Below are 144,179 nucleotides of genomic sequence, written 5' to 3' on the forward strand. Positions count from 1 at the left end.
CTACCTTCTCGCCGGCACTTCAGAGTGCAATCTCAACAAGCTCCAGAACAATGTCATCTGGGATGCTATGAGCGTATTCAAAGATCACCATGTTCCAGCACACAGAAAATCTGCACTTTGGTTACCAGTCATAGAACGTATCAACTGTAAAATTCTCTCCATCACTCATCAATGTCTCTCTTATGCTGCTCCACCATACGTCTAATAGAGGATTGCAAAGAATGGATCCTCTATACCTACAAGACATATCTACAGCCACAGACTGACCACCCCATGCTTCAGACGCAATAGAGCTGGGGGATCTAGATTCCCAGTCATTGCCGCCCGTTTGTGGACCAACTTACCGTCTCACTTGCGCTCTCAGCCTCTATGTTGGCCTTTTACAATCCCACTAAAAACCAGTGTATTCCACTAACTATGAACCTTTCTGGTATTGTAGTACTTCCCTCCCCCTTCCCTACATTCCCTCCAGCCTCCCCCACCCCTTACCGCTCCCCTTCCCCCATGCAACCAGGACCTTGTTGCTTGTGGGTTCTGTGCACTCTACAAATGTAAAAATAAATTACTAAAAAAGATTGGTATGGGGGACCCTTGCACTCTTTGTGGGTGCTGGTTTTTGGGCTTTGACCGCAGAACACAAACAATTGCCTGAGTTGGTTGGAGAGGCAGAGGCATTGGGAGAGGCCTCAGGAGTGTAAGAGGAGATGGGGCCATTGGAGTGGGTCTTGGCAGAGACAAGCACATGGGCAAGGTCTTCTGTGGATGCTCCCACTAAGGAATTAATGGAGCAGGCAGGCATATCAATCATGAAGAAGGAGGGTGTTGCTGCAGCAAGCACCCTGGAGGAGGTGTTTGCTTTGGGTCCTGACTGGGTGGGCAGCAGAAAGAAGTTGTCTCCATCAAGCAGAGCAAGGGTTTTTCTCTTGATAAAGGGAAAGACTGTTAGTAGGAGGTTCAAAGGGAGGACCAGCCTTCAGAGGTGCACCTTCTTGAATGGGTGGAGGAGGAGGAGCATATGCCGGAAGAGGTGTGATGGATAAGTCTCTTCTTTCCATGTTGGAGCGGTTAGCCAGGAGCAGCCCCAGAGAGTGGTGACCTCAACCATCCCACACGTCCTGTGTGTGGAACTATTTTGCCTTTGTGAGGAATTCGACCATCCACACGGTGGTGTGCACTCGCCTGGGCTTTTTTGAAATTTTTTATGAAATGTAATGATGGTAGATCAACTTCTGGAAAATGTGTGGGGCTAATCCACACTCATTTTTCTAAGCTCACCACATGACATACACATAGACCTGTGAACTCTGTCATATTTAGTTGGGAAATGACAGACAAGAGTACATCAAGGCTTCATTAATCCGCCTTGCCCATTTGTTAGCTCTGCTGGTGGCAGATTCCCATACTAATCAGAGTTAATTCAACGAGGGCCACAAAATGACAGGGAAACCACAACAACCTTTGATATGCACTCTGTCAACCTGACGCCAGCTCCCGCCTCTCAGTATCATGGGCAGTGACCTCTCATGTCTGGGGCAGCTGTTTACAGTAGTCATCCCTGCAGGGGAGACCATTCAGAAGGTACGAATATGTGGCTTGGCGGCGACCAAAAGTCTTGTCTCTCTGCAGCTTCACGGGAGACCTGCCACTTTAATTAGGAACCACAGAAAGCTCAATTAACCAGAGAGACCCTTTGATCAACAACAGACAGGAAGATGGGTGGGATTTAGTATTACATGTTTTCACCCCTTTACCTTTTCTGTTGAAAAGCACTCTGGTTATGACCTCACGCATACTGGAGATTGTTGGTGGGTACCCAGGATTGGTTTATTAAGGTAGGCTTAGCCTACACCAATCACTGTTGCCGTTTGGCTTTAAAAGAGGGTTGAGCCCCTCTTTTGGGCATATCATCTGAATATTTCACAAGGAGTAACAAGAAGGACTCATTTGGACCCTGGCTGAAGGGTCCAGGATTTCCAAAGAGGGAAGATCCCTCCCCTAAACATCTCCCAGGGAACAGAATGAGATACTGAATCCAATGGACCCTCCAGCAGCTCCAGAACCGGTATCCAGCCAGCAAACAGCGTGCCCTGCTAGGTTCTGCAAGCACGCTTCCTAGGTGGGAAGTGCTAGAGAGTCTCTGAGCCAAACCCATGACAAGGCAGGTGCCTGCAACACTCTCCTCAGCTTTGGGGCATTCGCCTTAAAGGATGACACAAGCCTAGTGAAAAGGCTAGGAGTGCATCGACAAGCATCAACCAGCGGCCGTGTTAAAGGACATTTTTGAGCCAGTCGAGCCCCTCGAGCTGCAACCGACTGCTCCGCAGGCTGTTGTCATGCTGCAGTCGCTAACTTCATCCAAGACGCCACGACCAGTGCTTCAGACCCACCAACCAGCACTGAGACAGTGATTCCTGAACCGGAACCACAGTGTACGCCAGCCTTTAGCCATCTATCCAGCCCCACTCGCCAAACTGCCTGCCGCCTGATACCCGCAGCTGTCTTTCGTCTTGGACTCTGTTGCAGGAGCTGCAAAGCACTTTGAAACTGACTCGACTATGTTGAGCACCAAGAACCTCTACAAGCACAAGGCAAATTATCGTTCTGTCCCCCTGGTCCTTCTTCAAAGGCCGCTAGAGACATTTAATGACCCATTGCTCCCTTTGTGCTGAAACCAAGTATCCTTGAACTATTGCGATCAATAACTTTACTGACTACCCTCCTGTCAGTATCCAGAGTGCATCCATTTTCCTTCTTGAATCTGTCGGTCATCTGCATTCCTTTAAAGGGTGGGTTGTATTTTGTAGTGTGCTAGAACTGTCTGTTGAATAATAATAAAGTCGATATTTTTATACAACCTTGACTGGACAGTCCCTTTTATCATTGAGTAATATTGTATTTTTGCTGTGTTGCAACTAACCAATGATCCACGACCTTGCAGAGATAAGCCTGCCATTCTGGTCACGTTACCAAAATTTGGCAAGGAGGTTTATAATTTACTTGTGATTCCAATCTCTTTGGATCCTTATGGTGTACTAGAGGTGTGGGGCTGATTGATGGTTTAGAAGATGATATTCATCCCTGGACCACTGGTGCCCCAGAAGTTGATTCGTCACAGCCCTGCCACCAGGGAAGATCATCAGGGCACAGGAGCCTGAGGTCTGCTGCATGGTGAAGGACTCTGGAAAGTGGTTCAAGCAGGGGCACAAGGCCAGCGGCAAGGGTGTTCATGTTATGGGGACCAAGTTAATGAGGAAACGTTAGCCAGTGGTATAGTCTAGTTTACCAGGTGCCTATGTTCTCAGATGCTGGTGACCATGCAGCCACTACCACCACCCCCTCCAGAGGTGGTGAGGAGGAGGGTTCCAGAAAGTCCCATGGCCCGGATGCAGCAATGCAGCAGCAATTGGCATTCCATAACCAAACCCCTGCACCCATCCAGTCAGCCCAGTCAGCATCCCTGACACTGGCAACTCTGGCCTGGGGGAGGCCCCTTTTTCCAGTGTGCACCCAACCAATGTTTGGGGGTGGTAACCACCAGCAACAGCATACACTGGGATAAAGTAGTTTAGTTTGTAATGTTTATGGCTGTTATAAATATGCTGTTATCTTTATTTCCATTAAAAATGACTCATAGAGAGCAACAACAATGTTCATCCCAACCAGCTTTGCTAGTTTCCAGATGCAGCTTCTTCCATTACACCTTTAACAGATATGTCATAATGCAAAAAACAATGCTTTCTGAAGAAAGCTCCCGAAGCCCAGAGGTTAGTGGGATTGCCAATGGTAAGATTGCTGGTATAAGTCCACTCATTGGCTTGAAAATATACAATCTCATTAGTTGAGCTGTACATTGGGGAATAGGTTATATTTTTTACTCTTATAAATTCAGTTTATCTTTATTTCCATTATAAAAGACAGTAGCACCTGGCACCCCTCGAAAAAGCAGGCAGCAATGGACCACCGGCAGTAAATAGATAGGAAGGAGTGGGGAATGATAATTTAACACCAGTACCTAAGCAGGGATTATGCTCACCCCCTCGGTGTACTAAGCTCAATACCTTTGCTGGAGGTCAGCCTCACCACTGCCCCTGAAACTAGACAGTCAGGAAAGGGAAGAGAAGAATATACCACCCAATGGACTACCGACAGTAAATAGATAGAAAGGAGCTGGTAAATGATAATATAACACCACTATCGAACTAGGGGATAATGCTGGCCGAACCTGCGTTACTAAACCCAATTAGTCTGCTGGAAAGCAGCCACGGTATCACCCCAGAAAATAGACAATCAGTAAACCCAGAGAAAGAATATACCTACCCAGTATGAAAACCTGATACTTAAAACTAAACTATAAGGATTATGAGACATACAACCCACTAACCAAAACCTCTAATTTCTGCAAAACCCACACAACCACCTCTCTCACAGCAAACCGCACAGACTTCACTACACCGCAACAACAAACAATCAACACATAGATTGCAACAACAGCACGCAAGGACTCTCTTCGATCCTATATGCACACCCAAGCTCAGCGCACAGTGAAAACCGAACTGAAGTTGTCGACAGTACACCACATCTCACTTTCCTATGCCCTCTTCACCCACTTACCCACCCCACCTTTTGTTTACAGATCTGCCTGAGCTCCTGGAGACCAACTTCGTTGGTGACGGTGCGCTATATAAATACCTTTAACATTAACATTAACATAGATAGAGTGCAGCATCTATATTTATCACAACTGGCATTACTGGTGTCCAGATGCCGTTTCAACCATTACACCTTTGACAGCTATGTCGTAATGCAAAAAGCAATGCTTTCTGAAAGAAGACCCGCTATCACAGAGGTTAGTGCATGGGCTAACTGTGTCATGTTTGCTTGTTCAAGTTCACTAATTGGCTTGATAATGTCCATCCGCACTGTTGATGTGTAGTTTGGAAGGACACATTTTCAATGTTATGTTTTACATTTTTTTACTGTTATAAATGTGATATTTTATGTTTATTTCCATTACTAATTACTCATAAAGAGCACCACCTATGTTCATCCCAACCAGAATTGAAAGATTCCATAGGCAGATTCATCCATTGCACCCTTCACAGCTATGCCATAATGCAGAAAGCAATGGCTTTTAAAGGGAGCTCCCACAGGTTAATGCAAGGGTTTTCTAATGGCAAGGTTGTTGGTTCAAGTTCAATCATTGGCTCGAAAATATACAACCTCATAGGCTGTGCTGTACACTGGAAGGCAATAGGTTACGATTATTTCTGTTGTAAATGTCTTATTTTATCTTTGTTTCCATTACAAATGACTCATAGGTGGAGGGCACCATCTCTTTTCATCACAACTGACATTGCTAGTGTCCAGATGCATCTTCACCCATTACACCTTTGGCAGCTATGTCATAATGCAAAAATCACAGCTTTTTGAGGGGAGCCCCAGAGGTTAGTGCATGTTATTACAAATGGCAAGGTTGATGGTTCACGGCCGATCATTGGCTTGAGAAAATACAACCTCACAGTTGAAGTGTTACATTGCAAGGAAACATTTTAGTTTTTTATGTTTTGTACTGTTATACATTCATTTGTCTTATCTTTATTTCCATTTAAAATGACCCATAGATACAGAGCAACGTCTATGTTCATGCCAACAGGCAATGCTAGTTTGCAGAGGCAGCTTCATCCGTTACAGCTATGACGTAATACAAGAAGGAATGCTTTCTGAAGGGAGCTTAGATGTTAGTGCATGGGTTGACCAATTCCAAAGTTCTGGTTCAAGCCCACTCACTGACTTAAAAATATACAACCTTGGAGTTGAGGTGTACAGTGGAAGGAAATGTTTACAATCTTTGGTTTTTGTATGTTTTACTGTTATACATATACCATGGCATCTTTATTTCCATTACAAATGACTCTCAGAGAACAACACCTATGCTCATCCCAACCTGGATTGATAGTTCCCTGAAGCATCTTCAACCATAACACCTTTGACAGCTATGTCATAATGCAAAAACAAATGCTTTCAGGCAGGTAGCTGAGAGGTTAGCATGTGGAATTACCAATACCAAGGCTCTGGTTCAAATCCACTCGTTGGACTGAAAATATACAACCTCATACTACAAGTGTACTTTGGGAGGAAATGGATGATTTTTTTACTGTTACAAACGGATTACTTTATATTATATGTATTCCCATTATAAATAACTCCTAGATAGAGGGCAATACCTGTGTTCGTCCCAAACAGTATTGCTAATTCCCTGAAGCATCTTCAGCCATTTCTCCTTAGACAGCTATGTCATACTCCAGAAACCAATACTTTCTCAGCGGAGCCCAGTGGAGCCCAGCGGTTAGTGCATGGGTTTAACAATGGCAACGTTGCTGGTTCTTGTCTACTCATTCCCTTGAAAATGTACATACTTAAAATTTGACGTGCACATTGGTAGAAAATACGTCTTTTTATTGTTTTAAATATGCTGTGTTATTTTTGTTGCTATTACAAATGGCTCATAGAGAGAGAGAGAGCAACATGTGCATCCAAATGCAGCTTCAATTTTGGCAGTTATAGTCTAACTCTTATTCTTCCATACATGGTGCCTCTGGTGCCCACTAAATTCTGTGCATTGCTGATAGGTGAATCAAGCAGGAACACCAAGTCTGAAATTGATCATCCAGCCTCATCAGTCCTGTTTTCTGATCTTGTCGGTGTTACTTCCGGCATTGCCCAGTCAGGAGAATATATGATTGAAAATATATTTTAGTTGGCCTGCTAGTGCAACTAGATCTGTGACAGATGACTTCAGTCCTACCCACCTGTCAAACACTGCTAATATTTTGGTGCTTTCTTGTTTTGCCATTCTTTTTCCCGATACTTAAGCAGCCTCACACCATCTTTTCTTTTGCAATTGGTCTGCTGGTCCAAGTGGATCCAGGTCACTTGAACTCAGCACCATCCACCTGCTTAGTCATTCTACTTCCATTCCTTTCTTAACTCTTATAAAACCGGGCACCACTTGCCCAGGTGTCCAACATGAAGGACAAATGAAGAAAAGGGAAATTCCTGCTTGGAAATGTTCAGACCGGAAAGACCCAGGACCAGAACCCCTTCTCTAGAAACATCAGGTAAATTCCCATGAACATATGTATTGACCCCTCTTTCCCAACTATCACCACTCATTGCCAAACTCACCACGCACCAGCAACATCAGGGAACCCTCATTGCAGTAATCTCACCCAATTCATCATAGACCACATCACCACTCCATCATCCACCACTATACAAAGACTGATGCTCACCAATGGCTGCCTAGCAATCAATAACTCAGCACACTTTGCCAACCTCCTCACCCCACTTGACCTGTATCCACATCCACTCATATCCTAGTCATCCTCACCTCCTAGGGCATCAGCATTCCACAAAGAGATCGACCAAACAAGCTGGTCGGAGGCTTTGCCATCATTCATAAAGCATTATGGCCATGCACCCAACTGGACATTGCCACCATGGGCCCTTTTGCAAATCTCTCATGCCACTTCCCGGTCTCACCAAAGGACACATTACCTTCCACACCATCTACAGACCACCCAAGCCCAACAACTCCTTCATCAGAGACTTTGTAGACTTTGTATTCACCATGTCTCTCATGCATGCCAGCAACATCTTTCTCTGTGACTTCATCATCCCTGGCAAGTCAGCAACTAATTCCATGAAGGAAGATCTCTACTGCCTTCTCAGCCCTCTGAACCTGACAAAGCACACAAAAGGCACATTGCACGGGAAAAGTAATAACATCAACTACATCATCACTGCACTGCCCACCTTCCGTCACAGGTCGCCAATCCCGCTCAACTGGTCAGACTATCTGGTAATCCTCTTTGACATTAGTCACATCCTCCTGGTCAAGCACATGCATCGGAATCTCAGCAAATAAGCCTTTGGATCAATCAAGAACATCCAAGTGGATGCTCTCAAGGAGGACCTCTCCAACCTCCACCTCACTTGGGCCGAGCTACCTTTCATGACACAGGACTGTGAGTTGCTCCTCCAAGAACTCAACACCACCTTCACAGACATCAATCACCATGCCCTGGTGAAGCAACACATCCCCAAGCATATACTTTCTGCACCCCGGTACACTCAAAAAAAGAACCAAACCTCAACAAAATAAACATCAGTAAACAAGATAACACTTGGTAAAAATCCTGCAGTGCATCCAACCTCACCCTGGTCAAAGAACAATGCATTATACATAGACGAGTGATCACCACTGCCAAGGTCAACCACTATCTTAACAGCATAGTCAAGGCCAAAAATAAACCCTTTTCAACGACATCAAGCGGTTACCAGACATTTTGTCGAAAATAAATGGTCGACAGGACATTTGTTCGAAACCATTTGGTCGAAAGACAAATGGTCGAATTTTTTTTTTTATTGTAACTTTTTTTTTTGGGGGGGGGGGGTCCTCCCCAACCCCCTTTTTTTTCTAAAAAACCCTTTTTTTCCCTAAACTAAAACCTAAAAAATATATATATAACTAAAATAAAAAATTCGACCATTTGGTTTTCGACCAAATTCCGTCGACCAAATGTCTTTCGACGAAATGTCCGGACACCACATCAAGCATTGCATCAACCCTCTCCCCTGCTCCCCTGTACCACACTCCATCAAAAAATACACCAAAATCAATTCTTTATCCATCAACAAGAGCAGCATGATCCGCTAGCACATAGACACACATGCCACATAGGATAATATACCACATATCCCAATTCAGAAAAGCACCAATTCATTGACAACTTTCGAGGCACACACTGTGGAAGACCTGACTGACACCCTAGCATTCCTCAAGGCCACCTTCTATGCAGATGACACCCTCCCTTAGTCTGTACTCAAGACCTTTCCGAATGAAGCACCCCTAACTTACCTGGCAATCATCAACAGCTCCCTCACACAAGGCACTTTCCCCTCGACTCTCAACACTGGAAAATTCCTCCCTCTTCTCAAGAAACCAACATTGAATGTCACTGACCTCAGCAACTACAGCCCCATCACCCATCATATCTTCCTATGTTAGATGCTGACAAAGCAGTAGGTAAGCACTTCCTCCAACACATCAATGCCAACAGCCTCCTTCAGTCCTAGCAATCTGGCTGGAGACCCAGATGCAGCACTGAAATGCCTAGCATCAAGATCTTTGATGATGTCCTTACCCTCTTCAATGACGAATATCCTTGCCTCCTGATCTTCCTCAACCTCTCTGATGAGTTTGAATCAGTAGACCATCCGGACACTCACTGACATTCTACATCACTACATAGGGGTCATCAAGATCATCCTCAGCTGGTTGAAATCCTGCCTCACTAATCACTATCAATTCTTCCAAATGGATTTCTCCAGATCACCAATGCTACCCTGTGACCTGTGAGTCCTAAAAGGATCCATCCTCCGCCCTTGATCTTCAACATTTACATGGAACCGCTCTAAACCCTCCTAACTTCGTATGCCATGCACATCAGCATTAACTAATATGCAGATGGCAGGCAGATGTACATCAAGATATACTCCATCAAAGGCATCCACATGCTCAAGGCTTGCCTCACATTGATTCAGTCCTGGATATCCAGTGCTTACCTAATGCTCATGCCCCTCCAAGACGGAATTCATACTGCTCACCAAAAAGACGGAACACCCTTACATCTAGACCTGATTCTGCACTGTTCTCTTCAATAGCCTCACACACCAGCAGCCCCCTTGGGTTCTACATCGACAATCATCTCCTGAAAGGTCTTCTGGTCACTCCCCTGAAACCTATTGAATGTGCCTGCGTGATGTGGCAAGTCTCATCAAAGAATTCCACAAATTTAAAATGCCACCTCAAACCTCATCAAACTGCTCTGGATCTCGCTGCAAGCACCCATAACCTTCAAATCATCTACAATGTTGTTGACCTAAAGTCTTCAAGCAACCTCACTGAGAAGCTAAGCATCTCTGGACTTGTATGATCCACTGTAGTCAGAGAGAGGTAAAGACTTGAACTCTGGTGGTGCAGGAAGGACAGAAGAAGAAGACATGTTTTTTCTATCTATGCCCACAGACTCTGGAACCTCCCTCGTCAACACCAGACTCACCACCTTGCTTCTGCATTTTAGGAAGGAGCTCAAGACTCTCCTCTTCAAAGAATGGCTCTTCCTTAACAGATACGTTTACATCTGCTCCACTCCCCACCTTACATGGTACTTGGTCAACTGTTCCCCCTGTTTCCTTGCCCAGATGCTTACCAAATTGATAGATTTCCGCTTCCTTGATGTGATCCCTTAAGATCTGCTTTCCTTACCGTGTACTTCTCATTTGACTTGTTAAGCACTCCATGAATAAATACCCTACTAATAATGATAATAACTCACCTAATTACAGGGGGAACTTGGGTTCTTTTTCCTTGTTATTATGACTCTATCAGTCTATTACAGACCTGCCAAACCTGACTGCCAGTTCCAGTAGTACACTTACTTATCTTAGCACCCACCAGTCACTGCAACCTGATTGACAACTTCTCTATGGCACCATAGACCAACCTGATTGATGACTCCATACCACTCTAATCAGTGATGACTCCTTTTTCTGATACCATTTCATCCCATCGTTATATGAACTTGTTGGTTTTCCTATTTAAAACCCATTCTTGAGAGGGCCAGAGTATGGAAGTTAAAGGTCATTATAGATATAGCAATATATACTGTGTTCATAACTTCTCGGGTGGCTTGCAAAATCCTCACATTCCTGCAATCGCTCCACCGAGACCGTTAAACCTCCAGTATCCCTGATTTTATTTGATCACTACTTGGCCCTTCTGCTGCTCCCCGGCTGCCTCTTTCCATGTTCCTGTCCCCCACCTTGCTGAAACTGAGTTGAGTCCAAAAGGTTTGGCCACCAAGGCTCCAGCACAAAGAAAGATGGAAGGTTCCTTTGGCGTTGGGCTTCTGTGTGTGTGCGCTGGCACGCATTTATATGTTTTTAGAGGATTTTATGTTTACAAGGAGACTGTTGGGCTAAGCTCTCCACACCATGTAACTCCAATTGACAGGCCCAAAAACAACACACAGCCTCTGTACTTCTGCTGACCAGGCAGAGCATCACCATCTGTGCCCATGCCTGCATAGTCTTTCATGCTTGTGCTCCCTTGATTTCTCCCCTGCCAGGGCCAAGTCTCGGCGCCAATACCCTGCTGTTTCTCCCGCCTTGCTTTGTAGCGAGGTGATCTTATTATGCACCTTATTGGGAGACAGGTGTAGGCAGGCGCACAATATATTTCTTAGACCTTAACTTATAAATGCCCCGCCTCCTACCTGGCTCTAAACCCTGGTCTCCTGGATTCGAGATCACCTTGGTGAGCCCTGCTTTGAAGGTGGTGAAGATATGGAAAATTAGAAAGTTAGGGCAAAGACACAAGGTTATAGTAACTGGCACACAAAAGGAAAAGTGGACAAAGGAATGCTGATGTATGGCAGGAGTTTAAGATTTTTTGCCATAAAGGCGATGACACAGCACTATGTACAATAAATAATCTAAGCAGCTGCGTAACTAAACAACATTTAAAAGAGTCACTTTAAATATCAAAAATATAAGAGTCTTAAAAAAATTAATACAAAGTCCACACAGTGCACTGTTTCGAAAATGATATATATAAACAATCTTACTTCCAAGATAACCTGGCCAGGGCTGTCTCAAGGCCTTTGCTGCTGCCTCTTCACAATGTTCTGTGATCTTGGCACACTCTCTCGAAGGTCCATGCAGACAGCAGCAGCAGCAGCAATGTGTGTGGGGCTCAAAGGTCTTACATGGGCTGGGCTGCGTATGCAAGATGCAGCCCAGCAATTAGATGCAGCGGGGGGTGCTCCCCACGACACTACTCAACCTTGGCCATGTCTGTCAGGTGTGGCCCAGAGAGTCCTGGTCGGCCCCCTTTGTTTATATACAGCCCCAAGCGGGCTAAAATGTTGGGTGAGCTGCTATGGGGAGCGCCAGCGATTAGATGTGCCTGGGGTCTGGCGGTGACAGAATGCTACTTGGGGGGTGGCTGTGCTCACATGCACTTCCTTGCTTGTCAGGGCAGCGCCAGCATGAAGGCCCAGTCTGTGACGGTGACAGGTGCCGGGTGGAGTGCCTGTAAACCCTCTTGAAGGGTGTTGTCCATTTAGAAAAGGTGCTCGGCTCTTGCTCCAAATGTTTTTTTTCTCTATTTTCTAGAGTACAGGGGCCCCGTTACTTTTTTTGTTTTGTTTTGGGATCCATGGCATGACTTCACACACCGGGGATCCTTTCTTTCATCCGCCACACAGAGATTACAGCATCTTTCAGGATCCGGAGCCTTGGATGACTGCAAAGCTCACATTCAGGCTTTGATTCCAAACCAACATGGTGGCCATGCCGATGAGCAACACCCAGCAGACCTGGAGTCAGAAAGAGGGATGTGAATTGGGTAGATGCTGGCCCACGAAACAGGGCTCAATGGCACCATAAATTCCCCCATATACAAAATCATTCATGCTCTTTCTCCCTGGCCCCCTTCTCTGCCTGAGCCACGTTGCAGCATTAATGTCGTTTTGATACATATTCCCAGGTGCTTTGTGGCTCACTGAGATTAAAATCACCATGAGACTCCCATGAAGGCGTACACCCTAAATCAACATGGTGAGCATTCCCTTGCCCCTCCCCCTTGCCAACACTCTTCAAGCAGGCATCGCAGTCAGGAAGAGGAATGCAATTTGATTGGCCGTTGTCCTTTTTCACCAGTTCTTGCTTCATTACTTGTGCCCTGGAACCTGGGCTACCCTCTACTAGTCATCCCAGCAAAGCACACATGGAAACGGAAATCACCTTGTGGGGATATCTCTCGATCGCGGGAGCGTGTTCTCGCGAGATCGCACCTAACGAGATCTCGCGAGCCCACGCTCCGCGGGAAAACGTTTCCCGCTTCAGAGCTGGCAGCCCGCCAGATGAAGCGGTCGCACCAGAGCGCTGCTCCTGATGAGGAGCCAAGAAGGCAAGAACTTCCAGCAGCCGTACAGCCCAGCTTCTAGGGTGTAACACCACAGCCACAGGAGGTTACCTGGGGGCCCTAGAAGCTTACAGCGTGCCACCCTAGTGCACCCACTTCCCTCAGTGACTCAACTGGGGAAGCCCTGAACTTAACTGAACTGTAAGTACGTGCTTGATAAGAACTTGGACATATACACGTCCCCACCAGTTGTTATTTAATAAAGTAGAGTAGATCCACTACAGCGTCCTGTCGTCCTTCTAGGCCACAACACACCTGTCAGCCTCTTCACACGGCCCACACTAATCATCCTTCACCAGGACCAATGGCAAGTGATCACAGGCTGCCTCCACAGCCACACCAGTAGGTGACTGACTTTCCACTTGCTTCTATGGTCCTCAGGGTCCCATCAACCTGTCCCCTTTTAGGCTACTTCTGCCACTCATAGTTATGACGCTTCTCCGCTCTGGACCGATTCTAGGTGCCTCTTATCACTCATCTGCTGTGCTTGTTTTGGGTCCCCCTGCTCCCATCCTCTTGATTTGTTCTGGGTGCCCCCTTCTGATCTGTCCTGCTTCTAAGGTGCCCTCTCTAAACCTCCCCGTGGCTAGTTCTATGAAACCCCTCTACACGTCCAGTTTGGTTTTGGGTACCTCTCCCCCTCTCCTTTCTGGCTAGCCTTCCCATAGTCCCCCATGTTAGTCTTGTACCGTTTCCAGGCATGCATGACACCCCACCCCCGTCTCTATTCTCCCATCATTTCTTCTCATTGTAAAGCACCTAGTCTTCGGATTGCTATCGCCAATCTTTGTCGTATGTAAAGAGTTTTTTGTTCAAAACACATTTTTCTGCAAACGTAAAAGAAATTGAGTCAATGTGCCTCCTAGCACCTCTTGCAGTTAGGGGGTGAAAGGCAGTTCTCAGCTAGACGTCGCGACTTACCTGGCATTCCTTAATCATAATGTGAACAATGTATCTTATTATACTATGCTGATAAGGGAGAGCGAGACAAAAAGTGAGAGGGAGAGGAGGAGAGGGAGAGGCAATTCAGATGTGTGCTGTTAGCACAGGTTGTTAGGAGCAGGGTGCAGTTGAAGTGCTGGTAAGATGGCTCCACGGGTTAAACACTTGATTTGTGTTCGCTCTACAGGTGCCAGTTCGAATCCTGGGTAGGTCAACCCAGCTTTTCAGCCCCCAAGGTCCATAAATGCGTACCAGTTTCAATTGGGTAATTATAATAATGTTTGTAAATATGTCCTATGTAAAGTGCTTTATATTTTTATTAAGTGAGAGCAGTGGCAGCTGGGGCTGAATGCAGGGGTGGACTGGCCTATAGGGAACTCCGTAGATTTCCCAGTGGCCTCGTCACCCTGGTCCTCTTTTGTGTGGTAGTTTCAAATGTTCTCATAGGAAAAGCATTGGGCTTGCTGAAAATGTGTCATATAGGGCCACATAGTACATTATTTCCAGGGCCTCTTTGGGTCCCCAGTAATTATTTACTCTTTTAGTTCCCAGTCTACCCCTAGCTAAATGGGAGCCAAAGATGAGCACTGGAACTCAGTCACCCCCGCCACAGTGGACAAGAGAAATGTAGACATGTTTTCGTTTGATGTGCTACATTCAGACTCCCTGCTGGGTACTGCTATGGTTAGTTTAAGTATGCAGCATCAGAGGTCTTGTTCTGTTTACACAACATACCACACATAACCAGCAGGCCTGTGCATGGGGGAAGTGCTGCACACTTCATCAGCACCAACAACTTAGACTACATCGTGCAGGATTTTTGGTGCTACCAGACTCTCTGCGATCATTGACCGCTGAAACCTAGTTACGTCATCTTTCCACTGGCCTGTGCACCAACTATCAGCCGTGACAGCGCAACTCAGGAATTTCGCAGGTGCTCTTATATCCCGTCAACAAACGCTGCCAGGTTTGGAGATTGGCAACCTGACAGCTCTGTCCTGCCTACTCACTTCACTGCCCCTACAGGTCTATATCAAGCCGTTACTGTCAGCATCCAGTTATTCAGCAACTCCTCGTCAACGTTCTCGCAGTTACCAGGTCATGCAAATGGCAGAGGCAGCCTTTAAACCCCCCACATAACACACCATACACCAGAACTTAACTGTAAGTAAGTAATGCGTTATTGCTTTAGGAAACTTGTGCATTTCGCAAGCACAAAAAGCAAAAAGCACTGGAAACTACAAATGTAACACAGTAACAAAAACCCTTTAACTAAAAGCCGCCCCGTGCTTTTCACGCCCCCATTCGCGCAGTTAGAGTTGCGCCGGGACCCGATTTCGGGATTTCGAAAGCGGGTCCCGGCACAAACAGTGACCGTGGGCACCTACCATTGCAAACCCCAGAAGGGGTTTGCAAAATAAAAAAACTATTGGGACCCCGGGACGGAGGGCGAGTTTCCCCGCACTGTCCCGGGAAAACCGGGACGCCTGGTCACCCTAGTATGGAATTATGATTTTATTAAGGACACAGATGCTATGTTTATTTGTCTGTGATCTCTATCAATGGTCATTCTGCTTCTCTCTCCTTCGGTTTATGGTCTGCGTTGCCTTCTCTTGGCTGATTGGACAGTTGCTCTGCTCATATTCTTCCTCCAGTACATTAGTAGCAAAGAAGGAAGTGGGAGGACTACAGGAGGCTCGTACTTCCTGGACAACCTTTAATTGGTCAGTTAGATGTATTTCAGTCATTTTTGTTGTGGTTCCTTATGCAGAGGGTGAATGTCATTAAATAAGCTATGACTAAAGAAGGCACCAATGCTCCCAGCCTGCGGTGAGGGCTGCACACCTTATGCCTAACTAATTAGTTACATAATGTTACCAAAACCTTAATAATCTGTTCATGAGTGCATCTAATAAAAACTGCATTCCACAATTTCAAATGAGTAAGAAAGAGATGATCAGGTTAATAATTCCATGATAGTGGCAAATGCCAAAGGCCAAAGCATTTTGAACCGAACAGTCCTTCATCGGGGCAGAATCTGAAGTTGACGTAACAACAAAGCAGTGATGCAATGATAATGATCAAAAAAGACACAAAGAGTAGCCAAATGCAAAAAGTGTGCAAGGCATATCTAGTTTGAAAATAGGGGTAAGTTTGACCACACAAGCAGTAATGCAACAATAGTGATCCAGAAACGACACAAAAGAGAAACCAAGGTCAAAGCATTAGAATCATATCAAATATGAAAATACAATGCTGATGGTCATGCCAACGGCCCAACATTTTCCTAATGTTGGATGATAGTTCAATGACACAAAGAAATAATACCAAACATAAAGAGAGACACGACAAAACACAAACATTTAAAATTAAAATTATTAGAAAAGCATAATGAGTACTGCATTTCAATGTTACATTTAAACACTTGGTCAAAATCGGTGCATACACATCATGTCTGCATGCTTACATTAAACACATTCTTAGTAATAGCCTCTATAATGACCATAAAGGTGTGGTGCCATGAAAAGGGACAGATTAAAAAAGAGAACCGGAGAGTGCTCTGGTGATGATGGAGCAAATCTATCCAAATCGCAGATCATGCTCTTAGAAAACAATTCAAACTCCAGAATCAAGATCTGTATCAATGTTGAAAAACGATAGATTGAATAGTGTTGATCTGCCCACATCATGATACAATTATACTAAACCGATATGGTACCACATGCTATGCAGTAGAAGAGTAACTGGACAACTGGACATGAGGCGGAGGTAGTGTAAAGAATGCCGTTAAGAAAACTCCATGATCTGCAAGACCATAACGTACTCTCAAGAGCACCGCGTTCCAGGCGTCTCTCGTAAGTAAAAGAACAAAAGTAGTGACATCTGCACATAACACTACATGCAACTACGTGTGGTATATATTTCCAGTTCCCCCAGTTTAAGTCCTGGCTCCTGTGCAAATGGAGTGTGTGGACCGGATATAAGCCGATCACGCAAGTATAGAGAAGCAGTAGTGCATGCATATTCATTGGCAAACTAGATCATGTGACAATGATCACGTGACCTATACAGATAGGCATACATTTCCAGAACACATGAACAACCGTGTGAAGATGTGGAAATCAGTCAACTTAACTAATGCCCATAAACTTTAAGGGTTCAAAGTGTTCAAATACCCAAGACGCGTATGCAGCCGTATGTAAGTATGATACGTGTATCAATACAGACACTTAGGACCATAGTGTATAAACCTGCTGTTCCTAAAAGGAACCACACAAGTAAGCAGGGAAACCAAACATGTGCACTGAGACTAATAACTAATTGCACTAACAAAACAGTGGTGTGGAACATGATGACAACCCCACTCATGAGAACCTGTATGGTCAAAGAATGTCCCATAAACAGTACATAATGAAGAAGTTGCCAAGTCCACCAAATCTCACAGCAATGCCATACCCAGAACAAAACAACTGAAGACCAACAACTAAGCTCCTAGAAGCACAGATGGAGAGCCAAGTTCGAACAAACAATGGAAACTATAGAGGAATGGTAGACTAAAAAGCGCAATAAAAGAGGTTCCAGTGGGATTAAAGAAATCCTATATCCTAAAAACAGGAAACTGCTTTTGACATTTTGACCTTGGTTACTCTTTTGGAGTTTTAGGATCACTATCATTGCAGTACTGCTTGTGTGGTCAAATATATCCTGTATTTTCAAACTTGAAAAGTGTTCCTCGCTTTTTGAATTTAGTCACTCTTTTGCGTTGTTTTTTTATCATTATCTTTGCATCGCTGCTTTGTTGTTATGTCAACTTCAGAACCTGCCCTGATCATGGACAATTGGGTCCGAAATACATTGGCCTTCGGCATTTGCCACTATCATGGAATTATTAAACTGATCATCTCTTTCTTACTGATTTGGAAGAGTGGAATACAGTTTTTGTTTGACAGATTGTTTATGTTTTGGTAACATTATCTAATTAGTTAAGCATAAGGCATGCAGCCCTCACTGCAGGCTCTGAGCATTGGTCCCTTCTTTAGTCAGTCTGTGAGTGCCCGGCGCAGAGGCTCTACTGGAGGGTTTGCACCCTATTGAGGATGTGGTATTTTAATTTAAAACATTTAAACCATTGTTTATACACTCAAGTAATGCCCACTCACGTGTCATTTATTAAATAAGTAATGGACAATCCTAGCCCCTGTGCCCTTAATAGAATCAAAATTCTCTACCCATGTTTTGGAAACATTGAATTTATTGAGGCCTGTTGGGTCCTGAAGAAGGGCGTGATACCCGCTATGCATTGATCCTCCACCCAGAATCTTCTGAGCACAATTTTCAATTGACTTCGACTATTGTTTTGTGCCGTTGGATGTTTGGCTGGCACGTCTGGTGCTTGATTTTGCAGATGTGCTCTACAGGATGTAAACAAATCGACGTTGCACTTCCCTACGTGACTGACATTTTGTCTGGACTGCTCACTCCCTCGTTTGTTTTGATGATTCTAACATTATTTACTTTTAGGTAGAGTCTAGCCTGAGCAGTTGTAAGCGGCCAAATTATGGTGGCTTTGACATACAAACACTCTCTGCCTTTATTGGGAGTGAGAGAGGAAAGCATCTGATACATTGATTTCTAAACTATCCTAGTGTGAAAGACAAAGGATCACAAGAGCCCAGGGGATATCAGGCCTTTATTAGCTAGGCTGGAGTTTGGAGAATGATAGGACTGTTCAGTGTTCCCACCATGTCTATCTAAGTAATAGCATATTGCATTAGATGTATACCATATTACATTTCCTGTTTCCCACATCTTTGAAGAGACTTCAGTGCCAGGGCCCTGAGAATATACTTATACAGCTTTAAGAAGAGTCAATTGTGCTTTGAGATAACACAAGCTGTGAATAAACACCTGGGTATCTTGGGGGAATCTGCTTGATATTAAAAAGAGAATACAATCAAGTGTATTGGAATAAATACCAATCAAATTACAACATAAGAACAGCACATTTACAAATGTGATATGCTGCATATTTTCTACTACACCATCTACAAAATAATTCACATCAGTAAATCCCAAATATCAGCCAGTGCCATACAGAATTAAAATAGTAATTGAATACATAATCAGTATTTTAGGCTTGTTTTGTGCATATCTCCACACGTCGCATTTGTTTACAATGGGCAGTATTTTTCATTTCAACGTACGGGTAGTGAGGCAATTGTAACAGTCATTGGGCCTCATTACGAGCATGGCGGTAGCCATGCCAGTATGGCAGACACGGCTACCGCCATGCTCGCTACCGGCACCACCTCCCGCGATTGGGCAATAACTGCCCATTACGAGATGAGAGGGCCGGTAATTGCCCATTCGCAGGAGGCGGTAATGCCGGGCTTCCGATCCCCATTCTGCCCCATAGGGTAGAATGGGGATGGGGGCATGGCTGCGCCGGCACCGTTAATAACAGTGCTGGCAGCATTACGAGTTCTGCTCACGGGTGCCGCACAGCCCACCAGGTAAGATCTGGCGGGCTGTCAGGAACCCGCAAGCAGAACTCATAATGCGGGGGTCCAGTATGAACGGTGCCGGTGCCTTACCGGCACCGTTCATACCGTGACCGCTACTGTTATAATGAGGCCCATTGTATATTATAATATCGTCTTGTTTCTAATGTTCATATCCCGAACCTTCATTGAAGCTCACTCACAACCACACAACGCTGATGGGTGCGGTAGTGGAATGGATGGTTATCGACCTCATTGTGGCCTCTTCTGGTTTGTGGTAACCACATCTTTTGAGTAGGGGCACCAGAAGTCCTTTCATAGGGGACCCCACGCTAATAGTACATTCTGTGCTGCATGGCTGCATCGGGGAGGATCGCATAAGCTAAAAGGCTGTACAGTTGAGTGTGGGTTGCTTTCTGTCTTGCACGTTTATTTCAGCCCTTATGCGTGTTGGTTGTATCAGGACTGCTCTAGGGAACACTTCATGACCAAACATCTCTGTTAATCTGGGGGCATTTGGGATGCGATTTCTGATGGCACATGTCATGTGGTTTTGCTATGTGCCCTGTTAGCAAAGAAGGCAATTTCCAATAGTTTAGGTGGAGAAGGAGGGTGGGCATCCATTGGGGGCGGGCGTGGGGGGTTCATGGCCCGCTAAGAGAACAACACAGGATTTGTGATGTCTTGACATTCATTTCGTAGTGTTTTTAATACTAGCTTGCAGTAATGCTGTTCGCAACATAGTTTCCCCTTTGCTTTAATAGCAGCATGTACACAGTTTTGGGAAATCCTGTGTATTGTGCAATGGAGAATAGTTCTATATGTTATTTAAAACTGTTCATTCTCTTTCAATTGCGTCCATTTGTTTCATTATTTACTTGTTTATAAACTGTAGATGTGTTTCTATTTAATGTACCACCTGCTTGTTGTTGTGGCCTGCCTTGTAGTTCTTAATGACTAAAACATCTTACTTGCAATATTATCATATGTTGGAATGTACACACTGAAGACTTACAAAAGCCCAGCTGACAGTTGCAAGTGTGGCAGCATTAAATATGGAAATCGATTTAGCTAATATTGCAATAACGCTTCCCTCAGCACGTGTCGAGACACATAGCGGGAAAAGTAGGCGTTTGCAAATTGTGCTTTTATGGAAAAATATGAGTCGGTGAGACATGGCAGATTGCCTTACCTCCCTGCATATAATGTGCATGTAATATGCTAACCACGGACTAATGATCAGGCTTTAGGATCCTACATTTTCATAAAAAATTGTGAGTCTTTACCTTACCATCCAGACCTTTGAACAGCCTAACTTCTAAAAAACTGCAAGTTGCATGCAGAGGACCACCGACGTTAGCACGTATATGCTGTTGTGTTCCCTACATGCAACTTTTGAAATTCACGTGGTAGAAGGGAGAAGTAAAGAGTAAAAGTGAGGTGAACTTGCTTTAACTCTTTCAATTTTTCCCCTTTGTCTCGTGAAAAAGTAAACACTGTTTGCCAATACGCTTTGTAGGCAGCGTTTACTAATGGATTCCCATGTCATCAGCATGGTTTTGACCAGGTGCAAATCCGAGGTGGATTCCATAGGAACCAACTAATTTCACAGCCGCATGAAAATGCCATGCAGCTCTGAGGAGACGGAGCAGGAAAGTATGGTGGAGATCTTACCTCTGCTCCGTGTCCGTCCTCCTTCTTGTCACTGCAGGAAAATAATGCAAAGAGGTAAATCAAGGCGTAATAGCATTATTCCTTGCTGTCACACCCTGATTTATCACTCCACCCATTTAAAATGAAGCTGAAAGTGGGCATACGTGCATTCACTACAGGTTCTTTTTTGACATGTTTTAATGTCTTTATTTTTACAAACTCAGATACCGAACAATAATGCCATTCTAACAACCAACCAAAAAGTGTGGGGAAGGGGAAAAAAGGAGAGTTACAAATCAAATATATATATATATATATATATCTATATTTCAGGGTCTGAGGTAGCGGTCCTGTAGTTATGGTTAAGTTGCTCAACCCATAGGAAGCGCATTTTCTTGGTGGCTTATAACTACACCCCCCAGACGAATCCTCACAAAACTTTGCAAAAAAAGTATATGGCCCCGTCAAATTGATTCTGTGAAGATTGGTGAGGTTTCGTTAAGGAGGGGGCAAAGTTACAGGGGGTCCCAAAATGTGTGTTTTTTCCCATAGACGCAATGGAAAAAAATGCTTGCGCGTACAGCCCAAACCGCTGCATGGATTTTCACCTAATTTGCAGCAGGAGTGGCAGCTTGTTCCCAAAAGCGTGCTTTTGTAAATTTGATGTAAATCTGTGCTGTTGTTTTTTTAAAACAACCAAAAAGTAGGTACAAATAAATTAGTGATATTTGGGTTCGTTCCACGGACTCACTTCCCTCTTTGGTCCGCGGACGGGCCTCTGAATGGTCCAGAGGCCGACATCCACAGACATCAGACCTGCCCGCTGATTGGACGGTGAAAAGCATGAGGTGAGTCATGTTTTTGGAAATGCCCGCCATGACCCGCAGACATCGGCTGGTGTCCGCAGACAGTGTGCTGGTAAAAAAGTCTGGAAAACACATTTTGGGTTATTTGGTGGTGGAAAGAGGGACTGGAAACTAGATGGCATGAGGCTACTTTTGTAGGTTGAAAAAGGCCAGCAGGTGTCATAGCTGTCCACAGACACTGCTGTAGTTCGCAGACAGTGCCGTGAACGGATAGCTTGGGAAAGACATTTGGGGTTATTTGATGGTTGAAAGAGAGCATAGAAATGGCAGGGAAGTGGAATGAAAGTCATGTGGAGTTGTTTTCGTAGGTGAAGAAAGGGTTTGGGAATGCTGCTGAGTATACGGTCAATTTCGGTGTCCGCGGACATCATTTCAATTGCAAGGGGTTTTATTAGTTGACGGTGTATGGTACGTACTTGTTATATAGTTCATTGTATTGTGGTGGTTGAGGATAGTGGCCAGATTCTGGGGGCATGGCTGCAGGCCATAGCTACACGAATATGTCCTTTGCCAAAACCACCACAGGAGTAATATGCGTGTAGTATAGTAATTATAGGTAATGTAATAGGAGTATGGCCAGAATCACCATAATAGTAATATGTGTATAGTAATTATAGGTAATGTAGTTGGAGTACAAAGTGTTTGTAATATGGAGCAATGCTGAAATTGTACTTATGATTGTAGTACAATTGAGGATAGTGCTCATAGAATATGTATTTGATTATAATAACTATGGTTACTTAGTTTTATAGCGCTATGTAGCTGGAATCTTGTGGAAAAAACAGTACTTTTTGTTAAGCAGGATAGTTTAAAAGCTGTAGTTGTATGCAATTGTACAAACACATGTTTTAGACCCTCATAAACAGTACGTTCTAAGTACTATTTTTGGCACAACATTAGTGTATGACACACTGCTGTTGTCTTGACATTAAATAATCATCGGGGCATTGGGAACAAAATCCATACTGGACTAAAAAAACAATTTAAGTTATGTAAGGGTGATAATATGTTTGTTTGAAATATGTTCTGATTAAGGGAATGCTTGCAGTAATTCAATACCTGTTGGAGTATTCTAAATACATTAGAGGTTAGATGATGTTTTGTCATATATGAATTGAGAGGGGGTGTTTGAAGTGTTTTGGAATGAAGAGTATTTTTCAACTATTTAGACACCTGTTGGCGTATTGTAACTAGATTGACTTTGAAAAGTACTATTGTAGCATTATGGATGTAGTTAGATACCTGTTGGCATATTGTAACTGTTAATTGTGCTATGGTTTAGTGCCAAAATTTGGGTTGAAGGAATATTAAGTAGGCATTTGTTAAATTTGCTGGTAACCTATGTTTTGGAGTAACAGAGGTATTCAGTGCCCTGAAGGGTTTGTGGCACCAGTGTGGTATACTATGCGCACTGTTGTGAAGGTTTTCTTTCCAAGAGATAATTGGCCGTGTGTGAAGCCTGCAAGCTTACAGTTATTTTTGGTTCCATCTGCATTGTACCTTAGAAGCATTAGTATGACATATTGGCTATGTGAGTTTATTTGTATGGTGGAACGATTGTCTGAATTGCAAGAAGGGCATACTATGCCATGATTTGCATTCTGAAGAAGCTGGTGAAATGGAATGGATTCAGAATTTGGTATGCATACATATAGAAATAGTTAATTAGGGATGTGGTATTGTGAAACATGGTTACAGAGAGTCCATGCATGTTTCCACGTGTATGAAATCTACAAGATTTCATTTATAGGGATGTTTTTGGTTTCCAGTACTTAGTAGTAAGAACATTAGGAATTCTTGTGGATCTTACTGCGTGTTAATGGGATGTTTTACCATTCGTGCACAGTAGTACAATTATTGCATTATACCTGAAACACTGTAAGTGTTGTGAGGATTTTTTGTGGCATTTCTATGAAAAATGAGCATTTGCAAACACAACTGGTCCAAGTAAATGTTGTGAACAATTGGTAGCAATTGAAAGAGAAGATTCATTGACACATTAGCAAACAATTTACTCCAGTTATGTTGCTGAATTTAAATGGACCAGAGAGTTCTGTTAGTGGATCATTTGATGGGCCTACAGATCTTTCTGGAGAAGAGAGCTTTGTGTCTTTCTTTTCTGATGGACGTGCAGATGAATTTTTACTAGACAGTTTTGTGATTGTATTGTTTGATGCAGAAGGAGTTGGTCATTTTATTAGCGTTTTGTTGGAAAATGTGCTATAGCTTCTGTTTGTTTTACTTTTCTTTTGAAATGTTTTTTTTTGAGGTACAGGGTACATATCTAGATGGGGGTTGTATAGTGTCCACAGCCTGTTGTATTTTAGAATGCAAGGAATGCCAGCGTTGAATTTTGCTGGCATCAAAGTTAACTAGGAATAGACCATTGAGTTTATACAGATGTGAAAGTGCTACGTAACTCATACATTTTTTAAAGACTGTGCGGGCAATGTCAATCAATGCTTGATCTAGGGTAAGACCTTGCGATTTGTGAATAGTGACAGCATATACAAGAGACAGAGAAAATTGCTCTCAGCATACGTACATGTCTTTGAAAAGAAGGAAATGTGCTATTGTTCTTCCAATTTGTTTAACTTCTGCAAGTTTGTCCAAGTGGATGTTGAAAAACTGAATGTTGTTACATGGATATGTTTAGAAGCCAACAACTGTACCAAATGCTCCATTGACTAAACCTTGTTCTACGTCAAGGTTATGTTTTGAATTACTCTGGAGTTTAGACACAAAGTCAATTTATTCTCCAATCCACCTGTGTTGGAGATACATTTTTCTAAGCTATTTAGTCATGCTGTTGCTTTGTTGACACATAGGAAGTGTCATGCAATGCACTTCTAGTTTGTCTGTGGAGCTGACATGCAGGATGGGTTGCATTACATTTCTCATTGAATTGACTACTGCTTGCAAGGGTTGGCATTAAGGACATGTATTTTAGATTTTGTTGAGTTAATTGTTCTATGACATCAGGAGCAGACGTGTTTGCCCATATAGTTCATGGATTAGCCCACTATTTAAGATTTTGCATGTTTGGTAATGCTTTTTAAAATGTTAGCATAGGTGAGGTCTACAGACTGACACATGTTTTGAGTTAGTTCTCTGTAGTGCAAATTTTGGCAGAGATTTACATTTCAAATGCTGCCAAGGGTATTACCGCCTTATTTGTGTCCTTATGTTTTAAAAATAGGTTGAACTTTCACTGGTGTTAATTGTAGAAGGTCTCTAAAACAAATAACATGTCTTCCTCCTAACAGTTCTTCATAGTTGGCTTTTATGACTTTGAATTCTGAGTTGAATTAAAGCCAACATGAGGTTGTAAACCATGCTTACTTCATCTATCAGGAGCACTTTCATTTGTTTTAGAATTCTGCATACTTCAGTAGCAGCTTCTGCTGATAATTTGCAGTATTCTAATTTGTTTTGGTGTTCTACTGGGGAGCAATTGCTGGTGTAAAGTTACACCACCTAGGTTGTAAGCAGCGAAACCTGTGGTGGCTGTTACTATAGATGAAAGGTTGCTGTTTGTTAAGTTTTGTAGAAATGTGCTGATTATTTTAATTAAGAATGTTTTACCAGAGCCAGATTCACCATTTACACACAGGAGCAGAGGTTTATAATGTTTACAGCTATGGATTTAGTTTAATGTTTAAAACCATGTTCACTTTTTTGAGCGACTTCTAGATAAATGTTGAGTTGTTCATCATTTAGCTGTGATTTGAGCACTGACAATACATGGTGCCTCATTACGACCCTGGCGGAATGGGTTAAACGGCCCCGTAAAAGGTGATGGCGCCGTTCAACCCGTTCCACTACATTACGAGGTCCCCTCGCGGGACACGTTAAGCATGCCTGGGAAAACCAGGCGTGCTTACCGGGTCCCGCGAGGGGAAGAGGGAGCAAACAACAGGCCATCTCATTATGGCCCGTTGTTTGATCCCTCTCCCATTCAGCCCTATGGGGGCTGAAATGGGAATGGGGAAGGACCGTGTCCGGGTCCTTGAGGAAGGAATTACCGGGCCATCCAAACTCGGAATGGCCCGGTAATTCCTCATTCCGAGGACCCGGACATGGATGCGATTTCGGCAGCAGCCATGCCGCCAATAGCGGCAGGGTTACCGGCCGAACTCGTAATGAGGGCCATGGTATTTTCTACATCAGTCATGGCTATATCTGCGTCATTTATAATGAGTGGTTCTCCAAGTGGTTCTTGGCTTCCTGTAAGGGAAGGTTGAGTGCCCTTAGGAGTGTCTTTGTCTAGTTGAGCTTCAATTTGTTCCTCTTGTTGGTCGTTCATTGTACACCATTTGTTTGTAGTGTTTGAAATTGTCATTTCTTATACTGTTTTCATTTGATTTGAATACAGCTTCAAATGAGCATTAGTCACTTAGTAATTATTTTTCTTTTCTCCAAGGATTAAAAAGTTTAATACAGTTGTCTATGTTATGGAGATTTAAATGATAACTTTATATAATTAATTAGGCTGTGTTTGGTGAGTTTCACTAGGCTTCCTTCACAAGTTCAGACTGAATATTTTCCAGTTGTGTAATTTGGTGTGATTTTCTTTGTATCTGTAGGCATAGTTTTGGGCAATGTCGTCCAGACACATGATTTCCAAAGCAGTACTTATGTTTGGGTAGTATGTGTTAATTAAATTGTTTTTCAAAATATTCTGGCTGTTAGGATAATTTCTGGCTATGTTTTTTATCTCTTGGTAGGATTTCAGGACTCTTTTTCGGGATGAAGCTGGTCCAAGGTTCAGCCAGACAATGTGTTCAGATTGGCCATATAAGGCTGTACCTGTTAAACAGTCTGCAGCTTTGTAGCACCTGCATTCTCTATGGGAGAGCATTTTTCTACTAAAGCTGTACACTTTTCGTGATAGTGTTTTGTCCGATGATATTACATCCCAGAGGTCTTTTAGCTCTGTTTTTTCAGCTTTGGTGAGATAGGCTGTGACGTATCTTGCAACTGCAGTGGAATTGTCTGCAATTTATTTTATGTCTATGCTTGCAATCCACAAGAGGGCAATGATTGCATTGTAATCATTGATGTACTTGGATGCTTCATCTCTTTTAATGTTGTATGTATTTGTAGGGTATTTAACTTTTATGCTGTGTCTAACAGAAGCCATCAAGCTATTTACTTGTCCTTTTTTGCAAACTGGTCTAGGGAAGCCAAAGCAAAATTTGGTGTGGTAGTTGCCTTTATTTTTATATCCATGTCGGCTTTGTTTGCCACACTTATGTTTTTGGAAGTGTAAGAGTTGTGTATAAAGGTCCCTATCTGTGGTTTCTGAAAGGATGTCACAGGTGTTGTATTTTTCAACAAACTGCAAAACAGTGGTGTCACTATCATGGCCAAATTTAGAAGCATCTTGTATGCACAAAAGTATGTGGATGTGTAGTGCTCTTCTGGATTGATATTCTTTTCTCCAAAAGAAGTGTTGCACTTCTCCGAGCGGAGGGGTAGTTTTATTGCAGATAAAGTGCAGCATGGCAATGAAGCAATGGTGAAAGTAACTTGATAGATTGTCAGGGTCAAGAGAACAGAGTTCTCCTGGTGTTTTTACATCTATTCCGAAGTTGTGCAAGTCATCCCATGCATATTCTGTACAACTTTAAGTAACAAACCATGTGGTTGGGCCTAGGTTGCTTAGCATACAACATACATCAGTGGGACATCGGAACCAGTATTGTTTTGTACCACGCATGTTTGCCAAAAGATTTGTGCTACTTAAATAAAAAACATCATCTTTGTCTTTTATTTTTTTGAAGCAGTTGGGTAGCAGAAATGTTAAAAAAGTTAGAGCTTGTTTTTAATGTGTGTGCAACTCCATAACATAGAGTTGCTAGTTCACTTTCGAAAAGGAGGTGGAAAATGTATTCAACATTATTTCTGAATCTGGTGTCTTCAGAATACATTCTTAAAGAGCAATATTCTGATGCACTAATTTGTGTGGACCTTTCATCATATCTTCCTCCTTTTCCTGTTGGAAAGAGTAGAGGAAAAGAACATGCTTCTACACATTTTCCCACATGCTCATTGGGGATCCTTTGGCTTGATGCATTTGATATGTTTCTGATGCTTCCTCAACTGTGTCTTTGGAAAGTAGTTGGCGAATTGTTTAATGGTCTAAAATGCTGTCTGCAGTAACAGGATCTTCATGTTCAAACTGGCCAGTTGCTGGTGAGTGTTGAATCATTTGGGTGGCTTCTCTTATATTTTCCTCTATGTTTATATCTTTGTAGTATTTATTGTTTTCTTTTAGATATTGTAAGGCTTGTCTAACTTTGTTTAAGTTGACTAGTTGTTGCCAAATCTTTTTGTTTTTTGTGGGCACACCATTAAGTAGTACTATCAAAGATTGATCTATTGGTTGTTGTACTCCTAGAGTTTATACATTTTATTTCAGATGTAATGGCAAATATACTTCTTTGCCACAGATGCCCTTTAGTGACTCGGATGGTGGTAATTTGGCTGGTTTCGGTTGAAGGCATACTGTAGCTTGAAATGGATGCACTGTTTGGATTATAATGCTCTCGTACAAGTTAAGTTGCTGGAGAGCTTTCAGAAGTAGAAATATTTCTAAGTTATTAGTTATAGCACGTGATAGCATTTGGTTATTGTCAAGTTTTGTGTTGCAGCAAGTGTAAACTGGTTAGGGGTCAGTTATTTTATATTTAGTTTCTGCTGTTAGATATAAAGCTAATTGGAACCATTTGGATTTCTCATTGTCTTCTATTTTGTAGGCTATATCTACTATTTTTGTGCTCATTTTATAAAACAATCTGCAACAACAGACACATATTTGGTCTGGTATTTCAGCAGATGTGTTTTGAAACGTAGCTATTTTCTTTTCTTTATTAGGACGTTGGTGTTTATGAGGTTTTCGGTAATGTTTTCTGGAGCTACAGAATTTTCTTATTCAACTTCAGTTCCAAAGTATTTACGTTGGCTGTACTCTGTTTCTTAAAGCAGTTCTTTGGCTGTTCCATGTAGGAGAATGTTATTTACATTTTGCCTTTCTAGAGCAGGAATTTTTGCACAGTATAGTCGATGCACAAGATTCCGTATAGTAGAATGGTGTGTTGCTAACATTTTGATGTGGTGGAAGGTACTTTTGCAAGCAGTTCCTAAAATGCATGCTAATGGATTTCCTCGCAGACCAGTGTGGCTGCGCACTGGACAGGAGTCTATGGTTTGTAAAGTTTTAATTATACTTGTGTCTTTTATTTTCACATAGTGATTGAGGAATTGTCATAAAAATGTAAAGTATTGTTGGTGTACATTACACATTGAGCTACATGTCCATTTGTATACTGGACGGGTTGTTTGGGTGGAAGAAGCATTTGATAAAAAGTTTGTTGGGGACTTTTTTTCTATAAGGGTTTCTTTTGCCATAATGGTGTGTTCCACAATTTCATACCCTCGACCATTATTGTCAATGGCAATTGTTTTTTCTTGTTCTTGTTTATAAGCTTCTTCATTGAAATATGGTTCTCTGCTGCTTGTGTGAATCCATTCACCATTGCAGAAGTTTGAAAAGGTGTGTATATTGATACTACACATGTTTAGAAGTAGTTATTGTTATTTATTGATTAATTTAGTTAGTGGTTTCATTCTGTTTAAAATCAATACAAACAATTTTATCTTTAGTAGAAAGTGCTGCCAATTAGAGCTGGCAGGATTAGTCTCCTGTAGTCGTTTTTAAGAGTTGAATGTGACTTTTCAGCTGTTTTCATAAGATTGTGAAGATCTCTATTGTGTAACATTTTCTGTAACATACATTTTTTGGATTGCTTTGCTTTGACAATGTTAACACTGGTAGGTCAATGGTTAGGTTTGTTAGTAGGTCTGCTTTTCTTTGTACATATTTTTTTAATTTTAGTTTTTGCAATACAGGGCCTTAACTTTTTTAGTTGTGGCTGTTTTCATTTTGTTCATTTTGTTGAGTGAGGTTACTAGCTCTTTTGTTTTAATGTTTTCTATACATTGGTTTAGAGGTGGTTGACTATATGGTGTAGTTTTGTTCTTAATGCTGAATGCTGGGCAATTACATGAGAAGACTAGCTCCTCAGGTCAGGTCTAGGGTATGATTGTTTGAGGGTTTGGGGGGATATTCAAGAAAAATAGAAGTAATGTTGTGGAAATTTGTGGAATTAAACAGCTGTATCCTTGCACACTCATCAGTCAACACAGTTCACATGGTAGAAGCAAAACATTTTTATAAGGTGGTATTTTTCAGGGTACTTTCCCCAAATAATGCTTGCATTAAAATTGCATTACTAAAGTGATTCATCACAGCAAATTAGGAAATAGGGTGTTCAATGCATTGACTATAGTTTACGAAATTCTCCAAAATAATGAGTGTTGTACTGCTCTTATATTTTAGCTCTGAAGCATCCATTGTTGGGTGTCTCAATTCTCTGCCTACAAAAGATCAATACCTGGCTTTCCTTCTCTTGTCAAATTTATGAATACCAGGCTTCCTCCTGCGAAAGGCAAGTATTGTCATTATTCCTGGCTCACTGAATCATTTGCAGGCATTCCTTTGGGTTCACTATCAACTTTTCCATTTGGCGGTCCTAAGCACTTTTCTAGCTGGACTGTGCTTTCTGATCTGCCACATAGTAAAATACAGATGAGTTTTCAGGGTACCCACAAAGATAGAAATGCGTGGGATAGAAATATTAACCCATAATACGTTTCAGTGGACATTATTGAATATGTGTTGGGTTTTCTTGAGTTATAACACTTTTATTTTAAGTACACAAAGGTAAAATGTAGCAAAAGTAATGCAATAATAACGTAACCAGCAGAAACAATGTAAACAAACAATAGAGCAATCAGGTTACAACTGGGATATCCATGATACCAAGATGACAAAAAAAAAGAAAAAAGAGAAAAAAGGAAAGGAAAAAACTCATAAAAGAAAAACACCCCATGAAAGCATGAATATAATCTATACAGCAGGTTATATTAATATACCACGAGGGCAACCAAAATCACATTGACGAAAAGAGTACAAAGAACACATCCCGAAAGCACATCAGTTTTCTAAAACCCCAAAAGGTTTTTACTTGAATAACACATACATATTGTGAGCGCTCATGCTCTTGGGGACAAAGCCTTCTCATTAAACAACTTCTTGACTGTAAAGAGAACCAGAATAGTTTATTTACACTTTATAGCCCCTTTAAAGACGTTATCAAGTACTTTGTTATATATATTTCTCAAATCCAACCAGGCATCAACAAAAAAGCTACATTCTGGAACTGTTGTTATTGGTGATTTCTGATGATGTGGGTAGTAGAGAGAGAAATCAATCAGTTTGATATAACTTAACAGTGTTTTCAGTTGAGCCAATCCAATATATTATCCCTTATTATTTATTAACACCCATCAAGCCTTCACTATACAGAGGGCCATTCTTGGATTTGTACTGTTGTGGGTATTTTAATAATAATGATGTTTTATTTATATAGCACTTTACACCTAAGTGCTAGAACATACTTACATACATCGTTGTCATCCAAACCAAAGTTGAGACTCATTTATCGACCTCGGAACGATGAAAGGCTCTGTTAGCCTTGCCGGGATTCAAATATGCGACCTGCAGATGAAAAATAGATCACAGCAGCAAGCGCTCAACCCGCTGAGCTATCTTACCGGATTAATGCTTGATGTATGAAAAAGGACAATGATCTGTGTTTCAGTAAAAAGACCCTTTAAATTTGTTATATGGTAAATGGTTTCACAATAACTCTCAAAACCAAAACAGATATCTTCTAACAAAGGAACTTGCTTTAATACTTATTTTTATTATTTTTTTTTTTTATTTGTGTTTAACCATTCTGGTTTTTACAAAGTTCTGCATTGTTGTGTGTTTTTGTGCCGTTTGCAAGCTACTTAAGACACCACTTTTAATCAGGAAGGTTCGCAGGAACTGATCACAGGGCGTTCGATGGTGTCTGTCGAGATAGCTCTTTTTAGAGCCACTACCAGGAATTTCACTGCAATCCTCGACCATCTGGCAGAATCACCTGCAATTAACCAGAACCAACAAGTTTCTTCATTTAGGGTCGCCGAATGTGAGGTAAGTGGTGCCAGGTACGCTTGTCTTTTGTGTGCTAATGCTGGGCACGACATAAGAAGATGACGTAATGTTTCTACTTGATCCACATCTCCGCAAAGACGGCAGTTGGAAAGAGGCGATTTAGCTTGAATGGCCAGAATTTCCCTGGTGTGGAGCAGATTTAATCAAGCTCTCATGTAGGTTTTTCTTAGTTCTTTCTCTGGGAATTTCTCACAGTACTTTAAAGGAACCCTTAGCTTGTTATGGCTCAGTGGTAGATGCTTTAGGATTTGTACGCCAGGGTCTTCTCATTGGTATTGATCAAGTCTTGTTGATCGAGTTTCATCTTTACTCTTCCTGGATTTGTCATTAGGGTTTCCTCGGTACAAGCCACTTCTTCCAACTTGCTTTTCGCTTTTTTAACCCAATACTTATTGCTGGAGGATGTTGATGATGCATACTTGGGTAAACATTTGGAAATGTTTATTTTTGATAGATTTAAGTTTCTGTGTGAATGATATCACAAAGAATTACCAACCAGACATCATCAACACAGGTATATTTTGCAATTATTATTATAGGTGTTTGCTGATGGGGCAGGAATGGATAGAGGTCACTGGAAGGATGTTCTGTACAAGACATACTATTTAAAGTGCTACACAGAAAACAATTACACAGCTGGTCTGCAACAGAGAGGGGAGCTATGTGGCTTCATAGAATCAAGAAACCAAGAACTCTAAAAGCTGGTGTTACCTGCCCCATATTCCCAAGAATTAAAGAAGGAGGGAGACTTAGACGGACTCCATGAAATTTCAAAAGAACACAAAGCAAAAATGTGTTCCCTGTTGTAATAAAATACGCACCTCTTTTTTTATTCTTTTTATTCCATCGCTGTGTTTGAAATCAGTCCCCTAGCGGTGAGTTTTTTTCAGGGTTCGCACTCTAAGACTTTTGGGCTGATAAGTGATAAACTGCATCTCATCACTATTTGACAATTACATATTTACCAAGTGAGTGTCTTGCCTTAGCGGCACTTAAACATTCACTAGACATGAAGAAGACAATCGAGCAGAAAAACATGTAAATCTTCATGGTTCATTGAAACTCTGATAATAATTGCATAGACACATGTCAACTCAGAGGTCTTAAGATGCAAGCAGTATATAAATAGCAGGGCGTCTTTACTATTACTCGATGAATCTTCTCTCCACACTGCTGTTAAAGCGTGATTTTGTTATTGTTTGTGTCAGTATTCATTTTATTCAAGACAACACAAAAGTACCCTAAAACATAACGTTAGGGATATTAACACTGTTATATGCAACCAGAAAATACCCAAAATAAGCTTGGCTGGTAAAGGCATTTCACACCTCGCTCAGATCTCAATAAAACAGTTATAAAGTAAATGGTTGGCAGGTACACACACGTGTCCCCTCTTATGCCCTTCTCGCTGATGAAATGGATGTAGTCATGGGGCGCATGAAGGTCAAGGGCATCCTGTGAAGCCACACTGAAAGACTTTTTGGGGTGTGTCTTCAGGGAGCCCGAGTGTTAGGAATATTTGTTTGGGCAGCTATCATACTTTCTTCTGTGATCCCGAGTAAAACTTTCAGTGTGATCGTGGAGCGATTTTTGTCCATGATGTCTTTTCCAACCTCAGTCGCTGGCTCAAGTCACTTGTTCTGAGGGCACTGGTCGGTCCTCAGGGCTAGCAGTTCATGGGGACTTCTGTCCCCCATATGCATCCTTTTTGGTGTAGCAGCACTACCTCCCCTTGAGGAATTCTGCAAGGAAACATTGTTTACACTTCATTTTGTTTTTAGTGGATTAGGTTACTTTTTTCTGTGCAACACTTATAGGCTGGTAGCAGTGGGTACACTACCACGCCACCATACCCTTTTACAATGAGGTAGCAGAATGAAGTGGCGGCAAGCAGTGAGATACAGATATAAAGTCGGTAAAGCAGTACAAGTCAACTAGTAGAAACACACGCATTAGGTTGTGTGCTATAAGTTCCGTTCATATTCTTTATTTCGGTCATTAAACCACAAACGCAACACAAAACAATGCACAATATTGCATAATAACTCTTAATAATATTAAAACCAGATAAAACCATCAGAACTATAAAATTGTTCAAAAAGCATTTCAATTCATAAGTTCTAGCTAATACCTTGAGGAGAGCAGAGCTCACAGCCTCATACTGGGACAGTTCCGATAACATTTCGATTGACTTCAACAGAAAGGGGCTATTCCATCTCAGGCTGTTATCACCCCATACATTTATTCCGCACTCTTGCCTGCAGTAACCATGCTATGTGGATGTAACGAGCTGTGGTGAATACCACACTGACACTTTTGGGGTTACTTAACAGGGGAGTTGCTAGGTCTGGAAAAGACCCAGGGCTACGCTAATGTCGGAACTGTCAGGACTGGGGGCTAGCTAGACTTTTGGTTGTAGCTCCTGAGATTCTACCCAGGGCTAAAACCAAATAACTAGGGGCTATAGCTCCCTTAGCCCTCCCTAGCAACACCTCTGTTTAAAAATAACAGCGCCTCTCTAACATTATAAATCCCACCAGAAATTGAAACTGGTCACAAGTATCTGCGTCTCAACAACAAAGTGTTTTGACAAAACTGCATAAGATGCATTACAATCTTCTATGGCAGTTTTGCATAGCAGGATCATGGCAGGTGTATGGGATTTCCAACCGCAAGCATCCCCAATCTAAAACAAAGATATAAGGACCTACAACGGACTAATTAAATCAATATATACTGTGCTGAATTGACAATCTGTTATTAATATAAGCGGGTCCAGCAAACAATTTGATGGCATCACAGATTAACTCAATTTTTAACTGGCTGCTGATAGCTGAGATTACAGTCACTCTTCCAATAGTTTTGGAAGCAATTAGTTCAGCCCATAAGTTACTCATATTAAGGTTAGATGAGCAGTTTTTTACGTAAGTAAACCATTTCATACTTCTACCTCCCTCCTGTCTTATAAAGTGTGACAATGTGTCCCGATAAGGCATTAGACCTTCCTGGCTACACAATCTTATCCAGTGTCTAACTGGGTCAAACCTTATCTTGGTCACCGTAGGCAAAATACCTAATTCAAGGTATAACAAAGAAGACGGGGTACTTAGAGGTAATTGTAGAAGCTTTTTCAAGAATTTTCTCTAGCTATATTGTAGTTTATTTAGGGCTGAATAACCCCAGACCTCAGCACCATAGGAATCAGTTTGAGATGATTGTTTCTGAAATACGTTAAGAGCTGGTGTAACTGCTCCACTGCCATATCGCACAATGCAAAAAATGATAGCACCGTTATATCTTTCCATGGTGATACTGATTCCCAGGTAGTCAAAATGATTCATCCATACGAGTGGAGCATTATCAATTCAAAACAAGACAGACCAACATTTACACGGATGAGGTCGAAAAACCATAATCTTGGATTTCTCATCATTTAGCTCCAATTTAAGATCTATACATTTGATCTCGAATATTGAGAGACCCTTTTACAGACCTGCTGTGGTTGTTGATAGAATTGCTGCATCATCGGCATAGAAAAGGGCCGGGTATTTCACAAGACCCATTTTTGGCTAATCTTGGCACACTCCGTTACCAGAAAGTCAATGATTGCTTGGACATATATGTTGAAAGGCAGAGGTGTCAGGACGGATCCCGGCCCCACTCCTCTGCTTACATTGAATCCTTTCTGTTAAGTGACCAATAGACATAGACGCATACACAGTAGAAATCCTGAATAAGTACAAGGTGGATGAGTCAAAATAAATATGTACTTCTAGTGGTCTGAATTCTCAGGCAGTAAGTTTGAATTAGTTAAATGAATCCTTGATTACCACAAAGCTATAGAGGCTTCCTTAATTGTTGGAGTGGTGGTGCTAATACATGACCCCAACAGATTTGACTATGTCTTTTGTTTTGGTAACTACACCTGAAGCTGGTAGTCTTTTATCTAAAGAAAAATACATATTTGAATTAAAGAACTTGAGATGATATTAAAGAGGGCCCACAAGGAAGCAGATACTACATAGGGCCCAGTTTAGAACATTTGCTGATCGCAGAATGCAGTAATTGTTTCCTAGAGGAGACAGTGGGGGGAGGCTAGTTTTGTCAGCCAAATATGCAGGCTCACCCATGCAACAACTTACTTGTGCAAAACTGGCAATCAGAAGGCAATGGAGCCGAGTGCCTATGCAGTCCACCAACACCAGGAGTGAGGCATCAGCCTCCTCCTCCAGCTCACAATGCAACGGGAGGAAGCAGATGCAGACAAGATTCATGCTTTTTGCCGAAGCACTTGCTCCTTTGAAGATGGCCGCCACCGTGAGTCCAAGACCAATGAGGCTGGAGCTCGAGTCTCTCCCACACTGAAGCTGCCTCTATGGCCCCATCGATCAGCTGATTGGCTGGATTCAGCTTTTTCTGCTCCTGCCTCCCAGTCGGCAGGCTGTGATGGCATCCCTGACTAAATGTCCTGACTCAAGGCTCAAAGCCTCTCGGGTGCCTGTCCGGAGCATATTCGCTGCATTGGCACCTTTTCCAGTTTAATTCTACACTGCTTGTCTATCCAGCACTCCACACCACCCCTGGCACCTACTTGATGTGCTGCCATGCTACCACGTCACTCCACATAAAGGTAAGAAGGGTCCTTAGCCCTGCCTGCAATATCTTCCACATCACACGTTACAGTACTCCTTCGTGACTTGACACTCCTAAACTGTTGGCCTCCACCGCTTGAAAGCTACCCTGTTCCCGAACTAAGCCTTCTTCCACAAACTGACTGTATTTGCCAGTCTGCTTGACTAATGTAACCCCTCCTTTGGGAGGTGGGCTTTCCCAGCCTGCACCCACCTTTATTTGACTATACGATTGCATGTCTGGCTCCCTACATGCTTTATACCAAACCGGTCCTCTCACTCCTTTGTACCTTGTTAGAGTTACACCCTCCTCTCTTCCATCCACCCTGCTCTCCCCCTACCATCCTCCTTCCCACTTCAGCTTTAGCAGTCCCCCATTCGAAAATATGCTGCTACCCACCTACCTGTAACTGCATACTTAGTAGTCCCTTGTACCATGAAGTGATGCTTTCCAAACTGTGCACACTTACCATTGTCGCTTTTTACCTACCTGCAACTGAATACCTGATGTAGCCCACCACACCATTTGAGTTGAGGCTCTGCCACTTGGTATGCACTCACCAATCCTGTGTCTGTAACCTTATGCACATTCTTGCACTTACTAATGTACCATGCACTTTCTGTAACTAGCGCCCAGATGCCTTTGGGTTCGGTGCACAAAATAAATAAATAAATAAAGTAGGCTGCGCCTTTCAGGTGACTCAAAGGCCTGCCACCTTTAACTGCTTTTTTACATTTCCATCGATAAAATAGGGGTAGAAATGTAAACCAGGATGGACATGTTCTGTAATAAGAGTGACTTGAACTGAGGTTCTTCCTTCTCTACCAAGATATATTGTAGTCTTCCCCCTGCTGGCTGATGAGAGGATTGGGGATCCGGGGGTGGGCATGGACAGCTTCCATGGGAATCTGTTGGGTGAGGGTCCCAGGCTGAAGTGGTACCTTCATTATGTTCTACCAGGTATATCAGCAAAGCCAAGTGGTAAGTGTGCATGACCCGGCGCTACTCTGTACGTATTTTGGTCCTCGGAGAAGCTTTGAATCTTATTTTCTTTTCATGGTACAATGATCTGCTACTTGAATTGCTGCAATACGATATTTTTGCAGTTTCTTTGACAAGATGAGTTCTCTCAGGTCTGCCAAAAGTACACACAAGAATGAAGCATTTTTGTGGTTATTTATGGGATTCTGTCTCCCCTAGACATCGCCCTAGGAGACGGAGAGGGTATTAATATTCATATCTACGGACACCTGCTCTTTCCAATAGAAAAAAGTAGAAAGGATGTAAAGGAGAACATGATAGAAGAATGGAGGACAAGAAGAGGAAGGCAGAGAGGAGTAGAAGCTATTCTCCATCATCTACTCCATCCTGCGGCAGTGATCCTTCCTCTGAGTGCCAGAAAGAGATAGACCTGGAACCAGAGGGAATCTCTGGTCAACATTCTCTCCCACATCGGATAAAACATGCCGTTCCCTTTGATAAGGGGTCAGGACCTCCAATAGAACCTCACATCACACCACAATTCCATGAGATCACCAGAAGGGGCTTTCCTCTTATTTGTCAGGAATAAAACCCTGAGCGAATGGGAGGATCCATTCTGGATTTTGTAGCCTAGATATGGCAGCACTCTGTCAGGATGTGGGAGAGTAAAACGAAATACCAAATCACCTGCAGACTGGTTGGTTCCTATCCGGACTGACACGATTCTTGCTTGAGAAATGTGTGCGACAGTAAAGTTTAATTGGCACTGAGGAAGAAATATGGTGGGTCGCATCTCTTTCACCGGGTTAGCACTTATACAGCCAACACACCCCAAGCCACCAAGCCATTGAATCCAGTTGCCAGCACATGGTAATTGATTAAGGTACAGTCTGTACAGACTTTCTGGATAATATGCTCCCCAAAGTCAAACTCATTTCTAAACCTAGTTGTTGATGTGGTGGGTTCACATGTTGGGCCCATGTTGGGTACCAGAAATAAGGCATATTCATATCGGAGACTGGAGAACTGAAGACTCTTGTAAAAGGACACTTTGATATTGCTTTCCATTGAGCTAAGCTTTTTGGTAAACACCCGGAGAAGAAGGAGTACACAGTTGTTCCGAGGAAAGGTGTCCTCAGTAGGAAAAGAAGCCCTTCAAGCTCAGAGTGTTCTGCCCAGTCACACCTGCACATTATTCTTCCACAAGGAGTTGTCTGAGACTCAGTGGTATACCAAATCCTCAGCAGACGCTGAGCAAAGCAAGAGCACCTTCTCCAGCCAGAAATCAAAGGTCCCAACTATCAAAGAGAACTGCTTGAATTGTCAGTCAGAGGTCATCTGCCTTCTTTTTACAAATTTGTGGATAACATCTAGGCCAGAGCAGTGGTAGACTTACAGCTCAACCGTGCTCTATTGCAGGGCTGTCCAACTCCAGACCTCGATGGCCGCAATCCTGACAGGTTTTCAGAATATCCATCATTAATATCCATGAGAAAAGATTTGCATATATTTAGAATCATTGTATGCAAATTTATCTCAGGAAACTTATTTAGGGTTGTCCTAAAAACCCAACATGTTTCCGGCCTTCAAGACCTGTAGTTGGACAACCATGATCTAGTGCATTTTCCTGTGGCGCAAGCATGGGAGGGAGTGTAGTGTACTTATCATCTTTCTGGTGCCCAAGTCACATGGAGGATATTGACATTTTCAACATTTAACACAGATGAATCATTTTGTAGACACAATTTATTTCAAAATGGAAACCCTCCAAAAGAATAATCCTCTGATATATATAAGGGATCATAGCTGGTAAAATGGCTCAGTGGGTTAAACACTGCTTACAGCGATCTATGTTTGATCTGCTGCTTGCAAGTTCAAATCCCAGCAAGGTCAACTCAGTCTTTCATCCTTCTGAGGTTGAAAATAAGCAAACATTTTGATTGGGTAATAATAGTAATGTAAGTAAACATGTCCTATGTAAAGCCAGTTAAAGCGTTACATATTAAAAACAAACTGTTATTAATAACTTTGCTGCTTCTCCTCGGCTTCTGGGTACATATTTCCACATTCCCAACAAACCATGCAATGACCCTTCCCTCCTTCTTGCAGTAGTAAAGCACCATTTTAATCTAACAGTTCTGCTGTTGAAAAGGCTGCCTAGAGTTGCTTTCGGGATTCCTGCACAGGTGTGGCCTTATCATATCAAGGGTGAAGGTCTGTGTTTCCCTGCCTGCTCGACTGGCTTCTTCGTGCCCCTTCCAGGGACTTGGCATCTTTGTAGATGGATCAGACGTTCTAGGCCCTGGCAGCTCATGGATCCCTGATACATTAAAACAAAACTATTCCATATCACACCAAGGAGCTGGGCTTCATCAATGAGAAATTCCTAGCTCTCCAGGGACGTATGTGTTTTCCAGTGGAGAGGGCAGCCAGGCTCAGGTAGTCTCTCTTTTCTTTTCATGGCCTCTTGCATACTTGTGGCTCTGTGGGCCAGATTGCTTCACAGGCCACTGCTTCTCCACCTGCACATTACCGGTGCCCAGAGTCACAGGACTTTTACCCACTTGTCTCAATATCTTAAGATCTTTGTCAGGGGCCTTACGTGGTGACTAGTATCAGTCGGAGAGGTTTTCTGCTCAATTGACAAGTCCTGGTAATCATCACACGGAATGGCAGAGGTCTGGGATGGGAAGCCACATTTGGAGATAGGGCAAAGCAGAGCTGGTAGAACATGCTTTACCTGAAGAGGCCTTCAAATTGAAAGGAGATGCTAGCAGTCTTTCTATGCAATGAATGGATTTTCACACCTCTTATCAGAAAAAAGCTTTGTTGATTCAAACCGATAATATGACAACAATGACATGTACTAATCACTAGGAAGCCCTCAATCTGGATCCTTGATGGAAATAGGTTACCTATGTGTATTTTGGTAGAGCAGCATTTGTTATCTCTGTCAGCCACTCATATCAAGGGGTGAGAAAATAACTACCCCGGCATGCAAAGCAGAGCATTTAAAACGTTGCACATCTTCCTCCCTAACAGCATCTATTGAGGGAAGATGAATATGTTATCTACAGCTAATGCCCCTCCCCCGGCCCAAAACCACCCAAGTGAGAAACGTTATTCACTGAGGCAACCATACCACCCATATCCCACGCAGGTGCAGCAAATGTTGAGCAATGTGTGAGCTAATGATGATGAGAATAACCAGACAAACGATAGAACCATACACACGCATCCACTATACATGAAGCACACTTGCACTTAACACGAATAAAACACACTAGGTCAAATATGCATTTATACATGAAGAATATTAACATTTGCAACCATGAAGACATGAAGAACATAACATGAGGAATACATAAGCTGACTGCAACAGGAACGACATGCGAGTACAGTTCACTAACATACAAACGCAGCAGTAGTAAGCAGCCATCTTTTCTCAAATGGTAGCTGCATAATGCTTCTAAAGTGAATAAAAGGCCTCATGGTTTCACAAGAATTGAAAAAATACTAAATCACAAAATGAGTATTCGTGCCGAGCTTCGGCTTCAGTTGCTGAAAGTCTGGAAAAGTACAACTGTCCATTGTGGGCCAGGTGTAGGGTAATTATAAGATAAAAGGTTCTATGAAGAGTAAGCTCAAGCAAGTCCTTCGTGGTAGAGAAAACGACAACATTTAAGTTAATAGTAGGAAAAATACTCATAAATGCAGGGTGAAATCATGCAAAACGTAGTCCTTTCACATGTGACCCATAATGCAAGAACACTGTCTATTCATTAGTACACACAAATAAGACAACTGTTTTACGCCTCATGCACATTCTCAGACACGAGGCACCGTACAAGGTTAACTACAAAGCTGATCACCCTGGCTCATGGCCTAGGAGATGAGGGATGTTATTCTTCTTAAATTAAATAAGCAGCTTGTGGACCTCTCTTCCCCTACTCCCAATTTGGCTCATGTTTTGATGACCTGTTAGTTGCTCAAGGTTGGTCAGCAAGATGCCAACCAATGAAAACCCCCAATGCTGGACCGCACAGTATATACTAGGTTAACCAATCATTTGATAAAAAGGTGATGTCTTATATTTATTATCAATTTAGAGGTGGTCTCAGGAGGAGCCAGTAGATAAGTGTTACCCAATTAGAAGGTTAAACACTATAGAAGTATATGTGCAGTTTATCCCCTAACAAATCCCCTCACCCCATAGGTTTTGTATTTTGATATCGTCATTATGATGTGTTTTTGGTTTAAAGTACAATATTTTGTGTGAGGAGCTTTGAGAGTCGAAAGATTTAATGTTATGATATGATAGTTTACTTATATAGCACCTATACACAATGAACCTCATTACAAGTATGGCGGTAAGGCAACAATGGCGCCGGTATCGCTACTGGCACCGTTGCTACTGTACCGCCATACTAGGAGTTCTGCTTGCGTGTGCCCTTGCAGCCACCAGGTCTGAACTGGTGGCCGTACCGGCACCCACGAGCAGAACATGATGGTAGCACCGGTACTGTTTTTAACGGTACCGGTGCTACCACCCTCCCCATTTCCCTTGAGCCCTATGGGGCTCAAGGGAATGGGGATGTACCGGGCCCGGCACCCGCAAAAGGGCAATTACCGGGTCCGGCTGGGCTGGAATAACCCAGTAATTGCCCATTCGCGGGTGCCGGACCCGGATGCGAGTTTGGAGATAGCCTTGCTGGTAAAACCAGCAAGGCTACCACCAACCTCGTAATGAGGCCCAAAGTGTTTCAAAGCGCTTCAAGGCAAGGGAGGGAACAAGGGAAAATGCAATGACATTCTTACAGGCCATGAACAGTAAAGATGTGATTGCAAGAGCTAAAACATAGATAAGGAAGGGAGGGGGAGAGTGGGAAGGAAATGGAAACAGACAGGTGACTACCATACTAGGCCTGATGACATCTCTGGTAGAGTCAAAGAAAAACAAAAGGTGAGGGAGAGGGGTGCAGAAAGGGAGGAGAGGAACAAAACAAGCGACTATCGTACTAGGCCTGTTGACATTTCAGACAGTGCTGGAGGGGAGGAGGGAACAAGAAGGGGAGGAGAGAGGAGACAGACAAGTTTGCTATCATACTACATTCAGGGACAATTCTGATAGAGTAAGTCCATAGAACAAAGTAAGGGGAGGATTGGAGGGGATAGGAAATGGGAGAAAGGGAGAGGAGGAGAGAACAGAGAGTAAGCAGTCAAAAAGAGAGGAGAAGCAAGAGGGTAGAGCAAATACAATTGCAGAATTCATCAGTAACACATAATGTTGCAAGCCAGGATACAAGATGAAGATGGGAACAGCATGATTCAGGGCCACCATGAGTACAAGATGCAAAGGAAGTCCAGCATGAGAGTTGAGAAAGGGTGACGCACTGTGAATCAATGAAGTCCATAAAAGTCAAATCCAGCATTGACCACAAGACAGTGATGGTGATACCAGAATGTATCAGGACAGACTCCTGCAGAAGTAGGCTGGAGGTGGGGGCAGGGGGAGCAGGGTAGAATAATCAAGCAAACCAGACAACGCCTGTGTGCGAGAAGGGTGGGGGCACAAGGGAACATCCCGAGGGGGCCAGAGGGGCTGAGGATGGCCCGTGAGGACAGAGGGAGTAAACACATGTTGGTGCATGCTTACCTGCTGTCTGGGCAGGGTTTCGGATCCTGGGTCTTCCTGGTCTGAACACGCCCAAAGGGGAATTGCCCTTTTCTTCGTCTGCCCTTTGTTTATCGGACGCCCGGGCGAGAGACGCCCTTGAACTAAGACTTAAGAGCAGGAAAGAAGAGACAGGGCTAAGAAGGTGGGTGGTGCTTAGGCCAGGTAACCTAGATCCACTTGCACCTGCTCCCCAGCTGCAAAGGAAAAGAGACTAGAAAGCTCCTTAAGTAGGGAAAAGAGCAGCAAGCAGGAAGGCACCACATGGGTGGGGCTTGCTAAGTGGTGAAAAAGATCAGCAACCAGGAAGGCTTATTTGATGTCCCTGCTTTAAGTTGGATTGTTGATAAAGCAGGTTTTGCCTTCCACTTTGACTATTTCCGTTATCGGGTGTGGGATTCCGCCACTCTCATTTCCGCTTAAAACTGGGGGTTTCCAGACCATCTTAACAAATCTGTCACCAGGCGTATCTGAGGTTCAGAAATCACTTCATGGACCTTTAAGACTTCAGAGAATGCCCATCTGCAGAGGGTCTGTGTGAGGTTGCGGGACACAGAGGCATGCAGATCAGATGATATGTCTCTCAAAAGGCCCAGGAAGATTGTCAATGCCTTTTCGGGATTCCTCTCCTCCTCCATGTGGGTGCCAAGATTAGGGATTCACTGTTTTTAATGATCCTGGTAGTCTCATTCTGGCCCAGATAGGTGATGGGTTCCTATGCTTTTACGGATGCTTGTAGGCCCATAGAGGTGAATTCCAGGCACCCATTTCAATTGCTGCACCACTACCAGACCAACTTCAGATTCGCTATTGAAGGTGATGGGTGCAGACATTGACTGGGAGAACTTAAAATGGAATTAGCTTTCCACAAGTCATGCTTTGGGCATTGGGTCCAATTCAGCAAGGGTGCACTTTTGGGTATGTTTCTGCACTAGCGTGTGATATCCCGTCTATCCTGAAGTTCCTCTGAGGTGGGTTTCCGGAGAGTAGGGAGTGTCCTCACTGTGGGCTCAAGAGGCAGGGGCAACAACATTTCCAGAATCCTGAATGGAAGATTCAATGGGAGAATTCCTGGTCGCTCTGCCATCATGCAGCCTCCCTCTAGAGTAGTAGTGTCTGCTTGGAAGATCCCTTTCATCCTGTGCTCCTTGCAATGCCACTGCTTGTCAAGTTCTTCCCTATGACGTCATGACGTCATGACGTCATACCCCTTGTTAAGTTACTTTGTAGGGTTTGTTTCCTTAGATTTAGCCCATGCCACGTCCCCTAACTAGAGCCCCTCGCCTATGGGGATGGGGGTCTGTCAAAAGAGAGCTGGGGTGCACTGGTATCATACCTTTGGTGTGCCCAGCAACCTATTTTTGGTTCTTAAATCACGGGTCTAAGCCGCGCTGGCATGCTGCCTGTGGGACGTCGGAGCCTATGATTAAGAAACAAAAGGAGAGGTTGGGCACAGCAAAGGAATGATAACAGTGCACCCCAGTTGTCCATCTGTTTCATTATGAGAGGAGCTAACCTAGCAGCTCTTTCATTTAAGCAGTGTATGTGGTTAAAGGGCTCCTTCAATGAAAGGGAGGAGCCAACCCACAGTGTGCAACCCTTTCGCTCAAGGCGCTGCATGGTTAAAGGGCTTCCTGCAGTTGTTGGTGCTTCTGATTAGAAAAAAAGGAGGGGCATTGCCTGAGGCTTCTCCTTTTTTTCTAATCAGAAGCGCCAACAATTGTAGGCAGCCCTTTAACCATGCAGCTCTTTGGTTAAACGGGTTGCCTGAGGTGGTCAGCATATCTGGGCTAGTCAGGGAGGAGCACCAGTAGGGCTCCCGCTGGGGAGCCCATTTTGGAGACTGCTATCCCCAGTCCATTTAAAGCTCTTTAAAAGAACCCACCGGGTGCAGCCGGCTGCCTTCCCAGGGGACGGTTATATGCTAGTACGGAAGATTGGCCAAATTCCTCTGTATGCGAAGTGGACGCCAGGCGGAGTTTGCCAAGCGGTGCTTTCGATTTGCTCCACCTGCTGAGCTCAGGCGATGACCATTCACCGACTGGCGCTTGTTGTGTGCACTCGCACACTGCAATGGCACATGTCCATGGAAGTCATCTGGAGGGTGACAACACCTCTTCGCCATGAAACTCGCAAGGGGTCACTTAGTGGCCATTGCGATTCGCAGTACTGCGATAAGGATGTAATGCAACACTCTTCACTCGATCCTTGCTCAGTGCTGGCAAAGGTCACGTGTACAGAGCCACACCACTTTGGCAGCCGAGCTGCTCAAGTGAAATTCAACCCTGGGCGTGGCAGATTATAAAATGTGTCGTAATCCGTTCTCAATGGTTTACAGCACCTTACATTAAATATATCATTTTACTGTGTCTTTTTTCACTTTAAATTGTCAGTCAATAAACGTTGTAATGTCAATCTGTAATTTGAGTTGATTAACTCCTTTGTGTGTCTTTATTTCCATGCATGTTGTTTTAATGTTTCCGCATTGCCATAACAGCATTCAAAAAGCACTCTCATAAAAGTAATCATTTTATCATTCTACACTGTTAAACTTCACACTTCCACAGAGCGTCTACAATAGCCCCCGGTTGTTCATTATTCTACAGCACTACAGGAAGTGAGCGCTTCTGAACCCACGGAAGAGCTCTCCTTGTTTTCATAATCATTGCAATAAAACAGCGAACCCGAGGCCTGCTCGTCTGTTCTACCTTAAAGCGAACCCGAGGCCTGCTCGCCTGTTCTACCTTAATGCGAACCCGAGGCCTGCTCGCCTGTTCTACCTTAATGCGAACCCGAGCCCTGTTCGCCTGTTCTACCTTAATGCGAACCTGAGGCCTGCTCGCCTGTAGGCCTGTTCTACCTTAATGCGAACCCGAGGCCTGCCCGCCTGTTCTACCTTAATGCGAACCCTAGGCCTGCTCGCCTGTAGGCCTGTTCTACCTTAATGCAAACCCGAGGCCTGCCCGCCTGTTCTACCTTAATGCAAACCCGAGGCCTGCTCGCCTGTAGGCCTGTTCTACCTTAATGCGAACCCAAGGCCTGCTCGCCTGTTCTACCTTAATGCGAACCGAGGCCTGCTCGCCTGTTCTACCTTAATGCGAACCCGAGGCCTGTTCGCCTGTTCTACCTTAATGCGAACCCGAGGCCTGCTCGCCTGTAGGCCTGTTCTACCTTAATGCGAACCCGAGTCCTGCCCGCCTGTTCTACCTTAATGCGAACCCGAGGCCTGCTCGCCTGTAGGCCTGTTCTACCTTAATGCGAACCCGAGGCCTGCCCGCCTGTTCTACCTTAATGCGAACCCGAGGCCTGGTCGCCTGTAGGCCTGTTCTACCTTAATGCGAACCCGAGGCCTGCTCGCCTGTTCTACCTTAATGCGAACCCGAGGCCTGCCCGCCTGTTCTACCTTAATGCGAACCCGAGGCCTGCTCGCCTATAGGCCTGTTCTATCTTAATGCAAACCCGAGTCCTGCCCGCCTGTTCTACCTTAATGCGAACCCGAGGCCTGCTCGCCTGCAGGCCTGTTATACCTTAATGCGAACCCGAGGCCTGCCCGCCTGTTCTACCTTAATGCGAACCCGAGGCCTGCTCGCCTGTAGGCCTGTTCTACCTTAATGCGAACCCGAGGCCTGCTCGCCTGTTCTACCTTAATGCGAACCCGAGGCCTGCCCGCCTGTTCTACCTTAATGCGAACCCGAGGCCTGCTCGCCTGTAGGCCTGTTCTACCTTAATGCGAACCCGAGGCCTGCTCGCCTGTTCTACCTTAATGCGAACCCGAGGCCTGCTCGCCTGTTCTACCTTAATGCGAATCCGAGGCCCGCTCTCTGCTAGAATCAAACATTGCAATGGCATTTCCTAATAACATAGCTCATAATGGCATAATAGCAGCATGTTCTGGATTCTGCTCGCTGATTACTGGGACATCCCTATACCCCCAGCCCATCCCTCTAGCAGACTCCGTTCCAGGCCACTTGCGCTGGCTGCTGGGGATACCCATCTATTTTCCTAGTGTGTGTCTGTGTGCCCTCAGAGCACCAGGGAGACTTGCGTTATGCTATATTAAATTTTAACACCGGTGTATTTTTTAAAGTACATTAATCCCAACAACAAGCGTTAGGAAGTGGCCAGTATTTTATGTTTTTTATAGGTTGTATAAAGCTTCCATTCTAAGGTTACACCCTTGCAGGAGGCAATGACGGTTGGTTGAAAACATTCCAAATGCTATTACCGCTCTAGATTTATGAAACTCATATATGTCTTAATGTTGGCCTTTATTCAGCTCTGAAATGTAATTTGTTTAACATCCAGTGGGTATTGTGACCAATTTGACCGAATAAGCTGCGGAAAACTGGCATTTCCCCTGCTGTTCTGTACCCAACTGTGGGCCTGATTTCATGGCGCGTAAGCACATTTCCACGGAGGGAAACCCATTTTTTATCTTTTGTGTTTCCAGACAAATGTTCACATCAGTGCCATGATCTGGAGTGAGAGTCATATCAAGTAAAATGGACCACGCTCAGGAAATCTCTTCCCCTCTGACGCAGGCATGGAAACGATTGCTGGTGATTCCGTAGAGGCCGCAAGAATCGCCCGGTGCTCTGAGCGTTACACCTTCGGATTCATATGATATGATGTGTCATTTATAATGCACCTATACACAAGTGTTTCAAGGTGCGACGAGGCAGGGGAGGGGAAACAGATGGAGCACAAAGACAACGATCTTACTAGGCCTGGTGACATTGAGATTGCGCAAGTGCATGGGAGAGGAGAGGGAAAAAGTGCCAGGGGCGGGGAGGAATGGCGAGTGCCGGAAAGGATCAAAATGATAAGTAATGCGGCTAGCAGGTGGCAAGTGCAAGGGTTAAGTGCAGACAGTAGGTGTCAATAAGTGCAGGAAGGTAAGGGGACTGTAGGGTTGTAGATACAGTACCAAGTGCAGGAGTGGCCAGGAGGCAGTGCAGGTGTGCAACTGGACGGGCAGGGACCTGGGCCCGAATTCAGAGGGTAGCCAGGTGACCAGTGCAGTATCAGAGAGGATATCAGCAGGGGAGAGGAAGAGAGAAGGCAGAAGCAAAGGGGAAGGTCTTGAGGTGCTTCCAGAAAAGGAGATGGTTCTGCTCAAGTTTCAGAGAGGCAAGGAGACTGTTCCAGAAGGAGCCATCAGCCGAAGAAAGAGATATACCACCAACTCATTGCTTGGAGAAGCGACTGACCCTGAGAGAGTTGGAGGTGGATGAGCGAAGAGCCCAAGAAGGAAGATATTTAGGAAGAGAGAGTTGGAGGTATTGCGGTCCCAGGCCCCAGAAGGCCATGTGGACAATGCAGTGGGTCTTGAACTTGATCCTTGCAGACACTGGGAGCCAATGGAGAGATTTCAGAGCTGGAGAGATACAATCCTGGGCATGAGGCCAAGGACAAGTCTCGCAGTCCTGTTCTGGATGAGTTGTAGAGGGTGGAGAGTAGAGGCAGGTAGATTTAGAAAGAGGCTGTTGCAGAAGTCCAGCCTAGAGAGAACCAGAGCTCTGGAGAAAGGGGGCTTCTGGGTGAAGGTGAGGAAAGGAAGAATACCTCATTGAACTCAGAACCCATGGATGATCATCCAAGAATTGACCCACAGACCTGCAAGCAGGACTTCACATATGATCATGATGTCACCCGTCTAGACCATACAAGCAAGCCTGTGGATCCACATGAGATGGAACTCGTTGGGCTGCTTAGTCTTTTCTATGTAAGGACCCTGCAGCAGCTGCCAGACAGGGTGCACGCTTCATGACCCCAAACAAAATAAACAGCCGGACACTACAATCTCTCAAAGTGGCTTGGTGGCAGCTACCTAACGTAGATAGCAGATACACGACAATGTCATTGTCCAGACTATTTCTCCTTCTGTGTGACTTCCATTAAGACTTCCAACAAGCTGTCTCATTCAGCAAGGTTTCAATTAAGCTACCAGAGCTTCTGAAAATGACTGAAAACAGTTCATTTAAAGAAAGCCTTTTTTATCAGATGGATTGAACCCGTTAATAAGGGCCCCTCACACGCAAAAAGGAAGGAGCCCGGCCTCGAAAACCAACTAAGGAACTGATGTCCGTACTAGCCCGATCGCTCAGGCCTTCATCCTTACGCTCTGATCGTCAGTGGACTTTAGTGTATTGCTTAATACTAGTGACATAAGAACTAAAATACACCTGACTTGGTGGAACCATGGAAGAAATCCTTCAAGCTATGTGACCAACTTGATGAAACCATTCCATGAACCTGCATCCAATGCAATGGCTCAAAGGATCCAAATAGGTTCTGGTTTCGCAGAGCAGCAAAAATCCCTAAACAAATATATAAATGCACTCATAATGTTGAAATTGGTAGCTTATATCGATGCATGAGAGTTTTACACCTGTGGAAAATCTAAACTGATTCACCTGTTTGCATTCTGAAAGTCTACAGGTGAGCACAGGTTTACCAGCACTAGTAATCATTATTTAATTTAAACAAGCACGGATGATACTTGTACATAACTTGCCTTTATAGTCTTTTTGAATAAAAGAAATGAAAATACGCACAGGGGGGCATTCATAGAGAAAATGCTAGGAGTAATGCTGAGTAAATGCTGGAGACTGTTTGATTGTCAAAGAAGTTACCAGTAGAAACTCTGACTTACTCCTAACTTACTCTTCTCTTACAATCACCACATCCCCATCAGGCAGCCAGCCACCACTTCCTGCCACATCAATGGACGAAGCTCCCACAATGACTCAATGCTACTCTTGTGTGCCTTTCCAGCTTCCGATGCCCTCCTTGTGCTGTTGGTGACCATGGCATGGTGGCTGTCCACCTTCCTCATCTGCCAAGACCATCACATCTTCACCCTCATCTAAGGTGTCAGCCTAATTCTAATGGGCGGGGAGACTGAGCATGCTCCGTAACCACATCTCCTTCAACATCATCACTTCCTCCTCATGTAAAGAACAAATGCTCCCAAAGAGATCCAGCGGGTTCTACACCGTGGGCCTCTTTTTTATTTTATTTTCAAATTCTCTCATTGGAAAAGGGTTGGACTTGCTGAAAATGTGTACTATGGGGCCACTTTAAAAATGATTTCCAGGGCCTCTTTTGGTTCCCAGTCCACCCCTGAGCGGGTTCCTTTTTTAGATCAATAGTCTATGGCGCGTGAAGGACTAAGGTCAACTGTGTCACAAATGTGATCCTTTCTCTTTTCTTCAGGGGAAGGAGGAAGGTTAAGGACAAGGATTTAAGTTAATCAGAGAGTGGATCACAAATTAGGTTTTTACCAGGCTTTCTTTTTTCCTTTTTCAGTGGGATAAGGAAGTTTAATGGAAATGGTTTAAAGAAATAAAATGAAAAGGATGTCAAAGAGGATTTAACAAAGGGATTCACAAAGAGGGTTAGCTTTTTTTGGTGGAAGAAGGAACATTAACGAAATTGATCAAAAAAAGAATCACAAAGGATTTCAGAAAGGCCTTTTCATTTTGTCTTTCTTTCCTTTGTTGTGTGGAAAGCAGGAAAGACAACGGAAAGGTTGTAAGGAAAACATTCACACATAATTTCACAAAGCGTTTCTGAAAGGAATTTAATGAATTTGAGAAAAATAGTAGCGCAATTAAAAACAAAATGTTACTAAAAAGGAAATCAAATATCAAAATCACAACAAAAAGTGTCAGTATGGTAAAAAAAAGCCTTTGAAGCCACCAGGTATGGCACCCGCGAGCAGAACATGATGGTATCACTGGCACCTTTATTAACGGTACCAGTGCTACTACCCTTCCCATTCCATTTGTGCCCTATAGGGCTCAAATGGGAATGGGGAATCATTTTTTCCGGCGCCCAGAAAAGGGCAATTACTGGGTCTGGCAAGTTTGTAATGACCCGGTAATTGCCCTTTTCTGGCCGCCAGAAAAAAATGAATACCGGCGGCAGCCGTGGGCTAGCCTCGTAATGAGGCCCATTGTCTCCGACTCTTTCACTGGTGGTAGTGAGCCCTGTTACTCCCAAAAGCCAAGCACAGCCCAAATATAAGCAGGAAGTGGGCGGCTGCCCACTATATGACCACTAAACATCCCTCGAAATTCCCGGGCTCTCACAGGCCCCCCCACATCTCTCTAGACTCAATGATAATTATATGTTATTTATATGGCGCTTTTGCCAAAACGCTGCACACAGAACATTTACATACAATTATTATCATCTAACCGAAGTTGGAACTCATTAATTGACCTCGGAAGGATGAAAGGCTGAGTTATCCTTGCCGAGATTCAAACTTGTGACTTGCAGATCACACACAGGTCGAAGCAGCAAGTGCTCAACCTGCTGAACTATCTTATCGGCAAGCTTGCCTGCTGGACTCACACATGAACTTCAGATCATTCTCAGGCTGTCTGCAATCCCGTGATAACGTCTGTGACTGCTGAATCCTGATTGCTTTGAGTTTTCAGGTCCACGGGCCGGAAGTTCAGCCACCATTAATACACCGATACATAGCTACCGTCACCAATGGGGGTCATCAGGATATCTGAGTCTGCCCATTGTCCTGCCTGCTCAAAACTTGTAAACCCTACTTGGTCTTGCTCTTAACTGGGCAGTAAAGCAATTTTCTTAAAATCAGCAGAGGCTAATAGCAGTGCAGATCTGTCAAATTGGGGGCAGATCACGGTGATTGATGGAAGGCCAAGTCCCTGACCCTCCCCATCCTTTGTGTAAGACGTATAGAATGTTATACTTAGGGGAATACAAGTCCACGTGTACACAGTAAAATGTGTGCTACTTTTATTATGTCCCCCGCCCAGCTGTGCTATGCCAACTGGAGGTAACTTTGGGGCCCAGGGGTGTTGCTAGGTCTGGAAAAAATCTGGGGCTACGCTAATTTTGGGATTGTCAGAACTGGGGGCTAGCTAGCCTTTTTGGTTGTAACCCCTGAGCTTCTATCCGGGTCTAAAATGAAAAGACCCGGGACTATAGCCCCCTAAGCCCCCCGTATGCGAGCGGCGGGGCCCCCCTGAATATGGCTCACTGACAAGAAACAGCCTTACACCACAACAGGAGAGTAAAGGGTTAATCGTGCGAGTGTCTGTGGGAGCGCTACCTCAACATAGCAATACACACTACTAGTACTGCTGCCTCTACTACTAATAACAACAATCGGTATAATAATCAACACACCACAATGAAGAGTATGATTCATATATGCTTCCTATTGTTATTGCTGTTATATATAGTAAACCATTAAATAAATAATACCACCACTAATACTTATAATAATAATAAGTAACACACTATAATGAAGATAATGATTAATGTATTATTAATATTATTAATAATAATACAAGATACTAAGTGCTGTATTAGTAGCAGTATTCATATTATTATTATTACTAATATATTAAGTCGTACTGCCACCATTACTACCAGTAATAATAATAATAATAATACAAGTAATAATATGTAGGATTGTCCCCATTTAAAAAAATTTTTTTAGGAAAGGCAAATCATCAAAATCCCTTGAAACACCCCTCCAACGTGCCGCATTCAGTACACCAGCTAACAGCCGTCGAGAAACTGCCACAGATGTTTCAGGGGGATGAGTGCAAAGATTCACACTTTCTTAAAGGGTGCGGCTGCTAGTCTGTAAACCACGAACAGATGTGTTTGCTTTTTCCCATGTAACATTTCTTATAAGTGTTCAATCGATTTAATTCCTACATCCGCTCCCTTCCACTTCATTAGGATGTTTTCTGGGACCCACTCAGAGTTGGGAACTGGGCGCATATTCCTACAGTCCCATCGCTATGATCCAGCTATGCGGGATCATCACCAGGGTCTGGGTTGTGTCGCTCTCCTGTCTCCACATAGCTGAAGTGTGCCTCTTTGACTCCCATCTGCGATGGATGTCTGTGGCCTAGAGCAGATTGGCTCTGCCCCAGGGACGGGTCTCAGACGGCCTTCCACTACCACCCCATTTGCCCCCGGCCCCCTCTTATGCTCCTTGGCTCAAGCTTCTGCAGCGGCGAGTACGGCGCTAACCAATGGCGCTATTAACGCCTTGGTTGACGCCGTACCCGGACCGGCAGCGCCTTGGTGGATGGCGGAATCACCACCCCATTCCAAGGTTGGCGGGGCGGTAATTCCCCATTCACCAAGGCTCTTCCCCATTCCCAAATGAGCCCCCATAGGGCTCAATGGGAATGGGGAAGATGCAAATAACGGTGACCGTTCATTACGGTCACCGTTATTGGCTTGGAGGCCCCTTTGCGCCCTCGACTTTAACACCTGCTCAAAGCAGGCTTTAAGGGCGAGGGCGCAGAGGGAACTCGGAGTATGGCGGTAAGGGATTACCGCCACCGGTCTTGTTACCGGTGGCCGCTATCCCTTACCGCCATACTCGGAATGAGGGCCAATGTCTTAACAGAGCGGACCTGTAGATTATACTCGCAGGCCCATGACAGGGGCCAGTGGCGTAACACAAAATGTGGGGGCCCCCCTGCGAGCCATGCTGAGCCCCCCCCCAACTCTGCAACAAATCAAGGGTGGTGCCACACTCTGGGCCGGCCTAGATTATCATACTAGCACAATATCCACAAACGTGCGGATGAAGGGGTATGCCACACACTGCACTAGGAGAACGATATAAATATGTGTTCTAATGCAAAATACAGCACACTTTCTGAGAAAAATTGTCTAAAAAAACAGAGTGTTTGCAATTGGTTTGTAGGGTAACACCATTCCAATACATGCAAGTCACCAACAGTGAACAGGATCATTAATGCTTTGCTGATAAAAATGCCATGCCACATTAAAAACGTGTCCAACTGGCTGCACAAGGTAGAACAGTGTAGACACGTAATAACATTACTGTAAAGCATGCAAGGCCAGATTTAGACATACCTAGACTGGTTGCACCAAAATGCCAGTTGAAGCAATAACACTCATCAAGAAGAGAGCACACATTCAAGGCTGCGTCTCTGTGGCTTCTAACACGTGCAAACTCTTTAAAATCTGCAAGGAACTAACTGGTCAATCCTGGTGCAGTCTCTACCTCTCCTGTTCCCTCTCAGGACCTCTTTACGGCTCCAATTGCTTGATGATGGCTGCATTCTAGCGTTAGGTGTGGTGGTATTGGTATTGGTTCAATGTGTGCAGTCTGGCAGGTGGACACCTATACTGGGTTCTGGCTGCGTTGGGCCTGTGGAATGCTTAAGTGTGCAGCTAGGACGTTATATTTTGTGCGATATAGCTGCGCTTTATTAGAATGAGGAGGTGTAGATGAGATAGTGTTCGTATGTGAGCAGCTAGGTTGAATTGATCAAGGGGTGTAGCTGCACTCTGTGTGATGGTGTAGAGCAGAGAGTAAGCATAGTGATATGATATGATAGTTCATCCACACAGCACCCACACACAATGTGCTTCAAAAGCGCCCGACGACAAGGCAGGGAACAAGGGAAAACGAAAAGACATGCACACAGGCCATGAACAGTAAGAGTGTGAAGACTATCCACTACACACGGTCTAGGACACCCAGACAGTGCAAGAGCCAAGACACAGACAGGAGGGAAACGGTATGTGAGGGCCCAATGGGCTGGGGCACACAGTGACATCGCAGGGGACCAGGAGTTTTGGGCATACAGCGACAGCATTGAGGGCCCAAGGGTGCTGGGGGGCAAAGTGAGGCATCACAGGAATCAGAGGGGTGGGGGGTACACAGCAACAACAAGGGGGGCCAGAGGAGGGGGCTGGGGGCACACAGAGACAACACAGGGCACGAGAGGGGAACGGGGCACACAACGATATCTTAGGAGATCAGGGGGAGCTGGGGCAGACAGCTAAATCGCAGGGAGCCAAGAGGCCTCGGGCACACCGTGAAATGGTGGACCAGTGGGTTGGGGGGCAGTGACGAGACCGGACCTAGGGGGATCTGGGCACACAGTGAAACATGGGACCTGAGGGGTTGTGGGTACAAAGTGGAACATGGGACCTGAGGGGAAATGAGGGGCTGACAGCTACATCACAGGGACCAGAGTGGGTTGGGGGTACGGGACTGGAGGGGGTAGGGCACACATGGACATCACGGGGACTAGAGGGGCCTGGGCATACAGCGACAATACGGGGGACTAGAGGGGTACACAGCGATATCACAGGGAACCAGAGGGCAGGGGGTACACAGCAACAGCACGAGGGACCAAAGGGGCACACAGTGACATCATGTGGACTAGAGGGGGCTGGGCATACAGCTAGAGCACAGTGGACCAGAGGGGTACATAGCGACAACACAGGGAGCCAGAGGGCAGGGGGTACACAGTGACAACACGGGGGACCAAAGGGGGTGGGGGGCACATAGGGCACATGGTGACATCACAGGGGCTAGAGAGGGCTGGGCCTACAGTGACAGCACGGGGGACCGGAGGGGTACACAGTGATATCATGGGGAGCCAGAGGGCATGGGGTACACAGCGACCACATGGAGGACCAAAGGGTCTGGGGGCACACAGCAACATCATGAGGGACCAGAGGGGGCTTGGGTGCACACAGTGATACCACAGGGGAACGGAGGGGCTTGGTAAAGAGCGACAACACTGGGAACTTGAGGGGGATAGGGGCATCCGGCGACAACACGGGAAACAGAGGGACTGAGGGGTACATAGCAACATTGTGGTGGCGGGAAACGTATCAGAGGCGGACAGGGAGTAGCTGAGGCCTTGTTGTGGGTCTAGTATAATGTAGAGGCAGCAAGAATACTGGGAAAATATAAGAGTATTTAGTAAGGAGAGGGAATTGCATGGAGCTATGATCTAAGCAGATCATTATTCTGCATTTCAGGCATGCGATTGCTTAATAGTCAAATTAGTGAGTGTACTCAGAACAGGACTGCAAGACTTATCCTTGGCCTCAAGCCCAGGGATCACATCTCTCCAGCCCTGAAATCTCCCCACTGGATCCTGGTGGCTGCAAGGATCAAGTTCAAGACCCTCTACATTGTCCACAAGGCTTTCTGGGGCCAGGGCATGCACTACATTCAACGCTCTCTTCCAAACTACCGTCCTTCTCAAGCCATTCGCCCAGCTACCTTCAACTCTCTAAGGGTTAGACGCTTCTCCAGGAAGAGAGTGGGGGGTAGATCTCTCTCCTCTGCAGGTGCCTCCCTACCCCTCTGAAACTAGAGCCGGGCCACCTGAAGTTTTGGAAGCAGCTAAAAAACGTTCTTCTGCTCCTCTGCTTTCTCTCACTCCCCTGCGGACCTACCTGACCTACCTTTCTGCTGTACCGAATGATTGCTTGACTACCCTCAGAGTCTCACTTAGTCCAGGCTCTTTCTTCATCAGTCTGCCTTGCACTACCTCTGTGCCTACCACGCACTTCGGGGATGTAACTGTAACCCTACAGTCGCTTGTTCTCCTTGCATTACCCAAGCCACGCTGCCCTGGCTGCACTTTCTCAGAGCATTACTACCCTGTTTCCCCCTCATCTCTTCCTTGCACTTCCCCCCTCCCTCTACCCATGTACTTCCCATTCTCGCACTTGCACAATCTGAATCATACAAGACCTAGTAAGATCATTTGTCCTCCTTCTGTCTTCCCTCCCTTGTCTTGTCGTGCCTAGAAACACTTCTTTACAGACACGTTATAAATTACTTATATCATATCCTTTTATCACAGATGCACAGAAAAATATACAACGCTGCAGTGAGAAATGGCTAGACTGGCAGCACCCAAATGCTAGTCTAGCCAGGTAATTATACTTAGCAGGACTGCTTTATCAGAAATGGCCAGTAAATAAAAAAGTCATACCAAACTGAGGAATGACTCGACTGGCTGCACCAAAATTCCTCTCTAGCCACTAATATTACATATCATGGCTGCTTAGCCTGGACATGGAAGACCATTATGATGTATCGCACAATCCCACCCCTCACACATCCTCTCTCCTTCCCACCCCTACCCCAACCTCCAAAATCAGCTCCTTGGCACATAATTACCTTCACATCCATGTTCTTTGTCCCAGTGCTTACGTATGAGGCTCCTTGACTCATAGGTAAGTACTAGGATGCGGAAGAGTGGGACTAGGAGTAATGAAGATTACAGGTAGCTAAGTCAGGCATTACCTCCATGTACCTGTACTTGTGTATGAGGCAGGATGCCTTATACACAAGTACTGGGACGAGGAAGCGTAGGACTAGGAGTAATGAAGATTACCAATAAGTAATCAAGGCATACAACACAAGTAGTGGCACAACACAATTGAGTTGACTGGGCTTCAGCACTCCCTGCCCTGAAATGTTGGGCTATGTTGACTTGACCTGGTTGACCTTCAGAGCATTTACCGGACAGAACAGCACACAGATGTTAAACGACACCTGGGTTTCGCTGTTAACAAGGGCCCAGCAATTACTAATGTAAAGCATTTTACTGTAGAAGTTAGATGCCCCCACACAAATAAGTTTACCCCTCCCCCAGCGCCTGTGAAGTTAACATCTCTCCCAACATTTGAAGTGCTAGCCCCCCCAAAATGTAGGTTTTGTTGTGCCCCTGAACACAAGCACACACACCATTCACCATATACACACATGCACACCCAGCCATCCATACATTTAAGTGTGCACCCTTTCAACGTACACTCAAACAGGCAGCAGCCTATACATATAAGTGTGCACCCTTTCACCACACACGCACACATGCACACCCAGCCACCCATACATTTGTGTGCACCCTTTCACCATACACTCACACAGGCAGCCACCTATACATTTAAGTGTGCACCCTTTCACCATACACTCACATACGCACATGCCATGGAGTTGAGGGAAGCCCTATTCATTTGAAAAGAAATTGTTCCTTTTTGAAGTCACTCTGTCTTTATAAAGACATTATTTCCATTAAGGACTGAACCATAACGGAAATAATTTCTTTATGAAGGCAGAGGGACTTCAAAAATAAACTATTTCTTTTTGAAGTCAAACGCCTCCAGCCTAGGGTCTTCCATGTCATGGACTGGGGCAGCTCTCGGACTTCAAGAAGAAAGTTAATTTGTTTAGTCACTCTGCCTTCATTATGAAATTATTTCTTTAGGAATGCAGAGTGATTTTTTTTATTGATATAGCTGACTAAGTAAACTTTTCAATACTCACATTTTATACATTAGTCAAAATTACAACTTACAATATACATTTTTAGAATAATCAAAATAAGATAAGAAAAGGAGACAAATAAAAGAAAAGGGACAAAAGAAAGAGGAAAGAGAAACCTCAATTACATGCCTTAAATAATCATAAAAAAGCACAAAACCATCTCAAAAGAGAGTTTGTCTCTTGATCAACATTAAAATCCTCCTTTTTCTAAGGTTTAAAACACACGATCTTCTAAAAGCTATTTGATGCATTCAATGCTTTTTTTTAAAACAAGGCAATTCAATGGGCAAAAATCGAACACAGAATATGAGAACAATGTGTTACTTCTCACACAATTCTGCTTGCTAAACTGACATTCATCTCATCACATCATCACTGTTTGTGGCATTTCCAATCGCAAGGCTTTGAGAAAGGTAACTGCACCAAAGCGATATAAAGCATGCTGACCAGAGAGTATCGCTTGCCAGAGGGAATCAGATGTCATTCCATTAGATTCTCTGAATAAAGGTTTCAAGTGTCTCACTCTCAAAGGTGTGAGTGTTTCACACGATACCAATAAGTGTTTCAAGTTTTCGTTCTTAGTCACATTAGAGCAATATCGGCAATGATTTTCATCCTTACTTATCATTTTGCGTTTAATCAGTACTTCTTTGGTATGCCAAAGGTTCAATCTAATGCGCATAAAACAGAGTCTGTGTTCAGCCGAAGGAGATTTTCTTAGATAAAGTTCAAGCTCATTGTATTTTTTGTAGGCAAAAGGCTGCAATGCGAAATCATGATATTGCATACATTTGGCTCTGGTGATTAGCCAATCTTGCTGAAACAATTTGGTTTTAGCCCTTGTTGGATTTTGTAATAGTAATTCAAGGATAATATCAGAACTTCCCATTGCTTGATGTACTTTTAATCTCCATTTTCGCTTGAATAGATCTTCTGCTTCGCACATGTGATTTGCAAGAGTGCCCAATATATCTCTGGAGGAGTGCACCATTTTACATTTCCTAAACAGGGACATTACGTTCCATATGTATCTGATGTTTAACGAGATTAAGCCCATCTCGTACTTTATCCACACGTCGGGAACACATTGAGGCAAATTCAATAATCACCTCCAAAATTTGGCTTCTAATTTATTCCAGATTATTTCCCGAATTATATATTTTAGTTTCTGCACTGTAAATAAGTATCAGTGTGGTTTTCTGTATACATTTTTTTAATACCGGGTAGATGGAATATTTGCCATTTTTGTGTGGTATTAATTAATCTGCCCTGTGAGATAGACGTGGAGAGCTTACTCTCGAGACATCTAAGAACATTTTTTCATCATCATGAGCTGCCATTGTTACTCCTAGATATGTGTATTCGAAAACTCTCTCCAGTTGTTTTTTTTAAAGTGTCCACTTGAGTTTCGTGGATGGATCTCTTGCTTTATTAACACAAACCATTATTTTGGTTTTTTCTAAGTTAATGGCTAGAGAATTAGCTCCAACATAAGTGTTGAGGGCATTCAATAAACGTAGCATTCCTTGTGGAGTTTTAGACATTAAGACTAAATCATCTGCGTAAAATAGTGCAGGAATGGCTCTACATGCCAATTTCGGAGCATCAGAGATGATATCTGTGAACACTCTTGCAGCATCTGCAATGAAAAAATTAAAAAGCGCTGAGGCAAGAATACATCCTTGTTTTAGATCTCTATGAGTCTCAATGTGAGGAGACAAGTTGCCCTCTAAATCTACTCACACTTGGATCTTTGTGTTTGTATGAAAAGCTTGAATGAAGCAGATTAAATAGGGTGGGCACATAGCATAGAATTTGTTGTACAACAGTTCTCTAGAGACTGAATCGAAGGCTGCCTTTAGGCCCACAAAAGTGAAGTATATTGGTTGTTTTAATTCCATGTGATGGAACATAATGGCCTTCATTGTTAAAAGATTAATGGTAGTGCCCATTCCTGGAACGAAGCCTGTCTGGCAGGGATCTCACTGTGAGCTCGCTTTCGTCCATGCATTAAAATCTCTCAGGATAAATCTCAAGAAGCGTTTGCCTGGAGCATCTAGAAGGGCGATCGGCCTGTTGTACTTAGTAGAGGTCCGATCGCCCTTCTTGAAAATGGGAATCCCCACAGAGTTACACCAATAATCGGGAATAGTATTAGTTCTTAAAATCTTTTGGAAGATTTTGTACAAGATTTTAACCCACATAAGTGGATGTGCTTTAAACATATAATTACTCAGGCCATCCGGGCCTGGGGCTCGGGATCTGCTGGATTTGGTAATGTAATAGAGAATATCTTCCTCCATGATGACCAATTTGTCAAAGTTAGAGTAAACAACAGTCTCCTTGCTTTGAGAATAGGGTGGCACTTCATACAATTGGACGAAATGTGTTACCCATTGGTGTTGTACAACACCATTAATTTGGACAGGAAGTTGTTTTTTGTGGGATGCTAGATTAATTAAAGCCCAGATTCCTGCACTATTTTTAGACTGTATGGCTTTCAACATGTGTTCGCCATCAGCCTGGTATAGCTGACGTCTGTAGGAGCGTAGCCAGTTCGTATAATTACACTTTAAATTTGTAATGGCTGCTACTCGTAATGCAATTGGCAAATGCATGACCATTTTCTTGTCTTGACGAACTTGCTTTTTCGCCATCAAAGGAGTGTTTTGGGTTTTGAGTGTTCAAAAATTGTGGCCCAACTGTTTGTTTATATAGCTGCAAAAGGGAGATATAATGTTCTCTCCCCCATGTTGAATAATGTCGAGTACTTCCTAGTCTAGTATTTAGACAATCAAGGGAGCGATCATCCCACCAAAATCATGTTTTAGTATTATTTATACTCCTCGAAAACTGGTATAAGATACCAGAGGGCTTTGCTTTGTCATTAATATATGACCAACACTGTTGGGGATAGAGGGAGACGATGGACTGTCACGCCATGAAAAATTGTTTATATCCACGACTACTGCAGTAATAAAAAGGAATATAGCGAAACTGTGGGGTTCTGAAACACCACCGAACTATGCGCAATGGACCACAGACGTAGACATCTGTATTGCAATGGAAAAGAGAGTATACACAGCTAGATGGTGTCCCGAAAAAGCCCAGAGAATATGGTAGAAATGGGAAGATGCACACTGAAGAGTTGTTTGTACCAGACAATACCGAACTGTCCTCTTGTAACGTGTGGCGGGAATCAAGTTAATGAGATAATGTTGTAATTAAATGCACTTAGACGTATAATGCATATTTTAAGCCGCAAGCATGCTACGAATGTGAGGTTTAATGGGCAGGTGAGGGTATTGTTAACTCGCAGTGCGAGGATGTATCTTTTATGTGTATAAAACAATAAAATGTTTAATGAAAAAATATATGACCAGCGCATTGTTAGAAGCTCCTGGTCACTATGCACCTGGGTCTTTACCTCAAATACGGAGGTTTGATTAAAAGTAAATCTATCTACAAAAATATAATCGATGATAGATCCACTTCTGCCTCGCTGCCAAGTGCTCTTAGGTGGATTATCTGTTAGAAAAGCTCCATTGAGCATACACAATTGCTGTGAGTTCATACATCGTAGCCACCTCTGGCATGCAGGATCTTTTCTGATATGCTCTGGTTGAAAACAGTTCATATTGAGATCACCCATCACTACTGTGTTTGTTATTTCGGAGTCCAAAAGTATCATATCAAGTAAATTCTCCAAATCTTGGAAAAATGTGTCATCAGATATTGCCATAGGATTGCGATAGATGTTAACTAACACGATAAAGCCTCCAGGGTATTTTATCTTAACTAGCTGTTGATAATTGTTTGGAGAGGCCCAAGGAAATATTATTAGGCCATCTTTCAAGTTAACTGCTACCAGGAGCCCCGAGGATGGACGTCCTCTAAGGCCAGCCTTGGCTGGTAGAAGTACTATTTCATGACCGTCCCACTCAGGCTGGTCAGTCAGCCAAGTTTCTTGTAGCGCAATTATATTGAAATCGGCAATGAAAGGTGCTCTGACTCCAAATATGTGGGCAGGGCCTCCCATATTCCAGCTTCCCAATGAAAGGACCCCCCTTCGCCAACTTGTGCTAGTTATGATCGTCCATTATTCATATGTCCTCTTGTTGAATCATTTTCTCTGCTTAAAGCTCTGTTTGTAAATTTGCGGGGTTCTGGAGGGAAATCTATTTTTTCTCAATTCACTTTGTTTGTGAGATGCAGGTGTAAAGACTACTGATGGGTCCTGTGCCAGGACAAAACCAAGCGCAAACAGATCCATTTTTGCCTGCTACAGAAGCTTTCTTACGACATTGGAAGGGATCCAGACTCTAACTGTCGTGAGTACTTCATCGTTCAGTTATTCAACCTGTTTGATGTCATGTGTCGTAATATCTTGCAGGCAGGATATATCTTTGAATATTGCCAGGATAGAAGCGCGATTTAAATCATCTGAGGGAAATGGAGCATCTCTACATTTCATTATGTAACATTTAGTGTAATCTCTTGGGTCCAAACCTGGTGTTTGGCTTTGTTCGCTCACAGATTGCCCATGATTTGAAGGTTTTATTGACTCCTTCCCTCTCACCTCCTTAGATTGCTGTGGGAAAACAGATCACCCGTTGGATTCTAGCCTATGGCAGTCATTTGTAGTTAATCGATTTCTTTCATCTGCCCCCATGGCTCTTTGTTGTTTCAAAAAATCATCAAGGGACGATTGGATCATTGTTTGTATTTGGGGTAACATGTCTTTTACTAGGGCTAGTTCATTGGGAATTGTGACCTCCCTCCTGGGTAGTGTCACCTGTGTTGGAATTTGAGTTGAAATTTGCAGGGCGGTCTCCTGTGTTATTATTTTAGCTGCATTTTCTTAAGCTAAAATGGATATGCTTTCCTCTGCATTAAGTGGAACTTTAGCATGCATTTCTTTGGTTTGAGAGTTGGTTTCGGGACCGGCATTTACTTCGGCTCCTGTAATTGCACTAATTAGACTATCAAGGGGTGCATAAGGTTTAATTTTCAAGTTCTTTTTCATGATGAATGCTTTCCGTTGTTTTTTAGCATTTATTTGAATGCGGTTTATAACCTTTGTTTTGCCCCACGGCCAACAATCAACCCTCATAGATGCATGATCTGAAGTTTGGGGAACAGTTATTTGGTTCAAAGGAGTAGTTTGTATTTGGTTAGTTGTCACCATGGGTGCAGAGTCACTGTTGCTAACTGTTGGGGAGGGTTTGGTTTGAAACATGTTAAAAACCACCGGTCGGTTATTCTGGGGAATAGGTAAATTATTGTTCACTCTTTCCGGAACTAGAGATGTCCTAGTGACCGGCAGTTTTTCAATCCCACTTAAAAGATTTGGGGTCAAGATCCCTTCTACGGAGTTCACTATCACACAATCATCCTGTGATGTTAAAACAATTTGGGCCTCATTCCGAGCATGGCGGTAAGGGATAGCGGCCACCGCTAACGAGAGCGGTGGCGGTAATCCCTTACCGCCATACTCCGAGTTCCCTTTGCGCCATGGTGGTTTTAACACCTGCTTTTAGCAGGTGTTTAAAACCATGGCGCTAAGGGACCTTGATGTAAATTACGCCACCGTAATTTACGGTGGCGTAATTGACGCCTTCCCCACTCCCATTATGCCCTATGGGGCAAGAATGGGAATGGGGAAGGGTAAATGGGGATTGGGGAATTACCGCCCCGCCAACCTTGGAATGGGGCGGTAATTCCGCCATCCACCAAGGCGCTGCCGGTCCGGGTACGGCGTCAACCAAGGCGTAAATAGCGCCATTGGTTAGCGCCGTACTCGGAATGAGGCCCTTTGTCTCTGAAAGAGGGGATCGAAGTTGCTTGGTCGCATTTGGTTGGTGGGTTCAGGACAATTGCTTGTTTGAGTGGCTCTTCTGGCTGTTTGTCAATAACTGCTGCTTTCATTACATGACATTTCTGATCAAAAGCCTTCATCCATATGCTAATCTTTTCTATCTGAGTAGATTGTGTGTTAATTTTACTATCTAAGGTTTCAAATAATTTGGTAAGTGACAACATAGTGATATTCATGGCATTACGAGTTATCTCAATGAGAGGTAGTTGCGTGTTGTGATCAAGTTGGGGGGGACAATCTGTTCTCCTGTACCACTAAAGGCCGCTGAGATCGACGAGGCGTAGGGTGGATGTAGGAAAGTGAGTGATCTGAATTTGTGTGTACGGGCTGATCAAACATGCTATTAGACTGGTTCGTGGAGTTCCGTGGGCTCGGGGACACAATGGAGATTGGGGAGAAACACGCCGGAACTCCTATTGAAGCTTCTGGGCTTTTGCATTCTGGCAGTGATTTTTTTTTATCCATTTTTTCTGTTGAAACTTGAAGGTTCTCAGCCGACCCAGTTAGTGGGTTTGCACACGTGGGCTCTGCATCATTTAACTCACTCTCGGTTGGGAGTTGAAATGGTAATTCACAAATTACTTTGTCAAAGCAAGGCAAGGCTGCAACCTTATCACCCTTAACATCTTTGGGTAGCATTCTCTCGCTTATTGATCTATTTATATCGATGTTCAGGGCGATAGAGTTAACACTTGTTACTAATTGGGTGTCCGTTAGCGAGCCATTAACAGAGATTGGTTGGGAGTTGCTTATAGTGATCGCAGGAGCCAAGGCCTCCTCGTTCTGTGGTAATAGCATGTGGTCTTTAACGAGATTGTGCTGTGGTAGCTCTCTGAGTGTGCAGTAATCGGATAACTTCCATGACTAGCTTCCGGTCCAAAACAAAAGATGTAACACCTGCAAGTTTTGTCCGGATGGTGATGAGCGGCGACGATTTTACAGGGGTGGATCTTAGAGTGACTGAAGCACACGTGATGGCTATGTGCTCCGGCATGTTGGTTTTAAGCGTGTATAATTGCCGCTTCATGCAATTTACTGAGTTTGCTGCAAGTACTCAAACAAGGATTATTATAGCAGTCAGCCTCACTCACCCCTAACAGCCATAACACCTCTTACGAAGCTCTTGCCAAATGCGCGTACGTTACAATAATAAAGGAGTTGCGGGTAGGAGGTGTGACTTCCTCCCACAATGCAATTCACACAGTTTAAAGGGATATACAGCTTTCTCCGTGACAACACAGGTCGCAATGCACGTTTAGGGAGTTAAGAGTCCAGCTTCTCCAGCACACCAGCAGGCAGTCCAGCCACAACAGCTCTTACCGAACGCGCGCGTATGAAATGTGCGTGCGTTACAATAATAAAATAGTTACGGGTAGGAGGTGTGTCTTCCTCCCACAATGCAATTCACGCAGTTTAAAGGGATATACAACTTTCTCCGTGATAACACAGGTCGCAATGCACGTTTGGGGAGTTAGGTGTCCAGCTTCTCCAGCACACCAGCACACCAGCAGGCAGTCCAGCCACAACAGCTCTTACGAAACTCTTGCTTGAATTCAAAAAGAAATATTTAAAAAAAATAATTTTTTAAAAAAAAATAATAATACATTTCTCCAAGTGGGGCCCTCTCCCAGGATATGTGTTGGCAGGGCCCCCACACCACGAGAGCTGCAGGGGCCCACATTACGCAAGTGACAGGGCCTTCACTATTAAAGAAGACATTTATTTGATTGTGTTATTTTCTTTCACATGCTTCTGCAGTCCAGGCGAAACCCTGGACTATTCGAGTCCATTACATACCTTTATCTTGTTAATAGAGACAATTCAACCACATTCCCACGTATATGCTTCTAAAACATAAAATAATTTCAGCCCAAAAAATATGCCGCCTTTAAGTTTTATGATGGTACATTTAAGAGAGACAACACACGAAACTCTGCTATAATGATAACCTGCCTGTAGTTATTGTTTAACAAGGCACAGAGCTTTTTGTTGTGTGTGATTTGATGAAAGGTGAAGTGCACAGAAACTGAAAGGGAGTTCAAATTGTGTTTCAGTTTGTCATTTTTGAAGATTAGATTACTAAATGAGGTGTGTGGGGGGGAGGGGATTTGAGACCCGATGCAGCTACTGCAGTGTGAATGACTCAAACATTCACACTTGCCAGAAAGACCTGTCGCCGGCAAAGGAGTACAATCGATTGCATCACAGTAAGTTCCAGTAGTTTCTCCACATTTTAAATAACTCTTTTTTATATTTCCCAAATTAATGGAATTCAATTTTACAATAGATACATATAAAGTCTTGGCCCTGGCTGAATTCAAGGATATGCATGTTTCTTCTTCCGGTGCTGAACAATAACATGAATGCAAAGTACCTGCTGAATATGAACATCTATAAGCTTTCTAAAGGTAGAAATGCAGAATAAAACGAATCCACTATTCACACCCGGCAGCATTCCTTCATGCATACACTTGTTTCTTACCAATGTGTCTAGCAAAACAGAGCTCTCAAATCATGTTCTGCAAGTCCTGGAATTTATATTGCATCCCAGGTTGCATTTCTATACATACTATAAGTTGAAGACTACATGTACCAGCATGCAATGTGATATATACCTAAACACCAGGACAGGTTTATTTCAAACCTAATATTGCACAACTTAAGATCTCTGCAAATTCCCATGCATATGGCTGTTCTTGTTTCAGACTTAAACACAACCCAGAAGACTCTGTGATATAGCCACCCGCTTGTAGTCAGTGTTTGACACATGCACGCATCATGGTACTGTGCATGAAATGCATACCATTTGTAAATCCACAATTAAATGTGTTAAATCCCTTGCATTCGATGGTCAGTCAAAGTCTCCTGCTTAAGTCAGAGCTTTAAATATCACAAATGTTACAATGCTTTGTTTGAATTTCCTTTAGTAGCAGTCTTTCGGCAGAGGCTCCCAGTGCTTACATTATGGTCGAGGACTTCCTGTTGGAAAGAACTCTTAATATGGATGCACAGCTCCTGTGCTCATGCGCACCTTGTAGAATGAAACTCCAGCATGCTGCAGTCAGGCAAGCAAATACTTCCCAAAAATATATATTTTTACTTCAGTGTCAAGGCTCCATTTGCAGCCATGGAAGGCACATACATTGGGAAACTATTGTATTTTATCTAATGGGGTGCATCAGACTGCAGGCAGGGCCCTGGTGCTGTCCTATTTACCGTTCTCTATGAGATTGCACCATTTTAATGTATTTTGGGGCATGACATAGAGGCAATTTAGGCACCCCCAACCGCGGAACAAAAAAGTATAGGGACCCAAAGGCTCTCAGGTCATGCGAACCCCACCCCTTTCATTGTGATCTCCACACTTAACGTGATATGTTGCCCTGCATGTCATAAAATAAGCATGGCAACTCCCCCAGCCCGTCCATTTATGCTGGAATGAGAATAAACAACGAATTGAATTTCAACGCCTACATTAGTGGTTCACAAGAAGGGTGCCTATGTTCTAGCACAGGTACAGGACACAATTCAACCACTGAAGCTACAATGAAGGTATAGCAGGCTGTAGTATAGATGCAGGACAAAGGTCAGTCGTGTTATGATAAAGGCATACATACCCCAGCATAGGCAGGTAACTCAGTTTAGCAGCCTCACAGAATGTACATCTGCTGACGCCAGGGGCGTTGCTAGGGGGGGGGGCTAATGGGGCTATAGCCCCTGATCATTTGGTTGTAGCCCCGGATAGAATCTCAGGAGCTACAGCCAAAAGACTAGCTAGCCCCCAGCCCCAACAGTTCCGACATCAGCTTAGCCCCGGGTCTTTTCCAGACCTACCAACTCCCCTGGCTGACGCAAGGACGAAGGAGGCAGATTGGAAGTAATGAGTAATGTACACATACCACCACGTAGATCGAGATTGCAAATAAAACGTGATTAGGAAGGTGCATGTACCCAAACATAGAACAAGATTAGAAGAGGCCATATTTTTTTTTATTTTTTTTATTTATTCGTGTGTAATTGCATGCCATATTTATCTAAGTACTGTTACCATGAGTGTGCATTAAAGGCTAATTTTGAAAAGCATACCATCAGAACTAAATGACCTATAGGGGCTCATAATTTTGAAAAATCAGGAACTAACAATTTTGACATGAAGGGCACTATGAAAATAAATGAGTTGCCCAGGGTCACACACTTTGAGCACAGTCTGAAATGTTGCCACTGGCCACATTGGTTCCCAATTCGTTTCATACAACAAGGTGCACATTTGTGAATGTGTGAGTATCATGAACTTCAAAGCAAACTTTGTTTTGAAGACAGGGATTGGTAAGTACACAAACAACAGGAAAAAAGAACATTTTATTAAAGACATGCTTTGCAAAAGGAGAATTACTATAGCTCTATTTATCTGTCATAAATGAATATCTACAAGGATGAGAATACATTTTGATATAAACCTAAAAGATCATGTCTGGACTGTCAACTGTGTTTTAAAAAACATGTGTGGTATGTTCACCTGCTTATAGTCATTGTTTGACACAGAATTCCAGATTGTTATTGATGATCAAAAGAACAACATTTGAAATTGTAAATAAAAAGCAAACCTTTTTTGTATCAAATAAGCAGACCAAAAACAAGCTTGCTAGAAGTCTCTGGTATTTCGATGACTCCAACCTTTCTTTCTACTCAAATGGCCTACATGAAAAAAATTAGCAGGCAAAGGACTAAACAATGACACCAGACTATGAGAAGGCAAATCCTTCCCAGAGACAGCGCATCACTATACAGCGAGAGCAGATGATCAGTCTAGGATCACTGCATAGTCTGGGGGCAAATCCAGGATATAGGGGTTGACTCTTTGGCTCTACCGTCTCTAATTTGTCTACCTAGTCTGCCCCCCCTCACCCCACAAAAGCATTGTGTTCTTAATTGGGGGTGGCTACCCAGTTTTTACAAAACTCCTGTGTTAGCTTTTATAACTAGCGTTCAAAGGTTCAGGCATGTTGTTTTTTAGAACAGTAGATGTTACGAGCACCTTTAAATACTCAACTTCATCAGCTTCAGAGCGAGGAAAAGCTAGGTCTGCCTTGCCGGGATTTGGAACTGTGATCTGGTATATTATCTCAGATCTGTAACATGTGCTTGACACACTGAGCTTTGATCAAAATCTTCGTAGTACTGAACTCATCAACATGTATTTCTAATTTGGTTATAGCACATGATCAAAGTATCTCCTGTGGCAGAAGTGTACCGAAAAAGGTAGTGGGACTGTGGTCTCGGCAGGGGAGAGGGTAGGCGGAAGCATAGTGCAACATGTGACAAGTGCTGCAGCAGGGGCATTGCAATAGTTAAAGTGACTGGTAACTAAGGCTCCTATTACAACTTTACACTTGCACAGGGACCTGAATGGACACATCCTCTGTATGGAATGGTGACTATGGTCGCACAATGTAGAGGAATGGTAAACAGAGAAAAATAAACGTAGTGGAATTCCGCTCCTGACCGTTCCTGCTCACTTCGATGACTGATGCATCTCTGAAAGAAAGGTGAAAACACGACATAAGTTATGCCAGGGCGAGCAGATCCACTGTATGTACTATGGTGAAAACCGCATGCATTACAAGACCTTAGTTATCCACAACAACCAGACAGCATGCACCGAGCCGCAGCAGCACACTATACAATATTATAATGTGTTATTCATTTTCATAAAGAAATGTGCACTGACTTCTCCTTATCAGGCAACCAGATGGCAGACTTTCCAGACGATCAGCTCAATGTCATCGGTATTTCAGTTAGCTCCCTCTCCACACTCGTCTCCTCCACTGTATGCAGTGTCACAGGTTGGGCCCTGGGGATTGGAGGGTTATCTTGCCCCTCAGGCCACAACCTATCTACGCCAGTATGTGTTTCTACAAGATCAGAGCCCATTGGTTCCCAGGTGAGGCTCGGATCAGATAAAAAAGCATTTGCCAATTCGATGAACCTAATGATCCGCATCTCTTTTTCCCAAATAGCATCTGCACACTTGCACTGAACTGCTGGGAAGCAAGGGGGCTTCGTCAGGACCTGCTGGAGGGGCTGGACTCTTCTTGCCCTCTCTACCTGTAAAAGGAGACACAATCATCCAGAGGTGCCAATGTGCTCACATAAACCTATACACAGCAACGTTCCTGGCAGCACTCCCTCTAGAGCCCAAACTAGGAGTGTTCCCAATAACAGCTGCAAGCCCCATTCACATTATGTCCGAACACCTGTAAAGAGAAAGCAAATGACATTGAGAATCGCTCAATTATAGCAATAACAATCTGCACATGGGGACCAGAATCACATGTAGGTGGAGACAGACGAGAAAGTGGAAGTCCACACGGGTGCCAGGGTAGGGTGGTATCTTCCCACAAAATGTAAGGGGGCGTCTAAAGTTTTGTTTTAAAATTGTCGGTTAAAATGCACTGGGGAGCAAAGCACACATATCCAGAGTTGCTGCTAGTGGTTAACTCAGAACAAGATGGCGGGTGATGCATCCGGGTTTTTTGCTCTGCCTGCGCCAACTTTAGAGGGTTTCAAGGAGTAGGTTCTGGCAGTAACTACTCAAAATATAGAAATAAAAAGATACAATGCAGAACGGGCCGAAAGGAAAATCTACAAATCCCCAAATCTCGAATTTCAAAAAGCAGAATATACATGGCCGTGTTTTAAAATAAGGGAGGTTGTATCAGGAGTGGGGGGGGCATGAGTGGATGATGCCAGCCCCAATAATCCCCAATAATCAGCCCCACCCAATAATAAGAATTATTGGGTGGGGCTTATGAAAGCGTATAGGGGGAGGGACATACCTCTCCCTGCATTCAAGCTGGGTCCGGACATTTTCTGAAAGGGTATTAATAAATTTGCCAGGGGGTAAACCGTAAATGGAACTATTATGTCTTAAATAAGTTAATGGCCCTCATTACGACCCTGGCGGAGGACCATGGTGCAATTTGCACCATGGTCCATGGCGCAAAGCTGCCAACTCCGCCATGGGGGTTGGTGGACTTACCGCCCCATTCCGACCTTGGCGGGGCGGTAAGTCCCCAATCCCCATTTACCCTTCCCCATTCCCATTTTTGCCCCATAGGGTATAATGGGAGTGGGGAAGGCGTTAATTACGCCACCGTAAATTACGGTGGCGTAATTAACAACGAGTCCCGTAGCGCCATGGATTTTTCCGCCTGCAAAAAGCAGGCGTGAAAATCACCATGGCGCTACGGGAACTCGTAGTCTGGCGTAAACCCCTTTCCGCCAGGGTCCTAATGAGGGCCAATGGGTTTATTTGTGTTGTTTAATACCATTCGTTTTACACTGTCAACATTATGTTAGTTACAGTGTAATAAATAACAAGGAAAGGGTTTTTTTGCTCCCGGTTATCTTGGTTGTAAAGATTAGAAATGATATCCATAACACTTTGGTTAGTACAAAGTGATTCGTTTATTTGCGGTCAGCCGACACGTGTTTCGACCCGTACGGTCTTTCTCAAGGCTAGTCTGTTTGTTGATTGCCCTCAGTGGGGTTTTGTTCAATTTGGAACCGTCCTTACGGCAGTCCTGGCTCCTATTGGGCCCTTTGTATTCTGTCTGCGTTCCAGGGCAGCGGTCTGCAAGGAGCAAACGAATCACTTTGTACTAACCAAAGTGTTATGGATATCATTTCTAATCTTTACAACCAAGATAACCGGGAGCAAAAAAAACCCTTTCCACGTACCAAATTGGGGCTCAGGCTTAACCCCAAATCAGCTCCTGTGATCTGGCTTAACTCACAATCTAAATATAACTGTTGCACAGCACAGGCAGGTTCCATTCCTAGAAGCCTCAACCCACAGTAATAAATAACAATCCTATATCAAGCGAGATTCAGCTTTTTGCGTTCAACACTTCACCTTATTTGCATTAGAATTCAGAAATGTCCCATGCTTATCAATGCATGTAGCATGTGCCTGGAAATGCCCTGGTGGTAGTTTCTGGTTTCTGCCCTGTCCTGGTGGTATCTAGAAGATGTTATATGGCACAAACAATGCACAAAGGCATCAGAGTGCAACATAAAACAATTGGATGAAAATCCAGAATTCAGCAAATTGAATAACTGAATAGAAATGTAACAAATGAACAGAAATGTACAAAAGAAATCAATGAAGAGAAGGCTAGCTGAATATCCAATGGGAAAGAATTCCAGAATCATGGGAAGTCAACTGAGAATGCTTGGTTGGATGTCTTCATTTTAGAGAATTTGTGGTTTTTGAGAACCACTAGTCATTTTTAATGTATTCAGTAAATATAAAGGTCTTTGTATAACATGTTTATATGCCATACATCCTAATATACAACACAAAGATTTGGCAGTTACTTAAGCATTGAGCCCATGCGCCCACGTCTTTCTGAGAGTGATAAAATCACATAACTCCTTTCTCCGTTTCCCAATGTAGTTTTTAGAAGTTTTTATTATTACAACAGTGCCCTCTGTGATCACTTTGTCAGGTGTTCGTCAGGCCTTGGTCGGGGAAGGGGCCACAATCCCTTCTCTGTTCGCCCAGAGGTCTACTCTGCTATCCCCACTAGGCCCAAACTCTTCTCACGCAAGTCACACAGCCACAGGTCAATATCAAAATCCACCCCATCCACAAAGGCCACAGCTTACCAGGCCTTGAGATTGCACCAAGACTTTGGTTTTAGAGTTATTCTGCAACTCTGCAGGGGCTTCTTCATGATGAAACAAGGAACAGTAAAGATAGAAGATGGAGTGTGGATTTGTAGAGAGGCAGATGTACACGTCACCTGTGGAGCCCGCCCCCTCACCTCCATCATACTGGAAGAACAGTAAAAGAGCATTATGTATGACACCAGGTATTTTCCCAATACTGTATTGAAGATATGAAAGACGTTATTCCCTCAGATAACCATATTGAATGTACCCTCGCACTGATGTGGTGGAAGGATGTCTACATACTACACTGAATGTAGAATAGCTGTAAGTGAAATCAGACCAGAGGAAAATTACACCATGAAGACAAGGTACAAGGATGCACTGAAACACTATGTGAATACTTAAAGAATGATTATGTAACTGAAGTAATAAGAGAAACATGTACACAGAGATGAAGTAATCAAATACACTAAGAAGATAAGTGAGAAGAGAAGTAGCAAATGCATATACGAAGAAACGCCAGGTAGACGAGACATATAGAAGCTTGCTGCAGAAGATAATATAATGTAATGTAAAGTGGCCATGATGGAAAGATGGACATTGGTTTCTTATAATAATGAGCTACGAAGTTTTGAAGGGAGAGATCAGAACTGTAGAGCTGACAGAGTCTGCAAAACAGCTTTGTGCAAGGAACAAAGAACATTTGTTTGGCCTGGGATCAAGAATGCCACATCAAGAGGCGGCTGTAAGGCACACACAGAGTCAAAGACGATAAGCTACATAAGAAGGACATATTTCTCTTTGATTAAATGACGGAGAAAACATTTGCACAAGCCAAGTATTGGACAACTAAGAATGCAGAAAGCATATGTAAGACAGAGCAACCAAGTATCCAGAGGCCAAGAGGAGTAATAGCACCCAGCTAAATTGAATTAAGTAGGACTGAATAAAAGGTTGATATGGACAAAATCATGTTCTCTTCACACATGGTGCAAGACTCGCAAACAAGGCCTATTCATTAAGTGCCAATTCAATATAGTCATGTACCTACACTTCCTTAAAAGTCCCAAAGAAGAGTACAGTCAGCAAGGTCAACTACAGTGAAGAAACCTTGGCTCAGGGCCTAACCAATGAGAGATGGTAGGCTAAATGACCAAAGTGGGTAGTGGTCTGACGTTGCTCCCCGCACCTGGGTTTCATTTTGCTTATGTGCTGCTAACAAGCCGAATGTCCAAGGTTGGAAGAGAATGCCAACCAATCATAAGAGCCTATAAAGTAGTGTGCCATACCTTGTTGCAGGGGCCAATCGGTTGCTGTTATTCTGCTATTATTCTGTATCATACATAGTAAGATGTAGTTCAAGGCATTCTTACCTGATAAGGAACAGCCAGTTATGTTACTAACACGTAAACAAATTATAAGTAAATATGTTCCCTTAACCGATCCCTCCTTTCGATAGGTTTTACTGTTTGCTATGTAGGGTGATGTCATAGCTGACATACATCCAGGTATTAAGCCTTTGTATAATCAAAATAGAGTGGAGAGTGTGTGAGCTCCAATCTGTTTGTTCACCAGGTTTCCCTACTTTATTTAAGCTGATAATAAAATAGTACTTAGCCATATTCTTTGAGTCTGTCCATTTATTTGGGTCTGAGATCATACATTGGTAATTCCATCTGGCACTTGGAACACTTCAGGTGCTACTGCACGTTTTGGTAACGGTGCGGATGGTTCTGATCTAGTCTCTTGGGCCCAGATCCACAGTCTCGGATTCTCAAAGACTTCCATCATTAGCCAGATGATCGCAGAGTTTCCTGTGGAGAAAGGAGAAAAAGACACACATGTGAAAAAGAGTTGGTCAACAGGTGCCCCTTTGAAGAAACTCCTGTCCAGTCCCCGCAGGTGCCTCGTGAACAGAAGGTGAACTGGTCGATTGGGGAAGAGTTGATACTGAGGGACTCAAGCTGAGTAACATAGAGCATTGAAAGTGGCAAATAAAGGGAGGGACTGTATTATAAATGCATATATATGTAAAGTAATAGGATTTGGGTTAAAGAAAAAGAGGTTCCCCGATTCCTGTTTCCAAGGGGGCAGAAGGACATACATTAAACTCCAGGTGGGCTGTTCTTACAGATTCCTGAGACAAGGCAGAGATAAAGAAAGATGTTAATCTCCAAAATGGGGTAAACTTCAGATGAGATATATTTACTAGATACAGTAAAGTAAGGCAATCACAGGGAAAACGCACATACTTGTTCAGGGAATAAATATATCAGCATAAAACTTTTATTGAGTTTAAATATAGGAGGCATAAACCGATAGTAATCATTTAGTAGGTTTTTAGACTCTATAATGAAGCGATTCACATCAATCAGAGAAGGATAAAAGTTGAAGAAAAATAATAAATAAAAGAAGGTTCTTAGTATTTGTAATAAATCATCAGGACAGTAAGAATCGATATGACTGTAAACAAAGGAATAAAGAGAATATTATTTTTTTGAAAATTGGTTAAAGAATTCTGTTTTGGAAATAGGCGGTGATTGGTGGTGCTTGCCCAAAATTGACGTATTTGATTAAAAGTAATGCATTAATTTAAAGTCTGGTAAGTATCAACAGTCAAAAAGGACTTGTCATAATGGGGACAACCCCTGCTACACCTGTGTAAGACAATGAAGAGATACACACCCAAGATTAGAAAGTACCATTCTGAATGGGTAAAAGGCATGGCTGATTAAATGTGTATGTCCTGACCCCAAGAAGGTTTATTATCAAGAACTGTATTACAACACATGACAACATACTTCCATGCTGCATACACAGGGAAGAAATTACAGAAACGGTTTGCCATTTTTGAGCTATGGAAAATGTATCAGAGCGAGAAGGAAGACCCACCCGAAAAGAGTGAATGCTTAATCAGCATAAAGGGGAGGATGAAACACCCTTGGCTCCTCTTTCTCCTTCTTAAAACAGTAGTACTTTTAAGGAGTTAAAGGCAGTGGCGGGGTATGTTAATCTGACAGATGAGCTGCCCTCCTATAACAGTGAGGGTAACATGGAAGAAAGTAAGATTAAAGAATGTAAATATATGTCGACACAGGATGAATACGAGCGTGACGAAAGAAGGGGCAGACAGACCGAGATAGAGGAAGCTAAGAGACAAAAATAAGGAAAGGACAAAGCTAAGAGTAGTACAGAATTAGTGGATGGGAGGACAAATATTACTGAAGTTAGACAGAAAGGGCATTGATGGTGTCAGGGAAAGAGATGAAAGAGAGGAACAGGACAAGAAGGAAAAGAAACTAGAGAGAGGAGAAAGAGAAAAAGAGGAAGTGAAAGGAAGAACAAAGAAGGTATGAGGAACAGAAGAAAGAGAAATAGAGATTAGAAGAGAAGAGATGGGATGAAATAGAAACACACAGATTGAAAGAATGTAGGTTGCAAAGAAGGCAAAAGAAAGAAGAGAAAATGAAGATGAGAAGACAGGAAGAAGAAATGAGAAGGAGTAAGGAGCAAAGGGATGACGAAATAGATCATTTGGTTAATAGATGCATAGTGCCAATCGAAGCACGAGAACGAGAGGAATAAGAGAGAGGGCCACACCAGCCCCATAGGGAGCTGCAAGGGATACCAAGAATGCAGACATGGACTGATGAGCATAAAGCAGAAGACATAGGAAAAAGGATTGGGGATTTATATAGGCAAATGAGGGATAAAGATGGCTATAAAGCCAAAGGAAGTATCGTAGGATCTTCATCAAAGGAAACAGTAGGTAGATTGCATGGCGTAATAACAGACGAGCATAGAACGCTGTCCTTAAGTAGACTAGATCTTGATGATGAGGAAAGGGATGACAGCCATTCAACCTGGGGTATAATGATGTCAGGTGAAGAAAGGGAGTCAAAAAAAGTGCTTGAAGAGAAGGCGCATGTGGTTTTCCAGTTGATCTGAGTGTTGGAAGAGGGGTAAAATGGTCAGATTTAGAAAACCCTGAAGAAAAGACACCTGAACCGACACCATATACTGAATGACCAACAGTAGGATCGTGCAATGCAGGCGATGTATTCCCTCCATGTGTCAGCAGATTAAGATCATTGCTAGGACGGAGATGAAGGGGCAAAACTAGCCCCACCTGGAAAACAAGGAGCGTAGGTGGGTATGATTGTTGACCAGGGCTTAGGCAACTCCAATTATTAGAGAAAGGGGAGGACTAACATATTATATTCTGTGGCCACAAATGGATGAAGACATTTTGAAATGTAAATTACCTACGTTGACTGCAGGTGTGAAAACATTGATTCATGAGTTCAAGAGAATGACAGCGGGAATGGCGTTAGCGGTGTGTGGCGTAAAATGCCTGCTAGCATCTATTCTAGGAGAGAGAGCTGATGACATTTGGAGACAAGCAGGGTATGCGAGCGTGACAGCACAAAACACGATACATTTAATAATTGTAGAGTAGATCTATGGAGGGTGCTCAAGTACAATATCCTGACACATCAAGGGTGCAATTATGACAAGGAAAATGGTTGAGGACAAACATCCTTCTGCCTTTATTCAAGAGATTCAGGAACTTTGGTGTCTCGAGAACCGTAGCATAAAACAGTGGCATTATTTTATCATATTTTATGCCAGGGATTGCACGAGCCAGTGCACTAGCACATGAAGAAACAGGTAAGGATGGAGGCAAAGCCATGGCCAAAAATACAGCTGATTATTGTACATCATTGTCGATTGTTCCAAGAAAAGCATAAGAAGATGGCAGAGAGTAGAAAGCAGGAGAAGGCAATGTTAGTTAAAAGAAATGCATAAATTGCCATAGAAGGAGCAGTGTTGACAAGTGGTGAAGGTGTGGCAACACGGGAGACACAGCCAGCATAATCAAGTAATGTGGTTTACCCTATAGATGAAAGTGGGTATCAATTTTGGCCTTGATGTAGAGGGAATGGACCTAGAGGAGGATGAGGTGGATTTCAAAACCTGCCGGGAGGAGGCAGGTTTAATGCAAGACAGTGGCAGCAATGCTGGAATTGTGGGGACAGGCCATACGGCTCGAACGTGTACAAGTAGAGGGGGCATGCAACAGAACTGGCAAGCTCCAAGGGGGGGAATGGGCTACTCTTCACAGTACAATGCAGAATTACAAGAATATTATGCCCATGATTACACGCAGAATCAGACACGTGCTCTCCAAATACAGCATTTGCAGGAAGGTCTCTTACAAGAACAGTCACCACACGGGCAACCACAGAAAGCACCTATGCAGACACAACCAGTACAGACCCCGGAAGCAGACACAGCAAGCAATAGTGCCACAATGCAATGTGAACACAAGGGTCCCACAAGCATCCACAGCCAGGATAGGGAGTGTGACCGTGTTAAGAGGAAATCCATTCACAGGTACAGGGTATATTTATATCCATAGAAGGAAAGCCCACACAGGATATATTTATATCCACAATAGGAAAGCCCACACAGCTACCTGATGTGTTCAGTACTGTCAGTGATACCAGACCCCCAAGATGAACCAAGGGTCAGGGTAACGATAGGAGGCAAGGCATTTTCAAGACACTGGAGCGACTCGTTCTTGTGTTCAAGAGGGGAAGTACAGTAGAATGACACATGACATTATATTACTGACTTTACAGTAAACTTGAATTTCAATGGAGGAGTGGAATGAATGCAAAGACAGCAAATTGAAATGCACTGTGTAAAAATGCTCCATGTTATAGTGAATTCGCCATCCGTCATTTTGCGCTGAATAAACTAACCCCTTACATAATTAAGTAACAATTTCCCATTAAATAACATGTCCCCATTAATTAATTAATGTACCCTTTAACATTGCAATCAAAATTGTTCAGATGGCAAATTCTGTTTTTCGTTCAGTAGAAGTAACTGTGCATGCAAAATGAATGGACTTTCTTTTCCATTCAGAAGGGCATTGTGTGCTGCAGGAAGCAAAATTGATACATGTAGGCCCTCGCTGGGTGTTGGGAGAGAGAAATGCCATGATTCTAGAAGGGAGATGGGATGATAAGAGACAGCTGGAAAAGAGGCTGGATAAGTAAGATTGGCAGGGCTATGGAATAAATCTAGCTAGAAGATGGGGTGGAGAGTCAGTCATCATTTATTTTGCGGAGAGAACAGATCAAGTCTGCGGAGAGAAGAGATCAAGTCTGCAGCTGGGCTGTGCATGTGAGCATAGCCAGGCTGTGCACGAGAGAGCAAGATACCAGGCATGTATCCATTGTAACTAGTTTTAAGATGTGCATTGCAAAACCTGTTTTTACATTATAACGCGTACATATAAATTGCAAAAACGTAATTAGTGGGATCTCATTCTTGCGTCTATGTGAATCATTTTAACAGAGAGGAACAAATAAGAAAGTTTCATAGTGCACAAAGAGCAATAACATCTTTACCTCATGTGGTAAAGTGGGAGGTAAAGGTTGGAGAATCAATTAAAAAGCTAGAAAACCTATGGTGCATGTGTGTGTCTCAGCTGTGCATGATGACAGCTGAGCAGATCTGTTAAAGACGGTAGGCTGGTTTCGTAAATAAGCCACCAGCAAAACAGCTGATGCTGCTCTGTGCCTATAAGTGTGAGGTCCATTAGTTTACACTTACAGTCAACCCTAAACAGAATACACTTATGAGGGAGGGGAGACTTGTCTCATCATATCGGGCATTATCATAAATATGCTCACCACTATTATGCTACAACACTAAAATACTGCCATTTTACCGCAAGTTTAAATACCACCCAAATGATGTTATAACCCTCAGACAAAACCCCTGAGCTTAGCTCCTTTTACTAACAAACTGCCAATTTCTACAGGGGAACATGATGTATCTATGCCACTATTATATTCTAGGCAGGCACGGGTTAACATATTATGATGTGACTTAATGACAAAAATAAGCATGACAATGCCTTTCACTGACAAATGAATACTGTCTTCCGCTCCAGGGATCCATTATCAAAATGTAAGAGAGTTTATTTTAGCATTTGCAGGCCAAAATGCATTATGAGGTGTCCTTTTAGACCAAGAAGTATTTTTGTATGAAGTTAATAATTTGTTGACATGGCTTCCTAAACTGGTAAAACTGGTAGCTAAAGTATTGTGAATACCTGAAGAATTTTTGTTTAGGCCAGAAATACCCATCGATGACGAAGAAGGACAATTTATCTCCTTAGAGTTAGAAGCGGCAGTGGTAATAGAGGAAAGAGTGGTTGTCCATGGGACTGGTGATGAGGGAAGAGGATGGAGAGCAGTAATAGCTCTTGGTGAAGGATACAGACTAGCGGATTTGATAGACGCAGAATTGTTTTGTGACGATTATTCAGATGATGAATTAGTATTTTTTATGAGTCTCACTTACGGGTCTGAAGGCAATGTTGGAAGATTTGGCCACCTATGTTGCTGAATTTAAACTGTCAATCAATCTGGGTAAGATCAAGGGGATGTTGATAACCTCTAAGAAAATCAGTATGGTGAAGCTGTCAACCCCTATGGGGTCCATTGAGTACGTTGATGGATATAAGTATTTGAGTCTAGAGATCTCTGGGTCACATGGTTATGCTGATATCATAGCTAATAATGTCAGTAGGGCTGGGTAAATAACGGGGATTTTCACGAAATTTACCAGGGAGCATTCAGGTTTCACATTAATGGGGGTCATAACGCTATACAAGCAGTGGTTGTACCCAACAGTCTTGTATGGGCTTGAAGCCATTGCTATGAAAGACCTGAAAGGGCTGAATGGGTTGGAAGTTAGATTTTGGAGATCTGTAGAAGGCATACCCAAATCAACTTCTGTTGAATATATCTGCTAGGAACTGGGACTTGTATCTCTCAAGGCCCAGTTGTTAATTAGAAGAGGTTTTCTGATCTTGAAATCTAGAATGACTCCCTCCTACCCTGTTTTGTACATTTTGGGTGCAAGTTATGAGCCCAAAGGGGGTGATGGTAAAAATTCCAAACACGTGGTATTCTTCCAACAGCTCTGAGAGGAGGTGGGATGGCAACCTGACTATGACCGCTGCACCAATTTTGTATCTTTAAAAGGTGCTCTTAAGCAGAGGATACAGAAATATGGCTGGTTTTGTAATTATAAAAATCTCAGCAACCTGAAAAGCCACATGAGCATTGTGGCTGTGATACATCGATATGTGAGGCCTGAGCGTTACATTGAACTTTGTCCCGACCCACAGGTCTGTGATTTTTACTTGCAGCTGCGTATGTCAGTACTGTCTAACTGTGGGGCATGGAAAAAGATCCCACATGAGGCCAGATATTGTAGGATCTGGAACATTTCTACCAACCTTGAGACATCAATGCATGTGCTGACGGAATGCCCAAGACTTGGTTCACTGTATATGGTAGCTTTGGGACATCTGGTACATATTCTAGACACCATTAAAAGTGAAAATTTGTGGGTGTTCTGTTTAAACACCACATCAATTTCTGCAGTGCTGGCCCTTTTTAGGGTCTGACAGACTGTGAGGTTACTGGTGGTTTAGCTTACCCATATAAAGGACTCCCATTTGAATAATTCTGGCCGGTGGTTTGCCAGTGTATAAGTAACAGTGTGGCCTTCACGAGGGTTAGTGGGCTACTGCCGAATAATGATCTTGTTTTTCATTTCCTTTTCTTTTAATGTGATGTGCTGTTCTATTTCATGCTGTAGACATATTCTTTTAAATGACAGAAATGTATTATTTGAGATATTTAAGCTTATATGTGTAATTTGTGTTTTAGCAATTGTAAATACTGTAAAAGTTCAGTTTATGTTGACCTACTATACAATAAACTTAATTGAATATGTCTCACCTAGTGGTTTAAAGTAGAGAATAGAGGAATACCACAGAGAATGGCATTGGTAAAAAAGAAACCATCCTTTTCTAAGGAAGATTTGGAAAAGGTGCCAAGCATCTTGTGGACCAGTAGTCCATATGACGTGGGCGTATTATGAGGAGCAGGAACAGTCAAAATAAAGCTTAAACCAGGCGCAAACTTGCATGAGCAAAACAGTACCCCATGTCCAGGGAAGCAGATGAAGGTTTATTTGAAACAATTTCCACTTTAGTGCATCAGGGAATATTGGTACCATCAGAACCCCCATGTAACATAGCTGTCTACCAAGTGAAGAAATAGACAGGGGGGACATGAGATTTATTCAGGATCTCCGTCCCCAGAGCGATATAGCTGAAGCAGAGTTTCCTCTGGTTCCAAATCCAGCTACGATATTATGTAATATTCCAGTCACAAAAGTATTTTACAGTAATAGATTTAAAGAACGCCTTTTCTCATTTCCCCTTCATGAGGACTCACAGGATTTGACCTTGTGTTTGTAGAGAAAACAGTGCTGGAAACATACAAGACTGCCTAAAGAGTACTGTGAGTCCCCCTAAATCTTTAATAGAGTCCTCCAGATGGAACTGGGTAACATACAACTTGAGTGCACAATAATTCAGTATTCAGTATGTGAATGATATATTAGTGAGCAGTGAGATAGAAGAAAAGAGCAAACATGACTCTGTTCAACTAATTACCATATTGGCAGAGAAATGATATAAAGTAGACAAAGAGAAATTTCAATATTCTCTGTAAGAGATCCTGTACACAGGAGAGCTAATCTCTCAAGAAGGGAGGAGAGTGACACATGAAAGAGCAACATTGATTATGAACATTCCAACACCAGAAACATTGAGGGAAATGCAACAATGTCTAGGCTCATGAAATTATTGCAGGGTCTGGTTTAAAAAAAATATATTTATTGTTCATTTATAACACGCTTAATACTAGCAAGTGGTTTTCTAAGTGCAGGATTGGGAAGCAAACCTGTGTTGCGCCACATTGTCTTGCTTCCAAGACAAACATTTTGCCCCTGGGCTTTCCCCCCCCCTTTTAATTACAGGATATATATTCAACCACTTTTAAAAAGACTCAAAGAAGCACAGGTAGGGAAAAGTAGGATAACATGGACAGATAAGATGACTGAAGGATTTGAAGAGTTCAAAAGGGAAATTTGTACAGCTCCTATTTTAGGAATTACAGATTATAATGAAGAGTTATTTCTACTGTCACACTCAAATGGAGAAGTAATGACAGAAATCCTCACACAGAAAACGACATTAGGACACAGACATAAACCATTGGCCTATTATGGTGGGAATTTTGACCCAGTGATGAAAAGACATTATCTTTGCAAAGAAGCCTTAGCTGCTGCTGCTTTCATGATTGAAAAAGCTGCATGTATTACCATGGGGTGGTCAATAGCGTTATTTCTCGAGCATGCCTTATTTGCCATTTTTAGAAAACCCCAAAAGTACATTGGCTACACAAAGAGCATCATGATATGAGGTAATAATTTCAAACCCAGCGATCAAAATTGCAATATTTAGAATAGGGAATCAGGCAACGTTCATAGCAGAACCAGTAGGGAAGGGGGATTATGTCCATTATTGTACAACACATACCAAATTCTATGACGATATTACCCATGTTAGAGAAAATGCTCTCGGAGGGGGGAACCCTATTTATTGATGGTTCCTTTAAAGAATTGACCAAACAATGGGAGAAAGGCATAGGGGAAAGACAGTAGTGAATTTGAAGTGGTGACAAGTGCGATGACGGCCTTCACATTGTTCAGCAAAGGTTGCAGAATTGGTGGCGCTTATCAACGCACTGCAGAGGTATGGGGATAAGGAGGCGACAGTGTACTCTGACTACACCTATGTGATGTCAACCACACATGCAGAATTGTCACGTTCGAAAAGGAGGGGCTTCCTCCCTGCAGACAACACACCAGTGCAACATGCAGCTCTATTGGGTAAACTCATTAAGGCACTAAAGCTCACATTGGCTACTCACTGTGGTGAAGTGCGCAGCCATACCAAGAGGGCAGAACTGGTTTCTTGCGGAAATGAATCCACAGACGTTGAAGCCAAAGGGCAGCATATTGTCCAAAAATCTCTGAATTTGAATTAGAGAGTGTCAAGCAAATGTCAGGACGATGTATGATGATGCAGGAAGATTTAAATGTGTTATCCATTGTGCAGTTAATTGAATTATGAGGTTGAGCACCACAAGAGGAGCAGGATTTATGGAGAAAAAAGGGGTTTTGGTTTATACCCCACTGAGGCTTTATGGAGACAGGACAGCACTGGTAAGCCAGTTATGCCTCGAGCATAATTGAAGGTGGTGATGGAGCAGCTTCACTACCCCATGCACATAACCAGAGAGAATCTTTCTGCTACAATTGCAGAAGATTGGTTCTCGCCAAATGTATTCGAACACGTGACACAGTTTTATTGCGAACTGTATTGTGTGCCAGAGGTTTACAGCTGGTCACACTTTGAGAACAGCGAGAAGAGCAATTCTCAGACCTAATGGTCCTTTCCAGCATCTACATATTGATAATGTAGCTATGTTACACAAATGTAACGGATATAGGTATTTGTTAGTGGTAGTGTGTCCCTTTTCCAGATGGACTGAGGTAGGTCCAGGCACGCACCCTGACACCACATGTGCTGCCAAGTTTCTGGTATGTGAGTTGTGTTCCCTAGATGAGGTGTGTGCAAAGTCCTGTGGTCTGATAATTTTGTAAATGATCTATTTGAACAAATCCCACTTTGATTAGATATAAAGCATACATTTTGATCTGCCAATGACCTACAGGCAAATGGTATATGTGGGAGATTAAATGGGCTTCTTAAAGAAAGGATAGTCAAAATAAGGATTACTTTAAAGAAGGAATGGCTTCATTACCTGCCCCATGCATTATTTGCACTCAGACATCAGCGAGGCTCAGACCACCACTTAACACCTCATGAGTTGGTGACTGGATGCTGCATGAAAGTACCTCTTGCTCTTCCCACTCAATTAGAAACTGATGCCTGCAGTGTAGCAAAAACATTAGTTGATGAGATGCATGATTATTTTACAAATATAACTGCTAGTGTTTCTTTTATGTCTCAACAGATCAAAATTCGGAAGGAAGGGTTGAAGAAGATTGCTGAAGACAGCCAAACAGTTGATTTTAATGACTTGCTGAAACATCCTAGTTTGTATCCAGGGGTCCTGGTACTCATTAGAAGCTTCATGTGCACTTGGAAAAGCCCTGCTTTGAAAGGCCATACCTAGGAGGGGGGTGGTGTCACTACCACTGCTGTGAAACTTGTGGGAAGAAGAACCTGGCTACATGTAAATTACATAAACCATTTAAAGGAGAGACTGCTACTCCTCTGGCGCCGATTGACAGTGAAGCAAGCGAAGAGGCCCCACTGATGATGATGAGATCGGCTACCAAGAAGCAACATCCAGACCTACTAGAACAAAGACCACTTTGAATGTTGGAAAAACGCCCAAGCATAAGGAAAAAGATCAAATAATTTTTGCAGCAGTTCCAGAACTATTTTAGATAGGTACAAGGAACAATGTGTTGGTGATCAAATACAAAGAAGAAGAGCATGCAACATTTCATGTTACCTATAACAATAACATTGCACACATTTTTGTATGCATACTGCCAGCAAGACGGAGATCCTTCTCATCGGCACACCTTCAACCTCCTTTCCTCTCACTCTATGGCCGGCCTCACTTGGCCCTTCTACTAACCCCACCTGCGACGATAAGAACTTCGGGGTCATCTTCAACTCCACACTTTCCTTTTCTGCCCACATCTCTGATGTCTCAAAAAAATCAAACTTCCAACTGCACCTCCTCAGAGGTATTCTGCCTTTCTTCTCCTTCCCCCAGAAGCTCACTGTATCTTGAGCCCTGGTTCTCTCTATGTTGGATTACTGCAACAGCCTCTTTCTAAATCTACCTGCTTCTACTCTCCACCCTTTGCAACTCATCCAAAACAGGACTGCAAGACTTGTCCTTGGCCTCAAGCCCTGGAATCATATCTCTCCAGCCCCAAAATCTCTTAATTGGCTCCCTCTGGCTGCAAGGATTAAATTCAAGACCCTTTGCATTGTTCAGAAGGCTTTTTATTTTTTTAATTTTTATTGTTTATGGTTTACAAAAGAAACCTTTACAGAGAATTAAAAAAAAGGAGGAAAAAAAAACATTCATTGCAACTAAATTTCATTTATACAGACAGTTTTTTTAGAGTAATACCTTAAAAATATAGATCCAATTCCCAGATTTAAGGCTCATAATACAAGCAACACATTTTAAAAGATTCAGTGCAATGAGAATTCAACAAGTAATTTAGAATTTAAAATACATCTTCAAATAACTAATAAACAGCTTTTACCAAGGATATCACAGAAGTTTGAAATTTCATGTAAACAAAAATAATCAGGCAAGGGGGGCGTACAAATCTAGAGCTTTAATAAAACCCACCACAGCAAGCCCATCCTTAGTATTAGTAATAGCAAGACACTGTGACCAGATAATATTATCAGCCCCTAATTGGCCCACTGTGTTACATCTAACTAAGAATTTGTCCCTTAGACTTTTCAAAGCAATACATTCTAGAAAGAGATGTCGAGAAGACTCAATCACCCCCAGAGTTTTACAAAAGCGGCAGGTAGGGTCTAAATCAGAAAACTCCTTCCTTTTTTGTAGAACTTCCCTGGTGGGAAGGAGATTCCATCTAAGTTTAAGGAGAAGTGAACGGTAATAGCAATTAGGGAATTGAATCAAAATAAAAGACAGCAAGCCTCTTTTATTATGATCAAATTGTAGGTCACTGAGAGAAGGATAGGTATGCAATTCTTCCAGTGTATTGCTCCAGTCATGACTAAATAGACACTCCTTAACCTTATTGGGATTCGTTAACAAAGTATCCCTGTCAGCAGAAATATCTGAAAGGGTCTTATCACAAAGATCACTGAATCTATTGAGATATAGGTTATGATCCATCGGTCCCTGTGATAAAATCGTATGGCCCACATCAACGTAGAGGGTACCAGGTGTCGGAGAGAGCAAAGCAGAGAAAAGAGTAAGGACTCTCCAGAGAATCCTAGCTCGCAGTGAAACTAACCCTAGTTCGTATCTTATGGCCACAGTTGGAACAGAGTTCGGCAGTTTCAAAATTTTCCTGCAGTAGATACCCTCAAGAGAATCCCAAAATGTCAAAAGTGCCAGATAATGGAGTTCCATTCCATAAAGTAGCTTTGGGGTAACCTTTCCCTTGAAGAAATCTACTACAGGTTTAAGGGAGAACATGCAGTATTTATTGTCTAATCTTATGGATTGGGAGATAAGCAGCAGCAATTTGTGTCTAAGAAAACATCTTAATTCAATCGCCGACAGTTGGGCCAGAATAAGAAATCCCAGATAGACGATTTTGTGTGCTCTGATGATATTTTCACCACCTATTTTCCACACTTTGTTATTCCCTTTTCTCCCCTTTGAAAAGACCATTGTTCTGGTTTTGCTCGGGTTAATCTTCAGCCCATTAAGAATGGCATATTCTTCGAATTTTCAGATAAGCCTCTGCAGACCAACTTTGGTATGATCGAAGAGAAGAAAATCATCGGCATATGCCAACCATGAGAGCCTGAGATCCCCCAATTTAGCCCTCACCATGCCTGTATTTCCCAAAAATTCACCAACATCTGTCATATAAAGGATAAAAAGACAAGGAGCCAAGGAGCAACCCTGTCTCACCCCAATACGGGTCCTTATCCTTCTAGAAAGAGTTCCTGCCAAATTGATCCTAATATGGACCCCTGAGTTCTCATACATTGCCATAATAAGAGTGAGAAGACCAGCTGGAATACCCCATTTGGTTAACTTTTCCCAGAGTCTTGACCTAATTACCAAGTCGAAAGCATTTGACAAATCGATTGAAGCAACATAGAGAGAACCATCATATTTACCCCTAATAGAGCTTTGTAGGGCAGTAATAATGAAACTGTTGAGATTAGTTGAATGACCAAACCTGAACCCTGTTTGTTGTTTCGGGAGAATATGATTTTCCTTAATCCAGACGTTGAGGTGGGAAAGAAGCATAGAAGCAAAAAGCTTGCAGTCCGCATCAATAAGAGAAATAGGTCTATAATTTTTGACCAAAGTACGAACACCTCTCTTAAAAATGGGAACAATGTGAGCGGTCTGCCAGCTAGTAGGTACATTACCAGAATTAACAACATCTTGAAATAGTAAGGAGAGGAGGTTGGCCCAGAGTTCTGGTTCAGCTTTTAATGTGTTGTTAGTTAAGCCATTAGGCCCCGGAGCCCTGGATTTCTTAGCTTTAGAAATAAGTTCAAATACTGTCTCATAATCAATTACAGGCTTCCAGGAATCCTTTAACACATTCTTCCCCAAAAGACATAATTCCAACCCCTCTCTCCCTATATCGAACAATTCAGTGTAATGCTCTACCCATTGAACCTCTGGGATAGCATTCAACTGATCAGCCTCCGCCACATCATCTAGGCTGGGCAGTGTAACCCAGAATGCCCTCAGGTCTCTTTTCATTAATACTTCAAGCATATGCTGCGCATTGTTTTGTAGCATAATAGCTTTTCTTGACTTGCAGCAATTTTTATATTTTTGACGGATGGCTTTAATTTTTATTTTTTTATCATCCCACTCAGTGTCCAGAGCTTGGACACCTCTAATGAGTTTCTGAGTGTGGGCCTTTTCATTAGCCAGCTCTGGATCAAATCTTTGAGGATGACATTTTTTGGAGACGCCCTCCCTAAGCAGACCATAGATACTGCTATGGAGAGCTTTAAGAAAACTGTCAAAATAGACAGTATTGAAAACTGCTAATTTCCAAGAGAAAGAGGTATGATTAAAGGAAGAAATCAGTTTACAGTTGAGCAAGCTGATATTTGTAGGTGACCAACGTACCCCTGTCCCTTGTCCCACAGTTTTAAGGTGGCATGGCCCCCCAGCGGGCAGAAACTTCATGGGAAAAGGGCATAGAAAAGAAACCCGCAGAATACCATGGTCACTCCATGGGTTAAAGAAGACCTCGACTTCGAACGAAAGAGAAGTCAGTGAATGATCTACACAGACATAGTCTAGGGTAGATGTTGACAGTGTTCTACGCCATGTAGGACAAAGTGAGGAAGTAGCATCATAATAGCCATTAAGACATATTAGAACAACCGAATCCAAAGCAAGATTCCAAAGACGACCCCATACAAATTTCTGACCCAAGCGAGAGTCATCCTCCATAGCCAGACCCAAATCATCATATTTGGATTCAGAAGAGATAGAGCAGTCAGAGTTAAGATCACCAGCCACAATGCCCTTGTGCCAATATACATTTATCAAAAGGAGATTAACCATTTCATCAAGAGAAGTAACCTCCAAAGCCAAGATACCAAAAGGCATATCCGGAAGAACCTTTTTCATAAAACCAAAGGAGGTTCTAATTCCTATAAGGAGACCCCCAGAAGCCCTCCCTCCCAGACTAGGTTTAGCATTTTGGGAGTAGATTTCAAATCCGTCTAAAACAGGAGTTGAAAGCATCCAGGTTTCCTGTAGAAAAAAACAGTGTGAGGCCCTAATCATAGTTACAGTGTCCAAATTCGTAAACAGATGGGAATTACCTCTGGAATACCAGGAAAGAAACACAAAGCTATTCAATGGGAGAACCTTAGTAGGGAGTTCAGAGTGATTAGGAAAGTACTAATTTCCACAGACCTGAGGTAACCTGGGTCCAGTTTTGAACATTTCCATTGAATCTGGGCCTAAATTGCCTCAGTTGGTGCTGTGGAGCTCTTTCCGGATGATATACCATAGTAAGGTTTCCCCTATACTCTTCACACCCTTCATTTGTGCCGGAAAACTGATTGGATACTAATAGGTTTACTTCAAAACCAAGCTGCTTTAACCCTTCTCTGTGCCCCATAATCAGTTCCAATACCACTCTTGATTTAAGAACAATATTACTCACATCTACCCGACCCTGAATAGGAAAGAACAAGGCTTTCTGGGGCCTGGGTCCAAAATACCTTTAACTCTCCCTAGGTAAATACTTTCCATCTCAAGCTCTTTGCTCTTCTGCCTCCAACTCCCTTAGGGTCAGTCGTTTCTCAAAGAAACTAGCTGGGGGTAGATCTCTGTCTTCGGCTGGGGCCTCGCTCTGGAACAGCATCCCTGCCACTCTGAAACTTGAGGAGAACCATCTCCTGTTCCGGAAGCACCTCAAGACCTTCCTCTTTGCTTCTGCCTTCTCTCCTCCTCTCTCCTGCTCATCTGTTCTGCTAGCATTGTGCGCCTGGTTACGCTCTGATTTCGGGCCCATGTACTTGCACACCCTGCCACAGACCCGCACTGCTTCCTGGCAACCCATGAACTTGGGTCTGTATCTGTAACCTTACAGTCCCCCTTCTTTCTGCACTTATCAGAAACCCCCTGTCTGTGACTTAAACGTAGCACTTGCCACTTGCTGGCAGCACTACCACTTGTTGTTGTTCTTTCCTATGCTCTGCACTTTCCACTTATCCCCTCCCCCTGAAATGTCCCCCTTCCCTCTCCCCTGCACTTGCGCATTCTCAATGTCAATGGGCCTAGTAAGATCATTGTTTTTGTTCTCCCTTGTTCCCCTCCCTTGCCTCGTTGCGCTCTGAAACACTTGTGTATGAGCGCAATACAAATAAAATATCAATCAATCTCAATATACTGTTTTCACTTACATATTGCACTCTTACCCAGTTGTAACAAGACAACATGTTGATGTTATAACATTTTTTGGAAATCCTAAAAACAGTCCTATTATTTTCAGGATCATCATTGCTATTGTTTTGCAAAGGATATAAAAAGGTGTGATTTAAAAAAGGTGACAAAAAATTGATGTTGAATAAAACAAATGGAGCTTTCCAAGGTATAAGAGCATCACTGCCAGCAAGAAGAATGATAAGCTTCTTTGTAATACTACCTGTAACCCATCTTTTTATTATGGCATTTCACCACCTAATGATTAACAATGCAGACACAGTATTGAGCAATGAGATATCCCCTTTTATCCCTGACAAAAGCACAAGTAATATTTTCCCTGACATTTCTGCACAAATTACCTGACTTAAGACAGACATTGATGAAGATTATAAGGATATAAATACATATCTTAATAATTCAGCCTATTTAAATAATAACATTTGGCATCGACCCATGAAAGAGGTGGGGAGGAGATCATCAGATGGAAGCTGCTACGTGTGTTCTCTCATCCCTTATGCCATGAATACAGTCAGAACATTTATTGCAAGAGAAATACCAAAGAATGATCCAAAGTGCCTTAGTCAACTAGCAACATGCACCACAAGAGGACAATTTGAAGTAAAATTGGCAACCCTAAAATGGAGATCGAGAAAGACATTTCCATATGAAGATGAATATAGAAAAACAAAGCAGATGTAAAAAGACCCGGTCTGGATAAATAGAATGCTCATGTATTCTTTCATTGGTATGACTGGAGAGCAGATAAGGATTGCTTAACAAAAGATATTGGGTTGTGCCGATGCATGGATGATGCCAGGATTACCAGGATGCTGGGAAAGACCTCAGCTGTTAGTATATGGATGAATCGCAACTAGCACAGGATGGGAAGATGGAATGCTAGCCTGTAGTGCACATTTATTGATGATGACAGCAGTACAGGTAGTGCAAGTGGTGAATGATGAATGGCTGAAGTCATGGGCCAAGTATGCTGAGCTATTGACATGGGACAGAAATAAAGCAGGACCTGTATCCATAATGCCAATGAAGAATGCCACAAAGTGCTTCAGGAACAGAGGTTTGACCAAAGTTGGAGAAAACAAAGAATGTAACCAGATAATGAATGTACCGAAACAAAGAACATTTGTTTGGCCTGGGATCAAGGATGCTGCATCAAGAGGCAACTGGAAGGCACAAGGGGAGTCCAAGACAAAAATCTGCATATGAAGGACATATTTCCATTGGAATGAGTGAAGGAGAAAACATTTGCAAGAGCCAAGTATTGGACAATTAATAATGCAGAAAGTATATATAAGACGGAGCAACCAAGTCTCCAGAGGCCAAGAGGAGTAATAGCACCCAGCTTAATTGAATGAAATAGCACAAAATAAAAGGTTGAGATTGACAAAATCATGGTCTCCTCTCACGTGGTGCAAGATGTGAAAACAAGGCCTATCCATAAAGCTCCAATTGAAGATAGCGATGTACCTACACTCCCTTAAAAGTCCCAAAGAAGAGAACAGTTAGCAAGGTCAACTACAAAGAAGATGCCTTGTCTCAGGGCCTAACTGATCAGAGATGGTAGGCTAATTGACCAAAGTGGCAGTGGTCTACGTTGTTCCCTGCACCTGGGTTTTGTTTTGCTCACGAGCTGCTAACCAGCTGAATGTCCAAGGTTGGAAGAGCATGCAAACCAATCATCAGAGCCTATTAAGCAGTGTACCATACATTATTGCAGGGGCCAATATGTTGCTGTTATTCTGCTATTAATTTGTGTTATACATAGTAAGAGGTAGTTCAAGGCATGCTGACCTGATAAGGAACAGCCAATTATGTTACTAAGCCGTAAACGAAATAAAAGTATATATGTTCCCTTAACCGATCCCTCCTTTTGAAAGGTTTTACTGTTTGCCACATAGGATGAAAACATAACTGACGTACATCAAGATATAAAGCCTTTGTATAATCAAAATAGAGCTGAGTGTGTGAGCTGCAATCTATTTGTTCAGCAGGTTTCCCTACTGTATTTGAGCTGATAATAAAGTAGTACTTTGCCATATTCTTTGAGTCTGTCCGAGTATTTGTGTCTGAGATCATTTATTTGTAATTGCATCTGGCAATTGGAACGCTCCAGGTGCTACTCCACAGATTCTTGGAAGTGCACAACCTTGGCCGAACGGGGTTCTGAGGCTTCTAGAAGGTGAAGAGAAGCAAACTGGCAGTGAAAGTAAGGGGGTTTTGGGTGGGGGTTATAGGAGCGATGGTCCAGAAAACACTGCTTTGTCGAGTTTGCAGTCTTTCCGGCCCCTGGCTACGTAAGAATCTCTACCCGAGTTCTTACAGAGCTGTGTGCCACAAATGATGATACCAGGGAAAACACATGCATGCTTTATTCATCCAGATCTAAAGGGTGTCTCTTGGAGCCAGGTAGATGCCACCTCACCCAATAGCAACTATTTACATTACAAAAGAGAGGAAAGGGAAGAAAGACTGCCTTCCTGTACTAAGGAGATATTGGGCCTCATTACAAGTATAATGGTCTGGAAATGGCGCTGCTGGTATATCTCTAAACACACCTTTTTTGGACCGGCGTAGTCTGAGTCACTATGCCGGTAACACAGGCATTGAAAGTGACCCATCGCATCCGGCAACACTGTTGCCGGTATCTGCTGAGACATGCCTGAGATACCAGCATGGCGTAAGTGCACATCCCGAGCTGCACGGACACGTAATCACCGGCATGGACATGCCGGTAACAACGTGGACCAGGCGTTAAGTGCAATCTGGTGTGTAGAAACATGCCACAGGTGCTCAAAATCAGCACATATGCTCCCTATAGGCTGTGGCACTGCACAAAATGACCAGTCCCACATCTAACACACCTTTCAAAACCACAATGCTAGCATTAGCTGTAGCAGTACTGGACCTGGAGGCCATGCCTGCAGAGCTATTGATTGAAGAGGCAGTGAGGCGGAGGATGCAGCGGAGGCACACGAGCAGAAAGAGGGCCATCATGGCCCAGCAAATACCCAATGTGCAGCAGGTTGCCACCCGCAGGTAGCCACCAATCCCTCGCCTAGGGGCCACCTCATTCAACCTCACCCCAGGTCAGATTCACACCCTGTACCGGCTAGACAGGGACACTATCACCACTATACTGGCCCTGATACATCATGACCTGGTGAGCCTCAAAAACATTTGTACAGCCACCCCCCCTTGCTGAAGGTTGTGTTTGTGCTACACTTTCTTGCCACAGGCACATATCAGCTCACAGTTGGGCAGCTGCGTGGGATCTCCAAACCCTGTTTCTCCTGTGTGCTCTTCCAGGTGCTTGATGCACTCCTGTGTCACGTACAGGACCACCTCAACTTAACCCAGACTGCTGACGAGGTGAATGCCACAAAAATAGCATTCCATGCCCTTGCAGGCATGCCTAATGTCATTGGTGCGGTGGACTGCACACATGTGGGGCTGGTGGCCAGGCATGCTGTGGAGGTAGTGTACCGCAACAGGAAACTGTACCATTCACTCAACATACAGATGGTGTGTGTGATGCGCGCCACCTCATCACCTGTTGCTGAGCAAGATTCCGTGGCTCAATACATAACTCCATGGTGCTTCAGAACTCCACGCTGCCATGGTACATTGGACGACATACTGGACATCGTACATGGCTGCTTGGTGAGTCAAACTCCAAAGGCATGTGCTATGTTGAATTGAGGAGGGGGGGTTAACCAGCATAGCATACCTAGCAGCTGGGTGAGGCTAACTCCAAGGACATTTGGTATGTTGAATTGGGGGGAAGGGGCAGTAACCAGCATAGCACACCTGGCAGCTGGGTGAGGCTAACTCCAAGGGCATGTGCTTTGCTGAATTAGGGGGGGCAGTAACCATCATAGCATACCTGGCAGCTGGGTGAGGCTAACTCCAAGGGCATGTGCTGTGTTGAATTGGGGCAGAGGGGCAGGAACCAGCATAGCATACCTGGCAGCTGGGTGAGGCTAACTCCAAGGGCATGTGCTGTGTTGAACTGGAGGGGGGGCAATACCCAGCATAGCATACCTGGCATCTGGGTGAGGCTGTGAGGCTAACTGCAAGGGCATGGTCTGTGTTCAATCATCTTCCAGTATGACACCCATGACCAGTGGATGTGCCCACTGTATGCATTTACCCATCATTAATCCTACCACAATTTTCTGAGTCAATTATCAAACTCCTGTGAAGTTCCACAAAGGCTGAACAGAGCGTAAAATGGGGAAGGGAGATGAATAATAATGGCAAATTGAAATCCTACTCACAATTGTCAGACCAGTACACCGCAAACATTGAAGTGCACAGGACCGTACTCTGCATTGTGAGTGCATGAAATATGCAAGTGTGTAGGCAGTGCTTTAAGTGGGGTAAGAAATTGAGGGGGGGCCCTCGTTTGGGGGCGTGGCATCCGCTGTGGGCGTGGCCTAAAAGTGCACAAATCAAAGTAGGGTGCGCAAACAAATATATAAATGTAGTAGAGCATTTATATATTTGTATGCGTACTAGTATGGTTTGTGTATTTTTCAAGCCTTCTTTTATAAGCATAGCAATGTTACATATTTCTATGTTTATAAAAGGTGGCTTGAAAGTGTACAAACCATAGTAAGTTACGCACACTTGTGTGCTTACCTTACTATGGTTTGTGTACTTTTCAAGCCACCTTTTATAAACATAGACATTTGTAACATATTTCTATGTTCATAAAAGACGGCTTGAAACGTACAAGCCATCTTTTATAAAGCGTTGAGGACGGACAAAACCCAAGGTGGTTTTGTCCGTCCACAAAGCTTTATAAAAAATGCCTTGAATTGTGTACGTTTCAAGCCGTCTGTTATAAACGTAGAAATATTTCTACGTTTATAAAAGATGGCTTGAAATGTACACATTTCAAGGCATCTTTTATAAAGATTTGCCAAAGGAGACAGGCACCTCGGGCTCAGTGATCGCTGCTCTGAGCAGAGATCACATAGCCCGAGGCGTCTTTCACCCTCTGGGAACCCGCGGGCTCCGTGATATAATCTACATATTAGATCATGGAGCCTGCAGGTTCACAGAGGGTCAGTGACCTGGCGAGGGCAAACAAAGGAACTGTAACTTCCCTGATGACCCCTCAGATGGGGGGTCATCAGGGAAGTTACAGTGACTGACAGAAGTGCCAGCCAGCCTCAGCGACGCTGTGGCTGGCTGGCACTTCTGTCCACTTGCCTAACGTTACACTGGCGGGCACATCTCCCGTCGCGGCTGCGGCCGTGACGGGATAATGCGTCCTGCCATGGCGTGGTGGGACGGGGGGCCCCGGCAGGGCCCCGGCTCAGCCCCACTTTTTGGAGACTGGCGGGGCCCGGCCCCGGCAGGCCCCGGCCCACTTAAAGCACTGTGTGTAGGTGTAAATCAAGGTGCAACACAGTAGTACCATGCCAGATTGGAAGGCCTTGACAGGCGGGCCACCATGTCTGATGAATATACAGTGCATACATAACTACATCTTTTCTGTTACCCAACATCCTAGAAACTACATGTACCAGAATGCACCATACGTTTGTCGCTACAGCAAGAAGCAAAAACGCACTCAAGCAACTGCACAACTCATGATGCATAACCACAGGCTGCATAGGCTAACACCCCCAAAACATCTTCTTGTTGCACACACATGTGACTGGTACAGTCAGCTTATAAGTAAAGGATACATGACCCCATTACGGACACTGTACAAATCAATGCATTCATACTAAAACTTCGAAAACTTAACATCACTGAAAGATATATCATCTCCAATCTATGATGATTAGAGTGGTCACCCCCAACCTACGCCCCCAACCCTAAATACCCTCACCCACCCTTTTGTACATACTAGTACTCACCACACTCGCACATTACACCCATATGTGTGAGTAACAACACAAAGTCTGTATAGAGAAAACATAATGAAGACTGCATACCCTTGTACCGCTAAATCACACATGCACATCATGGTAATGCTAAGGACACGGTGCTACATGAACATATAGTACTTTTTCATCTGTGACCCATAACTGACATACATCAATTCCATGTGTGTCACTTGCACGAGAAGTGATGTAGCTCATGCGGTGTATGAATGGTCCATGTGAATAAAACTGCACAACACACCTCCCACATGCATACTGACCAAGTGCCCTATCTGATACCCGAAAGATGAACAATGAGAGCTAAACTCAATTGTGCTTGTGCATTTTATTTGTCTCAAATGTACACTATACAGCCTGTGCCAAAATGATATAACCAGGAAATTGACATGTACATTTTCTGTTGCTCCCATGCAGATGATCCTGGATTATTGACAACTGTCAGGCAACCAGACAACATCCACGAACAGGTATACAACCGTGCACATGTCCGTACTCACTGCACCATTTAGCAGACTTTCGGCCTGTTGAAGGCCAGGTTGCGCTGCCTCAGCAGATCTGGTGGCGGGCTGATGTACAGCCCTGAAAAGTTTGGAAAGATTGTTCTTGCATGTGCCATGTTGCACAACATGTGCATCAGGTGCAACTTCCCCCTGCCCACCGGCATGGACATGCTGCCACCAGAGGACGATGAGGACACTGATGATGAGGAGGCTATTGGTCAACGCCGCGAGGGCAGAGATAGACGTGCCACACGTGGGAAACCTATTGATCACTACTTTTGAGCATCTGTTACACACACAGTACAGGACATTGAGCACACTGGGCACTGGGCACTGTACTTGAATAAACGCACTCACACTGAAACCTCAATGTCCAGTCATGTATTCTTTTGACAGCACCAAATATTTTGTGATTATGAATATTTACAATTGAAAAAGGCCTAAACTCCCTCTACCATCACAACCAACTATCCCTCTGCACACTCTCTCCCCATCTATCCCTCCTCACACCCCCCCAACTATCCCTCACCACACACACCCAATGGTGTCCTATTTATGTCCCCTCTTAGGCTGAGGGGTGCACCCTTCTGCAGGGTGAGTCAGCTGCTCCGATCTGCGCCTTGGGCTGCTTGGTAGGGAACTTGCGAGGGTGGTACTTGTGGATGGTGCCAGTGGCAAGGTCATGTGACGTTAGTCGGCAAATGCCTGCACCAATACCGATATGGAGACCACCAGGGATGACATTACTCATTCCCCTCCCTCACACGCTGTGCCACACGCTGTGCCAGATGGTAGATGGCTGCTGTGGCTTGGCCCTGCACTTGTCCGGACCTCCTGGAGGAGGCCTGGAGTGTCTCAGGTATGAGCTGCGCCTCGTGCAGGAGTTGTGCCACAGGTGTCTCCTGTTCTGCTGGTGGATGTGCCACAGGTTCCTCCTGCTGTGCTGGTAGATGTGCCACAGGTGCCGCCTGTTTGGGTGGTGGCTGGGTGGCAGGTGCCACCTGGTCAGGTGGTGGCTGGGCGGCAGGAGTAGTTGCCCACTGCTGTCTGCTGGCGGATGCACTTGAATCCTTTGTGGAGGTGGTGGTTGTCCGGTGGCAGCGTGGCCTGGTGTTCCTCAATGTGGTCGGCTGTTCAGCCTCATTGCCAGATGATGTGTCTGTGTGGGTCAGAAAGGCAGGGCATCAGTGATGGGTGTGGATTCATCATACAGACATAAGTGTTAGTACTTTCAGATGTATGTGCATTGTCATAGATATGGTGGTGGCCATGGCATGGTGCACACATGCATGTGCTGTGGATGCTATGTGAGGGCATGTGTGGTGTGCGTACATGGTGTGTGGAGTGGCTGTTGCCTGGGGTACTGGTGTTTTCTAGTTTGGGTGTTATGGGTGTACCACACAAGCTGTATGACATGGTGTTGTCTGATTGTGACACGGGTGTGTTACACATGTGACTGCTACCTATTGCAGTTGCTTCGTTGATGGTGATTTAGCGAGATGGGACATGGTGGATGGGACAAGTGGCCCACATTTATCATTAATATGTGCATTTTGTCATTTGCTGGTGGTACTTGACACTGACGTGACTTTGGGAATGTGGTAGCATGGCGGTGACACCAACAGTTGTGCAGTGTCAGGGGGATGTGTGTCTGAGTGCCTGCAGGTGCATCTTGTGGGGACAATACATGCGGCCTGTGTGATGTGTGAGTGGTGTATGAATGTGGGATGTGGGCAGGTTCAATGTAGATGTCTGTAACCAGGTTGACGGTGGGTTAACTGCCAGCAGGGCTGTAGTGACCTCGGGTACGACATACTTGTCATGTTGGCCTACTAATTTGCATTGAGGCTACAAGGTGTGTGATATGACATTGGGTTTACAGGGACTCACCAGCCTCATCAGATGTGACATCGCCAGCCTGCGCATCTCCAACTCCCTCCATAGGCTCCAGGTGCATTATGCTGCTGCAGGTCTCTTCCCAGGGCCGGACTATAATTGGTGATGCAGGTCCAACTCCTGTGGCCGTGCCCTGGGCGGGCTGTGCGGCAAGGAGGTTCCGCACTCAGAGACGTAGATTGTCCCACCTCTTGCGGCAGTCCCTAACTGTTCTGGGGGTTGTCCCGACCGCTGACACCTTCCTGGCTACCTCCTCCCAGATGGCCTTTTTCCTTTATTGGGTTTTCCGGCATAGGTCACTGCAGAAGACTGGTAACGGAATTGGAGTCAGCAAGGCTGCATGTATGGGTTTTTTTGGGGCCATTTGGTGGTGTTACCGGCTGACACAGAATCAACCATTGATTCCGGCAGCAGGGCCACACAGGCACAGTAGCCCTGGCATGCCAATAATTCCAATTTTATACGGGAAAGCTTGTAATGAGGCCCTTTGTCTTTCACATTGTTACGTCAAAGTCAATGGCCCTTTATCATAAAAAAAACCCATATTTCATTACTGAAGCATTAGAGCCTGCAGTAGAGAGCACTCCTGCGTGATAAGTGACCCCTCCCAAAGTTAGTGGTCAGGAGCGGCAGTCAAAGGCCTTTAATACTGGCAAAGGTCACCGGCCACACACTTGAGTCTGATTTCAAGGGCTCTCTAATGCTATTGGAGCTTTTGCCGGGAGGAAAGCAGTGACACCTCACCTGAGGCTTTCTGTGTCAGAACTAGTTCAATGTCCATTGTGCACACATCACACTAGGGAAACTTAAATGCTGCCTTTACAGACAGGTTGACAATCCATTCCAGCTTGATGATTGGCTAGAGAGCTGGAAACAGCATGAGCCACAAATAAGAAGTATTAAATGCAGGCTGCAGCTGATGGTGGTTAGAACCTGGATTCCACAATTTGATTGTTTAAAGAAAAGAAAACATGCTCAAATAACTTTTACTGCATGCTTTTTTCTCTACATTTGGCAGAACCTACTGTATAGTTTGTGTTCCTTTAAAGGCATCCCTGATTTCTAGCCTTCACTCCTTCTCCCGAGTCGTCGCTTCTTGTATGTCGCAGAACAGATTTATTGATAATAGGGCGGACTTGAGACAACATTCATGTGGCTTCCAGAGAAGCCTTGATTAAACTTTTGATTCGGCATGAGAAACATTTTGTAAGTTCTCCTGTGACAATTTCATGGAATGTGAAGTTCTGCCAAGTTCACAAAAGTTTTAAATACATGTAATCAGTAAATTTGCAGAAAAGCAATGAGGGCATAAATATATTTAATGGGTCTCAAATCTGGAAAATGGATGAAAAAAATTACCAAATTAACTTTTGGTGGACATCTTGTAGGCAAACTAATTAAAAATGCTATACTTGCTTTTTCCACTTAAGTTGCAGGAAGAAATATTATAAATGAATCTTTTGTATCAATTTACGTTGACAATGTTGCTCCTGACTTACATGAAGAATGAATTAGTAGTTTAAGAATTTCATAAAGTGAAAAACTTTGAAATTCCATTCATTTTGCTGATGCAATTGAATTTTCACATGCTCCTGCTTTCTTTTACACATAGTTTGTATTCGTATTTTAAGGTATACAACCGTATCCATAACTCCACAGGTTAGTAAGACAATTAAGTACATTTAAAAAAAAAATGTAAGCTATCATAATTTTGAAGTGTGCAAAAGCCTAAATGCAAGTTCCAAAGTGTTCATAAACATTAAGGTTACGGAAATAGCGTAGACATCACAATATGGGCCTATTACAACATACAAAGGAATCCATATTATGCAGCTGGGCTGAAGGTAAATACATTTAGTCAGTGGTGCTAGCCATAATATGCCAGTAAAAAACTCCAGCGGTCATTGAAGCAAGCCTCTCATTTTTGAGGGCACATCGAAGGACCCTCCGGAGAGGCCACAGCCATCATATCTGTAAGTAAATGTTCCAGATCTGGAAAAAGAGTTGGATGTCAGTGTTGAAGTCAAGGCTATTTTTTTTTTACCTACATGGTTACTTTAACTATCCCTATTTGCTGATGTAGGACCTGGCTAGTGAGGGCTGCATAATGGTCCTCTAAGGGAAACCTAGAGATAAAGACGCAGACACCAGGTTGTGAAAACAAATACTTTATTTAGTGTGTGTTACTTGTAGTGCTTGTGTGTATGTACCTACTGGCACTGAACAAGCCAGCCAGCCATCCAGCCATGTGGCTGGATGGAATGTTAGAAAAGAAAAAAAGAGACAAGACTCCACTGCCAAAGAATGGGCTGGGTAGCGGAGAAGATATTAAAAAAAGAAAAACTGGTAGAGAAGAAAAAAAGGTTGAAAGAGAAGAGAGCGAGTAAGAGTGAGGAGAAAAGAGATAAGGAGAAAGGTGATAGCTCACTCGGAGGGCCACAGACTTGGCCACCCCTTCTGCCTCCAGGGCCTGAACCAAATTGCAGCTGAGCAGCATGTGTGGGGAGACAAGGCTTACGTACCGTGGGCCCGGGCTGTGTGTCTGGAGCAGCCCAGTACCCTTGGGGGATGGTCGCTGTCGGCTGTCGGCCAACCCACCTATCATTAAAGGACCCAGTCAGCATGTGCGGTGCTGTCTTGGATGAAATTTCAAGAGCCACCCATTCCAAGCTGAATGTGGTGGGGGTGGACCGAAATGGGTGACCCGACGTACCCTTTGAGGCAGGCCCTGCAGAAAAGTCCTCCAAGGCCACATATGCCAGGCGGAAAAAATGTGTACAGGGGTGGCAAAGTTATAGGGGGGGTCCCAGGATTTTATTTATTTCCATAGACATAATGGAAACAAATTTTGCTCGTTCCTACAGCCCAAACCGCTGGACGGATTTTCACCAAATTTGCACCAGGAGCGGCGGAAAGTGTGCTTTTGTATATTTGGTGGAAATACGTCCATTAGTTCTTTTTTAAAACAGGTAAAATGTAGGTGCCAAAAAATGTGTGATATCTGGCTCCGCTTCGCGGAACCATTTCCCTGTTCGCTGCGCAAACATGACTCAAATTGGCGTAAATGATAACGAGGCAAGTTTGCGTACTATGCCCATAAACATAATAAAAACAGATAGAGCAGATCCTTGGGACTAAGTATATCACCTTCAGGAGTGGCCCATCTCTATTATTACCGCAAGGGAATTTGAATTTAAGGCAACACATCAACTATTAACATTAGCAAAACATCACTGCACCCAATACGCTGTTTTTGCATGTATAAAAGTGAGTAAAAGTAAAGTAAGACGCATAGAAAAACTTTTATAATTGATAACGATCAGAACAATAACATTTTTGAACGCACTTCCCCTTTCATTTCACACAAATGTTCCACTGTGGTGCACTTCACAATCTTATAAAAAGAACACAGAAATCATGCAAAACTCTTCAAAATAACCGCAAAAAAAAGAATCCTGGAAGCTCTCATTGACAGTGTAACGCTCCTCAAAAGGAAATTGTTTATAGTAATTTTAAGCAGAATAAAACCACTAACAAAATTAAGCAGTAAACTACAAAAAAGTAGTTTGAAGCATGCTAATGTCAACAAGGATACCTTGCAAGCTTCTCTACAGATGACTGCATTCACATAACCAACACAGAACCACATTTCAAAGAAAATGCATACACACCAGAGCATAAAAACCCAATTGCCATACATAGCAGTGGTTGAATGCACCAACGCAATCCGTTCACTCTCCAAATGCCCTTGCACCTCAATGTCTAATATACGAAAAAGGTACCAAAATCTTGAGTGCATATCCGTATGATGCTGTGGTGGTTTACGCCAAAATATTACTTAATGCAGAAACAGGAATATAAACACAGATATAGTCATACACAGGGTTCGTTTTCTTTCTTGCTAAAAATTGTATTGACATATAGAATTTGTAAGGAAACAGTAACAGTTTTCAATGTAACAAGTGCTCTTATTTAACAAAGAACATTTGCAAGACATTATTAAGTCCACGAAATTAACAATATTTTTTCCCATGGAAGTTACAGCTAAGGAACAGGGCATGATTCTGTAGGGGTTTCCAATGTCTGCATGATATGCTGATTACGAAGAACGACATTTCTTATGTGTCTCCATGTTGCAGCAGTCAAGGATTGGAGTGACGCACATGGTGGTTTTTGTGAGAGAAGAATTTCTTTTTTTGCAATTTGAAGTGGAATGTTTTTGCTTCTGCACGCTGCTACATTTGGAAGGCTGATTGGTTGCTTCTTGTTACTGGTACTGTGAAAGGACAGATTGGCCCATGTTGGTTGTCCCATATTACAGTGATGGCGAAAATTCTGTGGATAGTTATTTTCCAATGCTGGTTAAACAATCCGTCGGATGGTAGCTGGAAACTGTGGCACATGCAGTACGGTAGAAGATATCTGTCGAGATAAGACAATAAAAGTACATTTTAGTTGCTGTTTTGTACAGGAATATAACAATTGATATTGAAATTTTACAACAATCTTACTAGGCCCAGTGACATTGAGAACGTGGAAGTGCATGGTAGAAGAAAAGGGTGAAAGTGCATGGGGGGTGGGGAAAAGTGGAAAGTGCTGTGCAAAACAATAAAAGTGAATAAATAATAAATAAATAAAACAAATAATAAAAGCAGAAAATTGGTACTGCAGCCAGAAAGTTATGTATAACTGATAATTGGATGAAACGTAATTACAAACCACAGACATTGAACACACGCATGAGAACATGGGGGAGTATTTCAGAGCACGAGTTGTGTAAAAGGTGAGTGCTGTGAAGTAGGTAGAAGAAGTCGTGGAAATGGAAGAAATGTGGAGTGGGATTCCACAAGGGCCGGTGCAGGGGTGGAGTTTTGAGGAGCAGGAGGAGTTCAGACGAGGCAGAGTTCAGAAGGAGTGGAGGTACCAGTTGAACTTCGATGAAAGGAAATGTTAAAAATAATATTTTGAAAATGGGAACTTTGTTTAATTGCTTCAAAAATACACAAATCATAGTAAGCTTTTGTTGCTATGGTTTCTGTACTGTTCAAGCGAGCAGCGTCCATGTGAAAATGTAGTTAGATATGCAACCATACAAATACCACAATTCATTTTAGAAAGGCAAGTTTGAGCGAACCCAGAAAGGTGGTGGCTTGGTGATAATTGTGTTTTTTAAATGGATCTGCTTTTGGGTGAATCACAGGGTGTTTAACTCTCGGCGAACCTGGATGCTCGCCTTAGTGATGTAATGTGGTCTGTGTGAGTACACTGTGCACAGTGCAGTCGCAGAGAGCCAGTGTAGAGAACTCGTTAGTAAGGAAAGGGCCTATTGGCTGTCCTAAAAGTAGCTAGAAGTAGCTAAATTGTGTCATCACCTAATTTGCATAATTGTCCATGTGCATGATAGGTGATTGCCAAAGGGCCAGTGCCCTTTTCACTGTAGCATGAAAAAAATGTGGTTTATTACTGGAACTAACCAAACACATCGTTTGCATGACCGTGTACAAAATGCAATATGCAAATATGGGCAAGGAATGAATGGAAGTAGAAATACCAACATAGACCAACTGTGGTAAAATGCACTTACTGTGCTAAAGTCTACTAAACTGCAAGAGCCCCACCGCCCGGCCATGCATCATGCTAACATTGATGGAAGGAACGTACAACTAAAGTCCATGTCCTAGATGTATGCCCATAGACAGCGCTTCAAGTGACTTTGTAGTCTGCTAATGTTTGCTTTCTTGTCACTCAATTTGCAGATTTACATTCTGCACAGTTGTAGTTACTCTACATCCTATTAACAACTTTTGTAGGAGCCTTTCATACTCAGCAACAGAGGCGCACATCACCGCGGTTCAACGTTATAATACTTGCATTGTTTTTGAGAGTTCCACTTTTTTTTTATTGGTTTGGAAAGTTTTGTAAATGACACAATTCTCTTAACCAATGGAAAGAAGTGTAACTCTCCACACCAATAGAAAAAAAATAGCTAGATTTCTTGCTAGCTGCTTTTTGAGCACAAAGTCGGTAGTGGACCATGATTTTTGGTAAATACAGCAAATAAATCGAGAAACTGTCAAGACTGCACATACCAAGGGGAGCCCTCAGGCTCGCTGAGAGTCTGTCTTGGCTCCTGTTGCCTGTGACATAGGTAGGGAGCGGAGGCAGAATAGCGCTCATGGGGCTATTGTGCTGTGTGCGGCTGTGCCCCCAACTTCTGACTGTAGAGTGCAAAGCGGTTTGTTTGTTTTTTGTTTATCTTTTCAAAGTTGTTTTTTAAGGGCTATTTTGTGTTAATGCTGGTCTGAGCCCAAGATCCGGCTACATATCTGGTGCCGGATCCGGCGAAAGGTGGCACATTGAGCAGCGCTGGTTATAGTTCGCAATTGGATGGAGAAGTATATGCAGAAAACAAGGAGACATATGTGAACGTTTGAGGTTGTAGTGCAGACAGATGCTATTATAAAATAACTGAGAATATTAGTGATGGAAAAGTGAACCCAGTGCCCATGGACAATGTTTACCCACTGTCCTGTGCCCCAAACTGGGACTTTATGATTCTGTAGGATGCAACGGTATGTTCCATGGGCCAAAGCGGTTCACATATTAGTACTTTGTATATGGGTGGTGTTTGCAGAACGTAGATGATTAATACTTACAATATGCTATAGCTAACATCTGAGAACAAGGTCAGTTTTCATGTTGTTTAATTAGTTGTTATTCATGGAGCATTCTGGTAGTTTTTTAATTCCAATAATAATATTATGTAAACGTAAACTTACATAATTTCGGGAAATTCCATTGTGCCATTCTATCAATGAAGACGCGTTCTGTACAACGGATCGCAGAAGTGTAAGCTATCTTTGGGAATGTCCACTCTCAATATAGTAAATTTTATCATTTGGTGTGGCTATTTGACAAGTTGTGTCCTTCGAACTGTTGCTGACTTGCACTGAAGGCCAAATAACAAAGGAACTTATTCTCAGTCATCCAAGGTAGAGACGTTAGGTTTCGATTTTGTGAAAACATGCCACTACAAAGAAAATGGAGTGTAATGCAAGTCTTAAATAGCATTTTGAGATAGGTTATGCGCCGTGAACCTGTGAATATTCCAGATTGGTGTGTGTTGGTGGAACGGTCATGGATATATCATCCCTGCAAGAAAATTGCATAGAAAGCCCAGCTTACTCTGGGCTAGCAATGTTTAACGCACAAAGCGCAAAGGGGGTTGGTTATTGTGACTGTATTTATTGCACTGTTTAACCATTGCAGCATCTCACGAACATTGCTGGTGCATTCCGTCGTGATGTAATAGTCGATTAGCATATTATTGTACTTTACACAATGTAATTTGTGAGAGTGAGAGACTTAATGTTCGCTATATGGATAGATGAGTCCAGGTTATCCATGCTGGAATTTAGAAACGGCTGAGCAACAAACTAATTGTAGCCTGCCTGGGTCTTGAAGAGGAAAGTCTGGAGACACAAGGTTTGGCGAGGCCATGTGAACAGTGGTGTTTGTGCGGAAGATCATTTTGAGGTGCATATTGTATTTGGTAACTAGAGTGTTCCCATCCACCCATCCCCCTTGGAAGTGCACGTCATAGCTGTGAACTGCTTTTGATACTGGAGGGGGGATGGATGGGGATGAGGTTAGCGAAAAGGGTGGCAATCAGGGCTGGACTGGCCTACAGGGTTCTGCGCAGATTTTCTTGGTGTACGTTTGCAGTGTGGCTCTATTTTTTATTTCATTTTCACATTTTGTCCTAGTAAAACGGTTGAGGTAGCTCAAACTGTGTAATATGGGGTCACTTTGAACATTATTTCAAGTGCTTACATTGGTTCACAGTCTATTCCTGGCAACAATCATTCTTTGATGCCACTTATAGAGTATTGAGCGTGTTTAGAATAGTTAAAAATGGTGCTAGAAGGTGGGAAATGGCATAGTTCTAAGGTGAAACATTGTGAATTGGACAGAAGTGTTGCTATATTGGGGTAAGTATGATATTAGTAAGTTGTAGGAAAATAGCATGCACTGGTAAAAACCCATGAAATTCAGTGAAAAACTTTGTTAAAGGGACGTTATGGTTAAGTTGCACTAATGAAAACCTATGAAATTCAGTGAAAAAAGTTTGTTTGTTGTTTGGGGTGTGGGGGTCCTAAAATATTATAAAGGCTTATAAATGTGGTACCATTTGACAAATGTATACACAGGTTTGCAAAAAAGATTTTGGATCTAGATATAAATGGTTTTGTAAAATGTGGTGGGATTTTGTCAAGAGGAGGATAAATTAGAGTTGGGGTCTCAACATTTTTAGATGGCTTATAACTTTCTTGCCGTTTGACAAATGTGGAGAAACGTTCTCAGAAAGATTATAGACCTAACCTTGAATGTGTGTGTAAAGTTTAAATGGATTTTGTCAAGTGGAGGCTAAGTTATATGACTATTGTATGTACATACGTTTAGGCTATCAGCTTGTTCCGGTACCCGAGCTCTGCTGTGAACAAACCTGAGCTCTTTGTTATTGGCAGCATTTAAAATTAAGCATTGACAGCAAAGTTTAGCATTTGCAGTATATTTTTATAATTGTGCCATTGTTTTAATTATATTGAATACATGTGTTTTAAATTGTAGATTATCTCAGTTTCATTTAGTGATTTTGTACTTTTATTACAAATTGACTTACGATCGCACATTGCACTTTATCTAGTGCCGACTTTCGTTTTTTGATTGCTTACAATTCCCGAGATTTGCCTGTGACGCGCACATATGTGGCTGTTTTAGCCTGTTGCGGCCTGGGTCAGTAGTCAGCGGGAGATGCTGCTGGTTTTGAAATACGTTGGTTAGTATTCAAGACACCTTATACAGACACAATCACTATTGTAGCAAGGTACGTGAGAGTTACACAGATGGGGGATTATATATGACATTCTCCTTCTGAAGGAGTTGGACAATGCTCATGGTGATTTCTCCTTAAGAACACTGAATACAATTAGGGAACTAGGTATTATTAAGCCTATTGTAAAAATGCAGGCACTGTGGAAGAGGTTGATACAGTGAGCTTTAAGGCAGACCCTTATTAATGCAAGGTCGGCTTGTGCTCATGCTATAGAAATAGCAGAGCTCACTGAGCAGTATGAGCTAGACATATTGTTAATTACTGAGATTTGGTTTTCAGAGGTTTCTCAGAGTTCCTTCCATGATGAGTTAGTTCCGGAGGACTAACTGATAAAATGCAAAAATCGAGTAGGCAAAAGAGGAGAAGGCATAGCAGCCATTCTTAAGACTGCATTACAAATCTCACATTTGAATGTCCTTGATTGAGGGGATGGTGCCCAGGTAGGGCATTTAACATTCAATTTGTCTTCTAGCGCCTTTATCCATATAGTATTGGGTTATAGACCACCTTTATTCCTGTTTAACTATGGTAGGGAGTAAACATAAGAAGCTATTACTGATGGGTGACTGGAATATCTGGTTAGATGATTCTTCAAAGCCAGACTCAAAAGAGCTTTGGGAACTCCTAGATATCCACAGTTTACACCCGCTAGGGACAAAACCTTCCCATGTAAAAGGTCATTGCTTGGATGTACTTATAGCAAGTGGCAATCATGCCTCTATGACGGGGGTTATGTTTATTTACTGGTCTGATCATTTTGTACAGTTTTTTTACCCTGCCTTTGCCTAAGGGGTATAAGACCAGTATTAAGGATAGACCGTCTGTTTTCTTCCAGAAAATCAAATACCTGGATAGGATCACTGGCACGGAGTCAAGGATGCACTTCCTTCCATTGACATTCTGCTTCCTAGTGAAGAATTCCTTGCTGTAGGAGCACTGAGCATGGACGCCATCTGTCCCGAGGCGACCCCTTTAAAATCTAAGAAGACAAGAACTTCTAAACTCTGGTTTTCACAGAGTTTAATTCTCCTGCGTAAACTGGTGAGTTTGACAGGTCGAAAATGGCAAGAGTAGAAACATTTGGAGACAGCATATAAGGCGAAAAGTGCTATGACTTGCTACAAGCAAGCCATCTTTCAAGCAAAGAAAGATTTTCTTTGTAAAAAAATAAAGGTCGCAAGTAACCTGCCTAGAGATATTTTTTCTATTGTCTCTAATTTCTGCCAACCTAGATGTAAGGTCACACTGATTGAATCCTCTTCTGCACAGGCCAATCTGTTCAACTCTATTTTATTGATAACATTTAACTTATTAAAGTTGATATTGCAATTAAAACTCGTGCATGAGCTTTGACTTTGCCTGCACTGGCCACTGTCGAACCTTCAGTGAAACAAATTGATTTCAGATGCATAGCTTGTTGCCCATCTTTGATTTTCATCAGTTATCCGAAAACGAGGTACACTCATTGATTGAGGTACTGAAACCTACCATGACTCTCTATTTCCTCTTCCTGCCGATGCAGCAAAACTCTTGTCGTTAGAAATAACTCCCTTTGTGACCAGGTTTATCAATAAATCCCTGATTCTGGGGATAGTCCCTCAAAAATTAAGACACTCTATAATCACACCTCTGAAAAAACCTACCTTGGATGCAGAGATCCTGCAGAATTATCGACCCATTGCAGGTCTCCCTTGGCCTGTAAAAATTCTTGAGAAGGTGGTCACTGGCTAGCTGCAGGAATTTGTGGAGCGAGAACTATTGTTGGATACTTTTCAATTGGGTTTTAGACCTAGGATTGGAACCGAGACTGCCTTATTGACCGTCCAAGATGATTTATTAGAGGGCGCAGACCAAGGTGAGCTTTCCATTTTGGTGATGCTGGACCTATCCTCAGCCTTTGATACTGTGAACCATCACATTGTGTAGGACAAACTGTGAGGGGAGGGAAGGGTCTGTGATCATGCCATTGGCTGGTTTAGATAATTCTTGACAAATCGTCAACAGCAGGTGAGACTGAGTGAGTTTTTGTCGTACTCCATTAAAATGAATTGTGGAGTCCCACAGGCATCCTCACTTTCACCTTTGCTGTTCAATCTGTATATGCGCCCATTGATGGAGATTTTGAGACAACACGGGATGAGTTTTCACTCCTACGCGGATGATACTCAAATCTTCATCAGGATTGCCAAGTTTGACAAAGTATTTAGTAAACGTAACCGGTGCTTAGATGATGTTAGTCAATGGATGTCTAACAATCAGCTTCAGTTAAATGCAGCTAAAACTGAACTCATTTTGTATGGCCCAAGACATCTACTCAATGCTGCAGAGGAATTGCACATTCCGACCCTCCTAGGAACCAATCTAAGGTTTGTTTCCAACGTTAAGAAATTGGGTTGTGTCTTACGGGACAACCTTGGCATTGAAGGCCAACGTTCAGGCAGTGTATTATGCTCTGAGACTATTATGGCAGGTACTTCCCTATATTCCCAAAGAGGATCATGCTTCTGTGGTGGGCGCTTTGACAAATGCACATTTGGACTATTGCAGAAGCAATGTTAATAGGCATTCCATTGAAACAAGTTCAGAGACTTCAAAAAGCTGGGAATGCAACAATTAGAATGATCATCAGGTTGGGCAAAACTGCCAATGTTTCACCTTTCCATCACGCCTTGCACTGGCTAGCAGTGGAAGAACCCATTAGATTCAAGGCTGTTTGCCTTATCTTCAAATGCCTGAACGGGATCACTCCAGCATGCTTGAAAGATAAGATCCAACATTACCAACCCTCAAGATGTCTATGATCCAGAGACTGTTTTCTTTTGTCTATTCCCCATTCAGTTTATACTGCAAGGAGACACAGAAGATTTGCAATCTTTGGTCCACAACTGTGGAATTTGATTCCCACAGAAATCAGGACCCTCAAATCACTATCAGTTTTGTAAGGCCCTGAAGACGTTTTTGTTCAGATAAGGGTATCTCATGGCTATTGTTTTTATGTGCCTCTTTCTTGGGCTTAGTTTTGCCTCACATGAATTTATTGTGTCAACTACGCCGCTATATTGTTTTGTCCGTCATGTGCGCCATATATATACAAAATACAAAATACAAAATACATACATTTTGACACTTTTGAAAAAATAAAGTATGGGCAGATTTCCAGCAAACTCATGTAAGGAGCATTGGCAAGGACCTTAAAGCATGGTTTTGCAAATGTGCTCAGGTTTTATTTTTTGACAAGTGTCATAATGTAGGTACAAAAAAGAGTGATATACCTTTTATGATTGAGGTATGGCCTGTGGCCATGGGCAGTGGTCAGCCTGTCCGGGTCATGACATAAAGTCATGACCCGGACAATATGGCTACTGGCATTGACCACGAGGGACGACAAGTGGGGTTAAATTGGCTATGTCCACCTGGGAACGGCTATGTGGTAAAGTTATTCGAAAGTGGAATAGGTTTGAAAGGGAAAAAAATGTGCTTGTGGTAATATGGTCATAGGGTTCTGCAGGCTGCCATAGAAAGTGAAGAGGGGCTCTGTATGGAGCCCCGCCTTCTCTTTCCATGGTGGCCATCTTGGGAAAAGATTGTCCTTCCTACAGCGGGACGCAGAGGCGTCCCGCTGTATGAAGGAGTCCCGCTGCAGGAAGGAAAATCCTTCCTTCCTACTATAGGAAGGGAAATCTATTTTTTAGCACCCCAGCTTCCCGCTTTGGGAACCAGAGTTGCTAATGGCCTTTATCCCCCATTGCAGGGGCTGCAATGGAAGATAATGGTCTGGAGTCCTCGTTATTTATTTATTTATAACATGCTAAAGCCCACAGAAATCAAGGCTGCACACACACATTTCGCTTTGGCCGATAACGTGGACTGCCGGGCTGTTATCCCCTGTTGCGGATGAAAAATGGCATTAAAGTGGCCATGTCCATTTGTGATGTCATCTTTGATGTCCTGGGTGTAAGTCTGAGCAGTCCACGGTGGTGGCACGAGTTATGGTTGCTTAGCTTACCATAACTCGCGAATTTCTGAGGTTTTTCAGTTTTACTTGAAACCATAACGTCCCTCTAACATAGTTTTTTCATTGAATTTCATAGGTTTTTATTAGTGCAACTTAACCATAATGTCCCTTTAACAAAGTTCTTTCATTAAATATATATATATACATATATATTACATGGCCTGCGGTAGTGGGCATGTAGTTATGGCTACGTTGCTAAACCCATAGGAAGAGCACTTTTTGAGCAGCTTATAACTTCGCTCTCCCTGGCCAAATCCTCACAAAACTTAGCAAAAAAGTATATGGCCACTCTGAATTCTTTTGCAAAGTTTGGTGAGGTTTGGTTAGAGGGGGCAAAGTTATAGGGGGGTCCCAAAATTTCTTTTTTTCCCATAGACTGAATGGAGAAAATATTTCTGTCGCGCCTACAGCCCAAACCGCTGGATGGATTTTCACCAAATTTGCGGCAGGAGCGGCGGCTTAGTCCCAAAAGTGTGTTTTTGTAAATTTGGTGAAAATCTGTCCAGTAGTTTTTTTTAAAATGGCCAAAAAGTAGGTCTAAAAAAATTTGTGATATCTATGTCCGCTCTGCGGACACACTTCCCTGTTCTCTCCGCAGACAGGACACCAATTGGTTAATCGGCTTGCGTGATGTCCGCGGACATGCAACATGTTTGCTGATTGGCTGGGATGAAGCGTGAGGTGCGTCAGATTTTTGGAAACGCCCGCCATCTTGGATTTGCGGACAGTGGCCGGTGTCCACAGACATCGCAGTAAAAACATTTAAAAAACACAACATTGCACTTGTCAAACTTATCAAATAATCTCTGGGGAGTTGAGGGTGATGAAGATGAGATGAGATATGGCTGCAAGAAGCAAAAAAACTAGTGTTTTTCACTGCGAAAGTCCGTGAACAGTCCTGTGAAGTTCGGGACACTTCGGATGTTTGGGGGCAGTTTCTGGATGGCTTATAACTTTGGCGCTACTAAATGAAAATGCATGAAATTTTGTAATTATATTTTTGACCTGATCCCGAATCAGTTTTCAAAATTATGTAAAGGCTTATAAATGAGGTGCCATTTGACGAATCTACACTTAATTTGGCAAATTGATTATACATATAGATATAAATGTTTTTGTGAAGTTTGGTGAGGTTTTGTCAAGAGGGGACAAAATTAGAGGGGGGTCCCAAAATAATGTAAAGGCTTATATATATTGTTTTTTATTAGCATGTTTTTAGTTTACATTTAAACCTTTTTATGCTATTTACTAAAAAAAAACCCTCAAATTTTCATAAAATTACTAGCAAGGAAAAAATATATAAAATCTCATTTAAATAAAAGAAAAAAAAGAAAAAAGAAATAAAATAATAATAATAATTATAATAATACTAAAACAAAATAAAATTAAAAATAAAAACATTTTTAATAATTTAATAATGAACAGGGCCCACAGATCCTATCCCAGAAGTCTGATTGCACTCCAATCTTAATCAGTTTTTTCCTCTCAATTCAGTAAAGCTCTTCTTTTCGTCTTCTTCCACCTTCAGTCTCTCAAAGATTTTTTTTGATGAAGGCCATCAGGGCTAGTATCTCTGTATTTCTCCTCCCCTGACACAGGCTGAACCAAAGTGTATTGGGAGATGATGTTGTTCAATTCTGAAACAAGTGTCCCAAATATGTTGTTCTTAAATCCTTCAGTGACTCATATTCAGTTGTTAAATGCTCTAGGGATTCGAGCGTACCCTTACAAAGCCGGCACGTGTAATTTCTCATTGAGGCTACTTTGCATCTCTCGAGAACTTCTTTTGTGGGGAACAGGTTAAAGCGGAACCTCATGAAGTCTTGTCTGATAGTGGGAGAGGGAAACTTTATCAAGTATCTTGGAACGTGGCCTCGTTTCCTAGCGTCTTTCGTTATCCCTCCACCACTTTTCATGCTCCGAATCCGTTCACCTGTGTCTATCCAGTCCTGATCATAAAGTTTCTTCTTAACATGGTCGGGGTTTTTCAGTAGAAGCTCCTCGCTCAGTGCTAGACTATTTAGTATCTCCACACATGTGGATCTCCATTCGGTTAGAGACTTCTCACTGTTGAAGGAGATAGCTTTTTGTAGGACTTCGTACCCTCCTTCACCTGGTGGTTGTAAACATTTCCTCAACATTGACAGTGATCTCCAGAACCTAATGACGTGCAGTGACACCATTCCCATTTCTCTCCTGATCACTTCTACTGGCATGGAGCTTGGCATATTCTGTACTCGTCGCCAAGATTCTCCCTCAACCTGCTTCCAAGCGGAGCCTGCAAGTTGTAGCTGCGTTTCAGAGCCATACGTCAAGATGGGAGTCACCTTCAATTTGTAGAAGTTAATGATGGGTAATAGGGTAAACTTGCCATACTTGCGGTTGATTATTCTAGCCTGGGTTGCTAGATTCTTAGCTTTGGACTTCGCAGCCACTGCCCCGTATGAGTCTACCATGCTAGTATTCACTGTTAGCCCCAAGTACCGCATCAATGCAACCTCGGGTATTTTGACCCCTTGGAGACTCCAACTTCTTTTCATTCTGCAGCTTCTGTTTGTTTCTCCTATAACCATAATTTTGGATTTCTTAGGATTGATGGTTATTGAGTTATCACACACATATTTAGACAAGGCATTCAGCTGTCTCTGCAGGCCCACTTCAGTTTGGTCCATAATTAGGAGGTTGTCAGCGTAAAGTAGTCTTCCTACTGGAATGCCTGCAATCCTTGGGCAGAAGCACCTCACATCTACAAAAGCCTCCTCGATGTCAGATATATAGAGGTTAAATATAGCCGGTGCCAATCTGCAGCCCTGTTTTATCCCTGCTGAAGTTCCAATTTCGCTCGACAGAGTTCCTGCTCTGTCCAAGCGTATTCTTAGTGTTGTTCCAGAGTGCAGGAGTTCCAGGGCTTCCCTCAGATCGATCGGACAGCCCCATTTTGACAGTTTACCCCATAAAGTGTTCCTGTTTATTGAGTCGAATGCATGGGCTAAGTCTATAGAAGCAAAATAGGTCTTATTGTGCTTAGTTACTTTTGCCCTGCATTTCAACAAGTTTATCAGGAACAGATTTAGGGCAGTTCCTGTCCCTTTTTTGAAGCCGGATTGCCATCGGTCTTGGTGGTTTGATTGTTTGGACCACGTATTCAAGTGTTTCAGGAGTATTGCTGAGAACAGCTTTCCTACCACGTCCAAAAGGGTCTGTAGTTTGCAGGGTCAGACCTGTCGCCCTTTTTGTAGATCGGGACCACGATTGACTTGGTCCAAGAAGTGGGTATTTTCTTTGTTAGTTTAATTTCCTCGCACAGGGACAGCATAAAGTTGGCCCAGTGCTCCGGGTGTTGCTTCAGGATAGCGTTTGTTGGACCATCAGGGCCCGCTGCCTTTGAAGCATTTGCATTTTTTATTAGGGTAAGTATCTCCTCCCTATCAAATTCGAAAGTCCAGGGTAGGTTGGAGAGAGTAACCCTTTCATGTCCTTTCCCCAACTTGTTAGAGAACAGGCCTGCAAAATGTTTTTCCCAGGTTGACGATGATATTGAATTTTCAAGGATCGCATCTTGTGGAGCCGGTGTGGAATTCAATAGCTTCCAGATCTCGACTGTGTTCTTATTGGCCATCAGGCCCAACATTCTCTCCCCATCTGTCTGCAATAGTCAATATTGGTGTATTTTCAACCAGTTTTTGAATGATTGTTTCTCTTTTCTCAGCTTTTCTCTTACATGAGGGAGCACACCTTTTTTAAGTTGCATAGTTAGTTTTTTAACAGACTTTTTCTTTTCATGAATGTCCTTATTAAAGATGTGTTTCCTTGTGAACACACTTTTTAAACCTTTTCCAATTTTGGCCTCGAAGATTTTCAAGGCTAGTGGATAATGGATTGGATGTATAGTGTTGCCAAAAGCGTCCCTGCTTTTACCATTGAACAAGGACGAAGTTAATTTACTGAGGTCCTTAGAGGATATTCTTAGCCTGTTTAGACTCGGTGGGACCTCAATGTTGGTATTATTAAGTGAGTATGAAGGCCGCCCATCCGTATCTTCGACATGGCTTCCCACCATCTCCAATAGGTTGTGGTCACTGTTGTTGCATGTTATCACATCTAAGTGACTCATCTGGCCAGATAGAGTCTCTGACGCGAAAATGTAGTCTAGGATCTTAGTATGACCACCTCTTTTCCAGGTCGCTTTAGGTGGAATATCTCCCCTTATGTTACCATTCATCAGATTTATGTTTCTTTTTTGTAGATCTTCTCTCCAACGTATACCCCTTAGTATCTTCGAAGTGGCAGCTCTTCGTGGATTCATTATCAATTCATTCCTAGAGTCAAAACATTCCATGTTCAAATCTCCACATACCAAGAAGTCAATGTAGTTATAGATGGATCTAGCTTCATCGATGTAATTCATAACTGTTTCTTGGAGCTTGACTGCAAATGGTGATGCAGGGTTCCAGTATATATTACATATCAGGAGGTGGCGAGTGTGTTGACTGTAACATTTTGACAGCAACACAAACTGAATCAGTGGCATAGGGTTCTGTGCGCAAAGCTTGGTCCAACCATTTGTTCTTTTACATGCTATAATCAGCCCTGCCATGGGTCGCCCAAAGTTCCCTTTGACAGCGGGGTTCAGAAATACTTCAAATCCTTCCAGAGACGGCTCCTCTTTCAGCCAAATCTCCTGGATGCGCAGTATATCATATTTCTCGATTACGAGGTCCCCTTCCCCAAATAAATGCATTAATCCCCTGGTGTTCCAGGAGCAGATGGTCAAAGTCTGGACGAGGGCGGTTTCTGACGGCTTTTGGCATTATGACTTCCTAGCTAGTTCCAGCTCCTGGAGCCAGCTCCAATCTCCTCTTGGGCTACCAATATAAATGAGGTGCCATTTGTCGAATCTACACATAATTTGGCAAAATGATAATAGATCTAGATATACATGTTTTTACGAAGTATGGTAGGATTTTGTGAAGAGGGAGCAGAATTAGAGGTGGGCGGTTACCAAAATATTGTAAAGGCTTATAAATATCGTGCCATTTGACAAATCTACAAAAAGGTTTGCAAAAAGATTATAGATCTAGATATAAATGTTTTCGTAAAGTCTGAATGGATTTTGTCAAGTGGGGCTAGGTTATATGACGATTGTATGTGCATACATTCAACACTTTTGAAAAAATAAAACATGGGTGGATTTCCAGCAAACTTGTGTAAGGAGCATTGGCAAGGACCTGAAAGCATGGTTTTGCAAATGTGCCGTGTTTTATTTTTTGACAACTGTCATAATGTAGGTACAAAAAATAGTGATATATCTTTGGTGATGGAGGTGTAGCCTGTGACCATGGGCAGTGGCCAGATTGTCCAGGTCATGGAATAAGGTCATGATCCGACAATCTGGCTACTAGCCATGACCACGAGGGACAACACATTGGGTTAAAGTGGCCATGTCCCTGTGGGACTGGCTTTGTGGTGAAGTTATTTGAAATTGGGATACATTTGAAAGGGAAGAAAAATGTACTTGTGGTAATAAGGTCATAGGGTTCTATTTTCACCTTCTACAGGCTTCCATGGAAAGCGAAGAGGGGCCCTGTATGGAACCATGCCTTCCCTTTCCATGGCGGCCATCTTGGAAAAGGATTTTTCTTCCTACACCGGGACGCCAGAGGCGTCACAGTGTAGGAAGAAAAATCATTTTTTTCAGCACCCCGGGTTCCAGCTTTGGGAACCTAGGCTGCTAAAGGCCTTCATCCCCCATTACAGGGGCTGAAATGGGGGGATAATGGTCCAGAGACCTCGTTATCCACCCTCGCTTCACTTGGGCTGATAACTTGGGCTGCTGGGCCGGTATCCACCATTCGAGTCCCTGGAACAGTGGATGAACGCCACAATATTCCCATTAGCATAACACAAAATGCAAATGGAAATGTTGGAAAATCCTATTGAGTCTATGTACTTTACCGAGAAATATAAAGTAGATGGAGTCTATAAGTTTCTTTTTTAGTTCTATTTTTTAACTGTGAAAGGTGGTTCCTAAAGGAACATTTCTTTTGTTGTTTATGGGTGTATTTTTTATTTTTTTTGGCAGGACAGCTAAGAACGAAATGTGGGGAGGAAATGAGAGAAGTGGCACCAAACACTAATATGGAGGGGTAGTTGGACAGGGGAAAATGTTGCGCGTGTGTTATTTCTAAGGTAGGGGACAGTGTTTCTCATGCTCCTTGATTACAGAAGTGGTGGTGGCTCTTGGGGAGGAGGGATGGCATTAGCTGATGCCATTTTAAGATAAATAGCTGTTTTGCTAAAAGTATGTACTGTGTACTAGATTGTTAATGGATAATGAGTAGGAATAGGTGTTGGAGCTGTGCAAGGGAAATTTTGGAGTTGAAAGTTCCTAGATCAGTAGAAAATGCAGTTCCGAACTGCCCGCGAAGCACGGATCTTATCGTGAAGTGCGGACGGGTTCTCGGACACATCATCATGCCGCGCACCAGCATATGGTCATGTGGCACTGTCCGGAAGGTCCACAATGAAGTCAGATGTTTGTAGACGTCCACGGGTGCAAAACTAGTTGAAATAGTTGCAAAAAGTGTACAGAAGTGTTAAAAATTATTCTAGTAGGTGGAAAAATGGCAGAGATTTAAGTGCACTTTGTAAATTGGACACACATATTTCTATATTGGGTAAGTATGCTATTAGTAAGTTGTAAGAAAATAGCACGCACTGGTAAAAAACCTATGAAATTCAATGAAAAAACCTCGTGATAGGGACGTTATGGTTAAGTTGCACTCATAAAACCTATGAAATTCAATGAAAAAACTTTGTTATGGGGACGTTATGGTTAAGTTGCACTAATAAAAACCTTTGAAATTCACTGAAAAACTATATTAAAGGAACGTTATGGTTAAGTTGGACTAATAAAAACCTATGAAATTCAATGAAAAAACTTTGTTAAAGGGACGTTATGGTTAAGTTGCACTAACAAAAACCTAAGAAATTTTACAAAAAAACGTTGTTACGGGGACGTCATGGTTAAGTTGCACTAATCAAAACCTATGAAATTCAATGAAAAACCTTTGTTAAGGGGACGTCATGGTTAAGTTGCACTAATAAAAACCTATGAAATTCAATGAAAAATCTTTGTTAAAGGGACTTTATGGTTACAAGTAAAACCGAAAACCCCCTGAAATTCGCCAGTTATGGTAAGATAAGCAACCATAACTCACACCACCACTGTGCACTGCTAAGACTAACACCCAGGGCATCAAAGATGACACCACAAATGTCATTGATTGAAGTGCAGTTTATATGTGCTTGGTTACTCTGCTGTGTGCAGATTTATTGAAGTAGGCCCAATGTTGTGAAGATGTTGTGCTTAGGTTGCCAGTGACACAAGACTCTGTGAATGGCAGTGGGTAGGGGTGGTTCCGGCTGTGGTATGTTTGTGGATTCTGCTAATTGGGACACATTTTCATGAATGGGTGTTTTATGGTGTGAGGGAGTTGGGTAGAAGTGCTGCTACGTATGGAACGTTTGTGCATATTGTTAGCTGCCCACATGGTTGCATGCATGGATCCATAGTGTTGTGGTGTGTGTGGGCAAGGGCTGCACTGTTGTGTGCATGGCCAAAGGTGTGCTGGGTGTGACTCAGGATCTTTGTGGATGCTGCAATCATGCATTATTTAGCAGAAGTTTCTGGTGTAGGGGCTTTGGAATCAAATGGAACGTGCACTGAGAGTGTTTAATGGTAAATATGGAGTGGTGTACAGAAATGATAGTGTGCAATGCAGAGGTATGTGATTGCAGCATGCGTGTTTGAAAATTTGACAGCACCCCATGAGGGAGTGCTGCAAAAATGCCAGTGCAAAGGGAAGAAGTATTGTGCCTGCTTTATTGGGCCGTGGCCTTCAAAAGGCAATTAGGTGTTTAGGGCGTGGTTGACCGGAAGTGGCGGTACCATTTCTTCCCAATACTGTGTCGTGAGGTTGGTCGAGATGGAGAGACGCACAGTGCTTATCATCAGTGATACCTTTGTGCACCATCTGCACAGGTGTTTTGTGTAAAGAGGAGTTGCTGGTAATTTCAGGCTGGAAGGAGTGGACGCTTTCTGGGGCTGTTAGGGTTACTGCAGTTTCAGCGGGATGGTTCGTCTTTGCAGATATGTGGCCTCCGTCATGAACGTAGACTTTGTCGTGGTGCACTATGGAAGTCTACATTTTGGTTACATGTCATGGGGACGTTTAATCCATCACCTGAAGAGGTTGCTGAATGCAGTGATGCAGATTTTTCCCACTGCCAAAGTCATTTTCTCATGCATAACACCAAGAGGAGTATGGGCCCATGTCGGTGTAATTTGTCCCCAGCCAGAGGTTGGAAGGTGTGTTATAAACAGAAGCATGTGTGAATGTATGCAGACTGCAGGCATGTTCTTCACCCACTATGAGATCACGAGGTTGCAAAATATGCAGTGGTTCTGTAGAAATGGCATTTATTTGAGCGCCATTGGCAGTGGCATTTTCTTTTGCACTGTGCAAGAAGCATTGACCAGAATGTGGTAAAAATATGAGGAGAGGCAAACAGATACACATATAAAGAGAAAAAAAAAAAGTTGCTCGCACACATGTAAAAAAAAACAAGAAAAAAAAAACCTTTATACAGCTATGGTGGAAGACCGCATCCCATACCCAGATTGACATTGCTGCCATCAGTGATGTCATCAATGAGATTTGTGATGGCATCTTTGATGTCATGGGTGTTAGTCCTTGCAGTGCACGCTGGTGGCGCGTGTCTGGTTGCTTAGTTTACCATAACTGGCGAATTTCAGGGGGTGTTCGGTTTTACCTGTAACCAACATCGATTTTCGATTGAATTTAATAGGTTTTTGCTAGTGCAACTTAACCATAACGTCCCTTTAACAATGTTTTTTGTTAGTGATATATATATATATATATATATCAGTGAAAAAACTTTGTTAAAGGGACGGTATGGATAAGTTGCACTACGAAAAACCTATAAAATTCAGTAAAAAAACGTTGTTAAAGGGACGTTATGGTCCAAAGTAAAACCGAAAAACCCTTGAAATTCGGCAGTTATGGTAAGATAAGCAACCATAACTCGCGCCACCGTGCACTGCTAACACTAACACCCAGGACATCAAAGATGACATCACAAATGTCATTGATGACATCACTGATGACATCACATGTCTGGCTCTCCCTTTTTTCCCTTTACTGACATATCTAGGCCACATAGTTTTCTTCAGTAACAGTCAGGAAGTAAAAATTGAAAAGGTACTATATTTGTAGACTTAGGGTCAAGCCACATCATATGAAACATATACAAAGCGGAAGACACAGGCTTGAAAGAGAGCAATCCTTTCTGTGCATGAAGATAATCATTAGGGTTATCAGCACTTTCTCATAGTTTTATTTTTATTACTCTACCTTCCCTGTATATGCTCATATTTGTATACATTGTACTCACTCTCCTTTCCTTTGGTTGCAGTCACATCATGTGATACACATACATATGGTAAGTAGCAGCTTTGAAACAGAGCAATAGTTTCTCTGCATAAAGACAATCAGTTAGGTTATGAACTCTTTCTGATACTACTTCTGCTTTTTTGTTTACTTCACTGTCCCTGTATATACTCATATTTGTACGTGTTGTTGTCTCTTTGTGTTTTGTCTGTAATAATTATGTATTAAGTGGGTTTTATTATGTATTAAGTGGGTACATGTTTCACAGTACGCAAAACTCTAATAAGAAAGCAGTTATCATTTCACTATTCAACATGACAAGATTATGAATATTGCACCTTCATCATGTATGCTGCACACACTGCCTATGTTTCTGCATGAGTAGCTTAGTATACTGTATAGAACTTCATAACAGAATGCTATTTATGTCAATGCATTGCTTAATGCACTAATTAGCTCATGCTATTTATCCCAATGATCATTGACAGTTTTTGGTCAGTATTATACGAATCCCTTGTACAGAGTTTTCATGAAAAGTAAATGCACATGTGATGTCATCAGTGATGTCATCAATGACATTTGTGATGTCATCTTTGATGTCCTGGGTGTTAGTCTTAGCAGTGCACGGTGGTGGCGCGAGTTATGGTTGCTTAGCTTACCATAACTGGCGAATTTCAGGGGTTTTTCGGCTTTACTTGGAACCATAACGTCCCTTAAACAAACTTTTTTTATTAGCACGTAAACAATAAACAAAGATGTAGTGTAAACAGCAAGTTCTCACAGATGGCTGTACACAGAATGTTGCAAAGTAAGCATTTATGCTTGTTCACAGTGAAGGTCAGCTGCTTCCATTTTTTTCTCGCGGCCCGGAGTGGCCCACGACTCCCAGTATAAGGTTCTATTTTTTTTTTACCTTGACAGACAGAGATTGTGCTGAAAGACTTCTTTTGAAGAAGTGTAGCAAAAACGTAAGACACGATAAAGATGAAATTTCTGAAACGAAACCACTTTTGTATATTATATCACTTTGAGAAAGATCGTTGGCACACGCGGAGTCGTATTTGGGACTGCACTATACTTGGACAATGGAAAATGCAATTATAATGTAAGTAACCCTTTAGATTATTTTATAACGGAATATAATAACAATAGCGTGGCATTAAAGCCCGGTCAAGTTGTACTTGTTTGTTCAATGTGGCATATTGTTTTCTACCGTGCACTATCACCGCCGAATTGATCCCCTGTCATTTAGAGGGCTCTGAAAAAGGCAGACGACACAGGGTGGGTTAATAGAAATAATTTAACTGGTCTGTAGCCGGTCAAGCGCTCTACTCGCTGTGCCACTTCATTGTAGCGGTCAAGTGGCACAGTGAGTAGAGTGCTCGCTTTGACATCCGTGCACAGTTTGCTAATGCAGGTTCGAATCCCGGCACGGCCAAACTCAGCCTTTCATCCTTCCGTGGTCGATAAATGAGCACCACACACCGTGGCTAATAATAAGCAGCGCTGAGATACCTGACGGTTCTTAGTGCTATATAAATGTGAAAATATTATTATTTTATTATTAACATACTCCGTTGCACTATCTTCGCTAGCAAATAGTTTCACGCCCTAATAAATAAAATGAATATTTTTAATAAAGATCGGCTGGTGAGACTAATTTATGTTTTTTAAAACAGGTATGTGCCCCATTTTGCCAATGTCACGATTTTCAAACTGCAGCGGATGGATTTTTCAACTGCCAGGTACAGCTCCATGTAAGCAACTTCATGACCCTCACCATTTTATGAGACACTCGCCAAGGACCAATATGCCCTTACGCAGTACTAGCGGCTAGAAGCAACATACCAACCATTATGGTGGTCTAATGCCTCGTTGTTTGAGCAACCTTCCGATTATCAGTGCGACCATTTACTGCTTTTATCATAAACCAACAGCCTATCTACCGCAAAGGAACAGCGCGTGGCTCAAAATAAACTTTTGCTGATCGACAGCAGAGACAATTGCAAATTGCTGAATATTCACTAAACATTTCATGTGAAATAAATGTACTTTACCAAATGTACAATCCTGCTGTTTACTTTTAAAACACAGTTTCATATTCCAAATTGTGGCGCACTGTGTTCTTAGCTGATGTAACACCCTCTGTACCGCAAAGGAACATCGCGTGGCTCAACATGAACTTTTGCGGATCGACAACAAAGACAAATGCAAATCGCTGAATATTCTCTAAACATTTGATGTCAAATAAATGTACTTTACAAAATTTACAATCTTGCTGTTTGCTTTTAAATCACAGTTTCATATTCCGAATTGTGACGCGCAGTGTTGTGACATAATGTGTGTTGTCTTCCGGGTTCTGTGTAAAGTCGCGTAGGACTGGAGACGAATGGGCGCGTTTGATGACGCACCCTGTAATGTCACGGAGAGAGGCGGGGAATATGAATGCTTTCATAATGTCAGGCTTAGGGGCGGGAGATATGATTTAGTGTCGGAAAAGCAAGTCAGCCAGGTCAATAGCGCCAGTCATAGGATTATCACATAATGTCGGCGCACACCAGCCTGATTTATCGTTTCTTTAGTGGACAGAAAGTCGGGTGAGGCCCATAGGAAATTGTACTATCAGCAGACAAAAGGAGGGTTCGTAGAACACTTTCAACCTGACAACGAACAATACAAACAACGTTCTCAGAACACCCCCATTTTGTGTAATTGCAACCATTTCGGGACACCGCGAGTGTTCTTAGAACACATCCAACTTGACAGATTACAATACAGACAGCGTCCTCACGACACCCCCAGTTTGTGTATTTACAAACATTTAAATACACCGCGAGTGTTTTTAGCTCAATTTTACCTTCCTTGCGAACAAAAACGACACATACTCTGTCCTCTGAACACCCCACCATTTAGTTTATTTACAAAATGTCAGAACAGCCGTGTTCTCCGCGGACAAATCGAACACAACAAAAGCGTATAGCACATAAAAAAAAAACATTGAACCTATCTCATACTCCCCCACCCTCCCCAAACACTCTTACACACCAACACACTCCACTAAATACAATTTTTAATCCAAGTTTCACCGCGCTGTACGCGGTCGATGGCGAATACAAGATGGCGGGCGCGACAGAAAATCTGACGCGCATCACGCCCCACGCCGCCCAATCAGCAAACACGTCGCATGTCCGTGGACATGACGCAAGCCCATGGGCCAATCGGGTGCTGTCCGCGGAGCGAACAGGGAAGTCCGTCTGCGAAGCGAACACAGATATCACTAATTTTTTTGCCTTACATTTTTGTCATTTTTAAAAAAACTACTGGATGGATTTTCACCAAATTTGCAAAGGCACGCTTTCTGGACCAAGCCGCCGCTCCTGCCGCAAATTTGGTGTAAATCCGTCCAGCGGTTCGGGCTGTAGCGTGTGCAAAGTTTTTTCCCATTATGTCTATAGGAAAAAACTAAAGTTTTGGGACCCCCCCTATAACTTCCCCCCCCCCCTGGACCAAACCTCTCCAAACTTTTCAGAATGGGCCATATACTTTTTTTGCAAAGTTTGGTGAGGATTTGTCCAGAGGGAGCGAAGTTATAAGCCGCCCAAAAAGTGCTCTTCCTATGGAAACACCAACTTAACCATAACTACATGGACGCTACCACGTCCATGTAATGTAATATATATATATATATATATATATATATATATATATATATGTGTGTGTGTGTATATATATGTGTGTGTAGATATATATATGTGTGCATATATATATATGTGTGTAGACAAGGGCGGGTGGAACATTCCAGACTCCAGGGGTAAGGAGCCACCCGCAATATAACAGAATAAATCCTCACTAATTGCAGACCAAAAAGCTTAGTTTTGTGGTCCTCACCCACGTGACTGAGCCAAGCAGAACAATAGCCCTTTACCCATGGTGGGAAGAGAAGCTGTTCCTAGAGAAGCAGACAAGAACTGATACCCTGTTGCCCAACAAACATTGCAGTCCGCAGTTACTCTCTCAGACTAGGTGGCTATACCAGTGGCAACAAATGGGACACACAGTCTTTCTGATTACCTTGAGAAGGTACACTGGGGGCTGGGAAGATAGTGGGGTCCCAGGCCTGGGGGGGACTGGCTACAGCCAATCAGGGAGGCCAAATCCTGGGGTGGTGTGTAATGGGCAAGGGCCAATGGTAGTACTGAGACCCTGCAACAATGTAATAGATAGGTTTTGGGGAAGTCTCAGGCGAGGCCACTTGACAGTTAGGCCATCCATGTAGGCAACTTCCATAGGTACTACCACGCAAATCACCCAATAGAATGGGCTCTTAGGTTTTTGGGGAGAGGTTTGCTTTTGTTGCGCCATTGCATGATAACATCTTGTGACACCGGCTCAGGAGCTGTGATTGCTGGAGATTTTTGGTTTCCTCTATTATCCCTGTCTGTTCTGGAAAAGGAAGAACAGTTCTTCCTTGCCCATAACTGAGTCCTCCGCCATTGCTGGGGGAGGGTTCGTTGGTCCTGGGGCACACTGCTGAACGGTGAATGTGTAGCATGAACCTCGGTCCTCTGGCATACCTTTACACTAGTCACACAGAGTCTGGTGAGTAAGATAGGCTTGGCCGTGATTTACAATATCTTTGTGGTTGCATGAAAGAACACTTTGGAGGGGAAGCACCACCAACATAGGTGACACCACAATATTGACAGAGATTGGAAGATGCAGCATTACACAGCCCCTAGGTGAGCCTTAGTTGGAGTATATGTGCAATATTAAGTGCTTTCCATGGATGTGCTCTATACAACAATACCCCTGATGCATGGAGTGTGCCCGCAAGCAGAAGGCTCCTGGGTGCCATATCGGTTTTCTGTTCCAATGGTTCTTTGCTGTACTGGCTACCTCCTTCCCCTTCTGGTACCTTGGGAGGTATGGGTGTCCACCCAATCACAGCCTCCACTGCCACATTCTGGTTTTCACCTTTCAGCACTCAGTCTACAATCTCCTCCTTGTCCCTGGCTGCATCCACCTCAATCCTGCCACACATGAAGATCTTTGTCTCAGTGACTCTCTCCATGGTTGGCACACTGCACCGCCACCAGACCACCAGGCCGTCATGCAGCCATACCACTCTTCTTTACCGCTGCTATGGTGCCCCACATTTCCTTCTGCTTGCATGAGACGGTACCAACTACACATCTCCTGCCTGATCTGTGTGCAGTGTTACATGACCATGCATCCTTGAATAGCAGTGTCACAGCCTCACATATTGCTCTTAACCAAAATAAAGTAGCACTCTTCTATATGCCCCTCAGAAAACCTTTACTTAAATGCCTTAGCACTATATTAGATACCAATTTAGGATGCCCTATCAAAAATGCCACATTAAACTGGAGGAACTGATCAGTGCTCCATAATTTGGTGTGCCTTGCCCCTCTTATTGATGGACTTGGATCTAAATTAAGATGCAGAGAAACATTAAAATCATAGCTTTTTGAACTGGGCCATCCCTGCCACTCTCAACACAGGGAGTTCCTTCCCTCTCCAAGTCAGGTGTCACACAATAAACTGTTTAATGTAAGTTCTTTATTTAGCCCTATTTCAGACTTATACAATGCCACTGGCATCCTTCCCCCTGAGCTACGAATGAGCAAAGAACCAGGCCGGTGTACATCCCTGCCCTCGAATTATAATGTTGACTTAAATGGGGGCCAGCGGGTTGATGACTGTAAAGGTTTACTGAAAGGGCACTCTCAACACAGGGAGTTCCTTCCCTCCCCAAGTCAGATGTCACACAATAAACCTTTGAATGTCAATTCTTTATTTAGCCCTATTTCAGCAGACTTATACAATGCCCTTGGGATCCCTATCCCTGAGATACCAATGAGCAAAGAACCAGGCCGGTGTACAGGATATATTTGTATTTATTTGAATAATTGAGAATGGAGATCACAATAAAACGACACACGCCACCTTCTTTGTGGCTCACAATTAAAGTTCTTGGAACAGAGATAAATCACACACATTTTTTGGGAAAAACACAAGTCTCAATTCTCTACTTTCTAGAGATTTCACTTCAAGAAATAATCAAACTGGTCAATGAACAAAATCAATTACATATGTAATGCTATGCAATTTTGATGTTCCTGCATGCTTAAATGGGCTAGCAGTTTAGTTTACAGATGTGTACAAATGCTTATGGCAATTATTATTTCACCCACACTTTCGTTTTGAAATAAACATAGGTTGATTCAATAGTTTGTTCTTTAGACACCCTTCACTTTGGGATGTGTTGGGGAAGTTGGACAGAAAAATTGGGATGATTTAAGAATTTTGGATTGCAGACCCCCTCCACTTAAAGGCCTGTGTTGTGGAGGCTAGACAGAAAACATTGGGATGATTTGAGAATTTCGGACTTCAAACCCCACTCAACTTAAAGGACTGTGTTGGGGACGCTACACAGAAAGATTTGGATGATTTAAGAATTCTGGATTTCAGACTCCTTTCAGATTAAGTGCCTATGTTGAGAAAGCTGGGACTTACCCAATTAAATGACAGTCCATAGTTTTCAGTGCACACTGGGAATGAGCTTTGCTAATTACAAATTTTAACAAAAATCACCCCATGGTGTTCTGCAAAGGGGAATTAATTAAATGAATATGTTTAGTTAAGTAGGCTAAGGTGCTACACAGTTGTGCCCCCGCCTCCCCGCCCACAATAGGATTTAAGGCAGGCAGACTCCCCCACCTTTGGTCTCAATTGGCTCAATGGTACTCAAATTGAAAGGCTTTGTTTAAGTTTCAGGAAAGCCAACTGCATTTCAGGACCCTCTTGGAGGACAGGGTAGGGGTGTGGTCACTCCACCATAGGACCCAGTCAGAATTGTTAGGCCTTCCCAGCAATAAGAAATAGAAGCTCCGCCCAGATACAATCTCAGCAATCTCCTCTGGTGTTTCCTTGTGGCTGTCAGATGGTCATTTTCAGCAGCTCTCTCCCTTTTCTCATAGTGCATCCACTTTATATATCAGTGTGGCAAAACTTTCTGATTTACTAGTAACTGCCACAATGTATACATTTTCCAATTCAGCTAATCATGAGGAATAAAATAAAATGACAGCAAGGTCTGCACAATTTTGCAAGGGTGATTGTAAATTTTCTGAGGTTTTTACAAAAAGCATAATAGTTATGCATATTCAACTTACTCCCCACATTCCTAATTTTACCCTCCAACAGATCGCCAACTCTCAAATTCTGAACATTTTCAGAGCATCCCTGGGCACCATTTAGCAGGTCGTTACAATTCCCTAAGCTGCAGGTGGATGATTTTTATTTAATCAATATCACCTGGAAATTATCTAAAAAATGACACAAAAAACGAAGGTATTATAACCTATGTTTGCTGAAAAAAAATTGATAATTATAATAGTCCTTTTACATTAATATGAAATCTTCATGTTATGCAAATTAGAGCTTTCATGTCTCCAGGCCATTTGCACCTCTTGGCCAGCCTGTGACCAGAGTTTTGTTTTATTAGCCTCTTAGTTGTTTGAAGTTTGTTCTTTAAAGTTGGTGGCTGCCAGTCATTAACACTTGTGAGGCCTTTGCAACACAGAGACTCCCCCCCCACATTCCATTGGAGTTGTAAACAGTGTGGATGCACAAATCAGGCTTTTCAGTGGGGGAAGCAATTTGTGAATTCTGCCCAACAACAAGCCAAAGGGTCAGCCTCGGGCCTAAAAGAGATCTTCATGTGACCCATTTAAACAACGTTTTTCTTTTCTCTTGTTGCCAGTAATTTGCAGGTGAAGAATAATATAAATTACACGTTCTTAACACACACTAAGGGCCTTATCATGAGTTTGGTCTCAGCACTTAAATGTGGTTTAATTATATTACCGCCACATTTAAGGGCTGGTCAAATCATGAATTGGGCAGATAGTTTGGAGTTTTACCTCCACCATATCGTTGGAAGTAAAATACTTCCCTTTCCACCTGTTTTTTAGAGCTGGTAGTAATAGCACCCTCAACACCATTAGGTCCAATGGACTCCATCTTGCTTGGGGGTTTACTGCTGCACCGCTATTTGGGAACCGTCGCTAACAGTGCCGGACCAAGTAGCGTTAACGCTATTTGCATTGGTGTTATCCTGGCGGTATGAACCACTGGGATACCGACAATGCTCTGATAGAGCCTCAAATCTTTTCCCTGACATCTTTATGTTAGCAGTGGAACATTTTTCTCATGTCTTGCTTTCAAACTGCAAATGCACAAGTAAAGCCATTTTCATGCCAGAATTTGCAAATCCTGCTATGCATGTGAAAGGGTGAACCTAAAAGCAGCATCCCCTCTCTTCTAGATTATGGGGACCAAAAATATCAAACCTGAAAAAAATGTAAAACAACAAATCAGCCGATCTATGACAACTAAATTAATTCAATACCATTTCTTTTCAATTCATAACCTTCCACATTACATCATCAGTACATACAGCAATGATAAAAAATACACAGACACCTAGAAAACAAATCACATATCTAACACAATAAAAACACATACACAACATCTACAATAAGAGATAAACCAATTAGCCGATCACAATTGTGAAAAGGGAAAATGCAAGTTTACATAAACACAATAATGTTATGTTATGTTACTTGCCATTTATATAGAGCCTTATGTATCATTGGTATGATCTCAAAGCGCTTGTAGGTTGAACGCCCTCGGGACCCGCAGTTGAAGTCAGTAGAGAGAGAGAGAGAGTCGTATGATGCGTGGGTGCACTGGATATGTGTGCAGCTTGTGTGATTGTTGCATGATAGCCGCTTTTTAGCAGTAGGTGTGGTGCTGAGGAAATCAGTTGGATGTGTTCAGTCTGGAGGGTGGATACACAGACTGAGTTTGGGCTGCATTAGGCCTGAGGAGACGCCTAAGCTAGACGGTATGTGCTCAGCTAGCTGTGTTCTATTAGGATGATGAGGTATTTGTGGGGTCTTGTTAGTATGAGAACAGCTAGGCCGAATGTGTCATAGCATAGCAGTGTTCTAGTTGAATGATGGTGTATAGGAGAGAGTAAGCGTAGTAGTGCGATATGATTGTTATCAGTAAAGCGCCTGTGACCAGGCACAAGAGCAGGACAGGGGGAGTACATAGCGTCATACGTATATAAAGCAACAGGATGGATAGGGTAAACATGTGATACAGATAACATGGGGATACAGGTACATAGCATATATAGCACAAATAGAAGATACAGAGAAATACAGAGATATATCCACTCCATCCACTAAGCTTTAGTACAGTGATGATATTAGGCACACTTTCAAGATTCAACTATACCACAGTGAAGCAATTAGGCACACCCTGTAGATTCATCCTCAGCACAGTGACGCCATTAGGCACACATTCCAGAATCAGCTATACCACAATTATGCTGTTAGGCTGGTAAGACCACTGGGACGGACTTGAGCCCGAAAGGCAGAACCCAAAAATGAGAACTGCAAATGGTGAACCTACTCTGTGCTTGGGATGGATTGGAACATGAAAATAAGCATTGTGAAAGAGTAACCATCATGAACATGCAGCCATCCTTCTTGGGGGTTAGAAAATAGAGTACCAGCCTGGATTCCCTCCGCTTCAGGCACCAACTATCACACCTTTCTCCAACAGGGTGATAATCCCATATACAATATTTAATCAAATTTAAACAGGAGTGTAGCCAATTGGAGACAGAATTAATCAAGTTGGTATCATTGTCTTCAGGCTACTTCTATGCACACCGACCGGTTTCGATATTAACACACAATTTTCAACATCTTCATCAGGGGAAGAAAAGTTTAACAGGACCTACAAAAACATGTGAAAATTATAAAAATCCACATGGAGGCAGCAGTAGTACTGAAATGTTGCAAAAACAACTTGAATTATACTTACAAAAATCTAAACCACACCTATTACACGGCCTATCAATTAATGCAGGACACCAGACAAAAATTGTGAATACCTGCATAGAAAATAGCCGGGTCAAAAGCTGGGCATACACCATGGGAAAGGAACACTTCTAACCATCCGGTGAAAAAAATAAAAATCCAAACTAAAAAATCTAAAAAACCTGGGTGGTGACTGCAAAGCCAACACTATTGTGTACACAACATGCTCCATAACCAAATGAAGGCACCCATCACCAAATTTACACAATGTTGGTACCACCACATGCACACTTACTAGAGACCCAATGCAACAAACATAACCAAGAAAACCAACAAAATGATGCCAGACACATCTCATACCTCTTAAGCACTTAGAATGAAGACCCACCAATCAACCAGCCAACGGGCTTGCAAATTCAGCCAAACAACTTTGCAAGGGTATAAGAAAACACAACTCCACAAAGATAAAAGGCTGGACTAATGAACCAGATGATCACACACGTGCACAATGAATGTGCTAAATTTGTGCCGTGACTGAGGGCCCCGGTTACAACAGGGACCTGTACAGAAATCAAAGCACATAAAATATAAATGGACTAAAGAATACGCTCCAATACATTTAGCTTCACACTGCTGAAAACACAATAAAATATCCCAGCTCACTACCGCTAACCACGGGCTAGAGGAAAGTTACATTGTACTGGCTAACAACAACTGAAGTAATAAAGAAAGCTGCAACAGTCTCAAAATCCTACTAGTGCTGCCCAGTGATGAGCCATCAGACCTTAACAATGAAAATAAGCATCATCCATATGTGGAAATGGCACATATACATAGGGTACGGCAGCCCACTGGTAGCCAACCCCTAATTGTCATGTCAGAGCTAGACAATAAAGTAGGACCAAATTAAATACAAAAGCGGTGGCCATGTTGGAAAAAGTAATAACATTATTGAAGCCATGTGTCATAAATATGAGGGAAGGGGGCCACAGTACTAACGGGCAGCCAATGGGACAAAAGCAAATTTAAAAAAAGGAGTGTAATAGTACACCCAACACCTAATGAAAACATGGCTAAACATAAATTGTCACAAGCATAGTTAGCGGACCATAACTAAATATGGAAAAAAGGCTATTAGGTACAACATGCAAACAGCCATAATGGAATGAATGGCTCTCTCGTGGAAAGTACAACAGGTGCACACACTGGGGACCATAGTCCAACAGCCAAAATGGACCATATGTGGGCGAATGGTGCCCATCTGTGTACAAGGAACGAATAGTTACCAAAAGGGCCTAACTCCTAGCGCATAAAAAGGCTCCCATATGAAGCCGTGAAGCAGCCTTTGATTTTTTTCTTCTGCCATTATGAATTAAAAGGCTGCTTTTCCTTTTATAATGACAGATAGGCCTTTTTCACATTGCACTTCCTTGTGTTACTTACAGAACATTACGAAAAAAGAAAATTCGGCGGAACAGCGTTCTCACGTCTAATCGCTAACATCTGGAACAACATTCCCAAAGTAATTAGAATCACAGAAGACCACATCACCTTCAGGAAATGGCTCAAAACCTGGCTATTCAGCATAAAAATTACAACCTTGAAGGGACACCAACAACAACAACCCTGTCGTCAAACAACTAGAGAGGAGACGAGAAGGACTAAAAAAAAAACACAGACAAGAACCTGGATACATACCATCAAGCGGCATACAAAGGGCCTGCCAAAAAACTGACCGACTTTACTAACCCTTTCCCTTCCTGCTCCTGCTACATAACTGACACCACTACATAGATCTTGTACTAGCCACACTCCACATAAACAAACAAAGAACCATCATTATGTCCACACCTAGAGCAAACAACCCATGTAGCCCTAAACTGCCAATAATGTAACTACACACCAAGATGCCAGATTACCTCATAGCTACGACCACCTGTGAGTCTGGATCCCTTATGGACAATATGTAACCAGTGCACATGATCAACCTGCATAACCACACAACACACTAATCTCCAACAGAAAACACTACCACACACCCGAGCCACGGAATCTCACCCACACGGTTACAATGCATGAGGCCTCTTACTAACTACCACATGCAAAATAATACTCACAGACGCAAGTTCCTCCTGCTCCTGAATCTATCCTCTCATCCTACCCCCACTGACGCCCACCCTCTTTTTCTTTTGCAGAGCCAGGCAAGCTCCTGGAGACTGCCCTTGGGTGGTAGTGGTGCGTGGTACAAATCAACATAACTTAACATAACATAACATAACCCCCACAGTCTGCCTTAATAGGGTGAAGGTTTTTTATATGAAGGCTGGCAGGTCATTTTTCCAGTGGGCCCTTCAGTTTGGTTGGTTTGGGACCTTTGATTACACTGCACATGTCCCCCCTTGTTTTCCATGATTCTTTTGTGGGAAAGAGCAGGGCAAAGGGGGGTTTTCATCTGAAGTCCCTTTTCTATTTTTTATCATATTCTTCTTTCGGTTGGCGCCTATCCAGCTCAATTTCCTTCATTAGGGAGTGGGCACCCCAGCCTTTAATTCCGTCTTTTGGTTGGGGGGAGTAGCATGCAACCCCGCTTTCCTTTCTTCTTCCCGGGGTCCCAGGGTTTTTTCCCCAGAATCCCAACTTGCCTCCAGGCTGGAAGTGAATGAAGTTAATTATCTAACAAATAGAAAAAAGAGAGGTTCAGTACTTTTTACACAGATATGGGTTGTTTGACCGAGGTCAACGGCGTAATTGACAGTAGTTGATTTTGCTGCAAATCTATTTGACCTTCGGCCAAAGAAGCCAAATCCCTGACTCACCAGCAGCCCTATATCCATCCCCCCTCCCCTACTTACCTTACTGCCGACCACCCCTGCATCAGTTCCGTCCGTGCAACGCTGGTCAGAACTGACTCCGCAGGGTCCCTTTCTCTGTTTTTTTTAAGTCCCCCTCTTCCAATGTCCCGGAAGCGGGGGAAACCCCACAACCCCTGTTCCCATTATAGAGAGGAAGGGTAGAGGGGGACATCCCTGCAACTCCCATTCCCCTTGTTCACTATAATGGAACTGTATGGCCTAGTTGTACACATTTTTGGGTGTATGATCATTTTGTACAGCCTAAATTCGGTCAACTAGGCCATACGTTTTTTTTTTTTTGGTCAAATCAGATGATTCCTTTTACACAACATGTTTCCCCGGGAAGGTGGACATTGCATTCCAACTAACAATATTACATAAAAATAGACATGACCTTACAAACATCAATTTGAAAGAGGAAAACGTTACACAAAACTAGACACAACATTTTAGAAATCAATTGAACACATTCTTTTAACATTTCCAAAGAATATTAATTAAACTACTTACCTGTTATAATTCTCCATTCAGGGTTTTTATTCCTCGGATGGTTCCTCTGCTTGACTTTCTTTTGGCTCACAAATCAATCGTAAACCTGGTATGGGATGACAGCTTTTCAACTGATTGATGTTGACCCATTTGTTTTCTGTCTGTTCTCCTTTTGGGGTGCAGATCTTATAGGCAACAGGTTATATTTATCAAGAGAAGATGTGGTTGATCATTAGTGCTACAGCTGTCTCTGCCTTACAATTCGGGCTGGAAGACACTCTACCCACTTTGTGAACAAGCATGTAACAGTTAACACGTACTTGTTTCCTCTAGAGGATCGAATTCACTGGCCCAAGGAAGTTGACTTGCAAATCTAACCAAGGCTCTGTCATTCATCTTTTTCTTGTAGGGGAGTCTGTATGTGAGTGAACTGGGTTGAAATTGAGCACACACAGTCACCCCTTTAGGTAAGTGTTGAGGTCCTGGCCCATGTGTGGCAAGCAGGCAGCCTTGCGCAAGATTTCTAATGTTGTGTGAAACCCCCTATGACCATCACTGGCCGTGTCATGGGCGTGGTTCCACATTAGGCTTTGAGAATGAGTTAGGTACCACCCACTGGTTCTTTTCAACAAACCGTCTTGGATTCTGAACATTTTGGAAAACTTCATCAACACCCAGAGATCCTCTCCGGATCCTCTTTCTGTGCAGTGATCAAATCAGCTTCTGGGGTATCTTTACTCCAGTAGGCAGTTGAGAGTTCACTATTCGCACATGTGTGTGACCTAGTGACAGCAGCAACTTGGATTTCCACCGGCAGGGATTCTGTTTCTATGAAATTCCCCTGAGGGCTCTGGTCAACCAGGCCATTCCCAGTCTCCTCTCACCCCTCGATTTTGAAATGACCTCTTATCTTCTTCCAATAGATGGTCATCCCATTGCCGGTCACCAGATCGTCAAGTGACTGGATCATTTTGGCATGTATCCGTTAGTAGAGTGTTATCCCCAAGAATCAAAAGAGAAGACCTTCTAGGAATGGTACACTCCAACACCATGCCTATCCTCTCACAGCCCCTTTCCTAAACGTCTCTGGTCTAGCTGCAGAACCAAAGTAGATGGCTCAATGTGCCCCTTGCCTGTTTACATTTCCAGCACTGGTCGCTCTCTGAAAGACATCTCTTGAACATTCGTTCTGGGGTTCAATAGGTTCTGAAGAGTAATTCGGTCTGGCAGGCCCTCAGACCCCAATCCATGCTTGTCAAGCAAACATTGTTACAGCATCTCTGCCAGTAGACAGGGCTAATCACCTCACCCAGTTCACCGGTCTGGACATTTGCAAGCTCAGAATCGCCTTTGCAATTTTACACAAGGACATTGTACATGGTGGCTGCCGGATGGGCAGCCTGACCTCAAAGTTCGAGCACTGACCAAGCACCACTCTGCATGGTTATCTTCAAAGCAAGAGCAAGCTTGGTGGCAACAATCCCCCTCAGCTGTCCGTATTCTGCATAACTGCTGTCTCTCAAATTGAACACTTTACACATTCACGTAAAGGGATTCAAGGTTCCATCTTCAAAAAGTGCTTACATAATTGGTACTGATTTTTAATTTTGTAGGCCGGTTAGTCTGGGTGTAGAGGACCTTGTTTACACAGTCAATCAGAGGTGATAACCTCCACAGGACCTTGTTCCCCAGTAAAGAATGTGTGCCCTCTGGAGACACGGCTATCACTGGATGTTTCAGTAGCGGTTGCCCACATTTTATTTCCAGAGCTGTAGTCCCTTCGACGGAAATGTCATTCTCATCAAAATTTTGCAGTTGTCTGGGAAGTGGTGTGATGATAATTTGGTGGCCCTCACCCCGTCCTGAGTTTCGTTGGTCAAAGGACTTTTTGGACAGGGGTGTGGCTTGAAATCCAGTGTCTACCAGAGCTGATAATTCACACTGACCCTGCACCCTGACTGATGCATAGATTCAGCCTTTTTCTCCTCGAGTGTACAAAGATAGTTTGAGTTATTTGCCAGTCTTATGGTCTTTTTCTTAATATGGAACTCCAACACTGTGTGATCTTGGGCATTTTTTTGTGTCGGGCTCCATTAATCTGTAAAAGAAGAAAATACAACTAACAATGAGCAGATTTGGGGAATCCTCTTTCTCACCTGATGTCTCACATTTTGGGGTTTCAATAGGTTCTTGCTTTGGGTCGGTCTACATACTTACCCTGTCCGACTCAGGGTCTTTTGGGACCCATTTGTCTTTGGAAGGGATCCCCACATACCTGAAAGAGAAGGTTTCCTGTCCTGACTCCTCCAGGGATTCTTCTCTTTCAAAAGGAGACGATCCAGAGTTCCTCCACAAAGTGGGCTCTTCTTTGGCCTCTCCTACGTACCCTTTGCTCTTTGGGTTCTAACATTGCAGTGGTAGAAGAGTAATTTTCAGGCTGAAAGGTTTCTAAGGGTTCTGTCTGGGTGAGAACGGAAGCTTCCTCTAGGGCTTGGTAACTCCCCTTCACCCGAGCCCCTTCCTTTGGAACCTGTGGTTTGTCGGATGTTTTCTCCCATCATTTCCCCGGGGGACATCAGCCCTGGGTGTTGGGGCATTCTGGGAAGCAGGGTAACTGTCCCTTCTCACAGAGTAGCTCAGGTATTGGGCTCTCCTCCCATAATTTTCCATCCTGCATCTCCCTTCTCCCGTGTTCAGGGATCAATTGTCCTGGAACCTTGGAGAGAGAGGAAGATTATTGTGGAGGTTCTGGTTCGGGGTATATCTGGGGGAAATGTTCAGTTTGGGAGGTGTAGTGATACTTCTCTCCTGAGGGAGGTTTCCTGGTGCAGTATTTACCTGATTCGTTCACCTCCTTGGGCCGGGGGCATGTATACATACCCCAGGATTGTTTAAGTACCATTGTACCTAGGGCTTACATATGTGGCAGGGTCAGAGGGGTCATTGGTCTGAGATCCTCCCTGACTACCCTTCAATTGGGGGTAGTCTGATGGTCTCATCTGCCTTTCATTATGCTTGTTGGCAGATGGAGTATTTCGAGGCCCCCCATCTCCTGATCCAATGGAGGGGTATTTTTTACTCTCAGTGGGCTTCTGGACCTCATAGATTCTGGTGGCCTGTTCAATCACCCAATCCAGGGTCCTGTGGCTTGTGACAATCACACCCCAACTAAGTCATTATGTGCTTGTGAAGCACATGGAAATATGTATAAATACAATAAATACAAATACAAATACAAATGTAGTTATGAACTCCCTACAATGTGTGTTCACCTGCCGGTAAGTCTGAGCAAATGGCCGCTTTAACTCGTGCACAAACTCCATAGGCGCCTGTTCCTCCCCACATTGCAAATTATATACAGACTTACTAGCCTCTTTTGGGTTTCTATTTGTGGAAAAATGTTTCAAGATGGGTGCCTTATAGGTGGACCATTTATAATGATTCTGGTCCTCCAGTCCTGAAAAGAAACTGGAGTACTGAGGAGAGAATGCCCATTTCACAAACTCCATACAATTGATGTCATTTTTCTTTCCATATGAGGATATCATTTGTTCAGACAATTCTAGATGTCCCCATAGTGAACGCTTTGCGTTTTTATGGTATGGCATCATGAAGCTCTTTATGGCCTTGATCTGTCTAATTGGGTCTTTGACAAAGCCCTTTCTTTGTTTCCCTGTCTTCCTTTTTCTCTGCACCTAAGTCCATTCACCTCCTGACTCAGAGCTGCTATTGGTACTCCATTCCATGTCATCTAGGCGCTCCCTATATCTATGAGACTGGGAATACCTCCCAGAACCACGGGTCTGGACTCCTCTTGCCTGTGCTGCAGTGAAATCTCAGGGTAAGTTCCCCTGCAGTCATCTTTTGGGACAGGATAATACTCAGTCTCTTCCTCAGACTGACTCAACTGTGCAGTCTTCCCCCTTCCAGAGAGTCTGAGGGAATTCATCCCTTCCTCTAAATGTAAGGAGTTTTTTAATATGCCCCTCCTGGGCTAGAGCTTTGAATGTTCTTCTCCAGCAAAGCGAGTTAGGTGGCCTCTTTGCAATCTCACTTTTTTTAAAGTCCAATCCCTCATTTTTTCATCAAGGGAGTTTTCATGGTCTGAGGTCCTCACATCATTATTCTTAACTTTCCAGGACACACTGACCCGGCCACTTTCCCTTCTTTGTGGTAGAGGTGAGTACTCCTCAATCTCAGATAAGGACTAGCCTTCTGGATCATTTTGGCTATGTCTGAGTAAGTATAAGTATAGGTACCTTATGTTTCCTTGCACTTTGTAGGTGGAAAGCATGAGGTCAGTCAGTCGGCCCATAGAAAGTTGTTGTTAACTGGCATGAGGTTGCTGGTGGAGAGGGCATCACCACTGGATCTGAGGGTCCTGTCCCATACCATGATTGTCCAGGGTGCCTCTATGCCTGCTTGTAATTTTTAATTTCATGTATCAAACTCTCACACCTACTTCTCTCTGTCCTTATTTCCTGATGGTGTTCAGAGAGCTGGCTTTTTCACTCTGACACCAGGGCCTGATTGGCCTCGAGCACTTAACTCTGCGCCCTTAATCGATCTTTCAATTCCTTGATTATATTTTGACTTCACTCATTTTCATTAAGTGTGCCTGCATTGTGCACAGATATTCAAAGCAGTTGGCTTTCAAAAGACCAATCTCTTTCTCTTATGTGTTTCTGCGGTGTCTGGACATTTCATAGAAAAAAATTTGTCGACAGGACATTTGGTCGACGTAATTTCGTCGAAAACCAAATGGTCGAATTTTTTTTTTTATATATATATATATATTTTTAAGGTTATGGTTTAGGGAAAAAAGGGTTTTTTTTTAGAAAAAAAAGGCTGTTGGGGGGACCCCCCTCCCCAAAAAAAAGGGGTAAAAATAAAAAATTAAAAAATTCGACCATTTGGTTTTCGACCAAATTGGTTCGACCATTTGTCCAGTCGACCATTTTTTTTCGATCAAATGTCTGGTAACCCGTTTCTGCACTACACTGCGTGTAACAGGTCAGCTTCTGCTTGCCTCAGACACTCCCTGAGTTCTACATTTTCTTGCCTATTTCCAGTTAGTTCCTGAGAACTTGACTGACAAAAGGCCATAAGGTCATCTAACAGCCCTCTATAATAACTATTTGGATAATTTACCCTATGTAGCAGTATGCTCACATTTTCCACACACACTCTTTATCTGCATCTTGCAGTGCAGAAAACTGTGTTTCATGCTATGCACTCTCTTGCTGCTGGATTTTTTACTCTTTGAGTTGTTCCACAAGGCTTTCTTGTTTTAACTTGAAAATCGGGCTTTGCTGTGCTTGATCTTCTAACTGTTTAAGTTCTTTCGGCTCCTCATTTAGATCCTCAGTCTGACTACGCCTACACGCCTCACTCTTCTGCACTTGCTCTTCTACTAACTGCAAGTGGAAGTATAGAAAAGCTGTGATCTGAGCCATTTGACTTCCCACCTTCACACCAAAAGTAAATTCCTTCTGATGCAAAATCTTACATAATTTTAGCTGCCAGCTGCCTTCTTCCGTCTCTGTCCACTAACCACAAATGAACAGCGTAGTAAGGAAATATCTCCTGGCACCATATAATTCACTTCCATTCATTTTTAAAAATGTCTCTTTTGCAATGTTTGTTCTTAGAATTTACTCTGCACAGGGGTAAAAATCACCCTGATCCTGTGTAATTTCCACTCACAATGCCAAATCAAAAATCAATTCTTACTCAATCTTAATTTTTTTGCACTTGAACACCTCCCTAAAATCAGGGGTCATGTCCTTGCAGTACTTTTACAAAGCAAAGGTAGCTTTCACTCCACCTTAAGGTAATTCCATCAAAATAAATGGTCTGTCATAACACACTTGTCATGAGTCGAAATTAAGCACACTGAAAGGCACAGGAAAACCCCACACACTGGACTAGGGTATTAGTGTAACACAATCTACTGAAAAATGTGTCCAGAGGTTGTTTTTATTTTTAAAGGTATCAAAAATGTATTTATTAAGATACATTATTTTCAAGAATGAATTGATCATTAATTAATACACACACTTTAAGTTACATTAACATTGCAAAGGAGCACAAGACACCAGGTGATAAAAACCTAACACAACCATCATTCGCCAACAGTCAATCCATCATTTACAACTCAAAACAATCAACCTCATTCACTCACAATAAAAAACTTTCGTTTGACTAAAACTTTTTAGTACAATCCATATGTGGAAGCACATAAATTAGCCCCACATGGTCTTGAATATTTCATCTTGTCCACATCAAATGTGTATCAGCACAACCGTTGACCAGAAATGTGCTCTATTCCACGGAGTGGGTACATTCAACAAAAAATGGTAAATCCCATCCCCGGATCTTCTTCTCAAATCAGGGGTCAAGTCCTTGGAAAGCAAAGATAGCTTTCACTCCACCTTAATGTAATTACATCAAAATAAATGGTCTGTCATAATGCACTTGTCATGAGTCGAAAATAGGCAGCCAAATCCCAGACAAGACCCCAATTTGTAATGGTTTATTGAGAGGCCACCATCAACACAGGAAGTTCATTCCCTCCCCAATCCATGTGTCACACAATATACTGTTTAATATCAGTTCTTTTTTCAGCCCCATTTCAGACTTGTATAATGCCCCTGGGTTCCTTCCCCTTGAGCTACCAATGAGCCAAGAACCAGGCCGGTGTACAGGAAATGTATTTGTATTTATTCGAATACTTGAGAATGGAAATTACACTAAAACAACACATGCCACCTTCTTTGTGGCTCACAATTAAACTTCTTGTTACAGAGATAAATCACACAAACTGGTTGGCAATAAGACACATCTCAATTCTTTACACATAAATCTCAATTCTTTATTTATTTATTTATTTTATTTATTTAATATTTATATTGCACCGGTAGCTCGCAAGCTTCGGGGCGCAGATACAGGAACATGATACAGGCAGTGACTACATGGAGATGGGACAAACAGAGAGATTTACACAGGAGCTAGGTTACGAACCTCCAGATGGTTATTTTTTGAAGATATCGGTTTTCACCAGTTTGCGGAATCACATGTAGTTGGTTTCCAATCTTATGTGGTTTACAGATTTCACTTCAAGAAATAATCAAACTGATCGGTGAACAAAATCAATTACATATGCAATGCTATGCAATTTCGATTTTCCTGCATGTTTAAAAAGGATAGTAGTTTAGTTTACAGATTTGTACAAATGCATACGCCAATTATTATTTCACCCACTTTTACTTTGAAATAAACACAGGGTGATTCAACAGTTTGTTCATCAGAACCCCTTCACTTTGGTCTGTGCTGGGGAAGTCAGACAGAACAATTGGGATGATTTAAGAATTTTGGATTTCAGACCCCCCCTCCACTTAAAGGCCTGTGTTGGGGAAGCTGGGGATTACCCAATTAAATTACAGTCTATAGGTTTCAGCGCACACTCGGGGTGAGCTTTGTTAATTTTGAATTTTAACAAAAATTACCCTGTAGTGTTCTCCTAAGGGTTATTAATTAAATTATAATGTTATTTAAATAGGCTAAGGATCTACAGAGTTGTGCCCCGGCCCAATGGCACTATAAAGGGAAATGATGTCAGGCAATTTGGTCTCAATTGGCTCAATTCTACTCACATTGAAAGCCTTTGTTTAAAGTTCAGGAAAACCAGCTGCATTTCAGGATCCTCTTGGAGGACAGGGCAGGGGTCTGGTCACTCCACTCTCAAGGATGGGCCCCAGCCCTTCACCATAGGGCCCAGTCAGATTGTCTATAACTCCCCAGCAATAGACAGCTCCACCCAGATACAATCTCCGCAATCCCCTAGTGTGTTTCCTTGCGACTGTCAGATGGTCATGTTCAGCAGCTCTTGCCCTTTTCTCATAGTGTATCCACTTTATATACCAGTGATGACACCATCAAGATTTCAATACTGGGCAGTGCCCTGCAAACGTACTCGCAACCAAGACCCTTCTTTCTAATCCCAAATCAACCTCTCTCTAAGGATTGGTTTAGGAGTCTGAAACAGACATACGACAACTATCATTTGAAATCTCCTTTGTTTCCACGTCATCTTTTTGGCAAAAAATAGTTATGTGGCAAAGCGTTGTGATTTACTAGTACGTACTACAATATATATATGTTCCAATTCAGCTAATCATGGGGAATTAAGTAAAACGATACCTGGGTCTGCACTATTTTGCACAGGCATTTGGCAATTTTCCACCATTATTTTAATTTATATTTATGCATATGTAACTTACTCCACACATTTCTAATTTCACCCTCCACCAGTTCACCAACACTCACTTTCGGAACATGTTCAGAGCAGCCAGGAACACATTTTAGTGGTCATTTCAATACCCTGCGTCACAGGTGGATTAATTTTATTTCAACAAATTCGCATGGAAATTATGTAAATAATGACACAAACATAAAGCCAGTACAATTTATGGTTGCTTAGAAAAAGGCATAATTGTAATAGTCCCTTTAATTAATATGAAATCTTCATGTTATGCAAATTAGTGCTCTCATGTCTCCAGGCCATTTGCCCTTCTTGGCCAGCCTGTGACCAGAGTTTTTTTATTAGCCTCTTTGTTGTTTGAAGTTGGTGGCTGCCAGTCGTTAACACTTGGGAGGCCTTTGCAACACAGAGATCCCCCTCCCCTCATTCTAGTCATAAACTGGCTACAGTATTTGGCCTGCACAGAACTGCCTTCAGAGAGCAAGTCTAGGGAAACTTGGTTTTCAATACCCTTCAGGGAGGCCACATTTGAATGCAGTTTTAAATAGTTGGGATGCACAAACCAGGCTTGCAACGGGGGGAAGCCATTTGCGAATTCTGCCCAACAACAAGCCAAAAGGGTCTGCCTCAGGCTTAAATGAGATCTTTATGTTTCCCATGGAAACAAAGTTTTTCTTTTCACTTGCTGCCGGTGTTTTGCAGGTGAAGCATGATATATATTACATCTTGTTTAACATACACTGATCACGAGGTTGGCGGTATCCCGGCGGTAATTGCGCCGGGTTGCCACCAATGCAAATAGTATTACTGCTACTCGGTCCAGCGCTATTAGCGCCGGATCACGAGTAGCCGTAAGGTGGTAAATAGCACCTGCACAAATAGCACCACAAATGCCCCCTATGCAGGACAATTCACCCCCAGCTTAGAGCTGGCAGTGAATGCTTCCTGACAGGGCCAAACTCATGATTGGGCCAACCCTTAAATGCAGCGGTAATAGCTTTACCACCGCATTTGAGGGTTAGCACCCAACTCGTGATAGAGCCCAAAATGTAAGTCTTTTCCCTGACATCTTTATGTTAGCAGTGGAACATTTTTCACATGTCTTGCTTTCAAACTGCAAACGCACATGTAAAATCTGTGTCAGTAGTTTGAAATTCTGCTTTTCATTTAAAAGGGGCCTTTTATTTTCTCCCACCACCATGAATTAA

The sequence above is a fragment of the Ambystoma mexicanum genome, chromosome 6p (genome assembly GCF_040938575.1).
Source record: "Ambystoma mexicanum isolate Mex_15411 chromosome 6p, UKY_AmexF1_1, whole genome shotgun sequence".
Lineage (NCBI taxonomy): Eukaryota > Metazoa > Chordata > Amphibia > Caudata > Ambystomatidae > Ambystoma > Ambystoma mexicanum.